We start from the raw sequence: 143,272 nt of genomic DNA, 5'->3' as shown, positions 1-143,272 counted from the left end.
AGGAAGAGGAGGAAGAGGACGGTGGAGGAAAGACACAGGGCTCCGAAGAGGAGGAAGGGAGGAAGATACGAGCAGCATGGGAGGAGGAGGAGGAGGAAGGGAGGAAGATAAGAGCAGCAGGGGCGGAGGAGGAGGAAGAAGAGGATGGAGGACAGATGAGGAAGAGGAGTTTATAGTTAAGGCGGGGAGAAAGAAAATTTTGATTTGTAGTAAAGAGAGAGTGACAGAAGAGAGATAGAGAGAGAGAGAGAGAGAGAGAGAGAGAGAGAGAGAGAGAGAGAGAGAGAGAGAGAGAGAGAGAGAGAGAGAGAGAGAGAGAGAGAGAAACAGAGATGGTGAGCAGGGAGGGGATGGGTGGATAAAGGACAGTTGAAAGACAACTTGATTAAACAAGATGATGAAGGAAGTGGAGGATGTGGAAGACATGAAAGAAGCCTAAAAAAAGAGAGGAAAAAGAATAACTGTCATTTGGTCTCGATACTCAGGGTGCATGTAAACGGGAGCTGAATGAAAGACAGAGATCACAGAGGAATAGTACGATGAACGGAGAGACAGACACTGTCAAGGCCGGGCAATAGAAATGGGTGAAAAAAGGGAGGGAGCATGAGGAGAAATAGGTAGAGAAAGAGAGCGAGAGAGAGCGAGAGCGAGAGAGAGCGAGAGCGAGAGAGAGAGAGAGAGCGAGAGCAAATCAGGTCTACATTTCTGTGTAACAGCAGTGCATGGTTTCCATAGCAACAATTGAAATATGCCCCCACACAACAACCTGACGGACATGGAAATACACACACCACACACACATACACAAGCACGCACACACAATGCATACACACACACACACACACACACACACACACACACACACACACACACACACACACACACACACACACACACACACACACACACACACACACCACACACACACACAACACACACACACACACACACACACACAAACACGATATAGACTGCGCATAACTGCTCCAATAATACACAATTTACCTTTATTTGAACATCGATTCACCGTTTCTGAACAGACCAAAATGAAACACTTGCTACATGAAAAAACTCTTCTCGTTGGCTTTAAATAGTGCACTTAGTTGTGCGCTCGGCAAACTGCACAGACTGTGTTTATAGAGAATATACCTTTTTGTCATATATCCGACATTAAAAATCAAACTCTGTAAAAACAAAACAAAATCAGGACAAAGAAAGTCTAATTTACGCAGCAATGCTTGATTAACAGACCTACATTAGCATAATATTGTTATTGTTACTGTGCATGCTGTGCAAACTAAACTTGACATCTTTATTTGCAATCAAATAACTTTCAATTAGTAACAGTTAAGGTCTAGGTTGTAGGTTTGGCAGATTTCAAACATTTGCAGACTTGTTCGAATTTGGTTTAACTCTGACTACACAACGATGCATAAGGATACATAAAGCCCATGGACCTATTAAAGAAAGGACAGCGGATAAAAAAATGGCGCCCATTCATTCCTATGAAAACTGCTCAATGGCTCAGGGCAACATCAAGGAGATTTGCTTCCGCATCATGGGAGCCAGCCATGCCCTAGTGCATGACTTGCCGGATGCAGAAATATTATCGTTTTGTAGCATCGTTAGCATTGTAGCATCATAAGCGAGAGGTCTGTCTGCACATCCCTCTGCGACTTTAAGTGATAAAAAGTCAACAAAGTGCCTAAAAACCATCAACGTCATTAATGTTAAGTAAAAGGAAAAGCCTCGAACACGAGTAGTTAACGGACGGCACTGAGCCCTCTCTGATGCCGGGCTGAAACAACACGTTCACTACGACTCCTTTCAGCTGCCCACCCCTCCTTCTCCTGCAAAATAATAATAAATAAAACGGCTAATAAAACGCTTGAGGGGGCGTTTTGGAAAGAGAAAACATACTCTTTATTAGTACATGGTATAAAGATAATTAAGAGCCTTTTATTGATATCCAGACATTTTTTGCGGAGACACATTCCTGTTCCCCACTTGTGGTGGAGTGAATGGAGATATCTACTTTTGGGCCCCTTGAATCGAGGGACCCGTCCACAGCCCGCTTAAACAGCTGCAATACCAGGCTTGGCCGCTGAGCACTGGTGGATTGCGGAAGCATGCACTGCTCCTGGGGGCTTGAAAAGCCTCCCAATCTACCTCAAATAGGTTTTGTGCCTTTCACCAAGTTACAAAAACTATTTATAATCTTCAATGAACTGTAGATGGGTAGCACATATCTAGAGCTATCATGTGCAAAGAGCTGGAATAGACAATGAGAGACAAACAAAAGTGCATGCGTCAACTATGAAGCTGTAAATGGAATCATTGAACCTGCAGGCTCCACTTCGCATTGATAGGGCAGTCGGAAGACAGAACCCATTCAGACTAGCTGTTTCCCTTGTTTCCATTTGCAGTGTACATTGTATGTTGTAATGGCACTTTTATGTATTATTTGGTTCTTCATTATGATCCCCCTGCAGCCATCGTATATTTTGAAGAGCATAAAGTGTAACGTACCGTTAATATACACAGCCCATGCTGACAAGCTGTTTTGGGGATTTGAGAATAAATACCCGTTCTACTTTGCTGTAGGCTAACGGCAATGCCAAAAAATACAGAAATCTAAACTTCGATTCGAGGTAATTCTACGTAAAATGGAAGCGGATAAGTCACATAATATACAAGGGATAAAGTTGAGGTGGTTATAGAAATGTCACATGTTTGACAGACAATGAGTACTCATGCAGTTTTGCCGTCTAATTCAAGGAATAGGTTAAGGCATTTGTTATATATTAACTTCACTCATAACCCTAATAATGATGTTGAAACCAGGAGCTGCAGTCAACATAGCTTTACTGTTGAACATACATGAAACATAAAACACTGCGCACACATAGCACCCAGGTAACACATACAACATAAAGTAGTGCCTTCATTATGTGGGTGTACCACATACATAACAGTATCACTGCTATTATATGTGCAGCAGGTTTGACCAATAGATTGATGATGATGTTTATTTATGCTGTATTGTTCTTACTCAACGTTAGTTAAGGCATTTATAAACGTTAACTAAAAGTCAACAAATGGTCTAATGATCATTGGTGTTATTGCTGGAGGCATTCACAACACACTGCATGTCTGCATCAAATCTTTCTACGACTGGTTTGGACCGTAACTACTTGCTTCGTCTTCCATTGACCCTTTGTGACGTCAACCCGTTCTCGCAAAGCTAGCTTTAACAAAAGCTCAACATTTTTGACATTGGTCTGCCTAACAATGTCAATATTTCACATAAAAACATAATTTAAAGCTTAACAAGTTCCAGTGGTTCTGGTTTGACTGCCGTTGAAATAGTTAAGCGATTGGAAGGCTAGCATATGAAGGCTATGGTTTGAGGCTAGGATCTTACTCCATGGCAGCCACCTGACAGCCTTGGGAAAGACACGGTTCCTGGGTTGCTTGGTGTGTGATCTGATGCTCTGATAGCGTGAGAGTTCGTTCTTTAGCTTGTTGGTTGCAGGTGAGAGAGAAGGTGAGAGCTGCTCAGCGTGCGGGATTCCATCAGGAGCAGACAGGATCGACCTTTCAGAATAAAAAAACATTCAGTCTTCCTTGAAGCTTAAAAAACTCTCAAAGCTCGCGTCCAGCACCTTTGCACTGAGATCTACCTGTTCACATGACAACAGAGAGCCTTTAGAGCCGAACAAATCGATGTTCTTCGCACGTGTTCTCGTGCTGCTGTGAGTTCACGGCTACGGCAGAGGTATCATCGTCATGGCAGTGATTACCAGCAAAAAAAAAAAGAACTGCTGCACATGATACACTCCCACACGTGCGCCTGCCTCCCGCAGGTGGCGATCCAGTCATGACCGGCACGCTCCCCATGCAGCGCGTCAATAGAGCTGCATGCAACTGCACGGCTCTCGCTGTGCCTCAAGAGCGCAACATTTGGATCGCTGTCGGTGAAGGTCAGCCCGTTTGGGTTAACACACTCAACACAATCATAGCGGCAGGAACCCCGGCCTGTTTGTTGGGGGGTTACTGGGTTCCAATAATAAACACACGCTCAATGTACAATCTCAAACCAAGACGGCATTCACAAACAGACAGAAAATGTTATTCTGTTGCTGTTTTGAACAAAGATTTGTCCATGACTTTCATTTGTTTCCTTGTTCAATATGCGTTGTGGCCGGTAAGCACAATGTGCCAAATAATGAACCCCTTGAGGACAGGCCTTCGTAAGAAGTGCTTAAATCCTTTTTTGTTAACAACTGCTCAAACGATTGTCTTTATTTGACAAATATTACTTAACTTAAACAAATGTAAGCCAATTAATTCATTATTCGAATAACTACTGAATGCACTATGTTGACGCAAGTAAGCGGCTTCACTCAGGTGTGACAATATTGTCAAGGCTGTGATTGCAACAATAGGAAAAAATGAACTGAAAAATAAATCACCAGAGACACATGGGTGCGCTGCAGCAAGCCAACTCATTCCTAGTAAAAACAGAGTGTCGCGATTATCAAATGCGCTCACTGCTGTGAATACCTGCCACTAAAAAGGTACAAAGGTACTGTTCTTTGTGAGAGAGGCTTTATTAAAAATATCACAGTATTTTCTGTGAAAAGTCAAATGCATGTTTTAATTCCAAAGGCGTTCTTCCCTGTCTGGCCGTGACTGTGTTCTATTTAAGCATACCTTTGCAAGACATACGCTGAACACATTTACTTGGACAACTATATCCTTTGTTCTGTCCCCTTCATGTGGAAGGTTTTGCCCCAATCGTTCTATGTCTGCCGTCATAATAACTCCTTCGTTGTTGGCATCACTGGGGAGATCCCACTCCCAGCGGTACTGCTGGGCACCATACTGGGCCGGGTCAGCCACAGAAAGGTAATTATTCAGTTCAATCCCACGACAACGAGGGCCGAGAGTGCCTCAGGGGAAACTATTTGTTTCAATGTGCTCGCATTCAATTAAAGATCTTCCCTGGAACAATTTGAAAACAAAAGATATGAAGCTAATGAGAGTAAAAGAGCTATTTGGCCTTTAAAAAGGTGTTCATCATGTGCAGTGATGAAGGTTAATTATTAGGTCTTATTTGTAAACATATTATGCTGATGTTATACAACCAAACACACGCACACACACACACACACGCGCACACACACGCACACACACACACACACAAGCTCACACGCGCACCCATACACAGGATCACACATAAACCACCACACGTATGCACACACACACACACACACACACACACACACACACACACACACACACACACACACACACACACACACACACACACACACACACACACATAAAACTACATGGCACAAATCACTCCCAGACACTTCTCCAGCCTCTTATGTTGCGCGGAAGAAATTACTGTGAAGGATCGCCGGTGTTTGACTGAACTCACCGTGCTTAAGAACCTACTCTTTTGCTAATTGCACTCAGAGTTCAACAGACAATGACAACTCTGCAGTGTGACACTCTCACGACGGAAGACCGCAGGTTCCCCTAATCAGGGACACACACACACACACACACACACACACACACACACACACACACACACACACACACACACACACACACACACACACACACACACACACACACACACACACACACACACCGGAATCAACAGAGTTGAGCACACAGGGCTAGGGGGAAGGATTCCTCCACCCTGCGGTCCCTGGGGTCTTCATTACCTCATTGGAGCCGTTTATTCCAGCATGTCGGAGGGTCACAACGCCTGCGCCTCACTTCATTTAGCAGCAAAGAGACGCGTCCCTCTCAGCATAAGCAGGCCCCCAAGGGCCCACCCCCTCTGGGCCCCGTCCCCCGACAAGCGGCCCCTGGACCTCCAGTGTATCAGGGCTAAACGACCCGCGCGTCTCACCGGGTCACAGTAACACGTGTCATGCGTAACAAGCCCCCACGCCCTCCTCGGTGGTGGGGGGGGGGGGGGGGGGGCCAAACCAGAGGCCTGGGCTGCCATGGTCTCCCACCCTGATCAATACACGGGATACAAAGACTAGAGAATAGCTTCAAGCACCAGTATCAGTCTGTGGGATTAGAGCACAAGAACCCTTGATGTAAAAAGTCCACATGGCAGAGAGACTCAGACCGATCTAGTGATGGACCACAGGTGGAGTGCAGGTTGGCCAGTGACGGTTATCCTACCTTCCTAGCGCAAACTAACTCACAGAGCCACCTCGGTGTCAGAGCACCGATCCACGGATGTGGACCTGCCACTGACGTACTGAAAGATTATTTTTCATTTGCTATTCTTGGAACATTTCTCAACCTGAAATAATGCCTCTCTTCAGTATTTCTACCTTTTCATCAAGCCTCTCAGATCACGAGTGGTGCTATTTAAATCAATGACCGACTCATTCGACGCACTGACAGCTCCAAAGTCCAAAGGCATGTCTCGGCTGACTCACAAACACAGTCACATTTACACACACACTCACACACTCAGGGCTCTTTGATTGAGCTGTGCGTATTCATTTCAATGAGAAAACACACCGGTCCCCATGGGGCAGTCATGTTTGTCTGTTACACACCCAGCGTGTGTGTTATACCCAAACAAGTGTGGTTTCGGAAGAGTTTGCGATGACAACCACTGAAACCCTGCATTGTGGGGTGTTTTCGTGCTTTGCAGCTCATTTCATGGGCGGAGGTGTTGCTTCTCATGACATGGCGGATGGACACGTGTCCTCTCTTCTTGATTGAGGGGGCACATGCGTGTTGTTACTGCCCATGCCCCGATTGATTTCAAGCAGTGCGTCAACATGGGAGGAAGGTTAAAGAAAGTGTCCTTTTGGAGCCATCTATCCGTGTGGTTGTCTGTCTGACCTTTCCAGAATCCTGTACTCCTGCTTAATAGCTATTTAATTAAAAGATAGTCCCCATTGGGGCCAGAGGAGGACAGATTTTACAATTGAAAGATCGTTCAAGTAAGGGAAAAAAAACGATTCATTCTATTTAAAAAAATAAAGTTTTGAAAGAAGTGCTTCCACCGCAATCCTGTACAGCAGAGCACACAGTCGACACTGACAGGCTCATGTTTGAAGAAAGGGTCCAAGTAGGATACAGCACGCATCAGATCCCGTATCTGGTTGAACCGAACAGGTGGGGGAGGGCCTCTAAATGATAAGCAGCATGCATTTCCTTCTCAGACTCAATCTACTACTATTCTGCTGCCTGCTTTTTTTCTTTTCACTCTCTTCATATCCTGCTGCGAACATGTTACCATCCATTTGGTATGTTTGTTTCTCCCTCTTTCTCTCGTTCTCTCTCTCGTTCTCTCTCTCTCTCGTTCTCTCCCTCGTTCTCTCTCTCTCTCTCGTTCTCTCTCTGCGACGCCATCTGTGACACACGCGATTCCTCCGTCTCCCGACGTTCTCTTCCCTCTCGTCTCTCCCTCTCGTCTCTCCCTCTCGTCTCTCCCTCTCGTCTCTCCCTCTCGTCTCTTCCCTCTCGTCTCCCCCTCTCGTCTCTCCCTCTCGTCTCTCCCTCTCGTCTCTCCCTCTCTCTCCCCCTCTCGTCTCTCCCTCTCGTCTCTCCCTCTCGTCTCCCCCTCTCGTCTCTCCCTCTCGTCTCTCCCTCTCGTCTCTTCCCTCTCGTCTCCCCCTCTCGTCTCTTCCCTCTCGTCTCCCCCTCTCGTCTCTTCCCTCTCGTCTCTCCCTCTCGTCTCTCCCTCTCGTCTCTCCCTCTCGTCTCTCCCTCTCGTCTCTCGTCTCTCCCTCTCGTCTCCCCCTCTCGTCTCTCCCTCTCGTCTCTCCCTCTCGTCTCTCCCTCTCCCTCACAGCCTCTCCTCCCTCACGAGGTCATGGAGTACTCCCCCGCAGCAGCCCTCTCATATCACACCCCCAATCACGCACCTACCGCCCACCATCTCACCCCACCGCCTCGTCTCTGTACCGCTACCAACCGCCCCCCCCCCCCCCCCCCCCAACGAAAAGACTCAACGTTTGAGCTTTTGAGATGACCTACAATGTCAAATAGTTTCTTAGGTACATTTTTGGTAGGGGCTGTTTTCACACGCATTTTTTGGTTCTATTTTTGGTTCTGCCACGTTTTCTCAATGTCACACAAGAGAAGCTATGGAAAAGGCAGCAGGAAGAGGAACTTGGAATTAACGTCTGTGGTAATGCAAGGCCGTGAGGACTCATGGTGTCGTTTCAGGCAACGGGTTCAGTTAACTCCTGATCAGCCGATGGGCAGGTTGTCTGTGTTTGCTCTGCACGGGTGGAGTTTCTCGATGCTGCTCACAGACTACGAGAGGAGAAGGGAGCATTTATCTCACCTCTCTCTCGCTCCCTCTCGTGTTCCCTGTGTCTCTCACTCCCTCCATTGCAGGGTGAACACCAGGCTACTGATCCCATATAAGGACTTTGTCAACATTTGGAAAGATGGTCAAATGACGGCCAGAACCATAAATTGGCTGCACCGCCTGTCTGTGGGGCCCAATGTCATCGCCTTGACAACCATCCCGAGGAGCCCTCGGGGGGACGGTACCACTCCGAACACAGCATGAAATCAAACCACGGGCCGTACCGCCAGTGTGCTCCCAGTGACGCCATCAGAACTGAGTCTGCCGTTCTCTCGTGGTCGTTTCTCTTGCTCTCTCGTTACAGATCTCCTATGGCCATTGAGGGAACAGCAACATGGATTGTATTTCTGTGACGATGCAGCATGAAATGGGTGAGGGTACCAGGTTTAAGTATGTTTTCCCTGTTGTCACGGGGTGAAGGGGGATGGCACCATTGACAGGCGATCAAAAAGAAATGTTTTTCTCTGGGTTTGGTCAACTCAACAAAATATCTATCAAAAAGGTAGTCATTTTTAGATTCGTTAATGCAGAAATGTTACACATGATACCTTTAAGTAGAATCCATAAGCCCAGAAGCATCAAAAAAGATCATAGCTTATTTAAAAAAACGTTTTTATTCTCCATTTTCCATTCTCCATTTTCCTTTCCAATGTCCCTGTTCCTGTAAAAATACAATTATTTTCCAACCCTTTCTCTATCCAACTCAGGGTTATCTGGCATCAACTGTCTATCTGCTGGCTGGCTGACCAACTGATTTACAGATTGGCTTTCTGGCAGAATGATTGACAGACTGGATAGCGGACATAACAGTCTGGCAGACTGGCTGGCTGACTAACTGACTTCAATGGCCTGAATTGAGTGGCTCTCTGACTGGGTGTCTGGTTGACAGGATGGCTGCCTGACTGGATGACTGACTGACTGACTGGCTGACTGACTAGTTGCTTACTGGCTGGCTGAGCGGATGGCTAGCTGACCAACTGGATGGCTGGCCTACCACCTGGTTGCCTGGATGGCTGACTGACTGGTCGGCTGAACGGATGGCCGACTGTCTGGCAGCTGACTGGATGACTGACTGGTTGGAAGCTGTCTGGATGGCTAAATGGCTGGCTGACTGCCTTGTTGACTGGCTGGCTGACTGACTGCCTGGATGCTGGTGAGAGGACAGGAATAATAACGTGGATCTTCCCCACTCTGTTGTCTGGGCTTGGGTTCCCCTTTGAAGCAGCACATCTCAGTCCTTGTGATGGGCTTATTGAAGCTCCTGCCTCCCTACGCCTTATCTCCACACTAGGGCCCCTTCTCAAGGCCCGACGAGACACAGCGTGCAAGAGGAAAGACGGATTTCTTTCTTGTGTTTTGCCCTGGTCTTGATATAAGGACACACACATTGAGGTGATGGTTTACTCTTTGTTATATGCTACATATGCTGCATGTTTTCCTTCTAGAATCAGCTTATAGGTATGATGTTTAGGTTGTGATAAACTTGGAATTATGGGAAATGGTGTTCATTAAAAACCAACAGCTTCCCACAACGTTTTTGTGCGAGATTCGTTCTAATCTTTGTTTTTTTTGTTTACAATTTAATAACTCAGCTCTTAATTTTGGGTCTATATTAAATATTTAGAAGTAATCATAGTGTAAACCATCATAATATTTCAAGAATAAATTCTGTAATAAGTATGATTCAAATAAGGAGGATTCTTCAGAAACATTGACTTAATTCTCCAGACAAACTGCATATTATGCAAACTACATGTGAAGGCCGATCCGCCATGACTCATTAGCTTCCTGACAGTACCATGTGAACACCACATGTGAACACCCAATGTGAACACCACATGTGAACACCACATGTATCACACTTTAGCCTCATTCGGCACGGTATGATTTCACACCGTTATTCACAAGACATTCTAGCTAACACAGCAGTAATCGTAACCTCTATGTTATCTTAGCTATACACATTTTCTCCATATAGATTTTTGGTCTGAGCCTCATTGATGTTATTCCCTGTCTTTGCTATTCAAAAAAAATGGTGAAGCTGAGAAAGTGGCTGGCTCATACTTAAGCCACACAGAAAGGGTCACATCACCTTTCACAAAACTTTTTAAAGTCCGACACAGATTTTTCTAAGCTGTTGACTTTTGGATGAAAGGGCAAAAATATTTGTGCTCATTTGCAGCTGTTTCAGTGCACTGAAATAAGATGTGTGTGTGTGTGTGTGTGTGTGTGTGTGTGTGTGTGTGTGTGTGTGTGTGTGTGTGTGCGTGCATGTCTGTGGGTGTACATGCGTGTGTGTGTGTGTGTGCACGCATTTGTGTGTGCAGGCATGCGTGTGTGTGCGCGCGCATGTGTGTGTGCAAGCATGCGTGTGTGAGTGAGTGGGTGCACGTGTGTCTCTTATAGGCCTGCACAGTACAGACAATGACTTAGGAGAGAGAATGGAGGAGGGGTCACCACAGAGCCAGACCTACCTTGTACATTGCCAGCCCAGATCTCCTCTCTGGGCTTCAGAGCTGGCATGATGGTGTTGCCTGGTGCTCAGATCCTCCTCTCATAGCCTCGGGTGGGAGGGGGGGTGGACAGGGGAAGCTGAAGAAGGGAGCGGCCCAGGAGAGGGGGGGGGGGGCACCTGGCGAGGTGAACAGTGTTATTGTGTGGCAGTCCAAGCCGGAACTCTGTGTGGATTTAGAGAAGTCGATGCAACGTCTTTCAGGGAAATCCCTTGCTTTTTCAATACAAGGAAATAACGCCCCAAATAAATATGTTGAGGCACTAAGCTATTACTCACTACCCAACTGGGCTTGAAGCATAGAATGACCTCCGTCCGTTAAAATTTTTTCAGGTATTAGTGTGTGAGGATTCACAAAAAAAAAGTGTGCGTTGAGAAGAAGATGAGAGACCGACAGAGGGACGTACTTTCAATCGTCTCTGTCTGTTGGTTTCATCCAAGCTTTGCGAACACTGTGTCTTGCAAAAAGGTGTGATAAACTGTTGCCTTGGAGATGTGTAGATGAGGGAGGATGAGCAGTGAGCCAATCCTCTGGGTTCTCTGCCACGCAACGCTCTGCTCTGCCTTCGGCTGTCTTAGCCGGTCATGGTAGGCTGTTTTGGCCGCCTGCTTCTGCTCCCTCCTCCTTTACAAGTCTGAGAAGGCAAGGAGGAAAGGGGGTAGGGTGGTTTGAGGGTTGAAAGACACATGCTGGGTACAGATGCCAACAGCTTCGAGATCAAAGCACAGCAAGTCAAACAAACTGTACTTCATCAACATGCAATGATTTTCATGTTCTCCATTTTGTTGTGGGGAGGTTGTACAGAATTATGACCATCATGCCTTTCTTATTCCATTTGCTCAGATCCATCGAGTTTCACCAAGATACCGCTCGCTCATCTCACCACTGTTACCATTAAAATAAATGAAGCATATAAAAAAATTACATAATATATACCATATTTTTTTCACTTTCTTATAACAAATGTACTTATTGTAATTTGCTTTGGATAAAAGCGTCTGCTAAATGCCATAAATGTAAATGTATATTTACACATTGTAATATCTCTTATCTAGGAGGACTGAGGACTAACTGGATACTGTATTCTCCATGTCATATCATATCCTTCTCCTCCTATCCATTTGAATGTACACTGTGGGTAAATAAGTCAAATGTGTTTTGCATAAATGTGGGCTTTTTGAGAAACATAATAGCAAACATGCCCTGTGTATCTGTATTTGTATTCATGTTGGAATGAGTGTGGACATTTTCCACGTTGAAATATAACCTCAATGTCTGGGAATTCTGAGATTACTGCCAGAAGATATCCATTTGTTATGTTTCAATAATAATATTTTATAGGCACCTTCACAGAGGATACTGAAAAAATTACCATCCTAATTTGATTAATTTCGTTTCTTATACTGGATTCAATAATTAATTCAATCATTTTTAATTATTTTCTGGATCGATGGTTTTATACTCTTCCCCATGGCAACATTAATTATGTTTCAAATAAAAGCTAATGGTAACAGCATTACATTTTAAGTGAGTCCAACAGGGCTTTAGGCTTTCCAAGAAATGTGTAGCACGTACAGTGTAACTGCTGAATTATATCACAACGCAGAACATCGCGGCTAACAGCGGCGTGTCACAGAGCCATGCTATTTAAGAGCGATGTGTTAGCCACAGTGTCTGTTCCTGTGCTGTGATTCAAGCCAACTAAGAGCCTGTTTCTAGGACCAAACACAGCATGGCAAGCTAGCCGTGTGAGTAATGCTATGAGTAAGCAACAGTGGCCAAATAATGAACCTCAAGCAGAACCACAGGAACCAGAGGCAGAGAATGGTAATGACCACATCTGCAGCCCTGTCTGGCTATACAGTCCCTGCACTTGTAATGCGTGTAAGCATACAGGCAACCAGGATTGAATGCAGCTATGAATATTTGTCTGAATTTACGTTTACATAAACTTTGTATTCAGTCCTATTTGAGTTTTTCTACACAAAACAACGAACATTATATATAACATTCCATTCGATTAAACTTTATTTAATTACACAGATTACCATGACAACAAAATGTTGTTTCGCATGTAACCAGATGGATGAAAATTGCATGCAAAGATAAAAATGCAGGTACTGACGTACAGTGTGCGGGAAATTAAATTGTGTGAATATATTATAAATACATCAAATATATATAAATATGAGGCGTGCCCTAAAGAAAGAAACAATAAGCTGAAGGGAGAGTAAGAAATGTTCCTTTGGACAAGCGCACAACTTCATGCAGAACACAACGCGCACAAACGACATGCTGCCGCTCAGATGCACCATGACAACCGACACATTGACACCTCAACGTGTGTACGTGCCCTCGCAACGTGGGCATAAGCTCACAAACACACACACACACACACGTCACACACACACACACACACACCATCGTTCTTTCTTCTCATGCATGTGCGGTCGGTGAACAGTCGGTGAAGGAGTGAGCGCGACAATGTTTCACTACTCACCTAAGACACTCTTTTCTTTAACACATAACTTAAAGGCTGTGGTCAAGGTGTTTACAGAGCGGCGGAGGTGGGGACACAAAAGCAAACACAGAGCCCCGGCAGCCCTCCGGTATGTTCCATCATCATGCCTCCTTCCCCCGTATCCGCACATGAGGTGCACATGAGGCCTTTGTATACGTCCACAGCTAACGTGTGGCTGTGGGGGTCGCTGGAACCTACACTATTGTGGGTACTTAGTCAGTCCTGAACACACAGTCTAGGTCGGATTGATGTCCATGGGTGGGTGGATGTTAACAATGGATAGGCGTTCTGTGAAGAACCACTGGCTGTATGGAGATGAGGCAGTGTTCTGTTTTAAACATCGCTACCAGGCTATGTTGGGCAGCATGTGATGGGGGAAAGATATAGAAGAGATGAGGAGGAGAGAGAGAGAGGGAGGGTGAAAGAAAGGAGGGAACAAGGGGGCTGAGGGGAAGTAGGGGGCTGATGAGCTTGGATGCTAATCTATTCTTATCTGCCTGTCAGTCTTTCTCCAACTACAACCTACACCCACACACAAACACACACACACACATTCACACACACACTCTCTGGGTTGTCAGGCCTCAAAGCCAGGGAGAAACATGAGAGTAGCCTGTTAATCCACCAGCCATTTCCAACGGCTCATCCTAGTCTGACAAAGAGAGAGAGAGAGGGGATGACTTTGAACACTAGGCGCAGGGGAGAGAGATGTTAGGATGGAAAATTGTCAATTCTGGATAATAAAAAAACTCAAAGAGACAAGTGGCTGGATGGAAGGATATGGAAAAACAATGGAAGACCGTTCAGTGGAGGATTTAAGTGATGGTACAAGGCGGCTTAGGGAACAGGTTGGAGTGTGGGCAGACGTCTTGGAGGTGGGAGGAGGGCCAAAAGTGTAGGTGCAGATGTATTTGTGGGTGAGAGAGGGAAAGAACGAGAATTAGAGTGCAAAGATAGAACGGGAGAGAGAAGGGAATTTTAGAGACCGGAGAGGGAAAGAAAATGGTTTATGAAGCAGACACATGATAGGACGTGCAAAACAAACAGAAAGATAAATGCATTAAAAGGTCATCATCGGTATGTTAGATCCTCATTAACTGAAGGCAAGAGACCAATTTAATTGAAATTGAATACCTCATTGATAAGAGGGTTATCAATTAAGATCAGGCTGCCAGAAAATGCTAAACATGATCGTTTTCTTATTTGATGTCAATGAATTCTTCGTGGAAATGAAGATACAAATAGGGCCGAATCCTAGCAAAGATTGTACAAAATAACAATCTACAAGCCGTCACTTGTAGAAGATGTAGAGGTGAGACCTTTGCTAAATGAACTCGCTGACCAATCGCCTTTCAGCCAGTTTAGTGTACGAGTGTATGTGTGTGTTGATGTGTGTTTTATGCATACGTAAAAGCACACACAAATACACACACAGACAGACAGATAGACGGACACTAAACAATAGTTAACCTACCTAGTGTAACATTAAAGGGTCCCACGATATTGTGATGCATTGGAGAGTGGGGAGAGTTTAGAAAGACCAAAAGGAAGGGGAAGAGGGGAAAAAGGTGTCTTTGATGAGTTTTTTGTTTTTGCTGTTTTCTTTGAAGAAGAATCAGTCCAAGTTGAGATCACGTCAGATTGAAGCTTGACTTGATAAGGAAGATGTGGAGAGGATAGATAGACAGATACATAGAAATGGCACCAAATGGAGACGGAGAGGAAAATAATATTCTAAGAAAATAAAAAACTCATTTTTTTCCCCTACTCATAAAAGTAGCGATAATTGTACACCAGGTAAATGGAGAAATAGATGAGGAGACAAATGATGGAGAGAGCAACTAGATGGCAAGATAGAGCGCCTCCCAGCACTGCAATGAGGAACAAGAAAAATATAAAACGAAAGAAAAAATGGAATACTCCAAAGGCTTCCGTCTTTGCTCTATCGAGAGGGCCAACAGGGTGGGAGGCTGACCGGTGACAACTCCCTCTTTCTTCTTCTTCTTCTTCTCCTCCCCAAGCCTCTCGGCAACAGTTCAGTTCTTCTCCGGCATCTTTTTGCTCCGCTCAGACGTCGCCGTGTGCACCCGTTTCCTTTCAGATTAGCGGTAAGCCTTCACCAGGGCAGCGGTGAGACGAGGCAGTGGGGCTGCATGGTGGACGCTGGAGAAAGACGCACACCTGCAGTCTGGGGTAGAGCGCACGGCACAAGTCACAACTACACTGCTCTCAACTCTCCTCCTCCTGCTCTTCAGAGATTGAGAGGGCAATGGGGGAGAGAGATATATGAGGAAAGAGAGAGAGAGAGAGAGAGAGAGAGAGAGAGAGAGAGAGAGAGAGAGAGAGAGAGAGAGAGAAGATATAAAAGCTGAAATAATTCTATGAGGAGCGCTGCTTCAACAATTGTCAAGAATCCTTTCTGTGTGAAATCTAATGGCGCCCTCTATTGGTGTTTCGACTGTTTAACCGGCATCTTTTGGATTTAGTTTTTCTCTCCATTTAACTTACCTAACCGCTAACTCGCACATGAACCCCGCTCTCTTTCTGAGAACGGGGCGACCCCCTTCTTTTGGTTTTTTGAGATTGGTTATACACCCACACCTCTCCAGAAGAGAAGGACAGACAACGAGGGTCATACACCCACAAAATATTGACATCCAATGTTATTGTATGCCCTGCATGTACTAGCTGTCCAGAGGGCCTGCAGCTCTCTCCCAAACATGAGTGGCCGTGGTGCACCCAGTACTTTCTTGCACCGCTGACAGGTACACCAACAGGACCAGCAGTTGGTGATGATCCCAGTCTCACTGGTGTCCTGAGGTGATGATAACCAGATGTGTTGCGAAAATCAGACTCCACCAGTCCGTCGCTCTGGCAGTGGAGGGGTGTCATCCTGTGTTTTCCACACACCCATTGACTGGCCCACTTCTGCAAACAGCTGCGCCTGTGATGGCCCGCCCTTGGTGGCTGTGTAGATGCTCAGGGGCTCTGAACAGACAACATTTAAAACACCAGCCTCTCTGCTGTGTTAACAGTGCTCTGGTAAGACACTGCATAGGCCAAAATAGTCGATGGCCGCAAGGATAAAGCGGCTTCCCTTGCCCATGGTGGGAAATGGACCAAGAATGTGCTGCAGAGGGGCAGATTTCAGTAATTTTCTTGCCACCCCATAACGACCTGCCCGGACTGCGTGTAGCAGCCTTTGGCACAAGTCCTTGGGCACCAGTACCTTCTTCACACCTCCTCCTTGGCCTGAAGCAAGCCAGGCCTGGTTACACTCCCCTGGCACACAGACCCGATACACCCCCTTGGCCTCCAAAAGTAGGTATCAGTCACGGAGGGGGCATGCACTGGTGTCATCTTGATGCCAACAAGATAGACCAGGCCTCTTAGGAGAGGACTGTTTGTTGGGAGAGGGCATTGATGTTCAGGCGCAGGCTTGCCCCCCGAATGGCTTAGCTTGGAGGACCTGGCAGTATCCTCCCCATCAGCTCTCAAGCGTGGAAGGGGCGTTGCAAAAGCTGAGGGCAAAATACAAAACTGCCAGAGTCCTTGGCCAATGGTTAAAGCCGTCTTGGGTCTGACTTCGTGTTCCACTTGCCAGTAGCCACTACGAAGGTCAGTGAAAAGAAATACTGTGACCATGTGATTCGGTCGAGGGCAACCTCAATGCAGGGGAAAGGGGAATAGTCCTTGGATTTTTGGAGCAGGTCTCTAACCAGTTGAGTCTGCTGAGATTCTAGCCCTTCACTGCTGATAAAGGTCCTGATGGCGGTGTTCTGGTGAGCGTGAGGTGTCTGTCGTTTTGAATAATGTCTTTTGCACTTTGGCGGCATCAAGTGGCCGTACATGTATTATTTAAGTATTTTCTGTTCCCTTGCTTATTATTGTGATGTTTGAATAAACTTGCCTGTTGCAATGTTGGTATCAGGGGTGGGTAGTAACGCGTTACAAGTAACGCAAATGAGTAAAAAAGTACTTTTTTCGGATAAAAAGTACTTTTCACGTTCCTTTTTTAAGTCTGTAATTTTACTCTTACTCGAGTAAATATTTGATTTAGAATTCCACTCTTTACTCAATTACATTTTCCATCGTGCCTTCATTAAAATGAGTATTTTGATAAACATATTATCTTCGTTGACTGTAATACAAGCGTACACGTTAGCGACGCCCCCTCCCTAGATTGCAATATTGTAGCGATTCCATTGCCGGGGAGACAGCTCACAATTACGTTGGGGCTGAGGACTCGAGCCAGACCATGCTATGCGTAGGCTGAATCGCAATTGCGTCAAAACAAATCTGTGTGGAAATTGCAATAAGTGAAAGATACAATTTCGCACGTTGAGCACACAGTGGTGTGACTCGTTTATTTAGTCAAAGAGAAAAGCCGGAAATCAAAACGCGCTGCAGGTAAACAAATCCCGCATGGGCTCTGACGTCATGAAACGCCGTAATCCTTAAAGGGACAGCGATCCCTGAACCACCAAAACAGTAAATGACATGCAGTAAACGACAACACAATTGAAAGAACAACACATAACAAAATACTGTAGGTGAATTATGTTACACTCACTACATCTGATTCATTACCACTCTCTTCATCCCACACCACAAACATGACATACAAAATGTCGTGGAACAGAAACAACTACCAGAGCTATTTATAATTAAGCAATAGATCACGACAGGCTGTGGTATGTGCTCATGAAACCACTGTTAAGGGGTATCCTATTCTCTCTCTCTCTCTCTCTCTCTCTCTCTCTCTCTCTCTCTCTCTCTCTCTCTCTCTCTCTCTCTCTCTCTCTCTCTCTCTCTCTCTCTCTCTCTCTCTCTCTCTCTCTCTCTCTCTCTCTCTCTCTCTCTCTCTCCCCCCCCAGCCAGGTTAGTGTTTAATTGGTAACTGTTCCTACAATGCTTTTGTCAAAGCTGAAGAAATGTTTGAGAGTGCATCTTTCTCACACATACACACGTTTGGTCTTTTTCACTGATCCAAGCACTGCAATACAAAAATGTAAAGTAACTTGTAATTTGAGTAACTTTAAAACAAAGTACTTTTTTACTCTTACTCAAGTAGGTTTTTACAATTGGAATATTTACTTTTACTCAAGTAAATTTGAAGGAAGTAATTGTACTTTTACTTGAGTATAGATTTTCAGTACTCTACCCACCTCTGGTTGGTATAATGTTTGTATAATTACTGTTATACAACTGTTACTGTTTCAATGTGACCCAGACCGTATTTCTCATTTAACAAACATGCGTAGCTTATAATGTGTTTCAGGGCAGAGCAATTATATTAAATGGCTTAAAACAAACCCATCTGTAAAGATCAGTGAATGCATAGCAATCAATGACCAGTGGTGTAGATGGTTTTCGCTCTGTGCAAGGTCATTAGCCCAAGTAAGTCCTACAAAAAAGGAACTACAGTAATAGCAGATGTTGAAGTTGTTAAATCGTTAACAAACAATTTGTATGGAACAATCGGTTAAGGTAAGTTAAGTGCTTGAGTCTCGACACTCGCGATTTTACCCGGGCTCCAGCGCAACTTTCCCTACCAGGTGCAGCCTCAGGTAGCCTAGGACCATTCATACAGGAGCAAGCAAGAACGTTACCTTTTTCTGTCCTTGGGAAACGAAAAGACGGACAATCCGTTTCCACTGTTAGAGCAGTTTATCATTGCACATTTACGATGCATTTATTTTCGAAAAATCTATCTTCAATTTCGAAAAATAGACAATGACAGATGAAATGATATTGAGCGGGACATTGACAGTATTATTTAAGGTGGTCATACCGTACCTACCTACCATGTATATAACACATTGAACATTGAACACAAGAAATGGAAGAAATTCCATTATGCCCATGTACTTTCACCATACATAACTATATAAAAAATAAAGGGCCTGCAGGAAAATATAAATACAGTACGCAAAAAAATAACTTCGACGGAATGTTTCTGATCGTACTTCAGCTTCAGATGCCGTCAAGAGGTAGCCTGGTTCTACCAGACTCTCGTACTTCACTTCATTTCATTTCATTTGTAAAGAGAGTCTGGACCTAATCAATTGACAAACGTTAACTCACTTGAAGGCGGGTGTCTGTTGAAGTTTAAAATGATTGGATCTGCCCAGTGCCACTCTGGATCTGCCATAACCAATCGCTAACGTTTGGTTGTGACGCATGTCATGCGCCGGGAATCACGCGCAGGTTGTACACAAACCAAACACCTTGCGCGTCTGCACGAAAATGTCCGTCAACGACAGCTGCAGGTTTTGTTCGTCGAATTTAATTTATCAGGGAAAAATTGCACATTGTAAATCAACTACCGACCTACAACAACAACTCAAACTGGCGTACGACTTTATCGTCATTGTTCTCAGACACGCCCTCTGTTCGCTGATTGGCGGCCGCTGTGGCGGCACCAGAAAACCAAATTACATACAGCAGGTCCAGACCTAGTACTGAAGGGAAATTCAAATTGAGCGGAAGTACTTAGGCGGGCGGAGCCAGGCTAGTCAAGAGGGGTCTCTGGTCGTAATCAGTCGCAAGTCCGTCCCTGACCAATCAGCATTCATTAGCAGAATGCTAACGTGAACGGCCCAAACTAAGAAATCGAAAGGACATAAGTAGGCTACTCATTCATTCGACTTTTGAACTATAATCTATATTGAACTTGCGGAATCGATATTTCAACGACAATGTTCGATATTTAAACGACAAGCAGGTGAAAGAGACATATTTAGCCGTCTAGCCCCATAGACTCCCATTCATTCTGGACTCGCCCGCGATCACAACAATACTTCGCCTGATGCGTACTTTGGCCGTTTCTCAATTCCCAGCACGTGTACTACAGACTCGATGACTTGCAAGTACGTACTTGGCAAGTCCGTACTTCAAGCAGACTTGCGAGCACGCGAGTACGTACCTGCGTGCTACCCACAATCCTCTGCGTTCACACGCTGCACGGGAAAAATGGCAGAGGGGAAGCAGTGCACGTTCAAATGTAAGTGAAGTTATATTGAAGTTTTCAGAAATATTTTGTGCCGTATTGTTTTTTATAGATTCATCATGTTAATGCAAATAATCAAGATTAAAGACCTGTGCCACTTTTTCAACTTAATGATACGTTGCTATGCATGGACGTAGCTGGTGTTAAACACCACCGTCACCAATGTCAATTTACTCGCTCACAAGATTACGTTATTTAGGTATACCTATTTATATTTGTGTTTAATCTTTTTTTTTGGATCAGCCCAGCAAACAGAGGGTTTTGTGGAATGTGCACCTTAGAGTGGCGCACAAACATTTGTTTACCGGTGGAAGGGATACTGCCACTATCCAATGTTGTAAAATAAATGCACCGCCGATCATTTGCAATGTTTGTAATGAACGTATATAATTGTATTTTACATGATATACTTGTGTTCAAAGCACTGGTAGATTGTAGGCATATATGAATGAATGAATTAGATCAGTTAAATAATATATCCAAATAAATACATGTTTATCATCTTTCTTTGTCTGTTTTCCCCTGCGTAATAGTAATCAACCGTACTGTAAATGTGATGCATGAATTAAGTTCTCATACAATTTCACTTAGTTTTATAAAAATGTAATGTATTTTCTTTTTAATAAATACGATTCGATCAACCGCAACAAAGCTTTTGTGACTTCCTCAAAGAGGCTCCATGCGAAGGAGACATGACCGCATTCATAACAGACAAAAGTGAAATAAATATCGATCAGCTTGATTGCTGCCATGTTTTATTCATAACATAGGCGCACATGTGTTTACAAGCGGAAACGCAGTATTAAAAAGCGGAAGCGGAAGGAAGCGCTTCCACACTAGCAAGTCGTTCTAAAGTCTGAACGTTACAAACGCAAGCACTCGAGCTAGCACTCTAGTCTCATCTCCATAGGACCTGACTAGCAAGGACGCTTCCTAGCAAGGCTGCAGCCTTCACATTGGGAAACAGCCGATATCACACGAGGAGGGCTGCTGCTTTTGCACCGAATATCAGCACGACTGATTCGGTTTTGGATACGAGACCGCAGTTCCAGTCTTGCGGATATTCCGTATAACCGCATGACTTTCACAGTTCTGACGCACAATGTATTAATGAACAGTAATAATAAGCAACTATCAGCATTCATGGAATTTCTCTTGTCCAATCTTGTTCGGGCCTATCTGTTGTATAATGTTGTAAAATTGTGCAGCATCAACAACAATGAAGTCATCCTTGTAAATCAGAATGGCCAAACGCCAGACAGACTAATACCGAGCGTAGGGTAAGACATTGTTTTTTCAAACCATATTAATGTAACTTTAAATTGTAATTGGTTTGCAAGTTTAGTAGGCTACTTCTTAAAGTGAGCAATGCATTTGTTTTATAAACGCATGTGCATAAATGTTTATTTTCCCTACATGACATGCGTTTTAAACGTTTCACATGTCAGCCATTACTATTTCAGAAGCATGAATAAATGCTCTTCCGATAAAACGTAAAATTTGCCACTTAAAGAAACAAGGGCAGCCCCTTCACATCACTTTTCCACTTCTTTATAGGATAACATGTGTCCCGATTGACTTGTTTTGGTTAAAACAATTATACAGCCTGCCAATCCGGTAACCTCTATTTACAACTAAAGCTAAATGGATTGTATTTATATATAGGACCACTCAACACCTTTTTACAAATCGAGCCTCACATTCACAGACCTGTCAGAATTTACACAACAGCGGAACGTAATATCAACTGCTATCTCAGGAGTTAGGATTCGGTTTCGAGCCAGGGAAACCCGTCAGAGCCTTGGCTAGGTGCGGAGTATTGGACCAGCCTTAATTCCTTCACCCTCTACTTCCTTAGCTACTGCTTGACAGTGCCTCAGTGTTTCCCATACATAGACCATTGTGTGGCGCGGCGCCACAGAATCAACATCGAGCGCCACGAATTGATTCTGTCTTTTTTTTTTTTTTTTTAATTTATTATATATATATATATATTTTTTTTTTAATAACGCGATTTGGAAATCTAAAAATCGTTCCGTCCATTCATCTCTGCATAGCACTCGTTCCCCCTGTCATTCACACACACACACACACACACACACACACACACACACACACGGAGCGACGATGCTAACACATGAACCCACCGATGTCACCCGTCGCTTAGCAACCGGACACGCTGGGGTTGTTAAGTTACCGGACTACTGAAACTACTACGGAGTGATAATAACAAAGACGTGAATCAGGCAATAAATCCAATTTCCTTGACAGCGGTAAGGTTCGGTGTGCATTAAAGTACAGACGGAGTGGACCAATAGAGTGGCGAAGTCACGCCCCTTCCGGTAGGGCTCATGGGACCTATGAGATCGAAAGATATGAATGGGTGTCAATGGAGAGAAAATAATTATTTTCTGGTCCCGGTCTTTATATGCCCTGGATTACACATGTTTGTGGATTTAAAGGATAATTTTTCATGCAAAGAGTTCGACCGTTTATTGTGCAATTGTTCAGATAAAGGCTGTAGAGAAAACACAACGAGAAAGACTACACGGCTCGTATGTGACGTCACGCTCCCTGCGACTGGCGTGGAGAAGACCGACAATCTTCCCATCGGCATAACTGAAACTCTGCACGTGCCCCGATTTATAATGGTTTTCACCTCTTTCGATGCTTTTATCCTCCCCTTGGAAAAAGCGGTGAAGTGGGGCAGAGAGATCGCCATCTCTGTGCCGAGTTCCAAGGGCGGGTGTGGTGACGTATATCATATGCGTCGAGAGCAGCGAAGAGCTGTAGTTCACAAAGCGGCCTCACATAAAACCTAAAATTATCAAACTTCTTCACGAACATTTTTAGTTTTCTTTGCATGAAAAATTATCATTTAAATCCACAAACAACATGTGTAATCCAGGGCATATAAAGACTGGGACCAGAAAATAATTATTTTCTCTCCATTGACACCCATTCATATTTTTCGATCTCATAGGTCCCATGAGCCCTACCGGAAGGGGCGTGACTTCGCCACTCTATTGCGAACTACTGCAGCTGCTCCAAGTTAAACCCCAAACTAATCGGAATAAGTATTTATAGCGGACTACACCACCTATTCTATTCCGCATAGAATTCTATTCCGAACCGATTGAGGCGTGTATATATATAATACTTTTCTATTCCGATTGAGCTGTTCTTCCACATCTATGCAAATCAGATGTGTCCGCATGTAAACGCGGAGTTACATGCACACTCACTGACGGCCGCGTCGCCGTGTTGCAGACGTCAGTGAGTGCGCCGCCGACCCGCCGCCACCCCCCCGCACCACACATTGGTCCTTGGTCTGTGGGAAACACTGGTGCCTTTGTAAGTTTAGACAAACTTCAGCCCACATTTACTAATATAATTACAGAAGAAAAAAAGACAAGTCACCTGTAAAAAAAAGGGTAATGCTTTTGTCAAATTAGATTGTAATTAAGCATAAAGAAAATCACTCTTTATAAAAAAACATTTATTGTGTTTGTCAAAGTCTGGTTGCCAGACAAAACATAAAAAACATACAATCATTCAGATTCTGCAAATTCTAACATTGATTGTTCTGTCGTCTACTGTCCAGAACAGGAACATAACATGAGTCAGCAGAACAGATGTCAACATCATAAATATCTGATTCAGTAGGGTCTAAACAATCTCATTATGTACAACTGCCTATACTGGCAATAAACAACGTATCCACTGGGCAGCAAACTAACCATAGCCGCCAGAATCACTTGCAGATACCAAAAATGGTAAACACCTTTGCATTTTGGTAATAGGAAGGTAAAATGTTCTTAACACCATCGATGCAGTGAAAGGAGTCACCATGACTTATCACTCACCAAAACACTTCTATCCATGATAGCTTCTAAGCTCAACTGGTGTTGGAATGGATGACATTGGTACACTGGGGCTCACAGAAGGAGCCAAAGCGGCCATAGATGTCTTTGGCTCGCACAGCAAAGTGGTAGGTGGAGCCAGACTGGAACTGGGTGAGTGTGCAGGCCATGGGCAGTGGGAGGGCCTTCACCTCCCCAATCCTCTTCCAATGCTGCTGGGCAGAACTGTTGGAGTTGGCGTTGTCCTGGTGGAAGGCGAACAGGTGGTAGCTGTCGACGGCAGCACAGGAGCGGTCAGTTTCTGCCACGCACCAGGACAGCACGATGCCGGTCGGGCTGGGCACTAGCTTGAGCTGGGGCTGCTGCGGGGGAGAGGTCTGGATGGCCTCTATGGGAAGACGTCCCACGGGCTGCTGGGCCATGGGGAGGGGAGGTAGCACAGTGGGTGGGGGCCGGCTTGTAGGTGTGGTTGCAGGGCGATCCTGAGAGTGCAAAAATTATAGATGATTATTTTCGCCTCAAGAGTTTAATTCTATACTATATTAAAAAATTGTAAGGAGTTATTTTTTTTTACTATTTATGAGATGACGATTTTTTAAATCATAGATTGGAATAGTCCAATAATGCTAAATGGGAGCTTTCTTTGGCTGTGTCCGCTAAACAGGTTGTAAAACAATAAGTTGGGGCACCTTCGAGCACGTGTCGAATAATGCCAACAAAAAGTTGAGTTTGAAAACCATGTAAAATGCAGTTCAAATATCTTACCACTGGAGGGTGATGGACTGTCACTTGAGGACTATTTGCACCGATCAGATGGATTTGTGGCGATGACCTTGATGCAGGATCTAGGCAGATATGACATCAATTAATCCACTGATTTCAAGACCCCAAAATAGTCTGGCTATGAGATGCTCTCCTTATGTAACCAATAGCTTTAAAATTATACACATTAGTAGTTTGAAGGACTGGGAATATTATTTTTCCTAAGCTCAGCCTCTTTCAATGTTTCACTCCGCTCTTTCGACAGACATACAACCAACCCACCCAAGAATAACACATTTCTTTGCACATGCTAGTGAACACTCAGAGATGGTGGGAGAAGTCTTACTGTTAGGGATGGTGATCACAGGACGTGTGGTAACAGGCGAGGGCGGGACTGTGGCCTTCTTAACTCCCGTCACTTATCACAAACAAAAGACAGAATGAAGTCCACCATTTTCTAATGATACGAAACGAAATGGAATCCAAAAGCGTTCTCAGGGTTACCTTGCACATCGTCATCGTCCTCAGTAAGGTCTATGACCGAACCTTTAGGTCTTGGTGTGGACAATGCTACCTTGGTTGGAGTGCCACTTGGAGTTTGATTGTCTGAAAATGGGAAAGCGCCAATTACAACAAAAGAAAAAGCATGCCTCCAACAGGTCACCTCTATGGTATAATTAATTACAATGTTTGGCACTCTGCCCTTGCCATGTTCACTTTGGCCTATTCTGGGTTTCTTTATTCTAAGTCTATCAACAGACTCGCAAGACCAATTCCATTGGCTTTGATATGTAGCATCAACTACGCCCCACCTGTCTTGGAGGTCAAAGATGTCCCCTGTGGAGGTCCCGGGGCCGTGGAGCCAGTTGCGGCCGGTCCGGAGGTGGCAAGGCTCAAGGTGGATGTAACTGCTCCAGCCACAGACATCAGCTGTGCTGGGGCTCTGGCTGTGGTTATCGACACCCCGGCGTTTGGAGAGCCAATGCCCCCGGCTCCGCCCTGGTAGACGGCCCGTGCCAGGGAGATCTGTGCTGGGGACATCTGACCTGTACTGTTCTGCAGGGCTGTCATGACGGTGGCGGTGGCTGGCTTCAGTATGAACGTGGTGGTGGGGGTGGTGGTCTTTGCCTTGTTGAGGGAAGAGCCGGCGGAGAAGGACGACACCAACGGAAGCTGGATAAGCAGCTGCTGCCCCTGGCCCACCATGCCACTCCCGGAGGTGGCCTTGACCAGGAGGGTTCCTGTGGGGCTTTGAGTGGTGATACTTCCCGAGGTAAGGGAGGAGAGGGTGTTGGCGCTGGAGGTGATCAGCTGGAGGATCGGGGTGTGGGCAGAGACCACTGAGGTGGCGGGGACGAGTGCTTGGGTCGTCAGAGAATGGGCAGGAGTAGCTGGAAAGATACGAAAAAAATATATAGCAATCAACTCGGATCAATCGCAAATATATTTAGAAGAGGCTGGCGACACGTGTGGCTTTCTGGATACGATTTCCAAATAAAAATATATTTAAATTAGCACACAATTCTTTGCCTTCAGAAAGGGAATGTTCAGCCTAGACCTTTTTAGAAGTTGACGGACTACATATAATGCAGAGGACATTATCCTAATAACTAATCAAAATACAGGTTAAAATGTTGACGGGAAAAGTTTAGCAATTTGGCATTTTTTAGACCAAGTCACAGGAAACCAGTGTAACCCTTATTTGGCTCAGATGACTTGACAGGGGTTTGATGGCTACAGCTGCCAGTAAAAGTGTAAAACTTTTGTGGCCAAAAGCAATTTGCCTTGCTTGGTTTGCTGAATTGAAAACTAAACGGAAATGATGTATTTAAGATGGTGACCCGGTAGTGGTGAACAGAAGTCTTACACCAGAATATTTTGTTTGTTGCATTTTCTTTATTAAAATGTCTCTTTATGATTGTATCAACATCTTTACAGATGGTTCATGATCCTTATACAATACAATGCAATATTCTTGCCAATACAGGAGAACTGCATAATACCAGTATTACATGTTTGATAAATCAACACATCCATCCAATAATGAAAATGTGCATTTTCATTATAGGTCAAACCACATACTATTGTGGCATGTGTGTTAAATGTTTTTCCATAAAACAATAGACATCACATTATGAATACTGCTTCTCAGTTGGTAAGTGTGTTTGTGGTTGGTGATTGGTGAATGATCTGCATCATACATTTTGAAAGGTTCCTCATCTTTGACCCAACATGCATCCAAGTTCTCAATGTCTTTATGCCAGTGTAGGTTTGTGATAAGATTATTGGAAGATCTACAATATACCCAGGCTCACGTTCATAGTTCTTGACATTGTCATACAATCCATGTCTGCAGTGCAGCCCCATTACCCTTATGCAAGGTCCAATAGGACCAATTTTTTTTTCATATTTTCTCTTTGATCAGTCCTTGAGTCAATTGGCTGAATATCAACCACAATTTTGGCAGTAGCCCCGGGGTAACAAAATGATTTGCAATGAGTTGTCGTTCATATTTGTTTGGCTGTTGACATTATGGTCATCGGACCGGTGTGGCCTTAAATCTGGTGCAATTCATAAAATGGATGGCCTTTTTGGTGATAGTGTTCACATGCGAAACATGCAATTTCTTCACGTTCTTCAATGTAAAAGGAATTTAGTTCCTCAATGGAATCTGGAAAGAAAATAAAAATACTAATCTTGAAAATAGTCCCAGAAGTTGTCCAGCGGTCGTATTGTTCTACACAAAAGTCTCGTCGAAGGTTGGTCTCACCCAGAAGACCGAGGCCCTTCAACAGACCTTCACTGCTAGACTTGCACAATGCCAAGACATGAATTACTGGGAGAGACTCAAAAGCCTGAAACTCATGTCACTCCAAAGGCGAAGGGAGCGCTATGTCATCATGACTATGTGGAAGATTCTCAACGGACACCATCCTAACAACATTGGGATCGAGTTTCAAAGCTCTAAAACGCAACGGGATCACCGCAAAGCTCCCAAAACTCTCGAAGTCGGGCAAGGCGAAACACCAGACGATGTACGATACATCTTTCGCAGTACTCGGGCCCAAGCTGTGGAACCTCATCCAAGCCAATGTATCCTCTGTGAAGGACCTTGAAGTCTTCAAAATCGAGCTCAATAAGGACTTCCTCTCCAAAATGCCTGACAAGCCACCTGTCAAGGGCTACTCTTGCAAGAACAACAACTCTCTCCTGGAATGGTGCTCTAGTGGAGCACTGCTGAGTGGTCGGATATGCTGATGGCTCTGTTAAAGACAAAATCCTAAAAAAAAAAGAAGAAAGAAAAAAAAAGAAAAGAAAAGACCCAATTCCCTTAAAGAAAAGTAAGAAGATTTGAATATCGAAATCAAGATTTTAATTTGAGGACATATCCCACTTGCTCTGTAAAAAAAAATACAAGAGAGACATGGTTTGTTTCCTGCTGAAAATAAAGTTAGCTATGCGTTATAAAACGGGAATTTAATAAAGTTAGCTATGCGTTATAAAACGGGAATTTAATCTTCTTACATTTATTTACCTATATAGAATTCCACGTAAAACATTTAATTAAGACAAGCACAGTAAATGCATTTAGTGAAACATAATTTTTCAAAACGTTGTGAGGGATAGACATTATATCATGGTTATACAAGTATTCATTTGTATTTTTCCATAAATGTCTTTGCCAGTCTACTCATTACAAATTACATATTTTTAAGTGTTTTTCGATTTAAACAAGTCCAACAAGCTTTCAGTTTACCAATGAATAAAATGCAAAATTGGTACTCTCAATACCAATTATTTATGTTCAGGGCCCAGATTGTTTGTATAAATGACCACAATGGGAATGAGTGGTAGCCAATAGGTCCATTAGAAAACAATTCAAAATTGGTGTTTCATATAAAATAGATAATTTATTATTGAATTGTGTTAAAATTACGTACCTGACAGTGCTAGGGGAAGATTCCAAAAAAGAATCTTGCTGAATATTTCGAATTTGACTTGTTCGCTAAACTACCTCGAAAGGATGTTGCTGACATGATAGGGCTGTGTCAAAACATCAAAAAAGATCAAGGCTAGAACTCTAATGTAGCCTTCCTATATATACAATTATGAATTTAATCCCTGTGCTGCATGCGTTTTACATAGCTTGTTATTATGGGTCATGCCATTATAAGCGGAAAGAGTTGTTCTTGCATATTCTGATTGGCCGAACATCTCGCTCACTTTTATCAGAACACTTTGCTGAATGCCTATCAAGTCCTAGCCCCAGCCTCACAACTTACCTTGCCGCACATTACCCATCAAATCAACGAGATTCAAAGCATCAAAACCTTGCCCAACCATAATTTAAAAAAAAAGTGGAAAAACAGACGATTCGAGCAAGAAATTGTTCCAAGTAACACACACAAACATAAACACACACTTAGCCATGCATCTGAATGAAACGACAATGAACCCCATAGAATAATGACTTGCTTGTCTTACCTCAGAGACACATTAGTGTCATTTCATCAGTGCTCTTTTCTGATACTTTCCCAATGATTTATTCACGGCCTCGGTGGTGGTAAAAAAATGTATGGGGACAATATCTATTTCATGGTGGTGGGAGCGGGCAAAGTAACCTACAACATTTAATATGTTTGGGCAAGTTCAGTGAATATTTCAGTATTCTTTGCCCAGTTAAATTCAGAGGGCCCCAGAATAATATTTTTTAAGAAGCCCTATTTAAGTTTTGTTTGATTAGAGCAGTGGTTCTCAACCTTTTTATGAGCAAACGCCCCCCTTACCTTACCCTGATCCCCTGGCGCTCCCCCCAATAAAAATAAATAAATAAACTAACAACCCCACTCACACTCATGTTATATTGGTTAAAGGTGTCATTGCATCGTTATTCATTGATTTTGCGGTGGTCACTAATAGCAATGAATGCCCTCTGAATTGGTTTTGGTGAAGAAAATATAAATAAATATTCATGAATATTCATGACATGCAAATACAAATACATTTTGTATTTGAAATGCAAGTCTTTTCGTGGAGACTACGCTCAGAGCAGTTGGAACCTAACAACAGCAAGAGGAAGGAGGAAAACGGGCTGAAACAAAATTAGTTGTTTTTCTTTTGCTATCCCCCATGTTTGATTGTGTTGCGTTGGTTATTGAACCCACGAACTTGGGTTATGTTTATCAGCGTTACTATAGAGATCATGACGATAGCTGATGTAACGGGAGTCCGGGCGTGTGCAGCACCGAACCGCGCTGTATGACAACTGTTACACTGCGCATAGACAGTAAAAAAGTAGGAGACGGTAGAGGGGTTAGAAACCGATAAATGAAAATAGGCTATTTATTTCAGGTAGCCTATTTTTTCACCAAAAAAAATGAAAACCATGAAAGTTTAAAATCTCGTTCCCAGCGCCCTCCTAGGTTGTGCGGACGCCCTCCAGGGGGCCGGTACCGCCCCCGTTGAGAAACCATGGATTATAGCCTTGAAGCTATTATTCCCCCATGTTTACTGTCTACTAGAACCGCAGTTCTTTTGAATTTATAAACTCTGACCACCTCACTATGGAAGAGGCAGGGATGTGGGCTGGTCGATAATGTGGCCAAGACACTTTAATTACTTTTACCTAACAAATCTTTTTATGTTATTATTGGGGCCTGCCAGTCCAGCCGAAAATCGGACCGCACCTCTGGCATTTGCCAAGTCTGTCGCTGCCTAGAGAGTGGTTCACTTTACATACTATTGGTACCATTCTCTGTTCTAAAGTTTAGAAATTCTCAAGACAACTTCTAGAGAATTAGGTCTGGACATTGTTCGAAGTTTCCCTTGCACCCATTCGGCACACAAACGGGAGAATTTTTGTAGCTGTAGCAATAGAAATAGTAATAGTAATAATAATAATAATAATAATAATAATAAAGAGCATAGTAAACAAATACCACCGCCACAGGTCAACCGATGGGAGGAAATCCATGGCAAAACCGTGGAATACGTTGCGAAGGCTCCGGCCTTTCCATAGTCGCTCCTGGGGCTCGGCCCTACTGGGCATGCAGTTTGTTGTGCTGAACTACTTTACAAATTTTTCTTTAGATCAGTGAATGCTTTATTAGAAATCTGGTTGAAATATTGTTATAGAGTTTGCCAATATCATCCAAGTCTTTGGTCAATTTGCTTTTAAAGCTCTTCCACAAGGAAATACTGGAAACTGATCAATGGCATATTACAGTCTATGCTACTCACCAGTAGTAGTAGTAGGAGCGGAAGCAGGGCCTGCCATCGTCTGCTTTATCTCCATGGACGTCCGGACTAGCCTGTTTGAACAGATGGCTCACACTTAGTCATTTACACAGCAGAAGGCTCCTCCCAAGCATGGATATAAAGATATTAGATGTGTTAGATGTGTCCACTCTCAACACATTACATTTCCGTCCTTTGCCATCTTTGGTGAACACTTGGGTGTGTATCCATTAAATAGGCATAGTTCTGTCAAGTACATTGCAATGTGCAACGGCTGCATTTGGTTTGACAAAAAACGAAATAATGATCACAAATCAGTTTAGTTTACAGAGCAACTTTTAAGTAAGCTTTATTTCCATAAAAGAACATCGGAGAGGCCCAAGGTGCATAATAAAAATAAAGACAACTAATTTTAATGTTTTTACAACATTACAACTGGTCAAATACAGCTTAGCCCTTCTTAAAACAAAAATGGTCAAGAGGTCATGTCAGGGTACTCTCAGTATATTTTGAAGGGATCTTTTCTTCAGAGGTCTGAAAAAACTCTGGTCTCCTCTCTACTCTCAGTAATTCATTAATGGAATCTCGAATCTCTCTCCAGTGGTCACACGTCAACTCTTTAAAGCGTTTCTCTATGTAAGTCCTCAACGTCTTCCTCAAGTTCCTGGGCAGTGCGTCCTTGCCCAATACGCCAATATAGTTGACTTTTAACACCCAGTCACAGTATGTTTCATAGTGGACCAAGTTCCGGAAAATATAGGAGGCATAGCGGTCGGCCCGAGGGGTTGGCCAGCTTCCTCTGCAAAGTTTGAAGACCCATTTCTCGCATTGAGAGCTGATTGGTCGAAGTTTGACATCCGCTCTGCAATCCCCCTCGCTGAAATTTGACAAGCGGTCGGCCAGCCCAGTGTTCTGTGGACCAATGTCTCCTCCTCCGCCATATCCCTCCTTCTTCTCCTGCGTCTTTGACTTCTGCTTCAGCATCAACACTTTTTGCCCCTGCATCATGGTGGCTTTCTTCTCCTGCATCTTCATCGCCTTCTTTTCCCGCATCCTCATCATCAATTTCTTCTTCTTCATCTTGAGTGTCAGTGTGGAAGTCTTGCCACCAGAAGGCGCTAGTCCCTCTCTGGGGGTCCTGGGCTGGGACTCCTCTGAGTGCCGACGGAGCAGGCTGTTGGGGAGGAGAGGTGCAGTTTTTACTACACTCTGCATTGCCTGAGGTAGTGCTCTCAGGCTTCAAATTGTAGAACGTCACAAGACCCTGGACCCACACCCACTCAGGGGTAACAAATGCAGATGGCAAAAAAAAAAAAAAAGAGACCGAAGAGTGTGTGTCAATTTCAAATTTTTGGTGACGTAAATATTGGGACGGAAAAAGGAGGTAGATCCTCAAAGGGTAAACGCAACGTGAAATCTTGTACTCCAAAAGTATGGTTTTGGGAGATGGAAGGTTTGCAGTCTTTATTCTGTTTCCATTAGATTTCAGTTTTCCAGTCACAAGGGATTACAGATAGTAATCCATGACAATGTTAAATATATGCAGTGGCAATGTCTCCGGGTGTAATACGGGCTTCAGGCCGGTATTGTCACGTTCATACAAAAGCCCATTGGCAAGATGTATACAAAATACCAACACATGAAACAGCACATCATATTTTGCATGGAATATACTTAGCATGATCAATTATCAAAAAGTTATCATGTGGACATCTTTTTATTATTAATTTATGTCCGAGATCTAAACTATATATCTTAGCTATGTTTTGGTCGCCAGTGACACAAAGACCTTTGGTTAAAACTGCAAGGAAGCTGCATGACATAGGACTCACCGTGGGATTGAAGGAGAACCCGACGGTCCCGGAGCCCTGGCAACAGCAGCAGCGGTTTGGACTGCCATAGCAGCGGCAGCGGTTGCACTGGTAGCGGCAGTTGCCGTGGCGGCAGCAGTTGCCGCAGCAATAACCTGCAGAGCCCAGTAGTTCATAGTGAGAACACAGGACTGGAAAGAAACTACTTTTGTGTGAAAGACCATGATTATAACTTGCCTCCTGTTTTCTTTTGTTCTCCAAGGCCTGGTTTGCCTCGCCAAACTTCTTAGTGAGCCGGGATATCTTTGCCTGAAGCGAAAAGAATAGAGATGCTCATGATTTAATTTTTCTTCTATAAACGCATTTTATTTATTTCAGCTTTAATGTCGAATTGATTAATCAAGCAACAATCCACTTACTTGAAGTGTGTTTAGTGTTGATTGGTGTTTGGTGGCAGAGTCGATCTTCAGTACTCTCTCCTTCAGTTCTTGTAAGTTCTGGTCAAAAACTGTTTGCTGCAAGACTCGCAACCGATCCTCGACCAACTGCTGCACCACCTAGCAAACAAAAGGGGATCGTTAACAACAAATCCTATTCCTCATTTTGCACGCATCTTGCAATAAAGAGACAACTGGACAGCCATAGTTGGCCACACAAACCTTTTCAAGTTTAAGGCGACTGCCAGCTTTTGCAGTAATCTTGAGCTCCAGTTGAGCTTCTAGTTCCACTCCGTCGATCTTGGGCCGTTTCCCATCCCGCTCAACCTTCTCTTTCTCCTCGCCCTCGGACAACACTCGCTTCAGACCTACGGTGTTGCTCTTTTCCTGCACGTCTATGAGAACAAAGTAACCGCCACAATTTTTTTTTTTATAATACGTTCAATCAATCAAAGAAAAAAAACAACTGCACATGCTATGTAGCATACACGTATGCAGTACACTTATTTATTATGATAGTTTCAGATAATTTATTGTCATACATTTATAAGATCAATACCTCAATACCATTGATAAAACAACCAGCTATTTGACCCATCCTAATCCCCTTACCTGTGTATACCAGAGGGGTGAAGGAGGGACGAAACGACTTTGGGGTCTTTACAGCAGCATCCTTCTTTTCCTTCTTTGCGTCAACCTTCACAAAGTCAACCTCCATCTTCTCTGCCTTTGTAGCCCCCTTCTTACCATCCTCTTTAACATCCTTAATGACCTCGTCTTTGGCGTCCTTCTGTTTACTTTTTCCCGGCACCTTCTTCTCCTCTTTTGGTTCCAGAACTTTGATTTCGTGCTGCTTCATCAGAGTCGTGGAGGTGGATGGAGATGGAGAGGGTTTTGGTGAAGAGGGTTTGTCTGTTTTCGTTTTTGCTGTTGAGTTTTTCGCTATCGTAGTGTCACCAACCACTTCCATGTCCTGTGTGATGCCCGACTCTGAACGGCCGTCTTTCTCCACTTTTTTGATGGGGGGAGGGGTGGGAGGCGAAGAATTCGACACTGAATTTTTACCCGACTCTTTCGAAGAGTCTGTGGCTGGTGGCTCTGCTGTAGCTTTTTCATCCTGAAGTAGAGAACGCAAAGTTAACCAAGAAACTAAAAGCTAACATTACAAGAAAAAGAAATAGAACCAAATTAACCACGTTACTCAAATAAGGGTCTTTGGTTACATTCAGAGTTTAAGTGGCAATCTCAAAGACTTTCATCCATCACTGAATACAATGGGGATTTAGCTTTCACTGATGAAAGCCCTCGAGTTTGCCAGTACCACGAATGTTACGAACTGGGCGTTTGTTGCGACACATGTTTGTATCTCCCGGAAAATGTACCACATTCCACCAAAGGTCTCGCTAAAAGGATCAAAATGAAAATCCCTGAATCTGCAACTTTAGATAAATAGATTACCTTTTTGTTTTCAGTGATGGTATCCATTTTGGCGGCCTTGGCGTCATTGCCAGCCTTGGGCTGCGTTGGAGCCGCCGCCGAGCTGCCATTGGATGGAGAGCCTTCCATGACCCCGTCAGCGCTCTTGCCGAGGTCAAAGTTCAGAGAACGGAATGGGGACGTGGGGAAAGTGGTAGCCTCACAAATAGGAGGGGAGGGGGACAAGTTGAGGGACAGCGAAGGTGTGGGCGAGCCGCAGGACCCTGGTGAGGTTGGCGACATAGCCTGGGAGTCGGATGTGTCGTGGCGTTCCTTATCCAGCGCTTTATGCCCGTCCTCCTTGTGCCTTCCATTCTGCATAGGAGGCGGAGAGGGATTAGACAGGGTGGCCCCGCTCGACAACAAGGTGCTGTGAAGTGTCTCAAGTTGTTGGCGATCACTGATCTTCATGGTTTTCCTGGCACGGAAAATTTTCTTCTTCTCCTCTGCAACAGCGACTTCCATTTTTACCTGAAAAGTAACAAGAAATAGGTTTTTAGTTTTAGTGACTTTAAAAATGTTCAACCAAATGATTACATTATGCCTTAATCCAAGTCTAAAATGGAGGTTCCCAAGCACTGCTTCGGAAGAAACACTGGAGGTCACTGTAGTGTTCTATCACTGTTGTGTGCTAGAAGGAGCTCGGTTTCTGTGGTTTAAATAATTAAATATTCTCCAATTACAAATATCTTCACTGCCAGTCTTTCCTGACTTCCAAAATATCTCTCTCTCTCTCTCTCTCTCTCTCTCTCTCTCTCTCTCTCTCTCTCTCTCTCTCTCTCTCTCTCTCTCTCTCTCTCTCTCTCTCTCTCTCTCTCTCTCTCTCTCTCTCTCTCTCTCTCTCTCTCTCTCTCTCTCTCTCTCTCTCTCTCTCTCTCTCTCTCTCTCTCTCTCTCTCTCTCTCTCTCTCTCTCTCTCTCTCTCTCTCTCTCTCTCTCTCTCTCTCTCTCTCTCTCTCTCTCTCTCTCTCTCTCTCTCTCTCTCTCTCTCTCTCTCAAAAGGACAGCGGATTAAAAAAATGCCACCCAAATCATTCCTATGAAAACTGCTCAATGGCTCAGGGCAACATCAAGGAGAGATTTGCTTCCGTATCATGGGAGCCAGCCATGCCCTGGTGCATGACATGCCGGATGAAGAAATCACAATATTCTTGTTGTGTCGCATTAAAAAAATAAACAAAGTGCCTAAAAACCATCAACATCATTAATGTCAAGTAAAAGCAAAAGCCTCGAACACGAGTAGTTAACGGACGGCACTGAGCCCTCTCTGATGCCGGGCCGAAACAACACGTTCACTACGACTCCTTTCAGCTGCCCACCCCTCCTTCTCCTGCAAAATAATAAATAAAATAAAACGGCTAATAAAACGCTTGAGGGGGCGTTTTGGAAAGAGAAAACTTATTCTTTATTAGTACATGGTATAAAGATAGTTATGAGCCTTTGATTTTTTTGCAGTGACCCATTCATGATCCCCACTTGTATTGGAGTGAACGCAGATATCTACTTCTGGGCCCCTTGAATCGAGGGACCCGACCACAGCCCGCTTAAACAGCTGCATAACCAGGCTTGGCCGCTGAGCACTGGTGGATTGCGGAAGTATGCAGTGGGGGCTTGATTTGACCCCACATAAAAACAGAACTATCTATTTTTGTAGAATTAAAATTGCATGTATTAAGGTTATCAATTATGGTCAAACAAATAAATTCCTGGCTTTATATACTAGCTGTAGTTGTGATATTACATTTGCTACATTCATTAAGGTTAATAAAATAAGCGTTACTGGAGCTGCAATAACACAGAACCACCACAAAACCTTGTTACAGCACGGGTCGGTTCAGCAGAAATAGCACATTTGTCAATAGTCTATCCTAATATAGTTTGTATAGACTAGAGCTTAAGCAGCATTGTGCTTTACAATAACGATAAATCACAACTAAAGAAAGACAGTCATTAATGTTAGGCCGTGTGTTCTACGCTTTATGAAAAGCTTAACCTAAAAAGCGCCTCATACTCATTTTCCTTATCAGAGCAAAATATCCTAATGAACGTGACGTGACATGTTCCAAAAACGGATGGGGCTTATTTCCTAGCATGCCGTGTCAACACTGCAGCATTAATGCGCACAATTCAAAATGCAGTCACCCCACCTTCCCCACCATTCCTATTCAGTAACCGTGCCGGAAAATCATTGCAGGAAGCTAAAATGGCTTCTCTATGCCATGCACAGCCAGCCTCAGCTCGCCTGATTTCCCCCGGGGACGTACGCGCCGCGGAATGTCTGCGGACTCTGCCCTGCGGCAATTTCCACCGGGCACGTAACGACAGCGTAGCGCTTTCTTGCGACCAAGCCGTATTCACGTGAGATCACGAGATCACGCGATAATCCTAAACCTAATGTACTCTCCTTCCACTCCCAAAACGACTGCAATTAAATGCCAGGCTTTGTCCTTTCTGACATTGTCCGGACATTGGATGATTTATTTAATAAGTTATTTTATGTTGCTCCACTTCGACAATCAGCCTCTCGTCGTCCACGTTGCCGACCCTCTAAGACCCTTTGATTGATTGACTGCTGATCTGGTGTCACCGGTCATGACGTAATGTTGATGTGAAGTTGTGATAGGCTACATGAGCTGAGAATTGCGTTTCATTTGGAAAATTGACTGGATGCTCTATGGCTTTTACTTTTTCCCTTCCTGTCCGGCTCAATCCGCTCTGTTGAAATTGACGCGGTTCAGCAACGGCTCGCGTCAAAAATAGAAGTGCTACGTAATGATAGCGCTGCGGCGCGGCGTGCCGCCCCTGGGACACTGCTGAGACGTTCCGCAGCGCGCCCGGTGGAAATGGTTTCATTGATTAGAGTGACAGCGATCAGCAGCGGTGACCGCGGCACAGCCGTTCCGCAGCGCTTACGGCCCAAGCTAGCACAAACTGACCTCTTTCAGGCCCCGTCCACCCGGACCCGAAACGTAGTTCCCCGTGGTTCAAAAATACAAAAAAAAATAAATAAATCAACGCAACTCTGACGTCCCCCAGCAGGTGGGGGGCAATGACTTAATCGTTTGCGTTTCAAGCGTCCACCCGAATCCTGACGCCACACGAAACCGCATAGGTCGGGATATATTTGAAACCACCCTGGGACATGGCATTAAACTAAATATGTAACCATAAACTAGACCAACAAAATTAATCTTAATACTGATAATAGTATGAATAAGGTTTTACTGCCAAACACCTCATACCATCACCAACAGCAGAATAATTCAGTTTGCTCAGTCTTACAAGATGCAAAGAAAAGGGAAAACCTTTTTCAACAAGCATAAAATGCCTAAACAATATTTATTTAAATGTTACTCTGACATTAAGATGAAAAGCCTCCGGATAGTCACCATTTTTATTTGTCAGAACAGACAGCAGATACACAAAATGGCCACCAGTGTTACCAGCTCTAGCTATAGCAATGTGCCACACAATGGCAATTATTTTCGAAAGCAACATAATTTAAATAATTGATTGATTTAGTTTCACTTGTGACCTGCTAATCTAAATTGATTAATTAGAATAACTGGAATATATCTTTATCTAGGCTTTACGCTGCAATCCAACACAGCATAGCCAATCATCTCCTGAAAAGTGGTGATTCAGGCCTTCACCATCTACATATTTTCAAATTCTGTTGGTAATAGCAGTTGAAATAGGAACCAGACTTGAGTACATTCTGTGGCATTTCCCTTACAGGTCCCTCAATCAAAAGTCCTCCATCTTAGTCAGCTAAAATATTTTCTCAATTTGTACATTAGACATTAGCTTGCTTTCAAAACACGAAAGTTATTTCAAACCATACAATACCAAAGCATTGTTTTTTTGTAATTCAATCTGTACAATTCCAAAAACAAAAGTTTAGTTTGGCCAGTGATTCATTGAGTCAGAGTGAAAATACGCACTGCTGGGGTGCGAGGAAGAAAGGCAAAAAGTGGGCGGGGCTGGGCAAAGATTGTGACGTCTCACTTTTTGCTGATCTTCAATAAATACATTATTATTAACTTTGAAACCAGGTGACAAGTTTGATAGATGCAGATTGATAATGCATTTTTTCATCAATCATACCTTTAAATATATTAACTTTCTAAAAGGAAATGCAATCAAGGTCAAACAAAGAAAATGCCAACTGTTACCACAGCTGATGAGTCTTAGCGGTGCACATTGTTCCGTCAATTCAACCTAGCTAGCAGTTAAAACGAATGCACACCCGAACATAATACTCCTCCACAGAGCAGCTCCCTTCCCCCACTCTAGAACAACATCTGCTGCAGTCACACATGGGCCAAACCATTCAACCAGAGGGGAATTTTTTTTGGTTGAACAAAAACACATGATTCTTAAGAATATTCAATTATAGATAATTTATTAGGGTGTGGAAAAACGATATTATCTAAATGATAGCAAAATACTAGGCTGTGTGTGAAATTCAAGTGGGTTTCTTCTGGTGTTTGAGGGAGCCAGAGGCCAGCTACACAAAGGGAGAAAACCAGGAGGAGCCAAACTAAGACTTTACCAAGTAAATGTAATCTTTTTTATTTCCCATGCAAGCATATTTTTTTGACATGACACAAACATGGCGCACCAAATATCTGCAGATTCACAATCCATACAAGTTTATTGACAACCAACTCTGACTAGCTAGCAGTGCACTGCAGTGTCCCTCCGAGCCACCCATCCCCCCCTCTGAATACTATTCATATGCTATGGCACGCCTAACCTCTTATGGCTATGGTCATCTGCTGATTAAGTGTGATCCGACACATGTGTCCTACATACAAAACAATAACTAGTAGCAGAGCACATGGTTTCCTCAACTCAACCTAGCTAGCAGTTCAAACAAGAGTACACCCTGCTATCCTACTCCACCACAGAGCAGCTCCCATCCCCCACTCTGGAAAAACCTCATCCGCAGTCACACGCGGACTAAACCATTCAATCAGACGGGGATTCTATATTATTTGTTTATCAAACACACTAAAGGGTCTTACTAACACACAATAGATATTGTCAGGGTTTTAGAAAAAAAAAACATTTTTCAAAATGCTAGCTAAAACTAGGCACTGTGTGAGGGAGCACTAGGCCAGCAACACAAAGGCAAAAAAACAAGGAGGAGCCAAACTAAGACTATTTCTTACAACGCAAGAATAACTGTTGATAGAGGACACAAACATGGTACACTGAATAATTGCATGCATTCATTCATCACTATGAGTTACCTGCAACCAACAAAGACTAGATAGCAGCACACTGGAGAAGTGCACTGCACAGTCTGGCAGGGACACCCATCCCCCTCTATAGCACAGTCATTGCCACGTGACGGAAAGCTACAGCAAAGCATGGACTAAACCATTATGGCCAAGGTCAAAGGATCCAAGTACTGGAGCAACATTTTGACGAAATATCGAGTGTAGGACTTCCAGCATATCTTATTAGCACGAGAAAAAAAAGAAAAAAAGTTTGTTTTCTACGATTTTCCAGGACAACAAGTGGAATCAACTCCCTTTCTAAAGTGTGCTATACATTTGTAAAAAAAAAAAAAAAAAAACATTCATAATTTTTTGGTTATTTAGTTTACAAGACAATATTGCATGTTAACCCTAAAGCTTACCCCACACAATCTTTTTAATAAATACCAAATTATCGTTAGCTTGTAGTCACTTGCATAAGTGGCGGAAACTGCTGCCTACTTTTGCTCTTTTGACAAGAAAGTTCATCCAAATATAGAAAACCTGTCAAAAAAAGGATCAAAAGAAGGGATATCCATGTCAAAATGCATAGAAACTAAGAAAAATTGGTTATGTCGTTCAATTCAAGTTTTCTAAAAACCATAACTTGTAGATTTCTTTGAGTTATACAACACTTGCTCTTGATTGGTGGGGGTAAACACATGTTTTGGCATACAGAACCTCATATTGGCTGTGGCGAGGGTTACCCGATCACCTGCTGATTAAGATTTGATAAGACAAACCTGTCCTTCATGAATACAATAAATAGTCGCAGAGCTATTAAAGCAATATTACACCAGGGGGAGTGCTGTTATACTGAATGTCAGCACCGCTGTGATTCGGTCGTAGGTATGAGGCCGTAGAAAAGCACAAGAGTTCTACAAGTGTCATGTATTAGTTAAAAATAAGTGACAGTTTGTGATGCGTTTATTTAATCATTTATTAGGCTCAGTCCACAAAAGTAGTTCCCCCAAATGAATAAGGATTGGCCTGTATTCATGCGACAAACATTTTTCCTTCCACATTTTGTTTGTCTATTCTTCACGTCACCCCAGGCCAGCTACTTTATATCATATACATATATCCGTACATTTCCATTTATTGTGTAGCCAGTGAAATAAATCTGACAACAATGACTTTGGTGGCACGTGTGATTCTGATGAGCTAACAGCTTACAATCAATGTAATTAACAGTTCTTGAGACCCCTGTAAAGCGGAGTGATACATGCATAGACAAAAGTCCCGGTGCGGTTATACTATTAATCAGCAGGAATGCCACATGTCCAAAAAAATGTACTTGTTTGGAACCAGTTTGGTCATATGAGACTTAACGGTGCACATTGTTTCCTGAACTCCACCTAGCAGTCCAAATGAGTGCACCAACTGACACCCTGCTCTTCCACAGTGCAGCTCCCCTCCCCCACTCTGGAACAACCTCTGCCGCAGTCACACTTGGAGTAAACCATTCAAGCAAAGGGGGTGTTTTTTTTAAAGATAGCAAAAACACTTAAGATTCGCACAAACACATTGTGATCAGGGTGTGGAAGGACTCGTTTTTCTAAAAAATATTAAAGTGTTCCGTATTTTTTGCTCTTTCAGGGAGCATGAGGCCAGCACAACTAAGGGAGAAAAACGAGGAGGTGCCAAACTCATACTATTACAAGTTTACTAAATTAATAATCTTCCATTGTTACGATGCAAGAAGAATACTGTATATTGGTGAAATAAACATGGTACAAAGAATAACCGCACATTCACTACAAGTTGTTAACAACCAACACAGACTAGCTAGCAGCACACTGGAGAAGAGCACTGCACAGTCTGGCCCTTAGCAACACCCATCCCCCTCTCTAGCAGTGGCATTGCCACGTGATGGAAAGTTACAGCAAAGCATGGACTAAACCATTATGGCAAAGGTCAGGGAACCATTATGGCAAAGGATTCATTACTCAAATACTTTATTATTCCGCATCATTATTACTAAATATTTAGAGTATGACTCTGGGGTTTCAGGCATATCTGTCCCATAATCACTAGAGCAAAAAAGCAGCACAAGAACAGTGTGTTTTCTTTGATTTTATAGGGAAAACAGGTGAATCAATTAGGCTTGCCTTTAGCGTGCTCAACATTTGCACAAATAACATTACCATATGTTTAGTCCGCTGGATAAAATGGCATGGTAACCCGAAGAGCATATTTGTTTAATAAAAAATGAAATATTGCTAACTAGTAGTAACTACTGCATCTGTGGCTGTCTCTGGCGTCACTTTTAGTATTTTGATGAATTTTTTCATCCATATATTTAGACTTAAGAATTGCAACCCTTGAAAGGGTCAACATAAGGGATCTCCTCGGCCACAAGCGTGCGTATTGCACAGCTAGTGAAATAAGAGTCTTGTTACAGTCGCTTTTGAGACATGCGTTATTCCGATAAGTAAGCAGCTCAGAGCCGTTAACGTAATCAACGGTCATTAAAAACAACTTTAAAGAAGAATGATACATGTATTGTAAAAAGTCCCAGTGCTGTTATACTTCCTATCATTACTTATGGATTGCCTTTTCTCCAATCTAATGACTTGTTCGGATAGAGCTGTTGTATAATGAGTCTTAAAAGGTGAACCTTGTTCAGTCACCTCAACCTAGCTAGCAGTCCAAACGACTGCACACCCTGCAATCCTACTCCTCCAGAGCAGCTCCCCTCCCCCACTCTGGAACAACCTCTGCCGCAGACACACATGGACTAAACCATTCAACAAGAGGGGGTTGTTTTTGAGTTAAGCAATAAAACACAAGATTCATACAAAGACATGAAATGTAAATCATCACAAGTGTGGAAAAACATTATTTTCTCAATGATAGCCAACATTAGAAAGTATTAGACAATGTATGAAATCAAAGTGTCGTTTCTTTTGCAGATTCAGCTGGCATGAGCCCAGCTACACAAAGGGAGAAAACAAGGAGGAGCCAAACTTGGAATATACCAAGTGACTATACCAACTCTTCCATTCTTACAATTCAAGAATAATCGTTTGCTGGTGATATAAACATGGTACACTGATTAATTGCAATTACAATACCACTACGAGTTGTTTAAAACCAACACAGACTAGCTAGCAGCACACTGGAGAAGTGCAGTGCACAGTCTGGCTCTCAGAACACCCATCCCCCTCTAGCAGCTTCATTGTCACGTGATGGAAAGTTAGCATAAAGCATGGACTAAACCATTTTGGCAGAGGTCGAAGGATAAATTACACAAAATACTTATCAACATTTTTATGAATTGGTGAGGGTAAGACTCTGGGGTTTTAAGCATATCTCTGTCCCGTTATCAAAACTAGAGCAAATATAAGGACAAGAGTGCTTTGCTATTAATAAATGGGCCAAAAGCAATTATGCTTTCCAATAGTGTACCCACCTGTACATGTGCAAAGACAACACCATTACTATTTTTTTATTGAGTCGGCTTGACAAAAAAGCACGGTAACCATAAGAGCTTATTCCACAATAGCTTATAATAAATAACACATTTCCGCTTACTATTAGTAACTACTGCACCTGTGGCTGTCTGATGCCCACTTTTTCCCACATTTATTTTTTGCCAAATGTTGACTTTAGAATTACAACTTCCCCCTTAAAAAAGGGTCCAAATATGGGATATCCATGGCCACAAGCATGCATATTGTGCAGCCAGTGAAATAAGAGTGTTAACAGTCACTTTAGTGGCACGTGTGTTGTCGATGAGCTAACAGCTTGCAATCGTCAATGTAATTTAGTCCTTAAAAACACCTCTAAAGCGGATTGATACATGTATAGTTAAAGTCCCAATACTGGTATACTCTTAATCAACAACCATGTAATGCCACATGTCCAATAAATTGACTTGGTCTGAACCAGCGTAGTAGTGTAATGGGTCTGAACAGTACACATCGTTTCCTCAACTCATTCTAGCTAGCAGTCCAAACGAGACACCACCCTGCTATCCTACTCCTCCGCAGAGCAGCTCCCCTCCCCCACCCTGGAACAACCTTTGCCGCAGTCACACATGGACTAAACCATTAAACCAGAGGGGGACCTTTTTGAGTTGAGCAATAACAGACAAGATTCATAAAAATACATAAAATGTTAATGATCAAGGGTGTGGAAAAACTAGTTTTTCTATATGATAGCAAATATCGTGTAATGACTGAAATGTAAGTGTTTCTTTTGCACATTCAGGGAGAAAGAGGCCAGCCACACAAACAGAGAACAAGAAAAACTAGGAGGAGCCAACTTGGACTATACCAAGTGTATTCTTCTATTTTTACAATAAAAAAAGAAAATAATTTACTGTAGATATAAACATGGTACACCGAAAAACTGCAAACTCAATATCACTACAAATAGTTAATAACCAAACCAGACTAGCTAGCAGCAGACTGGAGAAGTGCAGTGCGCAGTCTGACTCACAGCAACACCCATCCCCCTCTCTAGCGGCATTGCCACGTGACGGAAAGTTACAGAAAGCATGGATTAAACCATTATGGCAAAGGTCGAAGGATCATTACATAAAATACTTATCAACATTTTTAAGAATTGGTGAGGGTAAGACTCTGGGGTTTTAAGCTTATCTATGTCTCCTTATTAACACAACAGCAAAATATCAGCAAAATCATAGGCCAATTTGTTGGCCTATGATTTAATAGGCCAACAAATTTAAGCAATTATGCTTTCCAATAGCGTAGTATACATTTGCACAGACACCGCGTCTGCCATCGTTTTTATTGATTCGTCCTGTGAGAAAAGCAGAGTAACCATAAGAGCTTAATCCACTATATTTTTAATAAATGTCAAATTTCTGCTAACTAGTAATAAGTTATGCATCTGTAGCCGTCTGTGGGGTCCATATATCGATTTTTTAATCTAAATGTTTGAAATTACAACTTCTCCTTAAAAAGTGGCCAAATATGAGAGACATGGCCAGAAACATACATATTTTGCAGCCAGTGAAATTAAAGTCTGTTGACAGTCACTTTTGGTTTCTGACAAATGTACTTATCGTAAGTCGCTTTGGTTAAAGCGTCTGCTAAATTCGTAAATGTAGATGTTATGTGTGATTCCGATGAGCGAACTGCTTACGATCGTCAATGTAATTATGGTTCTTAGAAACACCTGTAAAGCGGAGTGATACATGTATAGTTTAATGTCCCACTGCTGTTATACTCTTAATGAACAATCATGGTATGCAAAATGTCCAATAAATCGACTTGGTCTGAACCAGTGGTCGTGTAATTGGTCTGAATGGTACACATATTTTCCTCAACTCAACCTAGCTAGCAGTCCAAACTAGAGAACACGACACCCTGACACCCTGCTCTTCCAGAGTGCAGCTTCCCTCCCCCACTCTGGAACAACCTATGATGCAGTCAGACTTGGACTTAAACCATCCAACCAGAGGGAGATGTTCTGAAGTTTAGCAAAAACACTAAAGATATATACAAACACAATCAATGTTAACGATCAGGATGTGAAAAAACTTGTTTTTCATAAAGATAGCAAAGTAGGAGCTGTGTGAAATTCAAGTTATTTTGTTGGTTGAGGGAGCACGAGGCCAGGAACACAATGGGAGAAAAAAAAAAGAGCCATACTTGGACTATACCAAGTTTACAAAATTTAAATTTCTGTTGTTACTATGCAGGAAGAATAATATATTAATGACATAAACATGGCACACCGAAAAACTGCATATTCACTACATGTTAGCAACCAACACAGACTAGCTAGCATCACACTGGAGAAGAGCACTGCACAGTCTGTCCCTTAGCAACACCCATCCCCCTCTCTAGCGCAGTCATTGCCACGTGATGGAAAGTTACAGCCAGGCACGGACTAAACCATTACGACAAATATCAAGGGATCCATTACGCAAAACACTTAAAGCAACATTTCGGCTCACGGTTATTTTGCTTATCTCTGTCCCATTATTAACACTAGTGCAAAAATAGCAGCACAAGGAAGGTTTGTTTCATTCATCACTGAATGGGCCAACAAGCGGAATCAACTTCGTGTTCTTATAGTGTACTTTACGATTGCACAATATGACAATTTTTTTTTATTTAGTTTTGCCTAACCCTAAACTGCATTCAAATTCCTACAGCTTATTCACAAACTTTAACTGTGTGTCTCCGGTGCCCAATTTTTGTCTTCTGCACCGATGTAAATACCCTAACCCTTTATTCCATGTTTATCCAAATAATTATACTTCCAATGACACCAGAACTGCCCCTTCAATAAGTCCACAGGGGGGTTCTCCATGTCCACATGCATACATATTGAATGGATGTTAAGATCACAGGAATATTTGAATAGACTGATGGCATTTGTGTTGTGGGTTTTCAATTAATAAACATCTTTCCATCAGAATTTTTTTTAGTCCAGGAAGGAAGGACACAGAATTCCAAACATATTCTACGCCTGACTGTGTAAGGAATCCTTTTCTTTGGACAACACAAAGTTTACATCTTCGTAATGAACAGGAGGTTCAACCTTCAGCTTTGGGGTGTTTTCTGTCTGTAGTTATGGAAAGCAGTTGCCAAAACTTGAATGGTAGAATAGAATTGAACCTTGTTTGTTCCAGAAAATTCTGCTGATTAAATAACCCTAAACCTTTCTGCAAACCATACTAGGGGCGTGTCACTTCAATTAACATTTTGCTTCAATTACTTAACGTTTCAGAACCGTTCACAATTGATAAGTAAGAGAAGTTCATCTGTCAATTACCTCAGGTATCAGAAATGGTCAAATGGTTAAGTAAGAGAGAAAAGTTCACCTTTCGAAGCAGCCTTTAAGAGTTTGAGGGGTGGTTGGCAGGCCTAAAAGAACTGCTAATTACGGCAGCACATGGCTAAATAACACTGATTTAAAGAGGCGGGACTAAATACAAGCTGTACCATTGCACTTTTTCAGAGGGACGTATTGTTAATGAATACTTTAAGGATTAAACACTAAAGACCAATACATTTACGCAACATTTAAAACGCCTCAATGAACACAACTTAACAAATTAAGTAACATTGCATGTACAAAGTAATCTGCCCATTGGGAAGCTAGCTGGCAGTCCAAACTAGCGCACACCCCGTAGAGCAGCTCCCATCCCCCACTCTGGAACCACTGCTGTTCTCACACATGGACTAAACCATTAAACCAGAGGGGGATCTTTTTGAGTTGAGCAATAACAGACAAGATTCATAAAAATACATAAAATGTTAATGATCAAGGGTGTGGAAAAACTAGTTTTTCTAAATGATAGCAAATATCGTGTAATGACTATGAAATGTAAGTGTTTCTTTTGCACATTCAGGGAGAAAGAGGCCAGCTACACAAACAGAACAAGGAAAACTAGGAGGAGCCAACTTGGACTATACCAAGTGTATTCTTCTATTTTTACAATAAAAAAATAAAATAATTTACTATAGATATAAACATGGTACACCGAAAAACTGCAAACTCAATATCACTACAAATAGTTAATAACCAAACCAGACTAGCTAGCAGCAGACTGGAGAAGTGCAGTGCGCAGTCTGACTCACAGCAACACCCATCCCCCTCTCTAGCGGCATTGCCACGTGACGGAAAGTTACAGAAAGCATGGATTAAACCATTATGGCAAAGGTCGAAGGATCATTACATAAAATACGTTATCAACATTTTTAAGAATTGGTGAGGGTAAGACTCTGGGGTTTTAAGCTTATCTATGTCTCCTTATTAACACAACAGTAAAATATCAGCAAAATCATAGGCCAATTTGTTGGCCTATGATTTAATAGGCCAACAAATTTAAGCAATTATGCTTTCCAATAGCGTAGTATACATTTGCACAGACACCGAGTCTGCCATCGATTTTATTGATTCGTCCTGAGAGAAAAGCAGAGTAACCATAAGAGCTTAATCCACTATATTTTTAATAAATGTCAAATTTCTGCTAACTAGTAATAAGTTATGCATCTGTAGCCGTCTGTGGGGTCCATATATCGATTTTTTTAATCTAAATGTTTGAAATTACAACTTCTTATAAAGTGGCCAAATATGAGAGACATGGCCAGAAACACATTTTGCAGCCAGTGAAATGAAATTCTGTTGACAGTCACTTTTGGTTTCTGACAAATGTACTTATCGTAAGTCGCTTTGGTTAAAGCGTCTGCTAAATTCCCTAAATGTAGATGTTATGTGTGATTCCGATGAGCGAACTGCTTACGATCGTCAATGTAATTATGGTTCTAAAGGTACGGCCACACCAACCGCGTTACTCGCGTTGGGGCATCGAAAATCTGCATTTTTGCATAGGGAACCATTGGTTTAGGCGCGTAGACGCGTTACACGCGTTGAAGCGTCGCGTTAGGGGCGATATGGTACGGCCATATGGTACGGCCACACCAACCGCATTACTCTCGTTGGATAACGCGAGTAACGAAACTAACCCGACGCTTGATCATTGTGTGTCACAAAAATGGTTCAACGCGCCCAACGCGCCTGTGGCTGCGCTAGAGTCCGAGGTAGGAAACCCAAACGCCGCCGTGTTTGGGTGCATGATAGAGTTTAGATCGGGTTAGATTAAATAATCTCGGATATAAATAACGATAATCGGGTTAAATAACTTCACATGGTGTGTCTGGTGTGTTTCCAGCATTCGTAGTGTTGATCAGCAGAGAAATAGTCCGCCAAGACGTTGAGGTTGCTTAGCAACCAGAGACTGTCCATGCAAGTGAACGGAGCGTTCACTCTTCGTCATAACTATCAAACCAAACATCCTTCACATTCACCGACCGAACATTATGAAAGTAAAATGCACATTTCTCGCTAAAAATGTTTCTATAAACGCATTTAATGGCGTAACTATGTTACTATTTCCACCCAGATTAAAGAAAGATGTCGACCGTATGCTTCTGTGCAAGCGTCACTACTCTCTGCCAGTGACGTCGGGTCAAGCTCCACGCTGATTGGCTATCGCGGCTAAGCGTCACGCGATGGAGCGTTGAAAGTTAAATTTTTTGAACACCGGGCGTTGGTGCGTTACTGCGTTTAGATGCGTAATTACGTGCGTCTGCAGCGTCTAACGCCCCTAACACAACGCTTCAACGCGTGTATCGCGTCTACGCGCCTAGACCAATGGTTCCCTATGCAAAAATGCCGATTTGACGCCCCTATCGCGAGGAACGTGGTTGGTGTGGCCGTACCTTTAGACGCGGCAGTTGCACGTAATTACGCACGTAAACGCAGTAACGTGCCCAACGCACCAACGCCCGGAGTTCAAAAAAATTAAACTTTCAACGCTCCAACGCGTGACGCTTTAGCCGCGATAGCCAATCAGCGTGGAGCTTGACCCGACGTCACTGGCAGAGAGTAGTGACGCTTGCACAGAAGCATACGGCCGACATCTTTCTTGATTCTGGGTGGAAATCGTAACATAGTTACGCCATTAAATGCGTTTATGGAAACATTTTTAGCGAGAAATGTGCATTTTACTTTCATAATGTTCGCTCGGTGAATGTGAAGGATGTTTGGTTTGATAGTTATGACGAAGAGGGAACGCTCCGTTCACTTGCATGGACATGGACTCATCTAGCTGCGTTGGCGCGTTGGAAGCGTTGAACCACCACACACTGATCAAGCGTCAGGTTAGGTGCGTTACTCGCATTATCCAACGCGAGTAAAGCGGTTGGTGTGGCCGTACCTTTAGAAACACCTGTAAAGCGGAGTGATACATGTATAGTTTAATGTCCCACTGCTGTTATACTCTTAATGAACAATCATGGAATGCAAATTGTCCAATAAATCGACTTGGTCTGAACCAGTGGTCGTGTAATTGGTCTGAATGGTACACATATTTTCCTCAACTCAACCTAGCTAGCAGTCCAAACTAGAGAACACAACACCCTGACACCCTGCTCTTCCAGAGTGCAGCTCCCCTCCCCCACTCTGGTTATTTTGTTGGTTGAGGGAGCACGAGGCCAGGAACACAATGGGAGAAAAAAAAAAGAGCCATACTTGGACTATACCAAGTTTACTAAATTGAAATTTCTGTTGTTACTATGCAGGAAGAATAATATATTAATGACATAAACATGGCACACCGAAAAACTGCATATTCACTACATGTTAACAACCAACACAGACTAGCTAGCATCACACTGGAGAAGAGCACTGCACAGTCTGTCCCTTAGCAACACCCATCCCCCTCTCTAACGCAGTCATTGCCACATGATGGAAAGTTACAGCCAGGCACGGACTAAACCATTACGACAAATATCAAGGGATCCATTACGCAAAACACTTAAAGCAACATTTCGGCTCACGGTTATTTTGCTTATCTCTGTCCCATTATTAACACTAGTGCAAAAATAGAAGCAAAAGGAAGGTTTGTTTCATTCATCACTGAATGGGCCAACAAGCGGAATCAACTTCGTGTTCTTATAGTGTGCTTTACGATTGCACAATATGACAATTTTTTTTAATTTAGTTTTGCCTAACCCTAAACTGCATTCAAATTCCTACAGCTTATTCACAAACTTTAACTGTGTGTCTCCGGTGCCCAATTTTTGTCTTCTGCACCGATGTAAATACCCTAACCCTTTATTCCATGTTTATCCAAATAAAGACTTAATTATACTTCCAATGACACCAGAACTGCCCCTTCAATAAGCCCACAGGCGGGTTCTCCATGTCCACATGCATACATATTGAATGGATGTTAAGATCACAGGAATATTTGAATAGACTGATGGCATTTGTGCTGTGGGTTTTCAATCAATAAACATCTTTCCATCTGAATTTTTTTTTAGTCCAGGAAGGAAGGACACAGAATTCCAAACATATTCTACGCCTGACTGTGTAAGGAATCCTTTTCTTTGGACAACACAAAGTTTACATCTTCGTAATGAACAGGAGGTTCAACCTTCAGCTTTGGGGTGTTTTCTGTCTGTAGTTATGGAAAGCAGTTGCCAAAACTTGAATGGTAGAATAGAATTGAACCTTGTTTGTTCCAGAAAGTTCTGCTGATTAAATAACCCTAAACCTTTCTGCAAACCATACTAGGGGCGTGTCACTTCAATTAACATTTTGCTTCAATTACTTAACGTTTCAGAACCGTTCACAATTGATAAGTAAGAGAAGTTCATCTGTCAATTACCTCAGGTATCAGAAATGGTCAAATGGTTAATTAAGAGAGAAAAGTTCACCTTTCGAAGCAGCCTTTAAGAGTTTGAGGGGTGGTTGGCAGGCCTAAAAGAACTGCTTATTACGGCAGCACATGGCTAAATAACACTGATTTAAAGAGGCAGGACTAAATACAAGCTGTACCATTGCACTTTTTCAGAGGGACGTATTGTTAATGAATACTTTAAGGATTAAACACTAAAGACCAATACATTTACGCAACATTTAAAACGCCTCAATGAACACAACTTAACCAATTCAGTAACATTGCATGTACAAAGTAATCTGCCCATTGGGAAGCTAGCTGGCAGTCCAAACTAGCGCACACCCCGTAGAGCAGCTCCCATCCCCCACTCTGGAACAACCACTGCTGTTCTCACACATGGACTAAACCATTTCACCAGGGGGGGCATCTGATTTACAATGGTAAAATAGTTTGATGGCAATGAATAGATCTGATCTCAAGAAATCGGAAAATATATCTTGAGTACGGTAGGGATGGGAACAATGACTATGAAATGACTCACTAGAAGGATCCAATTCTTTGGCACTTTCAGGGAGGCCATGGAAGGAATAAAGGGAGGAGCTTAAAATTGACTATACCATCAACGACGTTGTTGAACAACTAAATAAACCAAGAATAGATCTCCAAAGTCATAAATAATAACACTAATAAGTAACAGATATATACAAGCTTGTTTAAAATCCTGCGACTTTTTTTTAGGCAATTCGAAGGTTAGACTAGCACAGGGTAGTGTAGCAACACCCATCCCCCTCTCTAGCACCAGCTCAAGCCCATTGAGGAATGTAAGTGCACAGGGTGGACTGAACCATTATAATGGGGGCGGGGGGCTCCAACACTCCCAACTTTATATTGTGCACGGCCACTAGTAGTTACAAGAAGAGTGTACACATAATTATTACTTGTTCAGGTTTCTCCAAGTAAGCACTTAAGGTAATTTAAGTCCGGTATGCTTATTAACTGGTAAAACACATAAATATATAAAGGCTTTATAAATGTTGTTCATATAGCCTGATTTGACATTGGGTTACTGTCCCCAAATGATGTTGAGAAGTTGTGTGCTAATTGCCTTAGAATGACAACTTCACGGTTGAACAATATACACGAGTTAGGGGAGAGGAGTAGAGTGAAGCAAAATCAACTGGAGAGTAATGGCCAAATGGTGAGTTTAAGTTTTTTAGGCAAAACAATTATCAGAGTACTACTTTAGCTTGGCATCAGCAGTAGATTTACAGCCAACCTATCATCTTGGAAGTTTTTAATAAGCACCTATCAAAGTCTGGACCTATCTTCTCCTCATCAAGTAAATGGCCTTGCACTGTAATATCTTCCTTCAAGCTTCTACCCATGAAGTGTCAGTTTGACATTTTGGGGATTTGCTGAAGATAATGCTGATATGACAGCCTAGCAACCACTGATATTGGAGATTGGAAGCAACCTACAACCACAACCTCCAACATCTTCTAGATAGCAAATCAGATAATTTAACCGTCAAGCCATACAACGGTTTGAACTAAACTAGGTCCAATTCAAAACAGAAATACTAAACATGTTGTCAAACTGCAATTTTAAGACCTGGTTTGGAGCATTTGCAAAGAGGGTAGCAAAATGTCTCAAGCAAGCAAGCACATGGTGGGTGAAGAAAATGAAAGAAATATGGAGGAAGAGGTGAATTCTAGTTTATAAATTTAACTTGCCGAACGTAGCCTTCATGCGAACCAATTGGAATTACTACGTTATTGATAGTGATCATAAGAATCATCCAGAAAATAAGCAAAAAAATATATCATAAAAGTTTAACATTGTGGCACCAGCAATCAGCCGCTTGCTAGCAAAATGCAGTTTGTCAAAGAAGCAGCTATCAAATAAGCAGCTAACAAACAAGCAGCTAACAAACAAGCAGCTAGCAAACAAGCAGCTAACAAACAAGCAGCTAACAAACAAGCAGCTAACAAACAAGCAGCTAACAAACAGAGCTAACAAAGAGGCAGCTAGCAAACAAGCAGCTGACAAAGAAGCAGCTAGCAAACACGGAACTAACAAAGAAGCAGCTAACAAAGAAGCATCTAGCAGAACATAAACTGGGCCCGAGCACACACGCACACTAAAAAGAAGGGTAGTCTACAGTAGAGTTCCCTTCCCCCAGTCTAAAATAAGCTGCTAAGAATACAGAAGGAGTAAAGCATTATGCAAGAGGTGGTCCTATTACATAATACAGAAAGACAATTTCATGTGCAACATAATTGCACAAGGGTTTTCTAAATCATCAATTAGCCTTCTAACACGTTTAACAAAACAATGTACCATTAGAACACCGGATTGATGGTTGCTCAAAGTGTTCCTCTGTATACATATAGATATTCCATAACAAATCAGCAGTTTGCAGCTAGAATACCATATAATGTACCACATTAACCATGTCTAGACTGTATTTCTGATTAATTGAAGGCTATCCCTATTTACCATCAAAAATAAGACATTTGTAAGTGACACCAAAATCTTGAACAGTAGTGTGAATCAAGCCAATCTCGTTCATCTTTGACTCTCAGTCTATGCCGAAACACGAAATGGCCACCCATGTTGCTGAAGGCATCGTACTCAACATGGATCACAGTCAAATAAAATTGTATACTTTATCATTTGATTCGGTCGCACTATGAATGGTAGTCGACAATGTGTCGAACAATTGTGTACTTTTCCATTTCAAGGAGTATAGTTGCTCAGCCCTGAATATGAAACGAAATCTCTGAGTATGTGGTTTCTCTGCAAGAGGCAGTGAAGTGGTTACATCTGGCATTTGCTGCAGAGAGCTGTTCCAAATCCCCAAGCTAAATGCCAATATCTGAACTAGGATATGCATGAAATGACATGCATATTTTCAATCGTCCATTAGAAACGAAAACATCTTGTAAGAATGACAGAGCACCCCAGAGAAAACTGAGCCTGCGCCACACCGTTTGAACTTGTATGGCTAGCGGCACTCAATGCAAAGTCACCCCATCCACATGTTAGTTACTGTCTGCAAAGTAACGTTACTACCAATCCTGCTACTTTACCGCCACATTGTTAAAATCGGTTATGCATAAGTACTATTTGTAGATCTTGGATTCTTGTTTATACTTCACAAATGGGTCCTTTTTTACATTGCATTAAATGCCCCTATGCAACCTACTGCGAGTACTGGCATCAAGACATAAAGCAAATTTACATTCATTTGCTTTGTACGTTTCGGTTATGAAGATTTATTATAAATAATTATTTATATTCATAAACATTCATGATCATGAATGCTTAATCCCATTTCTCGTGCGTCAGCGCCAACAGGTCTGTTTATTTAAATCATTACCAGCTTCTATTTAATAAGTTGATATTAAAACGATTGTACAGATACTTTACACAAGTGGGCTTTGACGTATTATAATAAGGTAAAATTAGTATAACTTAAATTAAATGCATTGTTATTAATGACAAAATCCCCCAAAGGCAATGTATGCAGATAATAAGAATAATGACTCAAGATTACTATTGAGCGGAAGTGGTGCGCAAGATTTCCTCTGGTTTTGATACGCTAACCAGCGCTGAATAGAGAGAACACAGAAAGGGAGGGAGGGAGGGGGAAGCCAGAAGCTTCCATCTGAGGCAGGCACGTGGTTGTACATTTCTTTAGGCATGCGCAGCTCAGGGGTATCGTCATATTAGCATGTACTCTTCCTACTAAATAACCACTGTAGATGTATATAAAAAGGGTTATTTCACATAACCTGGGTACCCTACATTGGAGGAGTTATAAATATCATGCTATAAATGTAAGAAAGGCAATGGAAGCTAAAAGTCTGCAAACATTCAAAATAAAGATGACTTTTTCTTTACACACTGGATTGAGAAAGAAATCCAGCTTGATGTCCACACAAGCTCATCTAGCTAGCAGCACAGCAAGTTTTGCAGTCCACAGACTGACAGCGAGTGCACAAATACCCTTCCCCCACTCATCCACATACCCATCCCCCACTCAGTCACGTGGTCCCTAGAGTTTAACAGCAGAGAACGGACTGTACCATTTTAGCAGGGGGGTGCTTCCTTTAAGCAGCCATTGAGCCGAACGGGCAAAAGAGAAATCCGTTGTTACTCTCCTTTGCTGTGCCCTTGCTGAAGCGAAAACCCCAGCTAGAGGAAAACCATAAGGGATATCAGCTCTGACATGTTCCACCTGATTCATTAAATACTATTTGTATATTATTGTGAATCACAATCATGGCATTTTCACTATCAAGTACAGGATAACATTGTTCACTTCCTTTAAAACTGAAATAAATATGCAGGTTACAGGATTTATTTCTTATTCCTGTAAAAATCCACTGAGCTAGCTTCGATATGTTGCCCATCCCCCCCTTCTAGATGGATTTTTTTGTGTGCATGCTGAACTCAAAATGGCCACCACTGTAACTAGGCGCAGCTCCATGTGACACTAAGAGAATGTCTTTCCACAAAACACAAGGGGGTTCAACTGTGCCTCCTTAGCTCCATGGCTATCAACATCAACCTTTACATTATGTAACCTAAAAAAGCAGGGTATGTTCCTTTGACCCATTGCCCTGCTCAGCAACTGATTCCGTCTCATTCAGTTGCATCTGTGGAGTAGTTCCGTGCAATTCAATGTCGTCCATTATTGAATTATTAAATGACAAACGTATCCCATCTATGTTATGCGTTTCTCCAATATGAAATGTACAGTCTGCCAGACTAAGATGAGCATGTGATGGATGAAGGATTGTGTGAACGGTTGCATTGATGCTACAAAATACAACCACCCCAAAAGCAGAGAATCTGCTAGAAGCAGGCGCAGGACCAATGGCCTGTATAGTAGTAATTTAATCTTAATTAACGACATGTAGGATCGAGTTTAGATTTATTTGCACAATGTAATTGCAATGTTATGCCACAATATGAGGAGGACACGTGTTGTGACTTGAAAGATCAAGGTTTTTTTCTGCCTTAATTTTGGCGTAACATCCACCCAACATCATGCTTCATTATTCAGAACCTTTTATAAATGGTTCATCTTGGTTTAAGGGTTTTTAGGGAGTTTGGGGAAGGCGTACTGAAAAAGTTTGGGTATGCTACTGCTAAAGCAGTCATTATGGCTTCTGTACTGACATTACCATATTGAATAGCATCGCAACTTACATAGGCCCTAAGTTTTTCTCAGATCCTTCATGCCCTGGCTTTGAGTGCAATGTTGCAACATGAAATGTGAAAAAAAGAAGTTTCCATTGGAAAGAAGGTAAAAAGTTAGACCATCCATGTTTTTTTGAAAAAGCGTTAATGTTGCAGATGACAATTCCTCCACCACACGTTTAAGACGCATTACTCTACATCTGGCCTTGATGGTTTCCTTTAAACTCATTCAACAGATTAAATAAGAGATTTTCGGTCTTAAAATGTGATATTAGGCGACCAGGTGTTACTGTGATTAGCCATTACAAGCCGTTTGAAATTCTGCCTCTTCTTGCGTTTTAGTGACGTCACAAGTCGGAATGTTCACCTAAGGAAAAGGCAGATTATTAATGGCTAACCACACTCAAACATGGTTGAATAATATCACTCCTTTAACCAGGTATTTTGTAACGTTGTGTATTACTAGAAGTGAGGCTTTCAAGGCATGACTTAATATATCAAAGGGATTTTCAAAGGCACTGGTTTAATCTGGTTCCAGCTGGCTTTTGCAGGTCTACAGCAGTTGTTTAGAATGAAGAATATGCTCTTATTGGCCTACTGGAGCACTATGCATGTGAATAATTTCTACATTTTGATTCATAGGGGATGTTTCAAATTTAGGGGCCCTGCAGTTAGCCCAAATTAAGCATACATTATATGCTTACTTTATGCGTACATAAGGTAAGCATATAATGGGCAGATGAAAATTAACTCAGAAACTTATGATGAGTGGGTGGAACCAGGTTGCAGCAGAAAAGTATTGTTTGGCTTCCATTTGAGTCAAGACGGGGCTTGAGTCCTTATCAAGGAGGACTGACAGAACACAATAGTGTGAGCCTTGTTACACTGTAGCATGCCAGAAATCCTTAGATATTGACTTTACTTTTACCCAAATTGTATTAATGAACAGGAAATGCAGCTGCAATGGGGTAGACATTAAGCCACACCCATATCCTAGATCTACTTCCTCAATTGAAAACTACTGCAGGACTGTACCATGTATGTTCAAGTACTAAAGTAAGTCCAACTTTAAGTTTGTGAAACTTATTGACATCAGTTTTCTAACCTTACATGTACAACAGACTATGGGGATCTAAATGTTGGTTGGAATTTGAATGAAATGCCGCATCCCAAAAAAAGCAACCCCCCAAAAATGTGTTTTACGCCTCAATTTGCAATAATTTATGTAATAATCCCTGCAGTGCTGCACTCAGCCTTTACCAGTGTTGGCATGTGTGGGTGTTACTGCATGTACAAATGGTGTGCAACTTGTTTGCCTAAGTTTGATTTAATACAACACATGTTCGGCTTGCTAGATAATAGCCAATGTATTCTGAAAACGAAGTGTATTGTTTCTAAAACTCCATCAACAACACACTTGACAACTCGTTTATTACATATATTAAAACGAAAATATTGTATGCTAGTTGCTAACTGACAATTACGCTGCACGCAAAATTAGCTTTCTTTTTGCGAATACTGCTTCTAATCCTTACCTGCAGGGGTCACTGTAGTCCTAAAACCAGGATAAAGCTCACGATTTCAAGCTCAGGACATCTAAGAGCGGATTTATACTGCTATTCATTTATTTAACATTTGCAAAACGGTGTCTTTTTGCTGAAGATAACGGGCGAAGCTAGAAAGTGTCTCTATAACATGAACTATATAGAGTACTTACCGATTCTTAGTTACTCGGCCACGTTCCCGCGAATTCTACCCAAGCATTTACTGATATCCGCCGCTTCCCGCTGGTGCGCTCCCAGGTCCGTCACAACGACAGTTCCACGGGCAAATGACTAGATGCAGAGCTCATGTACCGCAGGTATACTTCAGCGCTCCCCGGCCAGACTAGCAGAGCTACCAAAACAAAAAGCGTTTCAGCGTGCTTTCAAGACTGCCTCTACCACTCTCGGTCTGCCACATTTATAGACTCCTCCTCTTTAGTGGGGGAGGGGGAAGGAAGAGTCTGCATAGAGCTCCCAAGTGGAAGGAGTCAGCTGCAACACTGCAACCGTTTCGCGGTAGTCTACGTGAGACGCCAAGCAGTCCCGGGGTTGAAATTTATATTCCTATTAGTCTACACGAGTTATCAAACGGACCCGATGTTGAAATTGTTTGATAAGGGTAAGTATTGTCAATAAGGGGACGCGATTTCTCTATTTACAAGGACGAAATTGACACAGGTGACAAGCTAGACCAGGAGTTGACCATTTGCCCGTAACGTGTGAAACACTAACAACGACGGTGAAGCAACGTCGGATCAGCAAGAAGCAGAAGAGAGGTTTCATTCTATGAGAGGGGGATTTTTATCTCATTGTTAAAGCGAAGCGGACTGTGGGGGAAGGGTCCGGTGGGAGGAGCCTAGCTAAGAATAGTCGGGACCATTGTTGTGAAACTCATGAAAAAACGACAGTTTATGTCTCTATAATACAAAACAAACATTAAATCACACAACCTTTTATTCACTCCTGACACATAATGTATTTCATAAACATTCCCAAAACCACAGGGTTCTTTGCTTTGGTTAAATTATATAATTAAATAAAAGCAACAGTACAAGTACTCAAAATTTCCTTCATAAAAATAAAAATCTTCTGCTTTTATAGCATTACATTGCATCGATATTACCACAAACACAAAATACATTTAGAGTATTGTGATAAAAGGTCAGCCATTTTGTGTTCAACCATGTGCACTGGGGATATGTAGGTTCAGTTGTGGCCAGCAGGGGGAACTTAATATTTAAAGGTCCCATGGCATGAGAATCTCACTTTATTCAATTTATGAGGTTTTCTTACATAAATATGAATTCCCCTAGCCTGCCTATGGTCCCCCAGTGGCTAAAACTTGCTTTCGGTGTAAAACGAGCACTAGGTGTTCTGCTCGCATTTGACAAAACGGAGGCTCAAGCGATGATTTTGAATGTGGTCCCTTAAGTCGTCATATGGGTTCTAAGCTCCTCCCCGTTCTCTGCCTTGCCCGCCCAGAGAATTTTGCCTGCCAATGAAACACGACCGTGCGAGCGCCACGTGTGTGTGTGTGTTATTACACACACTGTAACGCAAGTGTTTGCTGTTGGTGTTGTGGCGCATAACGGCCCGATTCCACCGGACGCGTTATGGCCGCGTTACGGCTGCAGCACGGCTGGGCCGCGGTAACCGCAGCAGATAGCTTCCACTCTAATCAATGAGACCATTTCCACCGGGCGTGCTGCGGAACGTCTCATCAGCGTCCCAGGAGCAGGCTCGCCGCGCCGCACCACTATCATTCCGTAGCACTTCTATTTTTCAGCAACGCAAACCGTTGCTGAACCGCGTCAATTTCAACAGAGCAGATCGAGCCGGGCAGGAAGTGAAAAAGTAAAAGTCATAGAGCATCCGGTCAATTTTCTAAATAAAACACAATACTCAGCTCATGTAGCCTATCACAACTTCACATCAACATTGTTACGTCATGACCGGTGGCACCAGGTCAGCAGTCAATCAATCAAAGGGTCTCAGAGGGTCGGCAACATGGACGACGAGAGACTCATTGTCGAAGTTCAGCAACATGCAAAGCGGCAAACTTGTCGCTTTTCGGCGACAATCGCCGTTTTCTTGGTCAATTTGGTCATTCACGTGATTCGTGTAGAACTGGAGAGTTTTCTTTTGGGGGGGGGGGGGGGGGTCCAGAATTGCGAAAAATTCTTATAATTGACATTTCTCTGGGCCAATCGGAATCTCAGCACTTGCTTCAGAATCTTTCTTATAATTGACATTTCTCTGGGACAATCGGAATCTTGAAGCACACAACGCCAACTGAGCTCGCTATTGGATGAGACGGTCGCCTGGCTACCGCGCATTCGGCTAAACAACGCAAGAGAGCTTGCAAAACACTCGTCCAGGGGCCTGTACTACGAAGCTCGATTAGAGGGTTAGCGAGGTATGTTGAGCTGAAAGCCTGGGTTAGCTGTACCACGAAAGTCTTTAAGCGTCGCTGTATCACCATGGGGACTTATGCTCGCAACCAAACCTGGTCGGGAGCAGCTTTTCAGCTTAGTCTAGCCGGAGATCGGCTACTTAAATCGGCGTGCGCATTTTCCTAGCCCCTCCTCCGACAATGGCGTCACCATTTTTGGGTGTTCCCGTGGACGGTGGACCACGGCGCACTTATCGTACAGGCGTCTCTCCGGAGACAGGGTTTTTCGGGACAGAACCGATCCCTCGGCATTGTCTGACGATATTCTTTATGAGAGATACAGATTCTCATCAGAGGGTATTCGTTATTTGATCGTCCTTGTAGGACCATATGTAGGCAATGCTACACAAAGAAGCCGTGCACTTACTGTTGCGCAGTGTGTCTGTGTTTCAAGTTCGAAGGTGGCCCCGCACGTTCAACGTACATTAACCTATAGTGAAGTGCCGTGTTGTCCATTATCCCTTACATAGCCGCTATGTAGGCCTAGGCATTTTTTATTCTACAAATTCATATTATAGCTGTGAGAATTTTTAAAAAGAAATCACCTCCATAGTCGCCCTGGAGTCACAGGGCGATAGTCTCCTGCAAGAATCAGGGAAACCTAGACATTCTTTGCAAAAATTAAACATTTAGAAGAATACGGGATACTTTGCTTTGATAGTTATATACCTCTGATTGGAGATTGATTGTCGGCGGCTCCTCCGAAATAATGTTACCTTCAACTAACAATGACACAATTATTTTACCCTCAATCATTTCACAGTTGATTAGCAAGACAATTATTTATGTCCTTTGCCAATACATGAATACTCATTACAAACGCCTTGGATGTCGAGGCAGTGGGGTCAGAGGACATCCCCCCTTCCACCATCATCGGCCGACCTTCGATATTGCCGAGAGCCAGCTCCTCCGAAGTGGTGAAGGGCGGTGGAGCGGTATTAATTTGGGTTTTCTTTTTATTTGCTACAGGTAATCAACATGAGATTAAAGGTTGGAGCCTAGGCCATTGCAAATCATAGGCTAGATTCACCTGAAATTATTCAAATGGATGCTTACAACTTACCACATTGAATAATATTTTTATATATATTTTTGACTTGGCCCCATGTTCGTAGGAGCGTGCTGGCACCACATATGGGGGTAAAACGCATGATAATACATGATCTTTTTTAGACAATATGCAGACTCATTTCACTTACGAAATAACACGGTCAGCTATTTTTTGGCAGCACGCCACCCTGGCCATATTATGGGCACCCGTGTTCCCCTTGGCTGTGATTTGAACTTTGAATTCCTCGTAGGAGTTCATAATAATTCACTGCTCGCCTTGGGTGAAATACACCGCTCTCGCTCGATTCCTTTTCTGTAAGGGTGAGTCAAATGACGCGATAAACGCCCCTTTTATGTGAACGTGCATTGAACCTAAAGCGGAAAACCTGGTTCAACTAATTTAATCTAAAGTGAGCGTCGTGGTACCATTTAACTCTGATTGCGAGTTGCGGCTCTGTCGAGCCAGGCTTTCCCAAAAAAGCCTGGGTATGTTCAGCGAGGTTCGTGGTATACCCCCCAGGCTAAGAGACAAAAAATAATAATTGTGACAGTTGTAAATAAAATATTTTTTATAAGCCTCAAGGATGTTTTGACATTGATTTTTGATAAAGTATGCTGAGTTTTGTTAAGTCACGCTCAGACTAGTGTCATTTGCAAATTACAATCAAGAAAAATTCCCCCGTGACACTGTCACCTTTTTTCCTCTGAGGAGTTTGCAGGTCTGAACATGGAGTCATTTATGTTCCAAGTCATCCTTTTTATAAGGACAATGGCCGGAAGGACAAAGCGTGGCATTTAATTGCAGTAGTCTTGGGAGTGGAAGGTGAGTACATTAGGTTTAGGATTATCGCGTGATCTTGTGATCTCGCGTGAATACGGCTGGCTCGCAAGGCAGCGCTGCCCTGCCGTAACGCGCGCGGTGGAAATGCACACAGGGAAGAAGTCCCAGCCATTCCGCGGCCCAGCCGTTCCGTGGCCGTAACGCGTGGGTTCTTTGACGTCTCTTGTATTTCCACAACAAGACTGTAGTTGGGGTTATCTCAGCCATGGTTGAGAAGGAATTTGGGGAAAGGAACTTTGGCTTTTACTCCCTGAAGTACATGAACTGCAACAGGCTGCTGGTTGCTGCGTGGCACCACCGCCGCGAAGCACCACCACCCGGCATCGGGCAGCCGGCAGCAGGCAGCGAGCGGTTCAGTCTACTTCAGCCTCGACAGCGAGGCCCCGGCGAGAGACCACCAAGGTCAACAATCACGGGCAACATCCCTTTCTCCTCCACGTCGTGGTTCAGTCTACTTCAGATTGATGCGGACGTGGAAGAACCAGAGACGTTGGAAAACCCGACGCGGTCGTTTGAGATTCATAACATCGTCTGGTGGCTCACACAGCTTTTGGCCATGATAATATTATATGATATAGATCAGAGTTTCCGTTGTCCGGTAATTATCCGGTCATTGACCGGAAAAAAATTTGGAGGACCGAAAATTCTAAATGTCTCCGGTCAGAATGACCAATGGAAATAGTTCTCTGCACAATTTGATTTGTGTTTAAATATGCTACAGTGGTCATTTGTCCAATTAATGTTAAACAATGACGGTTTTGATTGGCCCGACCCGGCCCGCCGATATTTCCCACCAATATCCTTGAGCCGGGCCGGCCCGGGCCTTTTATCAAGCGTTTGTGTTGTTGTTTTTTTATCATTGCTTTATTGGCCTAATCTGAGGAGAAATCTATGCCATGAACAGAAATATTATAGGCTTTATTACACGGGTCTTCTCAATGCCGTGGAACACTCCGTTCAATTGCATGGGTAGTAGTCCGGTAACTTGGCAACCCCAGCGTCTTCGGTTGCTAAGCGACGTCAACGTGTTTGGCAGACTATTTCACTGCTGGTGAAAGCTCCGGCGGGGGGAGCTTGGCGGCAGTCTGGCAGCTCAGCTTTGGGAGTACAATCCCTTTCTCCTCCATATCGCAGTTCAATATGGACTTCAGAGAGTCAAGGCCAAAGTCCCTTTCCCCGAATTCTTCTCAACCATGGCTGAGATAACCCCCACTACGAGTCTTTACTTGTTGTGGAAGTACCAGAGACGTCGGACGCAGCCTTTATAATTCATAATACCATCCGAGGTGCACATAGCTTTTGGCCGTGATATTAGATATGATATTAAATAAATACATATATTTTATATTATATTTTATTATATAGATATAAAGCTCAAGGAGTCTGCAAACGGCGACGATCACCTCTTCTCCATGCTGTGGTTCACTCTGACAGCTCATTGGTCAATGGGCAGCAGCTCATTTGCATTAAATCTACAGACACCGGAAACAGCACATTCTGAAGGGACTGAAACAGCGGGAAATATCAATAGGTGAGATTTTTTTTCCTAAAAGCTATTTCCAGCAAACAGCTTCAAACTAATGTTTTCTGGAACTCATATACTATGTTTACTTGTTGGGAAAACACCATAATATGTCTCCTTTAAAGGTCCCATGGCATGCTACTTTATGGATGCTTTAATATAGTATAGTAGGCCCCAAACACAGTATTTGAAGACGTTCCCGAATTCAGCCATGTTGTGGAATTACAGCCACTACGAGCCAGTCGCACATTGAGCTTTCCCCAAATGCGCCATTTCGGTGTCTGTAGCTTTAATGCAAATGAGGAGGAGAGAGGCGGGTCAAGGAGGAGGAAGGGGGTGTGGCCCTGAGCAGCTTGCAGCCACGGTACCATGCGCTCTGTTTACAGTGGATGTATCGCAATGGTGAGGCGCACACAGCCTTAAGCCGTGTTCTGTAAATATTCTAGAACACATGGGAGTCCTGGAGCTCTATATTTAAATGATATTGTAGCGGTATCGTAATTCACTGTGTATGTTGTATGGTGCGTGCCCCCTTTAAGGGAAAGGGGCGTGGGACCCACCTGGGTGTTACGACGCATGTCTTAAGGAACGCACCTCTGGCTGTGCAGGTGCTGTGTTTTGGGAAATAAATCCTTCTCGGGTTTTTCACCGGCAATCAAGTCTCCGTCTCCATTTCATTGCGATCTCCTACATTGGTGACCCTGACAGTTTCCGGACGTTTTACCGGATTACTGTTCTATGCGCTGTAAGAGCGAGGATGCGCAGATCGGAGATTGGGCTATGGAGTTGGATTCGGCGGAAGGTTCCGTGGCTGCTGCTCCGGTGATGGCAGTCTCCCTGAAGCTGGTTCGCGCAAGCGGAGGCGCAGTTCGCGCTGAAGGGGATTACTGCGGATGAAACCAAGTTTTATTATGTAGTCTCCGCGCTTGGTGGCTCGACGGCGGCCAGAGCGATGTATATTCTCGAGGACCCCCCGGCCCGTGGGAAGTATACATTGCTAAAGGAGTTCCTGATGGAGACGTTCTGTTTGTCGGAGGCTGAACGGGGCGAGCAGCTTCTGGCATTCAATGGCCTCGGGGACTCCAAACCATCGGAGCTCATGGATCACATGCTCAATCTCCTGGGGAGTAATAGGCCTTGTTTTTTGTTTCAGGCTTTATTCATGCAGCAGCTGCCAGTGCGTGTCAGGGCAGCTCTAGCCAACAGCGACACCACAGACTTTCGGGCTCTAGCTAGGGAGGCGGATCGTTTTTTCGCCGCCGGGCGCGAGCGCTGCACGGCCGTATTGGCTCACACCACTGGCGACCTGGAGATGACGGACACCATCGCTGTGGCCGCGGCGACACGACGACAGCCACAGCAGTCTGCAGGCCTGTGCTATTTCCACGCCCTGTAGGTGCCGCCCCCGTGCAGTTTCGTGGCATCGGGAAATGCACGGGCCGGCACTCGCTAGCTGCCGTGTGTGTCGGCCGTTCTGGGGGTCTGTTGTTCATCACGGACACAGGCTCTGGGCGACGGTTCGTGTGTGACACGGGGGCCCAGGGGAGCGTTCTGCCCGCGTCGCGCATTGACAGAATAGGGGGTGGCCACGCCCTGGAGGCCGCCAACGGCAGCCCCATCCGCACCTTTGGAACTAGGACTGTGTCTTCATGTTTCGGGGGTCAGCGTTTCGGCTGGGATTTTGTCACCGCGGAGGTGTCCACACCCCTCCTCGGCGCCGATTTCCCTTGCGCCAATGGCCTTTTGGTGGATGTGATGAACCGGCGCTTGATAAGCGCTGATACTTTTAGCTCCCTGGCATGTGAGCTCAGTGGCTCGGGCACGACGAAGCTGTCGGGCGCACTCTCACCCTCCGATGTGTTTTCCCCCCTCCTCGCGGAATTCCCGGAGCTTACGGAGCCCACGTTCTCAGCTGCCGCCACCAAGCACGGAGTGGAACATCACATCGCGACCACTGGCCCGCCGGTCTACGCCAGGGCCCGGCGCCTCGACTCTGCTAAGCTCGCCGTTGCTAGGTCTGAGTTTGACACCCTGGAGCGTCTTGGAATTGTCCGGCGATCGGACAGCCCCTGGGCTTCCCCGCTCCACATCGTCTCGAAGCCTGGCGGTGGGTGGCGTCCATGTGGGGATTACCGCCGGCTCAATGACATTACGGTGCCCGACCGCTATCCGATTCCCCACATCCAGGACTTTTCTGCCCGCCTGGCCGGGGCGGTAGTGTTCTCCAAGGTGGACCTCGTTCGGGGCTATCACCAGGTGCCCGTCCAGCCGCAGGACGTCCCGAAGACGGCGGTGATCACTCCGTTTGGACTATTTGAGTTTTTACGGATGCCGTTCGGCCTGAAGAACGCAGCCCAGGCCTTTCAGCGCCTGATGGACACCGTGCTGCGGGACCTGCCATTCCTGTTCGTTTACCTGGATGACATTCTGATCGCCAGCGCCTCCACGGCCGAGCACATGAAGCATCTGCGAACACTCTTCGAGCGGCTCAGCCAGCATGGCCTGATTGTCAATCCAGCCAAGTGCCAATTCGGCCGGATCGCCATTGACTTCCTGGGCCACCGCATCACCAAGGAGGGAGCTGTTCCCCTGCCCTCGAAGGTGGCTGCAGTGGCGGACTTCCAGCGCCCTCTTACAGTTCGAGCCCTGCAGGAGTTTTTGGGGATGGTGAACTTTTATCACCGTTTTGTTCCCCGTGCGGCCCGGCTCATGCGGCCCCTGTATGAGGCACTCAAGGGTAAGACCACGAAGCATATTATTGACTGGACCGCTGAGAGAGAGGCGGCCTTTGGGGACACTAAACGGGCATTGGCCGAGGCGACTATGCTGGCGCATCCTTTGCCTGCGGCGCTGATTGCCCTGACCACCGTCTGGCAGCCGCTGGCATTCTTCAGCCGGCAGCTCCGCCCCTGCGAACGGAAATATAGCACCTTCGATCGAGAGCTCCTCGGCCTTTACCTCGCCATTAGGCATTTCCGTTTCCTGTTGGAGGCTCGGCCATTCTCCGTTTTCGTGGACCACAAGCCATTGACGTTCGCGATGGCGAAGGTTTCGGAGCCGTGTCTGCCCATCAGCAGGCCCCCCTTCTGATGTCTCCTCTGGCAGGGGACCTCAGTTCACTTCCGAGCTGTGGAATGCGGTCGCCGGGGGCCATCGAACAACCGCTTATCACCCACAGGCTAATGGGTTGTGTGAACGGTTTCATCGCTCCTTGAAAGCTGCACTCCGGGCCAGCCTTACGGATGACGGTTGGGTCGATAGGCTCCCCTGGGTCATGTTGGGCCTCCGGACTGCCCCTAAGGAGGACCTGCGGGCTTCGTCGGCCGAGCTGGTTTACGGGCAGCCACTACGGGTTCCTGGGGATTTCATCCCCACCACCACAGCTCCCTGGTCGGCGGCCCAGGAGCGGACCTCGCTCCAGGACAGGGTCCGGGGTTTCACGCCGGTGCCCACCTCGCAGCACGGCCTCCCGAAGGCTTGTGTGCCACCCAGCCTGCGGACGGCGGGGTATGTGTTCATTCGCCATGATGCCCATCTGGGCCCTTTCCGTCCTCCCTACGACGGTCCGTTTCGCGTCCTGGAGGCCGGTGACAAGGCCTTCTTGGTAGACATTGGGGGCAGGCCTGACTACATTTCGGTCGATCGCCTCAAGCCGGCCCACCTGGATCTGGACCAGCCCGTGGGGTTGGCTCTGCCCCCGCGGCGGGGTCGTCCTCCGGTTTCCAAGCCACACCGCCTCATGACTCCTGCGCTGCCTGCTGTGGCCCCCTCGGCCCCCGCACCGGTTCCGCTGAGTCGTTTCGGGCGGGTGCTCAGGGCTCCTTCCCGTTGGCCTTGACTGTTCGGGAGTGTGAATTCTGGGGGGGCGTCTGTAGCGGTATCGTAATTCACTGTGTATGTTGTATGTTGCGTGCCCCCTTTAAGGGAAAGGGGCGTGGGACCCACCTGGGTGTTACGACGCATGTCTTAAGGAACGCACCTCTGGCTGTGCGGGTGCTGTGTTTTGGGAAATAAATCCTTCTCGGGTTTTTCACCGGCAATCAAGTCTCCGTCTCCATTTCATTGCGATCTCCTACAATATCATATTATAGATAGATATCTTTATCACTGTTTCCGCTAGAAAAAATTGGTGCCGGTCTTTTTTTTTTGGACTTCTTTCGATATTTGGCAGCTGTGAAGCGTGCCGCTGCTGACTTAAAGTAAAATGTATCGAGAGTGTCTCTGCTGCTTGCGAAGCGCATAAGCCTCATGACTCGTCCTTCCCCAAGGCGGCTTCGCTGAGCAGTCTTTATTAGAGCTTATATCGGGCCCAGAAAATCAAGCCAGCACCGGCCCAAGCCCAGCCTGGCCCGACACATTAACTGTAATTATGAGCCCGAACCCGATTTCAACCCAACATTTTCTTTGATACATGTGTAACTTTGTCCACATTTGTTACTTAGGCCTACTCTGCTAAATATATATGTAAGGAATAATGTATAGAACGCCGGTCATTATCGGGAAAATAAGCCCCAACAGGGCGAACAGGACCCCGACGCGCAGCAGAGGTGTCTTGCTTCGCCCTTAAGGGGCTTATTTCCGATAATGACTGGCGACGTTCTATACATTATCCCGCTTATTACACGGCTACTTGCCAAAACGAAAAAAATAACTTCACATGGTGTGTCTTTTACAATTTATTCGTTGCCAGCATTCGTAGTGTTGATCAGCAGTGAAATAGTCCGCCAAACACATTGACGTTGCTTAGCAACCGAAGACGCTGGGGTTGCGAAGTTACCGGACTACTACCGATGCAAGTGAACGGAGTGTTCCACGGCATTGAGAAGACCCGTGTAATAAAGCCTATAATATTTCTAATTCATGGCATAGATTTATCCTCAGATTAGGCCAATAAAGCAATGATAAAAAAAAAAAAAACACAAGCTCGATCAAAGGCCCGGCCCGGCCTGGCTCAAGGATAGTGGTGGGAAATATCGGCGGGTCGGTCAACCCTCATTGTTTAACATGAATTGGCTAAACAAATGACCACTGTAGCATATTTAAACACAATTCAAATTGTGCAGAGAATTATTTCCATTGGTCATTCTGACCGGAGACATTTAGAATTTTCGGTCTTCCTAATTTTTTTCCAGTCAATGACCGGTAATTATCAGGCAAACGCAAACTCTGGTATGTTCAAATCTGCACACACACAGGCACACACACACTGTGTAGTATACAAATATTGAGATATATTTTGCACTAACAAATCAAGTTCAGACACACTTCGGTTTTCCTAAACCAGAACTTGGGTAATCATTTTTTAATGACAATCATCATAATAAAATAAACATGATCATTGGTTGCCATGACATGGTTTATCTCAATCTTCCAATACAAAACAGTAAAAAGAAAGAATGAGTTTTCAGTATATGGAAATAACAAGCCTCCCTCTGCCAGCTTGTAATTGATATGCAAGCTAAGACATGGGCTTCGTCCGCAACCATTACTATACAATACTATAAACCAGCTTTCATAAAAAAAACGTTATAAAAAGCTTATAGGACTATGTGCAAATGTCTTCCAATATCAACCTTTCCTTGTTTGTTCGCAGTATCATTCAAATATTTTTGAGAAAAAAACTAATTAATAGACAGTGACAAAAGCAAACTGAGATGTGCTACTCTTGCTGCACTAGCAAGACGTTGATGATTTGGGGGAAAGGATGATGATGCTAGGCCTTTGCAGTTTTATTTACTATATATATATATATAGTATATATATATATATATATATATCATATATATATATATATATATATATATATATAGTATATACATATATATATATATATATATATATATATATATATATATATATATATATATATATATATATATAGTATATACATATATATATATATCGTGTATATATATAGTGTATATATATAATTTTGTTTCACAAACATTAAACAATTACAGGGTGTGATTGCATTGTCACATAGCTTTTAGTCACATCTCATTACATGATGCCATGTTGTCTTTATTTACAGTGCAGGGTTGTGTCCAGGGGTGGCACGGTTAACCCTTAAACTATGATTGACTATCTGCCCAGGCAGAGGTGGGACCAAGTTTGACAAGGACTTAAGCTGTAGGATCCTTGGTTTATATATGCACACGGGCGGAAAAACCATGAGAGCAGAAAATTAGATAGTTTCACACCTTAGATAAAAAGTCCTAGGAATTCCGGTTTTAATCGTTACGATCTTCCCCTGACAACCGGAAACCGGTTGCGGTCACGCCAGGGACCATGGATGCCATGGATCACTGCACATTCGTTTTAGTATCTGCAAGCTACTGCATACATATAGTACTAGTAATTCCGTTGTGGAGAGGAGAGGTAAGTCAGTGTAACTTAGCCTAGTTAAGCCCAACACTGTAGATAGGTCAAACATTGGATATAAGCTGTTGGCCTGCAAGTTTCTTACTGTGTCAAGAGTGTTTTGCATCCCACATTTGGCTGTGAATGTTATCATCCATGCTTTAGGGAACGCTTTGAACGTCTAGCTGAATCTGCTCAATGTGCCACAGTTTTGGGCAGCACTGATGCTGTAATAAGAATTAATTAAAAATCGAATTGTTTTATTCTGTACCGATGCAAGCAGTGGCTGATCCCCAGTGTCAGTTTCTGAATTTATTTGTTGGCTACCAAGGCTCCATGATTCCAGAATTATTCCAAATGGTGGACATCCCTCTATGGCACGGTCAATCACACTCAACACCTTACAGGGAGCCAGTGAGGAGTACAGTTGCAGCAAGGTTCCACATGCACCAGCCAAAGGCCTGTTCTATGACCGAAATGGCATTTGACATTATGAAGACCAAGAGGCAATCTATATTTTCAAGGCTCTGGAAGTGCACCCTGTTTCTGCAGTGAAGGTCATGGCTGGTTGTGCCATTTCGCACAATTTCTGCCTCAGATGGAGCACACTTGGGCCATTCAAATAAGCACAGGGGTGTGATTATACTTACACATAACTCTCAGGTGAATACATTTTGCAACATCGTCCACGTGTGGCACCACATCAACAAGCGGTGCACCACATCATCACATCGAAATATGTGCCTTAATAGCGTAATGCATATACATAAAATTCCCAATATATGGAGGATTATGTATAATATATACCATACATATAGCGTGTAATTAGTGATCATGGACACAGCCAAGGTCACCAAATATATAAGGTAAGCTGGGTTTTTCAAGGAAAATGTATCAACGAGTCAAGTATTAAACTTGTTTTTTTTGTTTTTTTTTGACAAGGAGGAGAGAAAAATTTAGAAACTCGAACCCAAAAAAAAACCCTCCCTCTCAAATGGACAGTACCCTGCACATGTTGCTGCGTGGCACCCATCACCAATCCATAACACTTAATTTGGCTTTTGACAGCTTACATCAGCATCAGGTTGCTGATGTAAGCAGTAGACAACGTTATAATTTGCCAGATCGATCAAAGTCCTACAGTTGGTTTGCATACAATCAAACGGTGTAAGCTTGTACATCTTAACATAGCGGTAAAACTGGAAACGACCCCACCCTCAGGCCAGATAGATACCCCAAACCATTCAGGGATGACATGTCCTGATTGGTCAGAAGTAAGTCAGGAGCGGTCTTAAATCTAAATTTAAATTCATACAGAGGCAAGCAGTTACCTCAAAGCAGATATTCTTAGTGCTTTTGTAGTACTAAAAAAATCCCAAATAATAATATCTCTTAGATCTAACTACAGGACCTTTACAGGAATACAGGACCAACTAAACATGATTTTGTTGTTTGTTTCACAAGCAGTCTATTAGGGATATGTTGGATATACAAGTATACAAGAGTTAAGTTCATGATAGAAGACGATAAAGAAAAGTCCTAGCCCCGAAGGCAGACCTTGGGATGGTGGTCATTGTTGCTCACCTGTTGGAGTAGTGGATAGTCCATGTATCCATAACCATCAAGAGGCTTTGATAGTTTGATTGAACCTTTTGACTGGCAGACCAGTAGGGCTCTAACGATACACCAACTCACGATTCGGTTTATATCACTATTTTTTACCCACGGTTCAATACATCCCACGATTTTTTAAAAACAATTTATTTAAACAACACTTATATAACAATTCACTTAATGTAACATTTAATAGCAAACAATTTGCAACGCTGTGATGTGAACAGATTTGAACAGAAAGAATAATATTAAAGCATAGCAAAATTAATAGCAGAATTACTTTACTATAACAAAATAATTCTGTTGAGAAATAAATGGAATTTAACTCCATTGAGGAAAGGATTAAATTGTAATAGTTTGGTAGCACTAACCAGCGTTTTCCAGACATTTTGATGATATGCCGGTCAAATATCCTATTATCGCTTCTTATTAGGCCATGTAACTTAATAATGACATAATCAGGCCGTACAGAATGCAACATGTTTAATAGCCTTACTTTCAAATAGATGGGACGCTGGATTCGCAATAACGAGGCATAGTGTTACGAGTAGCGTATGTGTGTGCACGAGAATGGCAGTGTGTGTCTCTGAGTCATGTCAGGGAGTGAGTGGACGAGCTAGGAGAGCGAGTGTGTCAGTCTAGTGAAGAAACGAATGAGTCAGGTTGTTAGTGCGAATAAAGTACCCAGCCTGTCAAGAATCAGTGTCCGCTTCCTTCCGACCTATAAGCAGACTAGGGCTGGGATAAACGATTATTTTTCAAACGGTTAATCTAGCGATTATTTTTTCGATGCATCGATTCATCTAACGATTAATTTTTTCAGTTCGATTCGATTTCGATTCAATTTGATTATCGATTATCTCCCCATTAATTGACTAATAGCAATTTATGCATGTTGATTTACATATCTGAATGAAAAAAACATGAATTTCTTAACATTGCATTTGCAATGCATGTTTATTGCCTTAAAATTCCATAATAAAAGTGCAAAGGAATGCATTCTTAGAAGGTAGCATTCAATAAAACCTTGAAGCCTTGAAAACACAAAGGCCTTCCGTCCTTCCTGAACCAACAGAATTGAACATTTATGAAAACACAGGCCTAGCTTACTGGAAAAAAAAGTGCATATTTTAATTCCTTATTCAAATAAAAATAACAAAGTATAGAATTTTTCAAAATTCGAAAATACAATTCTAGTAAGAGTGTACAAGAGCAAAATAATGCATTCTGATGTCTAGCATTCAATATAAAAATAAAAAGGTCAACCGGGCGGCCACCCTTTCTCAGAGCTATTGAAAGAATACAGTAACTTTTGTAAACTTGGGGGCTTTAAGCTAATATAAAAAAATTGCTTATTTTTTTTAATCCCTACATGGTTTAGGCCCAAAATATTTAACTGATATGCTTCCACTACATCAGCCTTCTAGACCACTAAGATCCTCTGAGACCAATCTGTGAATTATCCCCAGAGTAAACACAAAACATGGGAAAGCAGGATTTAGTTACTATGCAACAAATAGCTGGAATAAACTCCCAGAGGATTTAAGACTTGCCCCAACTCTGAGCACCTTTAGAACAAGACTGATGACTTTTATGTTTGCTATAGCTTTCTGCTAAATCTTAAATACATAGCACTTTCTAAAAAGCTTTTTTAACTTTGCCTTTATTTTCTATTTTAATACTAAAATGCCTTTTTAACTTTCTATTTTACCCATTTCTTTGCATATGTTTTCTTTTACTTATCTATTATTTTATTGTATGACAATGTTTATATGTGAAGCACATTGAGTCTGCCTTGTGTATGAAAAGTGCTAGATAAATAAAGTTGCCTTGCCTTGCCTTTTCCAACAAAAAATAAATAAAAAATATTCAGAATTCAACATTTATGTTTTTTATGAACTTATAAACATAGGCCTAGCTTACTGAAAAAAAGCATCTTCATTCATGCAAATAACGTGTGTGTGTGTGTGTGTGTGTGTGTGTGTGTGTGTGTGTGTGTGTCATTCAAGACAAAATACAGTCTTATATTGGAGTGGAGGAATGTAAGCATTTCCACATGCTCAGGAGTCAGGCTTGCCCTTTTTTTTTTTTAGAAACAATGATCTCAGCAACTGAGAAAAGCCTGCCAGCAGGGCGGGGAACCTTATGGCATTATCCTTCCACCATGTAAGGGGGTTATCATCCCTTGGGATTCTTCGTCTTCCCCCTCAGAATCTGAGCCCAACAAAGCGTCCAACAAAGAGCAGGACCTCTTCTTTGGTGGGGAGCTTGCTGAGGCTTCCTCCCTCACAGCTGCTGTCACACTAAATTTGTACCGGCTGCCAAATTTGTACCGGGCGCGTCATCAAAACGTAATCCATTCCAAACCTGCCCGGCAACAGATGATCGCGTCGTCCGTTGCCTGGCAACGGATGATCGCGTCGAATGACGTGAAAGGTTCACGAACATTCGCGAACCTTCTATCTAGCGATCAGTTATCTGTATTCTCCCATAAAGACTCGATCACTGATAAGTATGAACAGGATTTATTTAAATAACGACATGGGAATATTTTGCATGGTAAATCTTTGGCATGAGCCCCGTCACTGATCCAGGGTGACGTGCGGACTCGGCGTATCCTGCCAGGATTAGCAGGGGCGGAGCCTTCCCCTGGACAAGTAGACTGAGGCCGACCTGGTGGTGGTGGGGTGGATGGAGGTGCGTCAAACGAAGACCTGAGCAGCAAAGGCATATGTTAGACTACTCTTTATAGAGCAGGTGTAGGCAGGTGATTGGTAGCTGGTGATTGGTGATTGGCGGCCAGCCGCGCGTGATTTGAGTCCTCCTGGTAGAACTACAAGCAAGCTTAACATTTCTCCCATAAAGACTCGATCACTGATAAGTATGAACAGGATTTATTTAAATAACGACATGGGAATATTTTGCATGGTAAATCTTTGGCATGAGCCCCGTCACTGATCCAGGGTGACGTGCGGACTCGGCGTATCCTGCCAGGACTAGCAGGGGCGGAGCCTTCCCCAAAAGAGAGGACGTAGGCCTACGCCGGAAATAGGTGATAACTCGGCATGTCCTGCCGGGACTGGCAGGGGCGGAGCCGACCCCATAAATAGAATAGCGAAAAGGGGGTAATGAGACCATACATACCTGCGTAGAAGAAGTGGACAAGGATCTATACTGCTTCTGGAAGATAAAAGGCATACCCAATATACGACATATTAAGAGTCAATCATACATACCGTAAAACGATAAGCTTAAAACCGTCAGCGAGATCGATGAATCACGTAAAAGCAGTCGACATGAAATACCTCAACGAGATCAATTAAAATTTAGAGCACTCTGCAGCTGTTACGCAGCGAGCCACGAGTGCTTTCGTGCCGTACCAACTGCCGTGGTCGATTCACTCTCCGGGGTCGCTGCGTGACCTGAGTGCTTTCGCGTTGAACCACCGACGTGGTCAACGAAATCACGAGTGCCCTTGATGTGCCACCGACGTGGTCACGCACTCACCGGTGTTGCTGCAGCAAATATTGTGTACTTCCGTGTTGAACACCGACGTGTTCAATGAACTCCGAGTGCCCTGCACTTGAGTGTTTGATATTATGCCACCGACGTGGTAATTAAATTTGCATGTGCCCGAGTTGTGCCCACCGACGTGGTCAACGCACTACCAGGGTTGCTGCAGCGAACGTGGAGTTCTGTGTTGTACCGCACCGACGTGCGCAACGAACTCACGAGTGCTTGAGTTGTTCCCACCGACGTGGGCAACGCACTCACCGGGGTTGCTGCAACGAACTAGAGTTCTGAGTTGTACCGCACCGACGTGCGCAACGAACTCACGAGTGCTTGAGTTGTTCCCACCGACGTGAGCAACGCACTCACCGGGGTTACTGCAGTCAAACCATGAGTATTAGATAACGTGCCACCGACGTGGTCATACTCACGAGTGCCCGAGTTGTTACCACCGACGTGGTCAACGCACTCACCGGGGTTGCCGCTGCAACCTTGAGTTTTATTTTCCTATGTACGCCACTGACGTGACAGCGAACTCAAGAGTGTTTTCTAGATGATCCACCGACGTGGTCACACTCGCCGGGGTTGCTGCAGGTTAACCTGAGTTATGAAACCGAATTTTGCTTTATGAATTTAGTACCTGATAACCACCACCGCCGGTAGTTGCAAATAGTGTTGCTTTTGGCAATGAAAATTATGACTAAGTCGTCATCAACAAACCTTTATCGCGTGAGAAAAACGAGACTGGACGCAACGTGGATGCTGGGCATGTGACAATAGCAGTGATTAAATGCATAGTACAATATAGTTGGCGAATAAACCAAGACTAAAAAGTGTTTTACGAAAATAAGACTGCTAAAATGTCTCTTCATTTTCGTTGACCTAAACTAGGCAATAAAGACTTATAACGTTATTTTGTTCGACTGGAACTTCAACTGTTCCAGACATAACATCAATTTTCAACCATTTACCTTATTTAACAAAACTACGCACTTGTAACTTCGATAATATCTAAATGGAATTACGATAACACTGGAAAGAGTATGAATGTAACTAAAACTAAAAAAAAATAAAATGACAGCTTGACACAAGACTAGACCTACACTAGAAAGGAAACAGGCCACCAAAAACAGCTATGGTTGCAAACGTGTAAAACCTGTCTTAACCGACGTTAGAGAGCATCGTGTGCGCTTGAAGAAAGAACCTTGAATTCGACCGGATGTAGGACGTCGAGTTCTGTGTTGTACCGCACAGACGTGTGCAACAAACTCACGACTAGTGCCTGAGTTGTGCCCCAGTTGTGCGTTGACGTGGTCAACGCACTCACCGGGGTTACTGCAGTCAACCATGAGTAATAGATAACGTGCCGCCGACGTGGTCATAGTCACGAGTGCCCGAGTTGTTACCGCTGCGCTTTGGTCAACGCACTCACCGGGGTCGCCGCAGCGAACCTTGAGTTTTATTTTTTCCATGATATGCCACCAACGTGACACTAAACTCAGAGTGTTTTCTAGATGATCCACCGACGTGGTCGAACTTGCCGGGGTTGCTGCAGGTTAACCTTGAGTTATATAGCCGAATTTTGCTTTATGAGTTTAGTACCTGATAACCACCACCACCAGTAGTTGCAAATAGTGTTGCTTTTGACACCGAAAATTATGACTAAATGTCGTCATCGACAAACCTTTATCGCGTGAGGAAAACAATGCTGGTCATGTGACAATAACTATAATTAAATGCGTAGTGCGATGTTGTTGGCGAATACAAACGAGACTGAAAGTGTTTTACAAAATAAGACTGCTAAAATGTCTTCATTTCCGTTGACCTAAACTAGGCGATAAACTGTAATAACGTTTTGTCCAAACGGAACTTCAACTGTTTAAGACATAACAACATCAATTTTCGACCGTTTACCTTATTTAACAAATCTACGCACTTGTATCTTTGATAATACCTAAACGGAATTTCAATATGTTGCATATTCTTGAAGAAAGTTGTCCAATCCCGGGATGCTTTTAACTGACTTCATTTATTATAAAGTCGGCATGTTTCGGTATGGTAACTGAAGCTTAACGGAGGGAATTGTATCTAACGCGTGTGAGAGGAAAATACCGTGATCTACTTCGAGCCCCCGGGCTTGGGCCCGGGGTGGCTCTCTGCCGTCTACCTATTGATCTCTGGCCTCTCGAGTTCGAAACCACCCGCTAGAGAGGACGTCAAGTGGGCGTGGCCTAGTGGGCGTGGCCGGGGTGACGTAAAGGCTTCGGCTCCTTCTGTGGTGGAGCCGCCTTCAATAAGGTCTTGCTCCCCTTGTGGCTATGTGAGGGAAATGCAGCTCCTTAAAATACTTATCACATATCACTAGAAAGAGTATGAACGTGTCTAAACTAATAAAAACAAAAGTGACACCTTGACACAAAGACTAAAACTAGAATGGAAACAGGCCGCCAAAAACAGCTGTAGTAGCAAACGTGATAAACCTGCCTTAACCGACGTTAGCGCGTGTGCGCTTGAAGGAAGAACCATGAATTCGACCGGATGTAGGATTCGTAAGCTGTGGAAGACCGCCTTCCCAGCCGTTTGATAGACGCGACCGGCAACCCTTGTTCAGCGGCTGTGGTTGCCGCTCCAATCCGGAAGGAGTGGCCAATGTAGGGGGGAGATGGTGGGCCGCACCCTTCTACCACCGTCGCGAGATTGACTCTGAACCACCCTTTAGTCATTGGCAGGCCGCAAATAAACAGGTGATTCGGGGACGTGCGTTGCCGAAGCTTGAGATAAAGGAACATGGAAGCGTAAGGACAGAGAGTTGTTGATTCTTGAAATGATAATAGTAACAGCTGCTCCTAGGCTATCGCTTTTAGATGAAAAAATGCCTTGCAGAGAAGGTGACATCAGCGAAAGTCAGGCCCCGTGTAGGGGAAAAAGTCTGAGTAGGAGACGTGTACGCATAAACCCAACGCATAAACCCAAGAACGCATGAACCCGTAGAACGCATGACCCGTAGAACACATGAAGCCGTAGAACACATGAACCCGTAGAACGCTGTGAGAAACACTGACTCGAGTAATATGTTAAAATAAGGATGAAAACTCCCAGAGAGAGCACACTAATCTATTAAAAATATCGAGTGAGTTGGAGTGGCCAACACACATAAATAATTGTAATACACCAAAATTGTTAACTGACATACATGGCTAAACAAGCAAATGAAAAATGAAATACCCCGTGTAGGGGAAACGTCTGAGTAGGAGACGTGGACGCATGAACGCATGAACCCGAGAACGCATGAACCCGTAGAACTGTGAGAAAACACCGTCTCGAGTAATATGTTAAAATAAGGATGAAATCTCCCAGCTCTGAGAGAGTACACTAATCTTTTTGAAATATCGAGCGAGTTGGAGTGGCCTACACGCGTAAATAATTGTAATAGGCCTACACCAACATTATTAACCGTCATACGTAGCTAAACGAGCAAATGAAAAATTAAATACCAACGCGACTGAAGCTATTAACAATAAGACTATAAATAATCATATAAAATGATACCATAATGTACCTGTTCTTTGTCTTTGGATCTTTTGAATAAATTGAACGATATGTGAATCGCATTGCGAGCAGAGGAACGTGAGAGTTAGTGAGCAGCAGCTGAACCAATCTAAAAGGCCCTTCGTCAATAAAAACCTTTTAGTAATAATCAGTTACCACAGTGCCTAAAACCCATCAACTTCATTCATGTTAAAGTGAAGGGAAAAACCTCAGACACAAGGAGTTAACCAAACAGTGCACGGTATAAAGATAATTATGAACCTTTGATTGCGAACGTAGAGTTCTGCGTTGTACCACACCGACGTGTGCAACGAACTCAACGAATTCAACCGGATGTAAAATCCGTATGCTGTGGAAGAAGACCACCTTCCCAGCCGTTTTGACGCTGCTTTGTTATCGCAAAACATGGTTATACGTTAACGCCGCCATGCTTTGCCCCACAGAACGCTAGCTGCTGCGATAGGGTAAAGCTCGAACAGCGCAGACGACTCTGACCCGAGGGCGAACATACCAGCTTCGACTGGCCATCCCGCAGCAAACCATTGCCCTTGGAAGAAACCCCCTAACCCAACCGAGGGAGCCGCATCCTGAAGCTGGACTGGTAGAGCTGTGAGAGAAAATACGCTGCGGGGGCTAACGCGGGGACTGCAGTAGCCATGGTAGCAGGGCACGTGCAAGGTGCGTAGCCTGTGAAGGCGGAGGAAGCCGAGCCTGATGGTTGCTGGAAGTAGAAAGGCGCCGTGGCGACCGACGACAGCGGGTTGGGGGCCTGGACCCGTCCGGGAGTTCCGCATGGCGTTTCGACGGCGTCCATCCTGGCGCCAATGCTTTGCACCAACTCGGCGAGGGTTTGTAGAACCGGGCGGATGTCCGTGTTGGGAACTTGTTGGTGGTGTTGTTGAGGATACCGGGGACCGAAAAGAACGGCTTTCTGCGCTCGCTTGCCGGGACCAGAAGTAGTAGGCCGACCAGCACGAATCCGAAGTTATGACCTCTTGGTGTGTATTAACCGACGTAGCAACTAAGCGACGAGATATGCGAGATAATCAGAAGCACAGTAAAGCAGCAGCATGCGTCAAACGAAGACCTGAGCAGCAAAGGCATATGTTAGACTACTCTTTATAGAGCAGGTGTAGGCAGGTGATTGGTAGCTGGTGATTGGTGATTGGCGGCCAGCCGCGCGTGATTTGAGTCCTCCTGGTAGAACTACCAGCAAGCTTAACATTTGTGCTATTTCGTCCTTGACCTGCTTTAAACACTCAGTTTACTTGCTAAATTTGATTAAACAATGAAATACAATACAAATATAAAGTAAAAAAAAGTGTTATCTAGCGATCCGTTTTCTGTACTATGTTATTTCGTCTTTGGCAACATGAAAACCTGCCCGGCAACGGACGACGCTATCATCTGTTGCAGGCAGGTTTGGAATGGATTACGTATGGATGACGCGCCCGGTACAAATTTTGTGTGACACTGCCTGTAACAATTTCTGCTTCCTTCTGATATCAAGAGCAACAGTCTGTATTTGCACTTACAGTTTGAGTGCATCATCTGCTGGAAGGAACTTCAATTTCGGGGATCAAGTGCAGCAGCAATGAGAGACACATTTTTCCCACCCTCTTTAAATACAAACACCTGCCACCTTGACAATATCCCCTCTTCTGCTTTGGTCTGGAAAAAGGTCATGGCAGCAGAATCAAATGATTTTTTTCGGGTGGATTTCAGGAGACCCTTCAGCAGGGGGGGGTGGGACAGAGGCTGTGACATAAGATTGACCACTAAGGAACACCGTGGCTTGCTCATAGGGCTTGAGCACATCTTCCAGTTCTTCCAGAAGAGTCCATTGATCGTTTTTCAGATCAAGATAGTGCTTTCCGCGCTGTGTGATTTCTGGATCTGATAGCGTCGCAACCACTGGCCATCGCTGCTCTAAAACACGTTCAATCATGTAGTATGAACTGTTCCAACGAACTGCTACATCCTGTATCAGTTTTTGTTTAAGCTTCAGCTTAGTGGTAGCTGGCCCACTTTTCTTTATGTGTTTTACAAGGCACTGTGTAGCTGAGAGTGCCTTGTCAATCTCAGGGTTCTTCATTGCATTGTTGACTACCAGTTGAAGTGTATGCCCAGCGCACCGATGGGATTCCACCTCAAATCTCTCTTCCAAGATTCTGAGAACTGCCACAATGTTACTTGCATTGTCATGGACAATTTTTCTGCCAAATTCTCCAGCCATTAGGCAATGTTTTCTGCTGTGTGGCGTTCTTCAACTGGCAGTGTTATCAAATTGAAGGAGACAAGCTCCCAATTGTCATCAATGAAATGACAAGTTACCCCTAAGTAGGCTTCTGTCACCGGACTGGTCCAGGCATCAGTGCTAAGGGAGATTTTGGATGTGGCCATTTTAAGTTTGTTTTTAAGTTTCATACTTATTCTCGATCAGAGTAGTGAAATGGCGCCTAGAAGGCAGAGTGTAACCTGCTTCAAAGGTGGTCAGCATTTCTTTAAATCCCTCGCCCTCAACCACAGAAATCGGCCTCATGTCTTAACAAATCATTGATAAGACGCTCTCAGTAAGTATGGCAGCCTCCTGGGGGGTGCAGGTGGTTGTATTTTTCTTGCGAAAGTAATTTTCCACACTATTCTTCTTATCCCTGAAAACATAAATTACACACACACATTAAAATAAATATAATAAACCAACAACAAAGAAACACAATATACGATTGTTCTATGTATCCACCTCAGCAGAGGCTATGCCCTATGATTAATATCAAGAAGTAGGCTAATCAAATCCTATTTTTGTAACATAAACGTCACTTGCGTCATGGCATGACAGTGAACAGTTACTATTACGGGCGCCAATATTTCGTTTAAAACCGGAATAGCACTAGTCCTGGCATCTAACTGTGCTCACTGACATGCCATGACTTGCTTAAGCGTTGTAATTTCACACGTTGAATACACGACTATATTACATGTAGTAATTAATTACACACAGTGGCGGCTGGTGGTGATTTTGGGTGGGTGGGCTAACGAATGCATTACATTTATCAATACTTCACAGGGCTCCAGACGCCATGAGGTCACCTTTATATCTCTTTTCATAACTTTCATATAATAATGTGAGTGATTTTTAATCAAGAATAAGGTGTAGAGAAAGGCATGTCTTTATTTGAAGCACAATTATAAATAAAAATAAGGTGTTTAAAGTGCTTCACTGAGCTGAAATTGAACATTTCGAACTAAACCATTAAGCAAAATAAAACTTTTTGTGCTTAAAGTATTACACAATTAAAATGTTGACCGGTCTCCCTTTGGGCAAAATGCGGCTGTAGACGATCACACACTCTTTGGTAGAGACGTCTGTGTCGCCGTCAATCATGAAGGACATGCAGGCCTATGTGGCGTTTCCGATGTCCGCAACTGTCTTTTGCCTTAAGGTGTCGCCTATTACTGCAATGAATTGTGCACATGCCATCTCATTGCTATACGTCGGGTTGACGTTTAATCCATTCTTCTTCATGAGAATAATTTCGGATTTAAATTTGGTGCAACTCCTCTTTGGCAATGTTGTATGCAACATTAATGTAGCAGTTAATTAGTTAACACTTGCCACTGAGAACAAAGGGAGCTATGAAGCCGAGAGGGTCGTAAAGAGATGCAACAATTGACAAAATACTACGGCGGGTTAGTGGCTGGTCCTTTGTGACCACGTTGAAGCCGAAGGTGTCATTCTCAATTGACCACTGGATGCCAAGTACATGTCCATCTGGTGTCATGTCAGGTTTAAGGTTGAGAGGACCAGTGGTTGTTGCCCTTTCTGAAGGGTCTATACATGAGAGCACGTCACTTGAGTTGAACTTTTGGGCCTCTTCAACTGATGAAACACTGGTCAAACCATCATCCACATAGAAGTTCTTTTCTATAAAGGCTGATGCTTCAGGGTAATCAACTTTGTGTTGCTGTGCCAGATACTTAAGGGGCGAAGTTTGCGCATCCTGGGGAGGAGCCAGCGCCAAAGAGGTGGACTGCCATCCTATACTCTTTGGGTTCCCTATCCAACTGACCACCCTCCCACCATAGGAACCTTAAGTAGTTGCGGAATTCAGGTGAGACAGAGAATTGATGGAACATCTTTTGAATGTCACAGGTCACGGCCACTGCTTCCTTTCTTAAACGACAGAGTACTCCCACCAAGGAGTTGGTTAAATCAGGACCTGTCAGTAGAGTGTCGTCAAGGGAGATGCCACGGAACTTAGCTGAACAGTCAAAAACAACTCTGAGTCTGTCTGGCTTTCTAGGGTGGTACACCCCATGGTGCGGGATGCACCATAAGATATCTCCCTCAGAAGCTACAGGGGCTGGTTCAGCGTCACCTTTGCTGATGGTTTCTTCCATAAAGGCTTTGTAGTGATCAAAGCACTGCGTGTGGGTCTTTAACTTCTCCTCGAGGTCTGTTGTTATTTGGTAGCGCAGGGGGATGGTTGTCTTTGAGAGGATGGGTCATCTCATAGTGTCCATCGTCTCTTTGCCTTATTGCGCCACAAAGGAGTCGTACAAAGCGAACATCATCTTGAGACACAAACCTGTCCTCATAGCTCCTTTCACTGACATCTGACTCCAAGGCCTTGAGCACATCGGCGACTGGTGGCATTGGCATTTCTTTAACTGCAACTCTGTGCACAAAGCGTTGGCCGTCTCGTCTGTCGAGGTGTGGGTTGGCTGACCCTATGATGCTCCAGCCGAGGGCGGTTCTTTGGGCAAAGGGTTCAGTTTCGGTACCTGTAATGACCTCTGAAGGAGCTAGTGCAGATGGGCAGTCGTAGCCGATTAATAGTCCCACTTCACAGTGTTGCAGTGGCTGTAGCTTGTTTGCTAGGCGTTTGAGGTGAGGCCACTGAAGTGCTGTTTCCCTTGTAGGGATGTGAGATTTATCGACTGGGATGAAATCCCGAGTGTAGGCTTGCTTTAGCTGCACATAGGTCTCGGAGTTAAATTCACGAACACGTAAGCCGCATGTAGCCTAACTTGCTATAACTGTGTCCACAGATGTCATCGTACTGAGCTTGAGTTGGATCGGTTGAGTGCTCATGTTAAGTTCAGACACTAGATCTTCTAAGATAAAAGTCGTGTCACTTTGTGTGTCGAGAAGCGCATACGTTAGGATTTCCTTTTGGGGGTCTGTTGCAGCGGACACAAGGACAGGGACAATGCTAGATGTGGCGGAACTATACCTTGTCAGTGCATGTGCCATAACCTTACGAACTTCCTTGGTTGCGCCATCTCCTGAGGCTGCTAAGCTGCTCCTTGAGTTTCCTACAGGCACTTGGTCTCTTTCTATGTGTACACAGGTTGGATGACGTCGGCTACATATGTTACATGTGTGACGTCCTTTGCAGTCTTTACTTACGTGACCTTTCCTTAGGCATCCAAAACAAAGACGATTTTCCTGAATGAAAGCCTTCTTTTCATCAGCAGTTCTTGCTGCAAAGGTTGGGCACTTAACAATACCATGACTTTCATCTTCACAGACTGAACAAGGTGGCCTTGGATGTGAGGCTGAGGTTTCTGGTGGGCCAGAGATGAAGGACTTTGTTTGAGCTTGTGTGTTTAGGGCTTTTGCTCTCTTGGGAAATCTCTCGTCTTCAAATTTGTTGTTCATCAGGAAGGGGGAGGCAATGGGGTTGCAAGCTATTCTGGCTTCCTTCTGCATGAACTCTGTGAAACGAGCAAAGGTTGGATACTCTTGAGATTTGTCTAACTCGTTCACTACAATGCGACTCCATCTATGTGCCATGGACTCAGGCAGCTTTTTGAGGAGCTTATGATTTTCTTCACAATCGTTGAGGGTGGCTAAGCCTTTAACGTGGGGAGTGGCTTCGGCGCAACTTTGCAGAAAATTTGCAGCTACCTTTGGCCATTTTGTGAGTTTGTCCCTAAAAGCCCTTTGGATGATGAATGGATTTCCGTATCTGTCCTGTAGCACGTTCCAAATGCCCTTATATGCGTCTTCAGTGTTTCGGTAGAAGAATCCTTCAACTGCTCTGCGTGCCTCCCCTGCAAGATAACTCTTTAGGTATAGCATTTCTTCACACACAGGGAGGGGCTTCTGGCCGATAAGTGCCATAAAGGATGTCTTCCAATCCAAGTACTCTAAAGGGTCACCGGTAAACGTGGAGGGTTCTGGTACAGGCAGACGATTAAGAATAAGTGAGCTTGCAAGCGCTTGGGTTAGACTCACCTCCTCTTGATTTCTCAACATCTCAGGGGATCTTTGCTGAGATTGAAATGGCAGGGCTCTTGGATTTAGTGGAGTTTGAAGATCAGTATTTAGGTAGTCGGGCAGTATTATGTTGTCGACCTCTTGATTGCAACTTTCAACATTATCAAAGGCATTGTATGCTTTGACTCGTGCTGCTGCTACCTTTACTTCCTTTGACGCTTGTAGCCGTTGTAGCTTTGTTTTCTCCTCCTCTAGTCTTAATTTAACTTCTGCCTCTTTAAGCTTCCATTCACTCTCCAGCTTAATGAGTTTTGTTTGTTGTTCATGTATTTCTTCCATTGCATTGGCCTGTTCTAGCTTAGCTGCAAGATCTGCTTCTGCGTCTGCACGTTTACTAGAAGACCTGGAGGTGGCTTTTGAGTTTGAGCTTTCTGAGGGGGATGAAATTACTGTTTCTGTTTTTCCAAAGACAGACTCATACTCATTCTTATTTAGCGTCATCCTCACTCTTTCCTTTTCCTTACTTTCATTAAATGTCTCATCTATGATCTCTGGACGTTTGTTTATGAGCTCAAACATTTCGTCTGTTAGAGTGCCACATGCATCCATTCTTTGAACAATAACTGGGGTAGTAGTATGGTTGCAGCGAATTGGCTCATAATGTTGTTGCACTATGGCGTGTTTAGCTTTAATGTCTCTTTCGATTGTATCAAGTTCTTCAGGTGAGCAGAGAGCCTTTAATTTTACTCTTGTTTCTCTGGCTAACTGCTTCCACGAGTCATAGGCTTTGTTGAATGCCTTTTCGTTTTTCTTTGCTTCCTGTTCTTGCATCACTAGGCCCTTTTCTGTTAAACTTCGTTCTCGTGAGCTGGACCTCCCCTGATGGTCTTCCGGGGGGCAGTCTGGTTCTTCAGCAGGTGTTAACATTTTGATGGTCTGATATATTAGTTTGCTCCTTGAAGTGTTTTAATGTCTGGACTTAAATTTGGATGAGTGGTGGCTTTAACTTTACGCAAGTACTACTAAATAACACTCAAACTTAGACATTTACACCTTATGAACACCTCAAGATTAGCAAAACAATATGCACAAGAAGGGCAAAATGTTATGGACGAAAATACTACTGGTACTTCACAATCAGACCTTTAAAATAATGAGCTTCAACAGTTAGGGTTTCATGAGATAACAATTATTTCGGACTTGATCATGGACATTAAAGCCATCAAATTAACAACATTCAAACCACGCATTTAACCTTTACAATGAACTTGCTTGTTTAACCGTTCTTAAACTCTTAGGTTGCCAGAGTGTGTTTTTAAGTTCTCTTACCACATCACCTTTGATTATGTGTACAGTATCTCTTGATGCAGCTGAGGCGCCTGTGGGAATGTGTGCAGGACATCGGGCGATGTCTTATTTACAGTATTGAAGATGCCCGCACATCGAAGTTGGACGTCCAGATGCAGCGTTGAGGGTCCGTGGAAGAGGATTCGTCGTGGTCGAGTTTCACTGTAGCAGCCCTTGACATCGAGATAACCGGAGAGTCTCTGACGGGTGCAACCTTTTATTGTAGAATTCTTTTGTTGAAATAGCACCGTGAAACTAGAAAAAGTAACACAAAATGGTTGCACTTTTACACAAATATATTAACATCAGTGCAGTACAATTTCCTTGTTCACAAATAAAAGAATGACAGAAAACAAATTTCAGCACAACAAAGAAAACTTAAACGTTTGCATTATTTGCCTCACTTACATAAAGACACCAAAATTAAACATAATCACACTAAAGGCATACAATAAACCAACATACCTCGCTCCGCTTGCCAAGGGTGCAAGACGAGGGTAAATTGAGAGGGAAAAGTTGCATTCACCGGACATTCATGGGTCACCCGTTAGCTTGCTTCATACACTATTTACGGACATAAAACGGCATAGAAATGCGACCGGTGTAAGACACATGAACTATAAAACTTACACACAGAATGTTTCAATATGAACCCAACATTTATGTAACCAAAGTACAGGCTTTAAGACATATTAAACTTACGTTTTCGACGCAACTACGTGCGAAACACGCATCGCCATGAATTAGACTTGCCAACCGTCCCGTAAAAAACGGAATCGTCCCTTATTTGGAAACTAAAAGACGTGTTCCGTAATGAACTGATACGGGACGCACTTTGTCCCATATTTCGGGTCGTGGAAGAATGAGAGCGATTCTTCTCTTCCGTCACTCACTGTGGTGTGGCTATATTGCAGGACAATTCGATCAGGAATGACAGAAACTGGATCTCTCTTTAGTTTTCGTTTATTCTCTCTTTACATCATGACACTGGGTCGCATATCATGAACAATCAACAATCAAACAATTTACAAGGTCCCTATATAACCTTACCCCCCGCTAATCAATTAATTCACGATTGTCTGTGTGTGACATGACGTCACCACTAAGGTGCGCTTGTTTTTAGCACATTTAAAGCTGCAACAGGCTAGACTTGTCAACCGTCCCGTAAAAAAACGGAATCGGCTGTCATGAGTACCGACCAATGGCAGCAGATTTGTGTGGTTGCTAGGACACATTCTTCAGAGTGATTGGCTCTGCTGCTGCCTGAAGCGGCCTCGCCCGGCTTCAGGTAAAAAGTGTACTAAGAACACCAACAAGAATGGCTTCCCACGCCAAAACGATAAAAGGAAAAAGAAAAGCAAAATACCGAAAAGAGTGGGAAAGGGACTTTAAATGGATAGAATTATAGTATTCGAGAAGATGAGTTCAAGGCGAACTGTACAGTATGCAAACGTCAATTTTTGGTCAGCCACGGTGGTCTGACAGACGTAAAACAACATGCTTCCGGTGAGGCACACAAGAAGAACGAGACCCAGAGGAGAAGTCAGGGAGCTCTGACACAGTTCCTTGTACGACAAGCAACTCCGGAGGCTAACATGGTATTTGTGTTGTCAATTCATGCTGCTAAATGTTCAATATAATTAAGTATCAACACTGTGCTATTTTCTTTTTTAATAAGACCAACTGTATCATATTGTGTAATGCAAGTAGATATCATATAATTCATAATATAAAAAAATATTGCATACTGTCTGTTTACAACTTTTACACACCTCAAACAGCTCATGCATGTATAACAGTGGTTCTCAACCACTTTGACACGCTGTGAAAATCAACCCCATCACGGGGTAGCTTGTCACAGTGCATGGTTGTCTCTATAGTTAATCTATAACCAACCCCTCAGCAGGAAATGTGTTAAAAAAAACGTTTGTAACTTTCTTGTTTTTTAAGCTAGAGAGTAGTGACAAAAAATAAGTTTTAAATAGACTATAAATACAATCTCTAATATCCAAGGCCATTTATATTAGTTTTAAACCATTTAATATAAACCATGATTAACTTACCATGTGTCAACCAACCCCCAAAAAAGTAACTTAACGGGCCCTATCTTGCATCCGGCGCAAGTGACTTAGTCACTGGCGCATGTGTCGTTGCTAGTTTACAACTGGCGCAGAGCGTTCTTTTCCCACCACCGCCACTCGCCGGTAAATTAGGGATTGATCATGCGCCCCAAGGGGCGGTTCGGCGGAAGGAGGAGGCGTGTTCTGGCGCAAACGGTATTTTGCCGTTTCTGAATACCATTGCGCTACTGACCAGGAAATACCTGGTTTAAAGTCAGTGGCGCGTTGTTCAGATGCTATTTTAAGGGCGCATGCATACATGCGCATGCGATGCATACGGATTGCTTGTGCACCTCGCGCATACACTTTGCTTCTCCCATCTACCTAGCCGCACATTCTTGGTAAATTATTTGGGAAAGAACAGCTGATGCAGCGGTAATAAGTTGTACTTTTAAATCAATGCATCTGCAAACACCGTACAGCAAACACATATTTTCTTGACAGAGACATCGTGTAGGCCTACATGCCCATAACTTTTAGGATTGATGAGTATTTGATCGTGAAAAACATTGTTTTACCGCGAGTGAGTGTGTGCTCTGTTTAAACACACACAAACTAAACACGTAACGCATAATACAATCAATGGCAATGTCTATTACCGCGGGGACACATGCATATTAGGATAGCATACAATACTGATAAGAAACAATGTTTATAATGTATTGCGTATATCATTAAATAGAACCACAGTTACCGCATATCATATGTTATATCATACACGTTTTCTTTGCCGAAACTTATTTGAGGACTCTGAAATTTCTGAAGTTGTGGAAGAAAACCCCTTATTCCATGTGTGAATTAGGCCATATTATTTGGCAATAAACTGAGCCATTTGCAGTTTGAAATTCATGTGCATCTGTCTCATCGGAGACTGCAGACGCGCTGTCAAAATATAAATTTGTCCGATTCAAATGCGCTCATGGCTCTTAAAGGGGATGGGAGCTGGCACTCTCATTGGTTTGTTGGACGTTATGCCCAAACCACACCTACGGGTAACTAGGCTGCTTCAGACCAACCCTTTTGACACTTGCGCCGCGACGCAAGTGTCATTTATCCGCCTGTAAAATAGCGATAGTGCCGTAGAACCGCCCACAAAGCTACTTGCGCTTTGCGCTTCCCACTTGCGTTTCAGACCGTTAAAATAGGGCCCAACGTGTGACAACCAACCCCCAAAAAGTGACCTATACCTAGAATGTAGCATACTTTTGCTGGCTACATAGGTGTTGTCATGGCTTTGGAGGCACAGCAAGTATTTTTTTGACAGTTTGTGATATTTCTTTTGCATTAAGTGCTAGTTTCCATTTCATTTTTTTGTTCCAATTTGTGATATTTTATGCACTGTTTTTGTTTACAGTTAATTTAAGTGCTTACAGATTGTGCTAAATTTTGCACTAGGTGTTTTTATACTTTTGTTAGGCCTAAGAGGCCAAATGTTTGCACTACTACTGTTACATTAAGAAACACAATACTACTGTACCATTAACCCATTCAGGCCTGAGAACGGATTCGACAGCTAAAGCACTAAAATAAGGGTTACAAAAATGCGTTCCAGTCCTTAAAGAGTTAAGAAAATGTTATTTTGCACAAAATAAATTCTTCAATGTTAAACTGTTACTTGTGTAGTCTGTATATACTGCAAATACAAAACTGAAATTAAGGTATGTGTCTTGATTACATGCTTATTATAGATGCGGTTGAAGAATATTCTTTTTTTTTCTTTTTTACTTGTGACTTGTGATGGTATGAATTATTAAATGGATAGGACTTGCTACAGTAAGTCTAGCAAAGTAGTAACACAGTGGTAGTAGGTACCACTCCTATTTTAACTTTGACGCGACATTCAATGTACTTTTTTTGAAAAAGGGTCCTATGTTCCTAGGACCCGGGGAACATAGACACGCTCCCAGCCTTTGGGCTAAACTAATTTAGCCCAAATGGGAAGCATATGAAGGGGGCGTTTCAGGGCACCTTTCAATCAAACTTCAATGGAAGCTTACGCTACTGCGCTTGGGCTAAATGAAATGAGCCCAAATGGGGGCGTGTCACGACACCTGTCAATCACAATAAAATGGCCGCTTACGCTACTGTGCTTGGGCTGAATGACTTTAGCCCAAATGGGAAGCATATGAAGGGGGCGTGTCACGATACCTGTCAATCAAAATTGAATGGAAGCTTACGCTACTCCGCTTGGGCTGAATACATTTAGCCCATTCACCGGAAAAAAACGAAGATATGTCATATATCCTGGGTTTTTCTGTCACTTTTTGGTGCTGTTGCTGCTTTCGGTTCTACCAAAATTTAAAACAATATGTCCTAAGGTTTTTAATAATATTTTTTTTACTGTAAAAGGTAGGGAGGGCTTAGCCCTGTTAGCCCATTTATACCAGCCGTCCCTGATTACACAGAAAACATACACTGTAGCCTAATACTTTAGGTGTCAACAATGTATTATAGTATACTTCAACATCGAGTGCAAAGTAGGGAGTTGAAAGAAACCTTACGGTGCTCGGTCATCTGCAGCTGCTCCCGGGTGGCACCTCTTCAGGTGCTGGTGCATTACCGTGGTGCTAGAATGGAAAGCCATCTCCAGTTTGCAAAGCCGGCATATCACCGAATCGTTTCCTTTTAAATGAAAAAATTATAACGCTCCGCCGCCGCCATCTTTGTTTTGGGTTTCTCGAATCGACGCGCATTTTTCGCGTCAATGTAATTTCTGCGTCAATCGATTACGTTGACGCGTCGTCCCGAACCTAAAGCAGACCAACTGCCGGTCAAAGCACACAAAACACTAGAGGCAGGGATTACACTGGCTATTTTGGGGCGCTTGGCCCACTCTGGATAAATGTAGTTCAGATCGCATATGAGGACATCGCAGGCTGTGGAGAAATGCAATGCTCCATAGCCATGGACGCTGAAACCCTGCCACAAACAGTGTTGCCACAGTTACCTTTAAATAGTAATCCGATTACTGATTACTAGTTACTCCTTAAAATAGTAACTTAGTTACTTTACTGATTACTTGATATACTGGCCCCCCCCCCAACTAACGCCAACTTTGAATGCGTAGACAACGGGGCGATCACCGGACGCATCTCCACGTGCATGACGTAAACAGCACGTTCTAGCGCTCGAGCTGCTCGGACCTCCCCGTGGGTTTAGTTCTCTGGCGATAACGTAGAGTCTCCCACACGCTCTCTCTGCTGCCGTCGCTCCAGCGCAACACACACACACACACACCGACACACGCACGCAGCACCGCGCGACTAATTCTGCCGCTCATAACAGCTGGTTGCACGGACTCTGGAGACTCAAGGTAGACACTCGCCTCTGATAGATTGAAGTCTTTGGAGACGTACGCTTCACACACACTCTCACACAAACAGGCAGACTGACAGACAGACACACACACACCACTCCATCGCTCTCAACGCCAATCGGTGATCCGCTAAAAAATAGTAACGCACAGTGACTTTGATGAGTAACTTTAATCTGTTTACTGGTTTGGAAATAGTAACGCATTAGATTACTCGTTACTGAAAAAAGTGGTCCGAGACCAGCGCATTACTTAGTAACGCGTTACTGGCATCACTGGCCACAAACAGCTCATATTATGTGGCTGGATCTGGACTGGAAGGATAATGGGAGTTAGAAAGGGCGTGTCGCGCTTTTGCCTTCTCACACAGCGACACAGGTTTGTGGCTCTAAGTGTCGCGATTTCAGTTTCGATATGCATATTGTTACAGCCCTTACAGACCAGTGTGGTGGAGAAAGGGGACTGGGGGATGCTCCAACTGGGTAAAAGCAAACTGGGGTTGAACAAGGTCTCTTGATAGGAGAATACCCAACTCTGAACCCTTTTACAGATAATTGAGGTGTGTTTCCTAACCCAGTATACATGTGCTTCGTCTATTTGAAACGTAGGACTGGGTTTCCCAAGAGATTATGTGGATGGTACTGCAGGAGCATCTGTCTCGCGTTGCTGGTATGAAATGCTTGCCCTGGTTGCAGCTTTCACTTCACAGCAGCAGGAGTTGGTTGGGCTTGTGTGCCGAGACAGTTTGTACACAACCCAAACCCTGTCTGGCCTCATGTGGTATGAGACTGCAACCCATTACCTGGAAGGCAATAGGATAGGGGAGAGGACTAACAAACCAACTCCAAAACTCCAGAAACCAGAAATGGTGGAAGGTGGGGCTTGGGGCTAGCATCCCCAACTCGCAAAATCCTACATGCTACGGAAAACGTAGATGAAAACTAAAAAATCCCAAAGTCTTGGAAAGGAAGACTCTTCAACGTCCCAAGCTAAAGAAAAAATGACGACGCACATGAATAACCGCAAGGAGACAGTGCGTCCGAAGCTTCTTCTGACCCCTAGACGACCCACCACCATAGCAACATGGAACGTGAGGACCATCTATGCAGGAGGAAAGACAGCAGTGATAGTGGAGGAGATGAGGAGGTACAATCTCTCTCTCCTTGTTCTGGTTGAAACCAGATGGCTTCAGACAGGGCAGGTCAAGCTGGCGAGCGGAGAGTCCATAATGTACTTCGGGCACCCAGATGACTCTGCACCACATACAGAGGGAGTAGCATTCATGCTTTTCAAAGAAGCACAGAGGGCCCTTATCAGCTGGGAACCCATCAACTCAAGGATCATCACAGCCAGATTCCATACTACACACAAGAAAAAAAAACTCCAGGTAGCACAATGCTACGCCCCCACCAACGACGCAGCCGATGAAACCTAGGATCACTTTTACAACCGACTATCCCACATACTTCAGGCCAAGAAAGAAAAGGACATAATAATCCTGATGGGAGACATGAATGCCAAGATAGGAGGAAACAACAATCGCTACGAACTGGTAATGGAAAGACATGGATTAGGATCCATCAACGAAAATGGAGAAAGATTTGCAAGCAGCTTGTGCAGACAACAACTTGGTCATCGGTGGGTCCATTTTCCAACACAAGGACATCCATAAAGCAACTTGGGTTTCTGCTGACCATACCACCAAAAATTTGATTGACCACATCTGCATTAGCCAAAGGTTTAGGCATTCATTGCTGGAGGTCAGAGTTAGCAGGGGAGCTGATGCTGGATCTGACCATCACCTGGTTACAGCAAGGATTCAGCTGAAACTGAAATGCATGAAACCCAGACAAGGAAGTGTCAAATTCAATGTACAGCAATTTCAGGATATAGGCACATCGGAACTCTACCAAGTCACATTACACAACCAGTTCCAAGCACTACAATTACTACAACACCAGGAAGCAGAAACCCCAAGATCACTGGAGGATACGTGGAAAGGTCTGAAAAGCATTTGGAAAGAGACATGCGAAGAAGTGGTAGGGAGAAGGAAAACAAACATCAAACCCTGGCTATCCACCGAAACTATCATGAAAGTGAGCGAGAGAAGGGGGAAGAAAGAGGTACTAAACAGAAGTAAAACCAGAGCAACAAAGGCAACAGTGCAGAAGGAATATCAAGCAGCAAACAAAGATGTGAAAAAAATTGTCAGAAGAGACAAAAAAAAGTACATTGAGGATCTAGCACAACAGGCAGAGGAAGCAGCAGGAAATAAGAACCTCAAGGAACTCTACCTTACAACAAAAAAGCTCACAGGCAAGTTACAACAAACTCAAGTACTCAAGTACACTCACAGGGAACCCTCCTCACAACCAAGGAAGACCAACTAAAGAGGTGGACGGATCACTTTAGAGTACTGCTTAACAGACCCCCCTCTCAAATAACAGCAGAGATCCCACCAGCCGCAAACCTGTTGAAGATAAACTGCAAACCCCCCCACCAAGACTGAAATAAAGAAGGCCATCAAGGCCCTGAGAGGAGGCAAGGCAGAGGGGCCGGATGAGATACCGGCCAAAGCCCTCAAAGCAGACATCGAAACCTCCACCAACATGCTTCATCATCTCATGCTAATCATCTGGGAGGAAGGAAATGTCCCGCCAGATTGGAGAGATGGCAACATTATAAAGATTCCCAAGAAGGGGAGGGTAACAACTACAGAGGAATAATGCTGCTTTCAACACCAGGGAAGGTGCTTAACCGCATTATACTCGAGAGACTCCAGAAGGCGGTGGATGAGAAACTGAGGGAAAACCAGGCCGGCTTCTGGAACAGTAGGTCCTGTGGAGACCAAATATCCACCCTCAGGATTATCATCGAACAATCCATCGAATGGAACTCTCCTGTCTTGGTAAATTTCATAGACTTTGAAAAGGCTTTTGACAATGTGGATCGGGAGATGCTGTGGATATTAATGGGGCACTATGGCATCCCACCAAAGTTCATCAGCATCATCAAGAACACTTACCGTGGGATGCAATGTCAAGTTCTCCATGGAGGATGCGTATCACTGGCATTTGAGGTCCTGACTGGGGTGTGGCAGGGCTGCTTGCTTTCACCCTTCCTCTTCCTCCTCTGCATAGACTGGACTATGAAACAGGTAGCCAACAACAGCCAAACCGGCATACAGTGGAGCCTGACCGAACAGCTAGAGGATCTGGATTTTGCTGATGATTTGGCACTGCTTGCACACACCCACTAACAGATGCAGGTCAAATCACACAAACTAGAGATAACTGCTGCTCCGCTCGGGTTCAAAATCAACTCATCAAAAACCAAAGTAAAAATCAACAACAAGAACAACACACCAATAACCATGGATCAAAACCAGCAAGAGGATGTAACCAGTTTCACATACCTTGGGAGTGTAATTAATATAGAAGGAGGATCGGATGAGGATGCCAGAGCCAGAATTGGGAAAGCAAGGACAACAATTAACATCTTAAATAAAATCTGGAAAACATATCACTCAAGACCAAACTAAAAATCTTCAACTCAAATGTCAAATCCACTCTATTTTACGGATCCGAAACCTGGAAGAAAACCACCAACATACTCAACAAACTACAGACATTCAGCAACCGCTGTTTACGACGCCTCCTGGGAATCTAGTAGCCCAACACCATCTCAAATGCCGACCTGTAGGAACTCACCGAACAAGAACCAATAGAGGCCCAAATCAGGAGGAGAAAATGGAAATGGATAGGCCACACACTAAGAAGAAAAAACCAATCAATTACAAAGCAGGACCTAACATGGAACCCACAAGGCAAGAGAAAGAAGGGAAGACCTAGGGCCACCTGGAGAAGAACCACAGAGCAGGAGATGAAGACGAAAGGGCTGACATGGCAACAACTGGATTGGAAGGCACAAGACAGAAGAGGAGGGAGGGGTTTCATCGATGGCCTATGTTCCCTAGGGAACTTAAAGGCCTAACTAACTAACTGCAGGAGCACGCATGCTCTCTAGCCTCTGAGCAATCTGTTCCCAACACACCTGGTGCAAGTGGCACCATATAGGCTTAAGCTTTCCTCTCACTATGATCTGGCACAAATCTGGGCCGTTTCTATAGCAACAATACTGCTACCCAATGGCGAGTCTCATCAATAGAGTGTTTGTGTGTGCTTGCACATAGAGGTCTGTGTGATGTGCCTGGGCAGTAGTACTGTGGTGTGATGCTTGAAGCTAGTGCATACTTCATGCTCGTGCTTGCTATTCTCTGCTTTCAGCTATTGCCGCCAGCTTGCCCTCTTTGCAGGGGTTGGAAATAGGAGCCGAGTGCATTAGACTCCCGCATTCCCTCCCCATGGCCACACGTGGGACTTGATACCTTGCGGGTGCAGGCTAAACTGTAGGGGCTCCTGGAGCCCCTACAGAGAAGGCATGAAGGCCCATCATGTGTGGATATGCCCTGCGTCACTCAACCACTGTCCAAGCTATGGGCAAATAGCGAAAGCAGATCAGGCCAAGCCTTGGATGCCAAAGCATCTAGGAGAAGGTCACTCTGAACAAAAACCACAGGTGCTGCCCACGCCTGGCTCCATACTGGATGATGCCGGAAGGTAGTCAAGTAAAGGGCAGATAAAGGATTATGCCCCTAAATGGCCAGAGCAAGGCTGCGAGGAGTTGTGCCCCACAGCTCTTATATTATGCACATTGTAAAGTTGAAGTATGGTGGTATGGCGGTCAAATCCTCACAAATCCGTAGTCCTCAGAAATCCCACGGCAGATGCCGGAGCTGGTCTCCCCCATTCGGGGCAGCATGACAACGGGTACCAAAACCTGGAATAGGGGGTTCAGTCTGACCAAGGCGCACCATCTAATGTAATCATGCGTTGATGGTAAACACCATAGTGAGAGAGGAAGCAAGGCTTGCAGAGCTAGGACACTTAGGAAAGGGGAGTATAGATCTTGGGAGTCCAGGAGCACAGAGTGTATTGCAGAGTGGGAAGTCACAAATTCATCACCTCTGCAGCAAGGTTGGTCTTAAGCTAAATGCCAAGAAAACCAAGGTAATCACAACCCAAACATCTGCCCGCACCATCCACCTCTAATGACAGCAGGAGGCATTGCTCTGAAAGAAGTCAATGACTTCAAGTACATGGGCTAATGGGTTAACTCATCACAGCAAGACCTTAAAGGGAGGAAGGCGCTCCCCGGAAACATCAAGCTTCTAAACTTCTGGAGCTAAGACCGTGGGGTCTGTTATCTTGTATGGCTGTGAAACCTGGACCCTGAAGCCTACCTTACAGAAGTCTCTGGATGGTGGCTACACCAGACTTCTTTGTGCCGTACTTAACATCGACCAGAACGAGGTTGATGATGCCGTTCCGGCCACAAACGTCCAGCCATTGTGTCTCCTGGAAGTAGCTCTCCTTGATCGTATAGACCCACGTTAGTGTGTCATCAACACACCTGGTCTTGTTTTTGATGTCCGCGACCAGCTCGCCATAATGTTGTGAGTAACTGCCCCACGACGCCATGTACCCTTCTGGTGCCGAAAGGTAGCGGTAGCGCCCTCATGGGGTGATGAAGGTCGTCTTGTGTCATCCTCATGCAGTGGGACGCTGTGGTAGCCGTTCCAGGCGTCGAACACAGTCTTGCGTTACCCAATGGGCACCTGTCTCGGCTGGTGGAACAGGGATTGCGTGTGGTGGGTCTCATGGAACGCATTGTTGTCCAGGGCCTGGAAGTCGACGGTGCGCCGTGGCTTGCCATTCTTCTTTGCGCAGATCCCCATGTGGTGACACCACATCACCGGCGTGCCAATGGGTACCTTCTCCAGCACGCCAAGACAACCTTCGGGCGTCATTTCTGTGCCAGCAAACCTGACGACTGCGGCCCTGATAATCCGTATTCCCTCATCGTTTGCAGCCCTCATGGTCATGGATACGGGAATAAGGTGCTCTGTACTCAGGCCCATCTGTTGGGCGACCCTGACGCCGGTCAGGCAGCTCTGGCACCCTATGTCAGCCATGGTAGGCAGGGTCACAGCGCGGTAGCGTTTCCGAAGGTCAAGGCCTAGTGCTTTGTAATCATCACGTTCGATGGTAAGGGTTAGGCAGATGTACAGCTGTGGGTTGGACGGACACCTCGTCCACTTGTCACACATGTCGTCGTACAGGGGGTTAGCGAGGGGAAGCGTGTGTAACTTGTCGCTCGCGCTGGTTATGGTGAGCTTGCACAGCTCGACGAAGACGGCCATCTGCTATTCGTTGCACACCCCGTCTGTCTCCTTGGGTGGGGGACTAGGCCCCGTCCGTCTCCTCGGGTGGGGGACTAGGCAACCAGCCACCCAGGAAGGCCTTGTTGAGGTGATTCTGACGGCCGCAATTTTTGTTGTAGCCTGCCTCGCCGCAGTAGATGCATGTCCCCTCAGGCTTTGTTCTTGGTTTCTCTGGCCTGGCACCTCCTCTGGTGCGGACGTCCTGCTATCCCCGTCGATATGAGCTACTGATTGCGTCCGTGCTCTGAGGGTCAAGCAGGCGCGATGCTGAGCGCTTTCCAGACTCCTTGGCCTCAATATACTCTATCGTGTCCTTCAATGGCATATCCTGATCGAGCTGTATTTCTTGCTCCGCTATGCCGCGGGCGATCACGCCGCGCAGTATTTCCTCCTTGAGGTCATTGACTTGGTGCCACCCCACCTTAGTGCATGCCAACCAGGCGTGAAGCGAGCGTGAAACGATCGGATGGGCTCCTCATGCTCCTCATAAATAGGGCTACCCGAGCTACCATGGTGTTCTCCGCATGGACGGCGAGTGCTCTCATGGCGGCGAGGACATCTTTTTCATCATTGTCCACTAAGCTCCTGCCCGCTGCGCGGGTGAGGTATTTTCTCAGATCCTCCTCGCAGCACTCTAGCAGTTGTGTAACAACGTCGGACCCAATGAATTTAGTGCCCCTCTTATACTCACCCCAGCGGGTTAGGAAGTATGACCAGGTCTTGGCCGTCCCGGCCAATGCTATGGAGGGGCTTGAGTTTCTCACTTGAGCATTTGCGCGCCCTCCCCTGGGGGCTGCAGCTTGTGTGGTGCCGTGTATGTTCAGCATGACCACCCCCACTGCTGCCTCTGCATGCGTGGCTCCATAGTTACAATCCTCAATAGAGCAATGCACACTCATCCTTGGTATCACCGTCCTTTATTTTATTTTATTTGTTTTTGATGACACGCTCGTATAATCAGGTTCCCGGGCAATGTTACTCGTCAATATACTCATGGTCGATTCACGTATTTATCTGTGTTACTTTTTGACGCTGGCGACCTCTGCTTGGCTTCATCCAGGTGTTTGATTATAGATAAGAAAAAACATTCCATTTGTTCACTTACTTTAATGAATGATAGCAGTGAAATGACAATAATCAAACATGTCATGAGCGGCAGAAAGTGCCGGTATGTTTATATTGAAACAGAGTTATCCACTTCCTGTTTCGCTACGTGTAACAGCATAAAAGGACCGTAGTGCAATATTACCTAGATCCAAGATTAGGTTCAGCTTGATTCATCATTTGTTCCTACTGATTCAGCTAACAATCTTGTGGCTGATTGACTTATGATCACCAAATTGGTGATGATTGTATATGCCTCCTGATCCTGTAGATCCAAAATCCGAAAGATCTAATTATTCCTGACCAAACACTCGGGCCAGCATTTGTCAGCAGCTATGGTCATTTCACTGCTGGACTTTCCTCCATGGGCTGGGCTACCAGTCTCAGCTGCTAAACTGGATTCAGAATATTGTTGCGTGCATGTGGTTCAACCAACGTAAGTGAGCAATCAACCCCACCCTCCACCACTGCCTGTAGCTGACTGCATTGAGGCTAGTCTCGGCTGCTACACCAACCCAGATCACATCGAACACCAGCCATGTCCTTGTTTTTAGGATTGCTAAGGCTATGCTACTTTACGGACCAGGTTGCACAGCATTTTTTTGTAGCTACTCCAATTTGGCTTGCATGCGTTAGAAACGTCTGCTAAATAACTAATTGTAACATGTATGTTAACTCATTTTTTTTACCCTGTGTTTCGTCTCCAGCTGTTTGTGATTTTCAGGTCTAGATAATAAGGGGTAGTCTTGGAGAGTTTCCCTTGTATAGTCCCTTCTAAAGGCTTGTAACACTTTTTGGTGTTGATCATATGTAAATGCTTGGGAAGTGTCCTTGAATTGTTGTTATGGTAATGTTTGGGGAGTTGTGGGACAAAAGAAATATGGAAATATTTAAAAAATACAAATACTTATTTCAAATACTTATATGCAAAGACAGAGAAAGGCAAACCGACATACTCACACAAAGACTCTAATGAATGGTAAAATCTTTTCAGAGACCTTCAATGTGCCTTGAATGTGTAGAGAATTTTCAGTCCTAGCCATGATGATACTCGATGTACAAACTGATCAACTGCAGAAAAGTAAAAGTTCATATATAAACTTTAATACAGGCTTGAGGCCCACAAGGCAAACATAACATTTCATACAACAATAAATTAAATATAAAAAAAAGTTATTTAGTTATTCCACGAAACAATGTTATTCAATGTCTTACAAAATGAATTGACAATCACAATAAATAAATTATTTTCTTTCCTCCATAATGTCATGTCATGTGTATAAGGCAGACTACATTTGTCTCTAAAGATAATGAAGTATGCTTCCTATAAACCTAGGGACAGTCTAATTATCGATCCAGGAATAAGATAGGAAAGCCCTGTAATGAGTTACCCAGGTAACTGTTGCAGTCTAGTAAGATCAGATGTACGAGTTTTACATAAAATCAGAGCAACAGGTATAAGTAGAATAGAGCAGAACACGAAAGGGTGTTGAAACTAGTTCAAAAACTTCTCCTGCTCTGCTTCCTCCCCCTACGTTTCTCCGCCATTAACGAGTGTTGCATTTCATGCACCTGAGATCAAGAGGTAAGATTTATTCCTCAAACAACTCAGGGGAGAGATGCCCTGTTTTCTCACTATTACTAAAATAATAGTGGAATGCACCCAAAACAACTGTAAAATCCGAATAACAGATTTTTAGTTTTCTACCCTGCTGCAATCTCAGGTCCTTATATGTTTACAAAAACAAAGTAACAGCAACACCAAGAGCTGTGGAGCATGACGGCCATGTCCGAAAAGGTTAAAATTCCTGGACACACATCTTTTTCTTTCTAAGTTTGACAAAAAGGGGAACAGTTATCCTTGATGTGGTATCCCCATGGTGCAAGCAGTATCCCAGCTTGTTCAGCCAGTGAGGTTGGCTCATAGTATTAGCTTATAAGCCCATTCATTTTTTTCAACAGGGATCTTAGCTGGCCCAGGAAAGCACCACATCCAACTGGTCCCACTGCATGTTCCACTTGTGCCAGCCCCATGCAAGTCAAGTCAAGTTCATTTTTGCGTCTCCCATGGAAGAAATTTGGTTTAGAAACAGGGTACTGCTGCCTAGACAAACATGGAACATACAGAGACAACAAGTCATAAAGAAAGTATAACATCCAACATAGAAAGAAATAACTGGGAACCTGATAGGGACCAGAGTGCAAGATGATCAGAGCTGTGCAATTTGCCCTACCTACTCAAAAGTCAAAAGTACAGCGCTAGTAGACATTAAAATGCAGTTCACAATAAAGTGCTGGTGTATATTAAAGTGCTAGTACATATTAAAAAGTGCTGGTACAAATTAAGTCAAAAGTACAGTTCAAGTACACATTTAAAGTGCAGTGCACAATAAAATGCTGGTGCATATCAAAGTGCTTGTACGTACATATAAAAAAGTGCTGGAACAGATTAAACTGCTGGTACATATTACAGTGCTGGTGCTTATCAAAGTGCTACATAGCACATTAAGGAGCTGATCGACTGTATACAATACACAAAACCTCCCTACATTTGCTCATTAATGAGCTTGACTGACAATGGGACAAAGGAATTTTTGAACCGGTTGTGTTTACAACCGGTTCGGTTGTGTTTACAACCGGTGTGTTTACATGATTTACATTTCCCATGTAAATCACTCTGTACCTTCTCCCTGAGGGCATTAGTGAGTAGTTGTTGTTGAGAACATAGCAACTGTCGTTTAGAATGTTTTTTGCCTGAGTGATGACAGCCCGGTCCACTAGCTGCAATGGGAGGTTCGCCACACCTTGCACCCTTCCAAGACTTGCCATGCTTAGGCATTTGAGATGTGTATATACAAGGTCATGTCTTAATATTGGTCAGCCATCTTGGATGATCACCTCTTATTTTCCCATGTAAATCAAATTGTAGTGTAGTCATAAAACATTCATTCATGAAAGATGACATCTCTCTCGTTTTCAATGTCCAATGATAAAGGAAAGCTGTAATTCTGGTTAAAGGTGCTACACTTTCATCCAAAATTGGGATTTAGAGTGTGGGATGCATCCAGAAATGCATGCAGAGGCTGTGGTCTCCCCTATGGGAGCACAGGGAGACATTGGTACAATATATTTAGCGTGCACCGTCTACACCCCATCTCGCCATTTGGATTCACCAATTGCAACCATCCCAGACTGTGTACAATTCAGGGTGTCTGTAATATTGTGTGCCGCCTTACCATGCATTCACACCGAATGCGAATTTGTCGCCTGAGTTTGCTCGCGTGAGTAGTCGAACTTTACTCGCGGGAGTGATTTGCGCAAGTTTGCGAATTTACTCGCACAAGTGGAGGAGGAGGGGCTTCCTCTTGTGAATGCCAAAGCTTCTTTTCCCAAATTCCTTCTAAACCATGACCAAGAAAACCACCACTGCAAGTCTTTTTTTTAGTGGAAGTACCAGAGACGTCGGAGCACCCGACACAGTCGTTTAGGATTCATAATGTCATACGGAGGCGAACACAGCTTTTGGCCGTGTTCGATAAGATATTCTAGAACACTCCGGGTGTCCGGGAGCTCCAGTGGGAGATCTGGTGGGAGCTCTGGCAGGAGCTCTGGAGTCCGCAAACGGGCACTATCCATTTCTACTCCATGTTGCGGTTCAAACCGGACATCAGGGATTCAAAGCCAAAGTTTCCTTCCGCCAATTCTTTCTCAACCATGGTCGCGATAACCATCGCTACAAGACTTTACTTATTGTGGAAGGACAAGAAACGTTGGAGAACCCAACGCTTGTTTAGGATTCCTAATATCATCCGGAGGCGCACACAGCTTTTGGCGTGATATTTTATATTATAATATATAGATGTCTATATATTATAGATATAGCGCCGCTCCGGGAGTCCGCAAACGGCAACAGTAATTTTCTCCTCCATGTCGGGTTCCCTCTGGACTTCAGGGAGTGAACGCTGACTGGCTGTCACGACCAAGCCTCAAGCGAAATTCGCGGAAAAGTCCAAATATTTAATCTTGTGCAAAGTGTTTGCACAAGTAGAATCACGCGAAATCCGTGCAAGTATAATTTGCGCGTACCAGGGCGTTCATGCCACGCCATTCATCGATTCGCGCCGCAAGTTTTTCTCGCAAAAGATTAGCCTCTAAACGTGTCTTTGCATTGACTTTGTATGGATTCGCGTTGCCCCTTCTTTTACCGTGTGAACGCAGAGATAGATAGATAGATAGATAGATAGATAGATAGATAGATAGATAGATAGATAGATAGATAGATAGATAGATAGATAGATAGATAGATAGACACTTTATTGATCCCTTGGGAATGCTCCTTCAGGGAAATTCAAAATTCCAGCAGCGGTAGTACAGGCAAGACACAAAAACAAGCAAGAAAAACTAAAGCTAAAATGCATCAAGACATGGTATAAATAAATACATTTTAAAAAGAAGCAGCAGCAGCAGATGTTAGCAGCAATTATTATATCTTATTTGTGTTCTTGTTTAATAAATGGAGTGTGTAGCAATAAATAAATAAATAAATAGATTATGCAAGCTCGATCAGTCTATCCTATTTCTATTTCTCTTTATCCACTGTACTCCTCCTGCTGCCCCCCCTCCTCCCTCCAAGTGCGGAGTTCTGGAGTGTGATGGCACGATGGACGAAGGAGTTTTTTAGTCTGTTGGTGCGGCATCTGGGGACGAGCATCCTGTCGCTGAAGGAGCTTCTTTGGTTGCTGATGACAGTGGGCAGAGGGTGGCTGGTGTCATCCAGGATGGCCAGAAGCTTCTTTGTGGTTCTCTTTCTCTGCCACTGTCACCAGACAATCCAGCTTGAAGCCGACCACAGAGCCGGCCCGCCTGATGAGCTTGTCAAGCCTGGAGGAGTCCCTCTTGGTTGTGCTGCCTCCCCAACACACCAGTTTAAAAAAGGATGCTGGCGACCACCGACTAATAGAACATTGACAGAAGTTTACTGCAGATATTAAAAGATCGCAGCCTCCTTAAAAAATACAGTCTGCTTTTGCCTTTCTTGTAGAAGTGGTCGGTATTGATTGCCCAGCTCAGTTTTTTGTCAAGCCACACTCCAAGGTAATTGTAGTTGCCCACGGTTTCCACCTCTACCCCATCGATGTCCACTGCTTGGGGGTGTGGCCTTGACTTCCCAAAGTCTATCACCAGCTCTTTGGTTTTTGATGTGTTGAGCTGCAGGCTGTTTGCATGGCTCCAGGTGGCAAAGTCTCTCACTAGAGTCCGGTACTCCTCCTCTTGGTCCCCCCTTACACACCCCATAATGGCTGTGTCGTCAGCAAACTTCTGAATGTGGCACGATTCAGAGTTATGGCTGAAGTCTGAGGTGTATAAGGTGAAGAGGGGCCAGCACCCTCCCCTGAGGCGCCCCAGTGCTGCTGATTAAGATGTCCGATGTGGTGTCCTTTAATCGAACAAACTGTGGTCTGTCTGTGAGGTAGTTGGTGATCCAAGTTATCAGGTGGGGGTCCACTTGCATAGCTTACAGTTTGTTTTGTAGTATGAGGGGCTGGATTGTGTTGAAGGCACTAGAGAAGTCCAGGAAAACACCCCGACTGTGCCCGCCCCCTTGTCCAGATGTGAGTGGGCCCGGTGTAGGAGATACAGGATGGCATCCTCCACACCAACCCCTGTCCGGTAGGCAATCTGTAGTGGGTCCTGAGCGTGCTGCACCTTAGGCCTGAGGTGTCTGAGAAGGAGCCGCTCCAGGGTCTTCATCAGATGTGATGTGACCGGTCGGAAGTCATTCAGCTCGCTAGGTCGGGTTTTCTTTGGAACCGGAACTATGCAAGATGTCTTCCAGAGGGTGGGCACACTACCTAGTTGTAGGCTGAAGTTGAAGACATGCTGAAGCGGCTCCCCAAGTTCAGCAGCGCAGGTCTTCAATAGGCGTGGGCACCCGTTATCTGGGCCCGCTGCTTTCTTTGGGCGAAGTTTCCTCAGTTCTCCTCTGACCTGGTCAGCAGTAATAATGCAGGGAGGAGGGTCCACTGGGGTGTTTGAGGAGAGATTGGTAAGAGGGGGGTGGAGAGCGGTGTCCAGTGGTGAGGGGAAGGGGGATCACATGACGGTGGTGAAAGTGAGGGTGCCATTATGTTGGTGCCTTGGCTGGGTGGGAGGGGGGGTGGTTGGTCTAACCTGTTGAAAAAGATGCTAAGCTGATTTGCCCTCTCCACAGTCCCCCCCTCTGTACTGTTTTTAGCTTTGTGGCCTGTGATGATTTTCCCACCATCCCAGACCTCCCTCATATTGTTCTCCATCGGTTTGTGCTCCACCTTTCTCCTGTAGCTCTCCTTCGCCTCCTTCAAGCACTGTTTCAGCTCACGCTGTGCTGTCTTAATCGCCTCCTTGTCCCTGCTCCTGAAGACTGCCTTCTTCATATTAAGGACAGTTTTGACGTCACCCAAGGCTTGTTGTTCGGAGGGGCGACTACATCTGTGCAGAAGTTTAGATAGTCTGTCAGGCAGCGTGTCAGCCCCTCTATGTCCTCACCGTGCGGGCTCTGTAGTACACTCCAGTCTGTGGTTTGGAAGCAGTCTCTGAGGGCATCCTCCGCTTCAGGAGACCATCTCCTAAAGGAGCGTGTTGTGACTGCCTCTGCACTAGGGGGGTGTATTGTGGCTGCAGGTAAACCAGGTTGTGGTCCGACTTCCCAAGTGGGGGGAAGGGGGTGACCCTGTATGCATCCCTGACATTTGCATTCAGGAGGTCAATTGTCCTGTTGTTTCTAGTGGGGCAGTCCACAAACTGGTAAAAAGCAGTAGTAGTAGAGTAGAATCCAGGGTGGCATGGTTAAAATCACCGGAAATTAAGACGAAAGCCTCTGGGTGTAGAGTCTGAAGCCTTGCTGTGACAGTGTGACTCTTGTCACAGGCAGTGGCTGCATCGGCTCTCGGAGGAATGTAAACACACACCGCGATCACGTGACTGAACTCCCTCGGTACATAGTAGGGCGGGAGGCTGACAGCTAGTAGCTCTAGGTCCCGGCAGCTTGAAGCCTTCTTCACAGAGATATGTCCTGGGTTACACCAGCGAACGTTGACACATATGATGAGCCCCCCACCTTTGCTCTTACCACAGGCTTTTGTGTCTCTATCGGCTCTCACCGCGCTGAAACCCGGCAGGTCCACGTTAGTATCTGGGATGAGGGGGGTAAGCCACGTCTCTGTGAATATTAGCAGGCTGCTCTCCCGGTAGATCCGCTGGTTAGTTAAGGCCGTTAGCACGTCAATCTTATTTGGCAAGGCTTTCACGTTCCCCATGGTGATGGAGGGGATTGATGGCTTAAAACGCCTCAGATTGTCCGCTAGCCTAGCTTTTAGCTTAGCGCCAGCCTTACAGCCCCGGTATGCCCCCCTCAGCGCTGCCGTACGCCGGCTTGTATGCTTGTTTTCAGAGCCAACAACTCTTCTCTCGAATAAACAAGAGAACTGGTGTGTGACTTCAAGGTTGCAGGAGTAGCAAACATTAAGGAAAGAAAGTTAAAAACAACACAGTACTACGGAGCAACTGGACAGGCTGCCGTCACGCACAGCGCCCGAGTGATCCTGTAGCATGCAAGGAGCCAGACATGGTCCCCTCAATCCCATCTTTTCATTCATCGGCCTCTACTTATCTTATAGCCATTCATACATGGATGCAAAGAACCCTATAGATAAGAGAAGGTTCAGTAATCCGTCTTCATGAGTGAGTGGCAGTGAGATAGTCAATGGCCCAGGAGGTAGAGCGAGTTGTCTGGCAACCAGAAGGTAGCTGGTTCAAACCCTGGCATCTTCTAGCTAAGGGCCGAGGTGTCCCTGTACAAGACACTTAGGCCCAATCCCATTTCTACCCCTTACCCCTCCCCCTTGTTTTGAAGGGGGGAGGGGAAGGGGGAAGGGGTAGAAATGGGATTGGATCTTAACCTTAACTGCTTCCGTTGAGCTTGCAGTTGCCATGCATGATTGTGAGGCAGAAATTGTAAGCCCTTTGTGCGGCCACTGTTCTTAAAAGTCCATTTACCATTTGTGGGAGACTCTTTGCATGAGACCAGTCTTTTCCCTGTAAATCAAATGAATGCAAAGCACCTTCCTGTTCTTCTCCGTCTGCAGATTTCCATCCAAAGTGTGTCTTTCAACGCAGGTTACATTGTCTAAAATCAAAGCATTCAAAGCTAGCATTTGAAACGCTTGTTGCAGTGCTACAAAATCTACAGCCTTTATATGGATCAGAGTTTCAGAACATTAAGATTGTACTTCCCCATCAGGGTTAATATTTAGCATGCTAACAAGACGGTGCTCACAAAACAAAATGGAAGCAATAGAATACAATGAGATACATACACACGTACAATATATATATATACTATCAGGTGTTGCTTTGAGTTTGCTTTGCCAACAAATCGGCAGTCATGCATCAAATACCGGCCCGAGAGCAATGATGCTATCTGGGTCGGTAACATGATTGCCATCTGCTATTGCGCTGTGTCCTCTAGCAAGGTGCCTCATTGATAGTGCAGCCTCTGTTTTCTGCTATGACAAAAGCTCATGTTTGAGATCTTTAACCAAACTAGCTTAACAAGCGCGTCTACATTTATTATACACGTTCAAGTCTAAAATAAGGTGGATTCAGAAACGTTTTATTTATTTTTTACAGATTCCATAGATCCAAGAGAAAAATGTGAATGTGCCTTTATTAAATGAAAAATAACTTAAATGAAATAATAAATAATGCATGAAAGTTTAAATAATTATAACACTGAAAAATGTATTTGTGGATCTCACAATTGTATGGATATTAAAGGGACACATTATGAAGAACAGCTAGAAAATCTACGTGTGAGAATCGACTACAGCGCTGCTGCGCGGTAGTTCGGACATTTAATGTGCACATATATCACATATATGGAAAGCGTTGATATGTTGGTCACGTCGGCTGGCTGTTGACCCAGACCAAATGGAGTACCCGGCTACACCACCACAAGCATGCACACTGAGAAACGGTAGCGAGAAGGAGTGATTTTGTTTTTGGTCATACATTTTGTAATATTTTCTAAATATGGGATTTGAAAGCCAATGACCACACTCAAAGCACAGAGCAAACTCATTTTGTCTATATATACGCAAAACTAGTCAAAGCCACACCCACATATTATAGTAAAAAATATTCTGCGGGTTCACTATCCCTTACATTTCAAAAGATAAATAAACCTTGAACTGCCCTTAGAATAGATATGCATGTTAGTTAATCTATTTGTTCTTTTACGAAATAAGTGCATCACAAAACATTATTGATTTTTTTCTAAAGCAAATGATAAAGCCATGAAAACAATTAATATAATGGTTCGTTTGAAATGATGACATTAAGCAGGGCACGCAAATCGGATATTTGCTCTTTATACTAAATATGGACCTTCCTGGAAATACATATCTCCCTGCAGGCCTAATGTGGTAGCCCGCAGAGATATAAAAACAATGATATTTTTTCAGGATCCAAGGAGTTATTGTAAACCATAAACACCCAGAATGATCCATAAGCAAAAGAGCAAAAGAGGAGATAAATAAGAAGAAAAGCAGAAAGTGACTCCAATTCGGGTTGTCACAGACGTTTTTACAGAATACTGCCATCTGGTGGCCAACATAATGAAGTGGAAATAGCATTGGCACAAACTATTGGACCATATATCTGGTTCAGAGGGGCAAACCTGAATATTTCTGGAGATGTAGATGATCATTGGATTTGATGTAAGAAAAAATCCATTGAAAAATGGCTAGGGTAATGAATACAGATGAATATAAGGCCTGCATTACAGTAAAATTCATGATTCATTCAGGAATTCATACCTCATCATATTGACTTCTACTACTGATCTACTTTTTCGATTTTCAATGCGTGCAAATAAACCAAAATATTGTCATATTATCAACGTTGTGATCTAAGGACAGAAATATATTATTTTTTTTAAGACGTCATTATGTCCATATAACCCACTTTAAAAAATGTACCTGAAAATGTACAGAAAAATATTGTTTTTTACCACTGCCTTTCAGTTTTGCGGGGGTTAAATGCACCACCAGTCAGTAGGTGAGTAACTGAGAAAGACACACTTGTGAACACTCACAAGTGCGCTGAGTATCTTATTAGTAACCAGAACAAACGATCACAATAGCCTGAATTCAGACACATGTCTGCCCGACAACACTAAAGCAGACTTAATGGCACATGTACGCATTCACCGAATATGAATAATAATGGCAATTGTACTACACTCTAAACATAGACTGCCTTGGCAGTGAATGGAGGAAGAGGACATGGCACAGGTAACGGATGGCGGTGTTGACTATAAAGGGTTCTGGGAGGGCGTGCGCTCTCATCCAAACCCGCTGCGAATGGCTTCTGCCGAGCCCTGGGGCAAGGGGATCACGTAGAACGAGGGGGGGGGGGGGGGGGGGGGGGACCAGACATGAAATAAATGGGCATTACCACACGTAATGCCCCACACTCATCATGATTGCGGAGGAGGCGGGGCTGACGTCATGTCACGATGTATACCGTGCATCTACATCTCCCACTGATAGATACATCTATACAGCGTTGTCTACGTGGACATATCTATACATAGGAAGCCGTCGTCGCACTGCTCTCCTCCCGATCCCCTCCGTCTCCCCGCCCTCTCGTCCCTGATTGGCTGAGCCACCGATCACAGGTTGCTCTCCTGGGTGTCGTTGGCGGCGACGGGGTGCAGCCCCCCGTTGCCGTGGAGCCTCTTGGCGCGGTAGGCCTCGTAGTGGATGTTGTGTGTGACCTCCTTCAGGTCCTGGAGGTGAGACCTGAGGGCGAGCGAGCACAGGAGACACGGTCAGCGAGGCACAACGGGGCGTGTGTTGTTTCTCTACCGGTGTTGAGCGTTGAAGGGGACATGTTATACCACCAGGTGTGTGTGTGTGATTAGCCGTTACAAGCCGTTTGGAAAATCGGCCTCTTCTGACATCACAAGTGGGCGTGTCCACTGAGATGTGTGCTGGACAGACCAGGTAGACGACCAGGCTACCCAGTGGACTGTATCAAGCGTTGCTCCCCTCTCCGTCATACATCTAGGTGGACACGCCCACTTGTGATGTCAGGAGAGGCCGATTTTCAAAACGGCTTGTAATGGCTAATCACACTCACACCTGGTGGTATAATATGTCACCTTTAAGGATAGCTGGAAATCTATCATCATCCTCATCATCGTCAGGATCATCACCATCATGTTAATAACAATACCTGATCAGGAAATCTCTCAGCTGGGCGAACTCACAGTGGTTGGGGTTTTCCACTGAAAACGAGAGGAAGCAGAGCTTAGCGACACTTGACTCCATGAGTGTGCGCAGACGTTGAAGTCGGGAGCATGAGAGCGATTCGTGTGGTGAAGAGTTCCACCCACCTTCCACCACCCCCCAAGCGGTCTTCCGTCCCAGAACCCGCTTCCCGTTGACCTGGTACTCCTTATCGCTGCCCACGACCGCTAAGGGAATCGCCTCCTGCGGGGGAGACGAGATACAACAAGGCCTTCGTCAGACAGGATGGCATCAGACTTTGTAGGTTTTTAAGGACATTATACATCGATTTCACTATTGACATTAAAGATGCCGTACCATGCTTTTTCACAGTTAATAATTGCATTAGGGGGTACTACGCTGTACTAGAACAGGGTCAGATGCCTGGATGTTAGAAAGAAAATGTCCCGAGTGGCCCAGTCTGTTGCGCTTTGCGCGTGCGTCGGCAAATTCACACCCCGAAAAGTTGTAACCATTGAGGTCAGCCGGGAGGCGTGACTTCTGCCCTCCAGCACCTCCCACTGCACAGCCTGGTGTCACGCTATCACCGTGTGAGTAAAGCTTTATCGCAAACATGTGTTTCACACACTTATTGAGGGGCGTTCTCGGTGGCCACCAATACTTCCCTGATGGCTAATCCCACTCACACCTGGGGTATGATAGGTCCCCTTTTAACACGTATACATGCATCATATAATACTCTAAAGCAAAGGGAGAAGTCGCAAAAGCATGATCACCCTTTTAAAACTTTTATAACCAAGCGGCCATACTCCAAGGTCAGCTGTTTGCAAATGAGCCAGCAGAGGGAGACCACGAGCAAGTAAGGCTAATGAGCTAAACAAGAAAAGGAAGGCAATCAGAAATAGCCTCTTAAAAGTCTCACCCGTATCTTGTCGTTGTCACTCTTGTCTTCCATGTCCTCGTCAAATTCCTTCTGGGGATAGTACTCCACGCCCCCCATCTCCAGCTCCTTCCTCACCTAGAGGACGCAACACGCCACGCGAGTCACAAGGCTCTTTAATGGACAACTTACGATAATCAAACCATCTAACGCTCACACTTTCACTATTAACAAGAGAATAGCTAGCGTTAATCGCGACTGAAAGTAAGAGTTGAATGAGGTGTCTCCTGAGTTATATTACATGGCATGTACACATTGCGTTCATGTCTGCATCTAGATTGTTTTGGTTTGAGTTTGGTTGAACTCAATAACATGGGTGGGACGACTCTAAACAAGGGAAGGGGCTTCCTCACCCTCTGCTTGAAGTCCAGCCTCTCCTCAACGGTCATGGTGTCAGCCTTGGCGATGATGGGGATGATGTTCACCGAGTGGCTCAGGTGCTTCATGAACTCAAGGTCCAGCTGCCGCAGGCTACAGCCAGGGCGAGGGAGGGAGAGGGAAGGAGTGAGTGAGTGAGGGAGTGAGTGAGTGAGTGAGTGAGTGAGTGAGTGAGTGAGTGAGTGAGAGAGTGAGAGAGAGAGTGAGAGTGAGAGTGTGAGTGTGAGTGTGAGTGTGAGTGTGAGTGTGAGTGTGAGTGTGAGAGAGAGAGAGAGAGAGAGAGAGAGAGAGGAACGAAACAAGGCACAAATAAAGGAAAGCTATTCCTGGTTCGAGCTGTGAAATTGCACCCAGGGAGGTAGTGGAGGATTTCTACTGAGCTCCCCTTCACTAATTACGATTTCCCAGGGAGCCACTAACGGTGTAATCTTTTTGAATGTCAACAGTATTCGCCAAACTATCTCTGATGTTAAAGATGTTAATATAACAAAAATTACGACAAAAATAAACTCCCACACTCCAATTTTGCCTGTGAAGCATGGCATTTTGGTTCCCAACGCTGGAAGGATTGAAAAGGCAATGGTAGAAAATACTAGGGCTTTTTGCTTTGTTCTAGATAAAGGGATGTTGTAATATCTCTTTGTGGATTGTCATTTGGTTTTCTCTCCACATTCAATGTACGGCACTCCCTCTGGAGCAGACGTAGTTGTGAGCTGTGAGGTATTTTTAGTTTTCACAGGTGCCAGGATGTTGAGAGCCGACCTTAACTTAGAGTTGAAGTGTTTACTTTTTGCCTGACATTTGAAGGATGAAAAGAAAGAAAGAAGCTTCCATTCCCTTTCCTCTCTCCCCCTCACATATCGAGATGGAAAAGCTTTCATTTGGAGGAAGGAATTGAGCTAAGAGAGCGGCTCCATCTGAACCAAACCATTTTCTCAGTCAAAGAAATTTCGTTCACTGATAAGATCATTCACAACAAAATTCCTATCAGCAATCGCCCGGATGTTTTTTTAAACTATGATCACGCACGTCCGTAAACACAACATAGACCTTATAAAGATTAAATGATCCTTTCCAATATACAACGCACCCGTCCCATCATGTATACACTATGTTCACGCAGCTGTCTGGGCTGGTTCATGTTGATGTGAGTGTGTGTGTGTGTGTGTGTGTGTCTGTATGCGATGCCGCTTGGGCCCTGAACCACAGCGAGGAAGCATGATGACGGGGCGGTCCACTCACGAGTGCCCCGTGGGGGAGATGAAGTAGAGGCAGCAATGGACCCGGGTGTCTGGGATCCGCTTCTTCCTGGTGATGTTCACCTCCTCCTTCAGGAACTTCTCGTACTGCTCGTTAATGTACTTTCCTATTGGCTCCCAGCTGGCGGGCAGGGGGGGGGGGGGGGGGGTTAACACACAGCTACCACACTCAGTGGAGTTTGAATGTGGAGGTAGGGAGAATCAATTAGATGTTTAGAGCAACCCACCAGTTGTCGTTGTTGATCTGATCCCCGAAGCCAGGGGTGTCCACAACGGTCAGCTTCATCTTGACCCCGCCCTCTTCGATGACTGCAGAAAATCAAATCAGATTTTTTAACATTGTTTATTTATTCATCACTGAATTTCTGCTTTAAAATGCATGCTACGCGCAAGGAGATATGTTCACGATGTGACTACACCCTCTCCACAAACAAACAATCAAACCTGAGTCTGCAATGATTAAACACCATAAAATAGCTCAGACTCGCCCGTCGATATCAGCAAGAACATAGTGACTGAAGAAGTAGAACGTCTATAATGAGGTTTTTGATCCATGGTGATATTCATTAATTGGCTATTTCGGTGAATCGTGTCTTAGAAAAATTCCTACTTGTCTTCTCTCACTTTTATGGGGGTCAATCACTCTTGTTAACCTCGATAAATGACTATAAAATATGAAACGTAATCTGTCTGTAGGCTCCAGTTCAGTCCAATAGCAGCCTTTACAGGGGCCTTGGTATCCTGCTCACAGGCGTTCTCCGCACGGGGATTTACATCTCAGATGTTATCTCCAGGTAAGAGGGGCGGGAGCAGAGGAACCAGAGATGCTGACAACCGTTGTCAAAACCACCTGTGGATGTGGTGTTCACTACGATAATCGAGCTCCACACGAGCTGGGGCTAGGATGTGGTCTAGATTCAGTCTCTAGAGGAAATCAAGTCACACGCTCAGCTTATACGTCACCAGTCACCCACAAACATTAAGCAAGTCACATGCAAACGATCTCTCTCGATCAAGTGGAGGACCTTTACCAAACATTATTACACACATCATTATAACGTGACATGCTGCAACATCCAAAGCAATGCAAGCCGTGGTCGCCTCGTCTCCGCCTATTCCCAGAGACTGTAAAGATGGATTGGTCTAAATCTGAAGCGTCCGCTGAGCGACCCCTACGTGTGACCCGGCAGAGTTTTATTCATCATTTTAATCTCGATACAATCTAGATTCTAGATACTTCCTTCCTTGAGTGCAAGGGGCCGCAGAGGGCCGTCTGCGCGGGCCCGGGACGGTTTGGGGGTCGGGTTGTGGGGAGGGGTCGGGGACAGGTCTACTCACAGTGGGACACGGCCTTGATCTCCACGGTCTTGGGGATCTTCTCGTCGCGGGCCCAGCCGGCGCTGCGCCTGCTCACCTGGGACTTGAAGAGCGTGTTCAGCAGGGTGGACTTCCCCAGCCCGCTGTGACCTGGGGGCACACGCACCGACGGGTGGGTGCTAAGACTTCCACAAAGGTTGCATTCTTCTGATTCATTCGAAGCGTATAGGGTCCTCCTTTAGCATGACTACGACTGTATCTGAATCGATTTGTAGCGAGTGATACGATAAAACACGGCCTTTGAATTCTAGATGTACATGACTCTACATAATTAATAAATGCATAATTATTGGGTGAACGATTTTGAGGTATCATTGGTAGAAAGTATCTACCATAACTCTCATCACACGTTTTAAATCACACATGTGCTCTTGCAGATGAAGGATCACAAGAAAAAGGGAAAAAGATCCCTCTGTCAGATGTCCACTGAAGTCCTGCTGAAGTATTTGAATCACGTGTCGGCGTGACGTTTTCTCGGATTGGGGGATGACTCGCTCCTTTACGGAGGCTTTGAGGCTAGCCTCTGAGACTGGGCCAGGTCCTGCCTCGGCCACTCACCTACGACCATGATGTTGAAGTCAAAGCCCGTCTTCATCGTCTTCTTCCTCATCTGCTCGATGATGGTGTCGATGCCGATGTAGCCCAGCAGGGTCCCGCCGCCGGCGGACCCCTGGGGGCCGGCGCCCTGGGGCAGAGCCCCAACACCACCGTGACCACTGACGCTGTTCCCCACCCCATGGTTGGCCCCCACGTGGCTGTGGGTGTGGCTGGGCGCGTGGCTGACCCCGTGGCTGCCGATCATGACCGGGATGGCGCTGGGGGGCGGGGGGCCGGAGCCGCCGGTCCCCGCGCCCAGGCCCTGGGGGGGGAAGGGGTTGGAGGGAGACGGCGCCCCCACGTGGGGGGGCTTGGCCGGTACGACCGGCTTTGGCCGTACCTCAGGGGGGACGATGTCGGACATGTCTGCGGAGAGGAGGGGGACAGGAGAGAATGATATATGAAAGGACGAATCCATGAAACATGTTTGGACACTTTAGCCCAGCAGGCAGAGAAACACATTCTATGACCAGTGTTAAGCAACGACAGAATGGTGTTGTAACGTCTGCAGTGGGTGGGATTAGCCTAGGTAACAACAACCCATAGTTCAATAACAAAATACTATAATTATACTAACTATAATTATAATTTTTTTCATTACTGCATGGCACATTTTAGAACTTGTTGTATCCCCCTTGGAACTGAGCTTCCTTTATCTTAATGAGACCAGAATTACATTAAAAGGTCGAAACGCTATTCTTGGATGGTTAAACGTGCCAACATTATATCACTGGGTCCCTGTCAAACGGTTTTTGGAAAAAGTAAAAAGACTTTCTCAAAAAGAAAGTGTCTATAGAGAATAGACTACTAATCATTTAATGCCTGGCATGCACTCACACATTCACACAGGGATGGCACAATTGTGGGTGGGTAATGTGTGAGAAGGCAGATGGTTATAACATGAGGGATGTGGAGCCATAATGTGATCAACCTTAATTCCCTAGGGTGCATTTACAGAGCATCACATAGTTCAATGAACCAGACTGGATCATTAAGGTGCTCCCTCGATGTGTATTTTGACTCAGAGCAGTGGCACACTCAAACATATCGGCGACATAGTAACGTTTGTAGAAATACTATATCAAATGTTTCACTCAAAAAATCGCGATTTTCTATTTCCGATCTCAGTAACTCGTTCTCCTCTGTTGAACGCTCGCGGTCCGCTGGCGACACGATGATGCCCTGCTTTTCTGTCAACCCCCCCAATGGACGGTCGCCAGAGCAGCTATCGTCACTAAATATAGTAGCCTCCATTGAAGAGCAAGGTGGCTATGTATCAGGAGAACACAACTTTCTCTTCGTTCTTCAGTTCCACCTGGGACATCCATCGCAACATTGATCCCATTGTCCATCTCCATCCATGCATGCCTGGTGGCGACATTTAGCTGGTAGCAGCGGCTCCAAGCTAGCCTATATTAGCCCGCTAGCGAGTTGCGCATCCTCATCGGCTCACGCCAGTCGCAGATAACGAAGAGCAAAAGGACTTACCAATGATCTATGGCGAAAAACGCGGCGCAACACTGATAGACAGGGATGCAGGAGGAACGACGACTGACGCCCAACACAGAGATACACAATAATAATCGAGACAATGGTCATGTGATAGGTACGGGCACCTCTCCCCTTCTCCCTTCTGGCAGAGACCCCCCTTTATTCGTTACCAAGGCAACAAGAGGAGAGGGAGTCAAAGATGCAGCGCGCATGCCCAGATTAGTGCCCAGTGTAAAGGCGTTTCATTCTACACATTCGCGCTCGTCTACTTTTGGGAACAGTTTGTTTCCGGCGTTATGACCAACACTCACTTTAATTGAGAACCGTGGCTAATAAAAACGTATTTCTAATTAATTATATTTACGTTGCATTTTTCAAGACATCAAAAGTGCTTAAACTAGTCAGTATGTTTATTTGTGTGTGTGATGGATATTACTTATTTTCTACTTCCAGTGGATGAAATAAAAACAAATAAACACCACAATTCGTTTCTGTCAATAAAAATGACAAAAAATTACCAATTTTTTATTTTATTTTATCTCTACTCACATGCTATGGCACTGTTGTTGCTCTACTACACATCTGTAGGTACATTTTCGGCCTGACCTCTGTGTTTTTGTGCATGTGACGCACAGCTTTCGCTGGATTAGTCTCTACCACAGTGTACCACTAAGAGTTCACCTGCCTCTGGTCTGTGTGCTGCTGATAAGGTTTCCCCTCCCCGCTCGGCCACCACACTCATCTGTTTACCTTCCTGTATTTCCTGTATGTATCGCTCTCTTGCAGAACCTTTGGGGGAAATACATTGAATGGACCACTAGAAAAGGGAATGTCTGCTGCTGGACTACCAGAGCAACTGGCCGGCATTCTGTGTACTCACCCATTGACACATAGACTGTACCCGGGCTATACATGGTGACGTAATACGGCTCCTCTGGCTCCTCTGTGATAGGTGCTCTGCTCGGCCGGGCGGCGGCGGCCTGTGTGTGTGCCACGGGGCCCTCCGCTGCCGTGTGTGTGCCGGGCCCCTGGGGTTGTGATGGCATTCTGCAGAGCTCGTTTGAGCCGGTGCCAGCTCTGGTTCTATTGAAGGGGTCACCCTCTGTGGACGATAGCCAGCTTGCAACGCACTTTTCGGAGGAATACGCTGGAAGCTGTGTGGGTGCTCCGTGATCATGTGGTCTTACACGTTTGACTTGATGGGGTTCCAGGTAACTAGGGGTTGTTCTTTGGTTGTTTGCACACTGCGCCAGGGACTTTGTGAGATCCAACTTATTGAATTGATATAGTAGCTGTGGGTCGATAGGGTGTGTTGAGTTGTATTGAGGAGCCACAGGTCTTGATCTTGTTAAAGGCCGACTTTGGGACTCCTCTTGGGTTTGGTTTAGCACCAGGTACGGTTGTTCCTTCGATCCACTTAATTCACTTTGTTTAGAGTCCCATCCTCGAGGGTCCTGTTCCAGGGAACTTTCCCCTCGCTTTGTAATCCGTGCATCTGTTGGTTCATTTTGTATAACAGACCAAAGCCCATGTCTCCTTAAGGCTGACAAATCTCCAGACATGCTTCCAGTGAATTCAGTGAATTCAGATTTGGAAGCCATACATTTGACAGGACATTCTTCCACCTGTGACTTCTTACTTTTAGAGTCGGTTGTGAAATTATTCCACGTTTCAGGAACACTTTTGGTCAATGTACACGTTGTGTTCTCTAGATAGTTTTCATACTTCTTTTTGAGTCTGAGGTTTGATGAACTGTGGGGTCCAATATTCAGTGGATCACATTCTTTCCCAACATCGTCTTCAGAGTCTGATTGAGTGTATTTCCTTTCTCCCGTTTGAAGGTCTGTTTTATCAACATTTTCCTTCGTAATTTCTGGTTTCTCAAGAAAAAATAATCCATTATCCTTTTCTTTGGTGAAACCTATTTTGCATTGCAATGGCCAAAAGTTATTTGGTGTCATATCACAGACAGTGTGATGACCAGACTCCTTGTTGAAGGCCTTCCTGGATGCTCCCCTACCACCTTCCAATCGAGTAAAGTTCACCAGCGTGTCTTGGTCCAGAACGCCTTGTGTTGTTCCCACTGGGGACCATCGTTTGGTAGGCACTGGCAGGTCTCTGGTGTTAGAGTTCACAATGGATTGAACTCTCCTTTTCTCTGCTACAACCGGGGTCGTCTTGCGTTTTGCTCCATAGCTCCCCGGCAGCATCATTTTACACAGCAGGGTTGGAGAGAGATTAGGTCGGATTATAGGGACGGACAGAGTTGGAGATTTGCTTGGTTTTGGTCCGGTCACAGTGGGTGAAGGAGAAGAATGGCTCTGTGGGTCTGGGGCGGTAAGCCAGCTGTTTGGCTTCGGCCTCACGGCGGGGGCAGTAGAAGGAGGATTAGGTTTCGAGGCAGGAGAAAGAACACAGATGCCGGGCTTTTGAGAAACTGCTGGAGAGGTGTGTGATTTGGACCTTGTCCTGGGAAGAGTCGAAGCTCTATTCTCAATGTTCTTACGTTCGTCCAAATATGTCTTCTGAGAATTCTTTATTGAAACAGAGATGGATTCTTTTGTGGAACGGATCAGCTCAAAACATCTGGAACTTTTTGAGGGAAAAGAGAAAAAAACGAGTTTGGTTTTGTTCATCAATACGTGAAAAATACGTTACGTTTAAAATGTGGCTGAAAATGGAGAGAGCAGAGTATACCTGTCATGAGTTGAAGAAAACGGTCTTAGATTGTGTCTTTCTGACACAAGTCCAGCATCCTGAAAAGAGGGGAGTTGGATGGCTTGCTTTTTGATGAGCGGAGAGGAGAGAGGAAAGGGAAGGGGTGAGTGTTTCTTAGGGGGTTCAGTGGCTGAAGGCGTTAGGGAGGGCTGCGGCGTGAGATGGTTAACGTCACTCATGTTGATTTTTTATGTAGCGAGGAGAGGGGGAGGACCTTTCAATTTAGTAATCTGTTTATTGATTTAAGAAAAAAAAAAAGAAAGAGATTAAAAGCAAGAAACTCAGCAAACGCTGTGCACAATCATCATTCAAGCCACATTTCAACATGTTAATACACGTAATAGATCACACCAAAAACAGAATAGGGCTTAGATAACTTTTTTTAAACAATTTAGGTTTGAGGTAATAAAAAAAAGAATCAATGTAACTAAATGTCATTGATAAAATAGTTGGGGGAGAACTCTGACCTGGGATGTTGTGTTGCAGCTGTCTCGCTCTACGTTGGACTGGCAGGGCCTGTCAGGAAGACAAGGAGACCACCACAAGCAGTGGGAGTTCCTGGCCATGGAGCGGCATTCCTCCCATTCCTCCTGCTCTGAAGCTGCTCTGTCAGACTCACCCATCCCACCTCGTCCATCGTGTCTCTCCACCACCCCCTTCAATCAGTTGTCCCTGTCCATCTTGTTAGTGTGCTGTTGTTGTTGTTTTCTTCTTCTCAGATAAAGTGTTTCATTCAGACGTGGAAAGAAAAGCAGCAGACGAATAAGCAGAACTGAGAGCAAGATGGTTGTGTTTGCACTTTATTTTCAAATGAACATGGGAAACGTCTGGGTGTAGTGGGCTGCAGGAGGGAATTGTAACATGTGTTTTTGTCTGAAATTGTATTGCTCCAGGTTTGAAAATACTTTTACATTCTTTTTTATTTTAATTTTGGCACTCTTATCACACTATTATTGATCATTTATGTTTGGTATTAAAACACTATTATTGATAAATGATCATGTTTTGTATTGAACCACTATTGTTGATAAACAATCTTATGTATTGAATCTCTATTATTGATAAACAAGGTTTTGCATTGAAATAATATTGTTGATAAACAATGATGTTTTGTATTGAACCCTATTATAGATAAATTAAACTCTTATTGCAACAGTAACAATACAACCTGAGGCTTCCTCTTATCATTGTCCACAAAGTCCTTTCCCTGTCTCATCGCCAGCATGAGATGGTTTTATTAAGGGATTGTCAAGTTACAAAATGAATGCAAAATTTGGCACAAATATAACAATTTACATAATGTATATTTGTATCACAAATCCTCCTCCCTTGGCCGTTGGTTAATTTGCCTTTCCTTAAAGGCCATTGGCCCCTTTTTCATTATCTCAACGATCAAAGGTCTATAAACTCGAGGTGAAAGAAAGGGTGTAATTTGGCGTGATACGTTTCGTGTACACAGTCTTTGATTCTGTCCCTCTCGTTAAAGTGCTGGCTCGCACTCTGCAAGTGTCCTTGCAGCACTTCTGTAGTACAGATGGCTTTCCTCCACGCCTCCTCCTCTCCCCGGTCATATCAGGGCATTCGTGTCCTCGTCTGTGCAGTTCACGCTGGCCACCAGTGGATGGTGCCGGACCTTCTTGTTGCTCCACTTGTGGGCATCTTGCAGTCCAGGCTCTAGGCAGTAGAGGCAGGCGCCAAAGCCTGCCAGCACCAGCACCGACACCAGCAGGTAGACGGGGACAAACCAGTCCAAGAACAACCAAGACATACTGGCTGTGAAGGAGAACGGTGAACGAGGGCAGATGAAAGGACATGATGGAGCAGACAAAGCAGGTGGTCAGTCAATGCTACGTCAAGTCGACCTTTATGCTACATTGCATCCATCATGGTTATGGAATTAAACATTGGACTTACATTAGAATACCCACATTAGCTGCCTAATGAATATGGACGGGTTAATGTGCATTCAGAGTATCCTTCATTAGGTGGACTGTTGTTGTCGTGTGTACATTCGGTTAGTTGTGCTAATAATAGCCCATCAGCACAGCACAACATCATTGCCTGTAGCCTGCAAATCTGTCTCTAAAGCTGCCAAGTGAGCACAGCTGCATACCTGTAGGTGCAGCCAGATGAGTCGTGCGGCGATGAAAATTGGGGTCGTTTGATTGTTTTAAAAAAACGATGAATGGACGGTTTAGGGGTTCAATCAAGGGGATCCTGCGACGGGCTCTGCGGGAACAGGATCACAGGTGAATCGTGGGGCTCCGGGAGGCGAGAGGAGCAGCAGCTGCATGCAGGATTCTCGTCCCCGCTCTTGGCAATGACGTTAGAAGGAGGGGTTGGAGTTGCTATGACAACGGTCCTGCTGTTACAGGAGAGGACTGGGCAGTGGGAGGGGAACTTATGTAACTATGAAATATGATTTTTTTTTTTAAGGAGGAGAACGAGGAGGAGATGGTGAGTGCGGGGAGTCGGCGGCGCGGAAAGCAGACCCCCCGTTGGATTCAAGGCCGTCTTGACACTCCATTTAACACCAAGGCCATCACACAGTTTATGTGACACGGGTTTATGCACAGGGAGCAGCAAGTTCCCCCATATCAGATCATCTCACTGCTACTTCAGCAGCGTTTTAAGGAGTCCAGTTTTGATTATTTCACAGCTTCTAGGACCATGGCTGAATAGGCTGTCACCGTTTTTTTGACACGTGCCCCAAGAATCGTGTAAGGTCAACACACTAACAGCGAATTCGAAGTAGGAGAAAGTAACGTTTTATTTGAAACAATGCTCGAACAGCCCTTGACTTGGATCAGCAAGACAAACCAAGGGTTCCAGATTGATGTCACAGGTTCAATTTCACATCATTTTGTCAAACATCACAGGCACGTTAACCTCAGGCCTAAAATTATATTATAGCAGGACCTCTAGGGGGAGAGTGCACAATGCCCCAAGTGTCGTGCGTCCCCTCGTGATTCTCCGTGAAGGGATAGGAAGACTCAATGGAACAGTGTGTAAATAAAGGGTGTTCTTCTCAACACGCAATCCTTAAAACACGTAAATCTTAATGGAGCTTGTTATTTATTAAATGAAGATTTTACGCTCATAATATCGACCTTAAACCTCAAAAATGTCCATTCACCCAATAATTTCAATTAAGTTGTGTGCTCTGTTCTTATTTTAATTGCATCCGCCCTTCTGACTTTAGGGACAGGTTCACTTGAATATTTTAGGAATTTCTAAGCCTTCTTTGTCTTCCTATCATAAAAAGGGACATTATTGACTGATTAACCATATTAATTTATCTTGGCCAAACGTTCAATATTTTGCGAAGGGACGCATTTCAAGACAGGGGGTCATACCACCAGAGCCAGTCTAAAGGCCTGATTCCACCGGACGCGTTACGGCAGCGTTACGGCTGCGGCACATCTTGGCCGCAGTCACCGCAGCAGATAGGTTCCACTCTAATCAATGAGACCATTTCCATCGGGCGCGACTGCGGAACGTCTCAACAGCGTCCTGGGAGCGGCTCGCCGTGCCGCAGCGCTATCATTCTGTAGCACTTCTATTTTTGCCGCAAGCCGTTGCTGAACCGCGTCAATTTCAACAGAGCAGATCGAGCAGGGCAGGAAGTGAAAAAAGTAAAAGCCACAGAGCATCCGGGCAATTTTCAAAATAAAACACAATACTCAGCTCATGTAGCCACACATCAACATTATTATGTCATGACCGGTGGCACCAGGTCAGCAGTCAATCAATCAAAGGGTCTCAGAGGGTCGGCAACATGGACGACGAGAGACACATTGTCGAAGTTCCGCAACATGAAGTCATTTATGTATAAGGACATGACAGAAAGGACAAAGCCTGGCATTTAATTGCAGTAGTTTTGGGAGTGGAAAGTGAGTAGTATTAGTTTTAGGATTATCGCGTGATCTCGTGATCTCGCGTGAATACGGCTGGCTCGCAAGGCAGCGCTGCGCTGCCGTAACGCACCCGGTGGAAATGCAAGCAGGGCAGAGTCGCAGCCGTTCCGTGCCGCAGCCGTAACGCTGCCGTAACGCGTCCGGCGGAATCCCCGCATTAGGATACAAATTTGACATTCTCTGATACCATGGTGTTAGTAACCCTTGTTTCTGTTTTGTTATGGAGTGTTACGTTCTTCGAAGAAAGTAGTCCAATCCGGATCACTTTTAACTCACTTTATTTGTCAAAGTATTTCGGTATGGTAACTACGAAGCAAAAGGAGGGCAATTGTATTGAACACGTGCGAGCGAAAATCAGCTGGCCAATACCTCTAACCTGCAAGTCTGGACTACCGGATGTTTCTGCCCTTGTTTGCTTCCGGACCTGGTTAAATACCTAGTAGGCGTGGCCTATGTGACGTATTAGCTTCGGCTTCCTCACCTGTCTAAAGGTGCTGCTTTCTGTGGATGGAGTAGCTAGCAAAACTTTAGGATTCGCAAACAAAGCTTTTTGATCCGCAAACAAAACTTTTGGATTCTCAAACAAAACTTTTGGATTTGCAAACAAAACTTTTCGGTTTGCAAACAAAACTTTTGGATTCCCATTAATATTTTTTTTATCACATTAATTTATCTTGCAATAAAACATTTTTTGATTGCAGTGTCGATAGTTTTGCTCTCAAATCTATTTTTTGATTGCAGTGTGGAAAGTTTTGCTTTCAAACATATTTTTTGATTGCAGTGTGGAAAGTTTTGCTCTCAAACCTATTATTTTTGATTGCATAATAAAGACACAAATCTACCTCCATAGAATTGTCCCCCGATGCTCAGTCCAGCCCTGAGCTATATAGAGCAGGGGAACACAGAACCCCGGGAATATAGGACCCTGGGAACATAGGACCCTGGGAACATAGGACCCTGGGAACATAGGACCCTGGGAACATAGGAACCCCAGAGAGAAAATATGAAGAACGACATAGGACCCTGCGTAGGACCCTTGTCTTGTTCCTATGATGGGTCCTTTAAATCTGAGGAACGTTGGACCTTGTGCCCAATGGACCCTTTGTCTTGCTGACACTATGCACCCAAGAAGTCAGGGGAACATAAGGAGCCATGTTTTGATGGTCTGGCTGCACTGCCCATCACCCGCTCCTTTTTTTTCTACGTGTGAATCTGTTAATACAATGACAATGCAATAAGACATGCATCAATTAGTATCTGGAGGATGTTGCCCACGGCTATTGTTTTGGAAGCTTTATGTACCTAATGCCGATGATCTACACTTTATACAGATTTAAATGCTCAGAGCCAGCTATGAGGTCACGAGGTCCAGCCTTACATTACCCCTGACACACGTGTTGTGGGAGAAAGAAGGAAAATAATGACTAACTATGTTCATCCCACAACTGAAAAATGCTAGCATGGTTAAGTATAAATGTGCTGAATGCTTGTCATTGTTGGTCTTGATCCATCCTGTAGTTGATTTGTGCACTGGGTTAAGCTCTACTTTTGAGATAACATTATAACATTATTGTAATGTAACACTCAACATGAATAAATTAATTTTGTCTTGGGTTTTGATTTTCCATGTCAATCTTTAAGTTAAATATTTTCTCTGCCATTTTACTTTCTTCACTTTCAAAGCTGTGTTATTTAAGAGCAATCGTTTCAGTCATCGAGTCATTTGCCATTTGATAGAAATGCCACAGCTATTATTAGCGTTATTACTGAGTGAAATGCTCATTTTTATATGTGCCTGCCGCTGCATGAGAGAATATATTTCAGACTGCTCCTGAGTCATTTCTCTGTGTCCTTGTCCTTTGTTCGTTCTAGCCAGTATAGCTTGTCTAAATGTTGTGTAACATGTATGGGACATGTTCATGCTGTAAACAGAGGCTGTTTGTTCATAGCAACACAACAGCCTACTTTGCTAGTTCCTGCCCGCTGCCGCTGCCACGGCAGCGGGCAGCGCTTAGGCACCACCGCCTCCTGCAGCGGGCAGCAATCCCTTTCTCCTCCATGTCTTGGTTCATGAGTCTCGTTGTGGAAATACCAGAGACGAGAGTCCGACTTGTTATGCGCCACAACACCAACAGCAGAACGGTTATCCAAATAACAAAGAAGTGTACAACACTTGTGTTACAGTCCTGGAGCTCTATATGTAAATAATATCATATAATACATGTCATATAATACATACTATCGCGGCCAAAAGCTGTGTGTGCCTCCAGACGATAATATGAATCACAAACGACTGCATTGGGTTCTCCGACGACTCTGGTTCTTCCACTTCCACATCAATCTGAAGTAGCCTGAACAGCGCGCTGCCCGCTGCCTGCTGCCCGCTGCTGACTGCCCGCTGCCAGGCGGTGGTGCTTTGCGGCGGTGGTGCCTCGTGGCAGTGGGCGGCAGGCAGCGGGGCTCAACGATGGCTGAGACAACCCCAACTACAGTGTCGTTGTGGAAAAACCAGAGATTTCAAAGAACCGATGTGTTATGCGCCATAACACCAACAGCAGAACGGTTTTTCAAATAACAAAGAAGTGTAAAACACTTGCGTTACAGTCCTGGAGCTCTATGTCTAAATAATATCATATAATACATATCATCATGGCCAAAAGCTATATTATGAATCACAAACGACTGTGTCGGCTTCTCCGACGTCTCTGGTTCTGCCACTTCCACATCAATCTGAAGTAGACTGAACTGCGAGCTGCCCGCTGCCTGCTTCTGGCTGCCGGCTGCCGACTGCCCGCTGCCGGGTGGTGGTGCCTCGCGGCAGCGGGCAGCAGGGCTCAACGATGGCTGAGATAACGCCAACTACAGTCTCGTTGTGGAAATACCAGAGATGTCAAAGGAACGACGTGTTATGCGCCATAACACCAACAGCAGAACGGTTATCCAAATAACAAAGAAGGGTTCAATACTTGCGTTACAGCAGGGATGCCAGGGTGAAATTGGTGAGGGGGCCAGATTTTTTTCAAGTGAGACCTCAGGGGGCCGGATTACACTTTCGGACTGAAAAGGCCTGAAAAGGCCAAACACTGACTCAACACATGGATAGGTAGGCTATTTTAAATTATGCTTGGGGGCCTAGGCATCAAAAATAAATTGCATTGGTGCCAAAATAGCCTCACAATGAGGCCTACAATTACATAGCCTAAAGCAGGAGACTGCTCCCCTCTAAAAACATTAACATTTTCCTATCCATTCAAGTAGCCTACATTTATAAATGAGAAATGCAACAAAATAGACTAGGTGCCAACAAAACACATTTCCTATAAATAACACAAGTGTAAACTGTTAATTACTTTTATTTTATTAATTGAAGGCTTGCATAGGTGAACTAGGCGATCGCCTAGGGCGGCAAATGCGTTGGGGGCGGCAAAAGTGTTGGGGGCGCCCCCTGGTGGCGGCCTTAATTAATGAATTAATTTTGGTGAAACAAGTGTGTTTTCTAAACACGTTTCGAAATGGAATGGAGAATGGGAGATGAACAGTTATTGAATCGTAACAGACCAGCAGCAGTAACAGACCGACTGACGGATTCCAAAAAAATTAAATAATAATAATAGTATAAAATAAATAAATACATATATTCTCCCCTTATCACCCGCGGGCCGGATGTGACATGCACACATATGTGACATACAGTGTGTGTAATCACACACACACACACACACACACACACACACACACACACACACACACACACACACACACACACACACACACGTTGCACTAGGGTCGTAGCTCATCGGCGGGCCAAAGGGGAGGTGGCATCTCCCCTTATGACGACATACGGGGAAAATTCCAAAATGGCACGTCTCTTCGTTTTTTCAAAGGCGGAGCAGAATGCCTAGTGCTCGTTTTACAACCAACTAAATTTCTAGCTACTGGGGGAGAATAGGTAGGCTAGGGGAACTCATATTAATGTTAGAAAACCTCAGAAAGTGACATTTTCATGCCATTGGATCTTTAACGCAACTGTGAACTGTTGCTGTAGTAGCTGCAGTTTTCCTTTGTCAATCTGTTACCGATTTCTGTTCTGAGGCGACCATTGAAAATGAGACCTTTGTCTCAATTGGTTCCCAATGAATGGCTCCTGGTGATGTTCACTTACAGTGAACACTTGGGTCCATGGCTGGAGGTCCCTCATCCAGACCCAAAGGGATCCAACCATTTCGAAAGAGGACTCATGATCAATAGTACCATTGGAAGTTCGAAAGTCCCAGACCACCATCAGGCTCGGGTCTCTGGAGGGTTTAAAGATTAAGTCTGTTTATTTTTCCTCCAAATAAAATTTGAGATTGCAAACATGCCAGTTGCCAGCTATAAGGTCACAGCCTCTGTCATTTTACAAAATCAGAGTACAAAAATCCAAAATCAGCAGTTGGCTACAGCCCTGAGGACAGGCTTAAATTCCTTCAAACACCTTTGGGTAGTGCCAGAGGGAGAGCTGTAAACGTTGATTTGTGGGAGAACATTCATTTTAAAAGCTTAAATACGAGAATGGAAACCTATGGGAGAGGGGATACACCTTAGTTCATCAGATTTTACCCTTGCAAGCACTCTCTAGTAATTCATTGACACAGTGCTTGTAACTAAGGGATTGATAGACCCACAAATAAGGTTCTTTAAAGAGGATAGCCCAAAGTCTGGTGGGGTTATTCAAGAGCAATAGGGCAGATGTTCCCCAGTTAATTCCGTATTCAGAGATCCGGCAGGAGTGGTTAAAAGATATGCAGGATGTGGGGAAGAGACTGAGGCACACACTGAATAAAGAGCAGATTGTCATCCGCATAGATATGTGATGTCTTGTGAACAATAATAGGGTCATGATTAGTTAATTGCCTGACAGCCAGGGCCGCAGGTTCAAGGGATAAAGCAAACAAAGAGCTAGACGAGGGCAGCCTTGGCAAGAGCTGTGTGAGGCAGGAAATAGTTTGTGGCAACCCTGAACAAGGCAATGAACATTGACTGATGCAAGATGATGCTGGACGGTCCTCATGTGCCAAAGTGTTTCCAGCAGCATGCTGTAGCTAAGTGTCAAGTGACGAGGTACCTTGATATATTTATAAATTGTATTGTTATTTAGTGTGTAAAACAATAGGTCATAGCCTACATGTAAGATAGCGATCTCGAGATAAGATCGTGTCCTCTCAAGAAATATTTGTCGGTTCTGGGCTGCTGTAGAAACATGTCGGACCAACAAGGTATGGAAAGAAAGAGAGGGGTACAGGTTAGCCATAACTTTTTATTTTTATAATACATGTTATAAGATGTTTTATTGATAACATTATTTAAATAATTATTGATTAGCATTGACTCCAGAAATGTCCAGGTCATTTTAAGCTACCAACTAGTGGAAATCTTCCGTATTGCAACTGTAAATAAATGCAGAATTTCTGATGAAAAGATGTAGTCTAATTTGTTGAATATTTTAATAAAAGATAATGTTAATAGTTTTAAACGTTTGGCCAGACATATTTTTTCACTTTTTACGTTAAACATATTTATCCGAGACACAGCAGGAACAGAATCACAATATTATTTATTATAGGATTTTTTAAAATAAATAAATGAATGTGCCTTCTGTTGATGATTCACTTGATGATTAAACTTGATGATTAAAAAAATTTCCCCCTGCACAAGCAATTAAAATAATGACCTGTGGAATGTAAACTCATATCATTAACCTTATATCTTTGATTAAATATATTAATATGAATTTATCCGTCACACCCAAAAGCATGGAAAATACTAAATGTTTAAATTTGTTCAAGGAAATTAAATCAAGCAACGTGCCAGAGAGGGTTGATAAGTTGACATTAATCAATACAATTACATCATTGTCAGTATGGCTTTTAGTCACAGTGTAAAGATATGTGCTGGATGGTTACTATGGCAACAAGTCGTGTAACGCACACAGCCACCTGGCAACGGCCACACTACTTCCAAAGCATCTGCCCAAACGGGCACCGCTGGTCACTGGCCGCTCCAACGCTCTTCCAAAATGTCACCGCACATGATCATCCTTCTCTTTTGCAGTTCTAAAATGTAATAACTATAGCACGACAGGCGTGTCCTATGGGCTTTGGGTGGCTAGGCCACAGCAGTTCCAGACTAGCCAAACTGGAAAAAGTGTGCGGATGGGAAAATGTTTGGGAAGATGTGAATGTGGCAGGCCGGTGGGTACATCTGGCACTAGGCATGAACGGTGAAGTGGTGAATGGCGTTAGTGTTAGCTGGTTTGTGTGTGGATGCGTGTCTTTATAGCTTGGCTGGTTCAGGGTCTTCTGCAGAGCTTGTTAAGTTGGAGGGGCCGTTGCTCTGCAGGAAGTCAGTAATGAAAGGAGCGACGCTCTCTGGGTGATTCAGGTGGACGTGATGATCCCCTGGTAGAGTCACCACAACTCCCTGAGAGAGAGACAGTTATATACATGATATTAGTGGATCACATGTGCATCCTCAGTGCATCCTGAGTCCGGGATTAGTCTAGAAGACTAGAATAGATCCTCCCTCTCCTAGATGACGTTCCTGCTATGTGAAAGTTGATGGTTCTGGATGCTGGGTATGCTACCAGCTTAAACCCAAAGTTCCTGATTCCTTCAGCAAGGCGACTAACCCCAAGGTCTCCTTGATGAGCTCTTTCTGCATCTCAATATGCTTTATGCAAATAAAAATGATCAAAAGGGCTAGTGTTTAGGATCTGTTAAGGGCCATCTATTGACATTCATGATAAAATGTGTGGAAAATTAAGAAATTACTAGACTGAAATAGTGGATATCCAGAGAATAATAAATCCACTGTTTCACAAATATTCTACTGTCTGTAGTTTATTGTCTTATTTTTAGAATTGGTGATGTCTTAGGGTTACAATAAATGCGTTTCTCTTTTGTAGGAATATTTCACGTTTGTCCCTATTCATTTGTTATTAATTAACAAAAAAAGAAAACATAACATAAACCTTTTCTAACATATATATCAAAAGGGGCTGTCACTGAGCGGTTAAAAAACGTTACCGCTTCCCGTCTACCTATTCACCTGTGGCTCCTTCCCTAAATACACACAGGTGCCCATCATTGACTCAAATACGGCATTCCCAGCATGTCAAATGCAAAATATGTTCTTACTAAATGAAAACAGACAAAACAAACAATTAACTCAAATAACCAAGCCAAAACCATCTTGCATATTAGTAAATAAATCAAACATTATGTCAAACCAAAAGATGGCTCTAACATCATGACTTATAACACCACCTACACCATCCTAATTTATCACAACATGCACCCATCAAAACACACTCACATTGGGCTCCCTGTAACCCTGGAGAATAGTGGAAATTAACTTGGTTTGGATTGATTCAGCAAACCTCTTCTCAAAGCCCTCCTCAGCCCTGTGAAGGTATAAAAACACTCTGTAACAAAGCAAGACATCAGGATACTATATTAGCACGCCATAATTTAACACAATTGATCTATCAAACGTCTTACAGAAGCACTAAGACCCGGGTCGTTATCCTGGACTGTAGCTCCAGACATTGCTCCGTGCTAAAACGCATTATGTTCTTCTGAAAACATAAGGAACCAAATATAGAAAGCCCAAGTTCATCATCATGGTTACATGCAGACTACTCTATTTGAATTTGGAAATTACTGAAATTGGCAAGGTCCCTGATCTGCACATACCAGATTAATCCGGAAGTCACGAGAGAACACAAGCCCTGTACAAGAAAAAGAAAAGGATGAAATGATTGATGAGAAAGAGCATAAAGGACAACATAATAAGTATCAAGGTTTACCTCCTTCTACTTGTCTGGTGCCTCGTTCTAAAAGGATGCTGGCTGACTGTTCGGAGAGAGTGGGGTTTCCAGCTTGTAACCTGGATGGAAGACATTGAGAACAGCTTTCACCCTATCCTGTTGTGCTGCTGTACCTTCAAGAAAAATGTCTATGATGGAAATTATTGCTTCCCAAATACGATACATTTACAGGTGAAATCATAAGGGATATTAGGGTGAGACTAAACACAGGTGGAATGTGCATAAGTCCGATGCATTAAAATGATTGGTGGTTGGAATGAAATGCTATTGCTCTCATACTCTCGGGAATACAATCTGTGATCATGGTCATTTCAATGACAAGGAATTTAAAAAAAAGGTTTGACAGAATCAACCGTTGATAATGGTGCTCCATACCTCTGAAATGCCTGGTCTTTTGTGTATACTCTCTCCTCTCTGTTTTCATACTTCAGCAGCTCTTCCATTCCCTGCCTCATCACTTCGGGCATCTCTTTCTAAAAGTAAAAGGTAACACGTCGCCTTACAAGCTTCAATTCAACAAGTGCTGTATTATGTCACGACGAAGGCAACTCAAGGAAATAAATGTATGTATTATTTATAAAGAAGTTTGAAGAAGCGTTTGATTACCACATCTGTAGATAAGAATCCGTATGAATCTAGCAGAACTAATGCATCTACCATTTCAGGATACAGTGCACTGAACTGTTGATAACACAATGAGAGAAGACAAAACATTAATCAATCATTGAAACCAAACAAAACTTTTCTATGTTGTGTAATATAGCTTTTATTTTTGTCATTGAAAGGGTGATGAAATAATTGAATACCCAAGAAGTTCCTTACCATTCCACCTATGTTGCCCCCTGTCAAAAGATCAATAACACATAATAAACATATTATAAAGGATCAATCTATGTGGATGATGAGTGAATAAGTTATTACATTAAATACATATTTCTATAACACCATAGGCTGTCACTCACCCATACTGTGGCCAATAATGGAGAATTTCTCCCACTGCAGAGCTGTAAAAAGGTTTAACAAATCATCCACCAGGAATATTATAGCTGGTTATTGTTTCTTGCCACACATACTGTGGTTAATTGAATAAAAGGGTCAGATTACCACAACCCAATAGAGCTCAATAACATTGTAGTGTAGTGCAGTTCAGCAGTGGACATAAGCAATTCTCAACAAATCCCATAGAAGCCATCTGGATTGATAGATTACATAAGTGCTCCTTTGGAATTCTATATGGATACATCAAACAGATTTTAATTAAATATTGGGACGTCTCGAGTTTACTTCACACACCTTTAACAAGTCGATAGAGATCAGCCACATATGATTGAAAATAGTACGGGACTCCAGGAGGGCGATGGGATGACTGACCATGACCGGGCAAGTCAAACGCCACATATTTATAATCTGTGGAATCAAAGAAAGATATACAATTCATTGAACTCAATTTGGCTGATTGTTGACCAGTTTCCCTTCACTAAAAGCACCTGCATGTAAAGCATTACCTTGAGGTAGTAGGGGGATGAGTGTGTCGAAAGTCCCACAGTTGTCAGCCCAGCCGTGCAGACAGACCACAGGACGGCCGTGGTCTGGACCCCAGACCTTGCCTCTGATCTGGCCCCATGGGACTGGCACTGTGAGCTCTGAAACTACACGACGACATGCGTTTCATACTCGAACTGCTGGAAACACATCCAGCTCCAACTCTGGAGGGATGGAATCAGAGACTACTTCCCAATCACAACAACCACTCACTCTCACACAGATGCAATCAACAGACAGACAGACAGACAGACAGACAGACAGACAGACAGACAGAGACAGACAGACAGACAGACAGACGCATTTAGGTACCGGCGTGTTTAGTTGATGTCACCAAGTGTCGGACGTTTTTTACAGTTTGCATCATTCTCGAAGATCGCTGTAAAGTTATTAAAATGGCAAGAAACAGCCCGCAACAACAATCAAAAACACGTAGAATGCAACAAATCCTTATTACAGTCAGAACAAACGAAAGTGTCAGGAGACTAGTCTGTGTAAAGGTTAGAAGAACCGACTAACTTGATTTCAATTTCCTCTGTAGGTAAACCCCGTGACTTAGCCTCGGTACTTCATTGGCTGGCTCGATGTGTGGCGTTAGAATGCTGCCCAATCATTCCACCCTAACCAGGAAGAGGAGGGCCTAAACTCTAACCCAGATGGGTATTATTATTATAACGTATGTTTTGTCGTATTTTTGTTTCGATTTCATTTTAATAATACCAAACAAAGATGGTTTATAATATAAAATTGATCAAAGTTTGCCAACTCTGAATTTAGAATGGATGTGATTTCTATGTAATAATGATGTAAATAGAAGGTGTATTTTCAGAACCATTAGGCTTGCAGTTACCTTTGCGAGAAACTTTTAATATAATACACAACTTTAATATACAAAATAAAATCTTGGACTCTGATTCAAATCCAGTTGGCGTTGCCCACTACAACCGGTTTTCCCCCATCAAGACAGCAACCATATATAGCCTATATAGATAGATAGATGGATGGATGGATGGATGGATGGATGGATGGATGGATGGATGGATGGATGGATGGATGGATGGATGGATGGATGGATGGATGGATGGATGGATGGATGGATGGATGGATGGATGGATAGATGGATGGATGGATGGATGGATGGATAGATAGATATCAAAGGCAGGAGTATGTTGAGCTCTATAAAGAATGTACAGTATTTAGAATTCAATACCGACAGCTCTATATAAACCTAGAGTTTGTTGCCTGGAATGCAAATAAACATCTCTTTCTGATAGTAGGCTAACTCAGTTTGCATAGCGCCTTTGAGAAAAGAAGAAAACAAACTTTATAATTTAAAGTTAGAGGCTTTGTTTTAAACTGATTTCTCAAAAAAATTAACAACATCCAGATAGGTGAAATACTGTGGCACGAACAGCAGAGTAAACATTTCCAAATTTCCTTGAAATGAAAATAGCTATAAAATTAATTAATTATTTGAAAATGAAGTGAGGCCTAAGAGTCATACAAGTCTAAGAATAAAGCATAAAGGTAAGCCTAAACAAAGATTGATTAAATTCCATTAAAGTGTTGCACTCAAACGTCAGGACAGGACAATGTTGTAGAATGGGATAACCTAAAATTAGCTGTGTACGAATCAACTGATCTGATGAGGGCTGAGGGCACTTGATTGTGTGGGTGTGTGTGTGTGTTTGTGTGTACGTGTATGTGTCCCCGTCATAGACAGGTATAAATATCAGTTCACAGTGAGGGAGTTGATAATTGATTTCGGAGTTCTGCAAAGTCACACAAGAAGCTGTTTGTTGGTATGTATTCAATTTATTTTCGTTTTATTTTTATTTTTTATCTAGGACAAGCCTATGTTACAGTGGGGTGATAAAAAAATCCTCTATCAAATCTGATAGGCTCAAAGAGTTGATAGAAATGCAAGCATATGCACAATATAAAGTAACATATACATGCATTCATGCTTTTACATCAAATGGCTGTATAGGTCATGGCTGACTATGACTTGGTTCTGAGATGCTGGGGTCCAGTGGAAGCCGACTACAACACACACGGCGGGCTGGTTTTGACCCGGTAAGCATGTGTACCAATATGGTAATAATCAGGTAATAAAGACAAAGGGACTAGAAAAACAAATGAAGACAACTGCCTTTAGTACTGTGCTCTCTTGTTTCTCTGTGTTCTCCAGAAGGTCACCCCATTAATCTCCGTCACTCAAAGGCCTGTTCCTGTTCCCGCTCTTCCCAGTTTATTCACAGAGCACCCGGACACCCAGAAGCTGTTCCCCAAGCTCGCTGGCGTAGGGGAGCTGGCAGCCAGCGTGGCGGTCGCATCCCATGGGGCGACGGTCCTGAAGAAGCTGGGGGAGCTGCTGAAGACCAGGGGCGACCACGCGGCTCTGCTCAAACCCCTGGCCACCAGCCACGCCAACGTCCACAAGATCCCCATCAACAACTTCAAGGTGCTTGCGTTGTGTTCATACATGTGTTTTGTAGTGTGTACTGGTTACCCATTGGAGTGACTTTGTGATAAATGTTGAACTAATTAGTATGTAATTTACAATATATAATTTAGTCAATTGAGACTACAACTTCTAAATCTTGAGAGAGAATTGTGAGAGAATTGGGCCTGTTTCTTGTTGCCATGTGTCTTTCACATTTGAGTATACTCAAATCCTCTCATTTGAGCATGAAAGGTCTTATTTCTTTCCCGTTTACGATAATGACAATGAAAGGATGTTTATGCCGTGTTTCTGGTTGCAGTTGATCACAGAGGTCATTGCAAAGCATATGGCGGAGAAGGCGGGGCTTGATGCTGCCGGGCAGGAAGCTCTGAGGAAAGTGATGTCTGCGGTCATTGCCGACATTGATGCCACCTACAAAGAGCTGGGATTCTCCGGGTAATCACTTCACCAGTGATCCACCCTGGTCCTGCTTCGGTGGCCCAATTTTAAATAAAAGTATGCTAATTAAACACTGTTTATCGTAGTTTTCCTTCACAGGCAACACAATTCTAGTAATAAAAAGATTCAGTTTACTGTGATTTGTGTGGTTTTACTAAATATTTTAGCATCTTCCTCTTAAACGGAAATGTAAATGGTCCAATCAAACAATAATCAGTCAAGCATGTACATATTTGTATACTGGCTTATTTTGTATAAGTATTTGATTTGAAATTCAAAACTAGCCATAGTTGGCTACTAAAAGTTTGATAGTTTCCAGTTTCATTTACGCTTGATTCGGTTGCTTAATATCCCAGGCCACGTTGAGCCTTGGCTAGGGGTAATAGTGTTCCCCCTATTATATTTTTTTAATACATATCAGTTTCATTTTCTACCTTATCATATCACGATTGGGCTTGACTGTTTAAGCATACTGACATTCTCCCATTCCAAACGTATTGATTCATTAGTCACCTCACACCATCCATAACCTTTTAGCATTGCCACTGCTACTGCCTCAACAACTGGCAGAGTATCAAAACTGATTCACATTCAAAAGAATTATGAAGGTCATTGCTGTAGCTCCAAACAGTCTACTACGTACTTCATCTCACACCAGATGATACATACGTGACCCTCTGCAGCATCTCACCATCAAGAAAAAGTTGGACTAATTAAAATACTGTAGTACCATAATACATAAGAATTACAAACACCTGCTACTCTTCAATATTATCACCATAAGATTATCTCCTGCATGACAAGGTGACCTTTGAGCTAGGAGTTCAGTGGATTAACAAGTCACGGTGCTTTTATTTTGTGAAAAAACAAACCCTGTAATGTCAATCTCATGTTCAATAAGACGACTTTTAATGTCTAAATTTTGAGGTGTAATTGTGTATTGTTGACCCGACACACACACACACACACACACACACACACACACACACACACACACACACACACACACACACACACACACACACACACACACACACACACACACACACACACACACACACACACACACAGAGTATGTTGGAAGGAGACCTATGGAGCCGTCCTGAATCCCAATGAGAAGTGGTGCTCGGAACTCCTCAGCAGCCTTGAGTGGAGGCCTGATGCTGAAGAGACAACGATAGCACACCTATTATTAGGTCACTCTGGTCGTGTCTGCATGCAGACGTGACTGCACACACGGAGCAACAGCGGCATTGGGCGCCAGCATATTTAGCCTTGATTGCTCTCGCCCTCTTCCTCTCTTCGGTGCCCTAACCCTATACATTGGTTTTATATTTGGAGCAGTTTTTGTATTTGAAATAATTGATTTTCATTGTTGACCCACCTCAACAGGTTCAGTGAGTTCACAGAAGGAAAATACATGGGAATCATGAGAATACAAACCTGTTTTTAAATTACATTTAGCCTTTCTACCTTAGAGCCCTCTTCTTTTTGTCCTGTGAAGATGAAGCGACCAGTAACTCTTCACCCTCCCAGTCAGTTGTGTGTTAAAGCAAGCAGTATTTGAGTCAAACACTATTAATCAAATTTAGCAAACGACAAAACCAAGAAGATTCCAAACCTAATTGTATTAACTTGAAACATTGTCAGCCACAACTTTAAAATCTAAATGTATATAAAGCAAAGCTAAACCTGAAGATGGAGGGTGGGTTCAGGCGTCGAAATCCAAGTTCTGCTGCTCCTCCTCCTCCGTGGGGACGATGCAGCTGGTCAGATTGGACAGGAACAGCGCTGTTGTCATGGGAACGCACCCTGCCGCCACCCTGAGGATCACCAGCAGCCTCTCTGCCGCGTTGGTGACGCCATCTGGTGTCTGGGGTGAGGTTAAAAGAGTTCACTGTCCGAACATCACACAGTGGTGTCTTTCCTGTTTTCAACATCCTCGAACAAAAGAGTCAAGCATTAGTAGTGCTCTCTTGTCTAGTTGACCTACCTCAGCTAAAGAAAGATACTTAAAAGACGAGCAATCTTTATTTAATGCGACTTAAATCATCCCCTTGAACTTCTCAATTGAGACCAATCGCTCCAGTTTTGGTCCTGAAGTCTATTCAATCGGGCAGGAGCATAAAAGTTAAAAGCAATCTTTCCTGAGTTGCTATTATTGTGTGGAATGACGTGACTGAAAGTGAGTTTGATATGATTTATTGGTGAAATTTAGCAGTGAAGATAGGAACATAGGGAGCTTTCCATACAAGGCCTTTTTAAATAATAAAAGACAGTGTTTCTCTCCTTCGGATTGGGAGAGAGGGGCAGATTGAGGGCCAGCCCACAATGGCCAACCAGCCATGGTAGTGCCAAAGGAAAAGCAAATGATCTGGTTCACTAGGCCAGTCCGCTCACCTGATCTTCTGCATACAGAAGAGGACAGCGGAGACCCGACGCCAGCTTCCTGACGGCCAGCATACGCTCTGCCGGTAAGGCTGCGTGACGCGCTGCACCAAATGGGCCATGACACCCAGAACCGGAAAAAACAGAACAAGAAACGAGTTAGCCTTGACAAAGACAGGTCTGTGTGCATCTTTAAACATTCTCAGGATCCGGATTCATGACAAAATCTAGCGGAAATCTAATGGTGATATAATTTTTTTTTTATTTCTATAAATGTAGATTTGTGCTGATAAGCTGTTGGAAAAATGCATACATTGAGAGCAACCTAGATAAAACTGTATTTTGTGAAAGCTTAATTGCTCATATAACAGAACACTGAATAACAATTGAGCAGTAGATAAGGGATTAGGTTGTTTGAGGTTTGGGGTTCAACCTATTTTCATACCGTTCGTGACCATGAAGCAAACCTTCCCCAGAAAATAGCCTTGGCCCAAGTGCTTCAGAGAGGCTTCAGCCGACTGCAAACTAAGAACAGAACAGATATGTAAAGAATGAGAGCAAAAGCTTAATTATAGCCTTAAAAATAACATCTTCAACACATAAATGTACAGTAGCTAACTGTTAAATCCATGCAGCCAAATAGGTTTATTTAAACTGCACTTTGAGGTGTGCAGTTGTCAATCAATACGTAATGTAGGCTAAACCTAAACACGGAATATGTACATCGTTATTTTAATACATAATATAAGGGTCAGACAGACAAACCCTAATCATTGAAGATGATCCCAGAGGTCTCGCACTGACCTGAGCGCTGACATGAGGTTGATGAGGAAGACGACCAGGTCTATCCTCGGACGGTTTTGCTCGTTTTTGGCGGGCAGTGGCAGGCTCTTAGCCAGCCTCCTGATGGAGACATCAAAAACAAAGACAGCAGGCCGAGATCATCCTTCGCGCCGAACGTAAACGGATTTAGACAGAAATGTCATACTTTTCTTTGTGAGCCGTCCGTGTATGTTATTTGTAAAGTCAAGTTAACTTGTTACATGCCGAGTGTAAACATGATACAATGAGCCTCAACTTTTACTTACACTTTGACCATAACGGATTTTTCCTTCACCATTACGCCTGCCAATTTCTGCTGGAAGTCCTCTTCATTCTCCACCAGCTATAAAAAACACAAACATCAACAAAACTCCTCCAGTATTGCCTCTTCCCCTCTCCACTGGCTTAAGGTAAGCTGTGTTAAACTTACCAGGACACTCGCTGCATTTATGTCGGGTAATTTACTTAGTGGCCTCAGTACCGACATGATATTTAACCGCTGAAACGCTAGGTTATAAGCTTTAACAATAAAATCAGCTTCAGAGTTCACATTCCCTGTGCCCGCTTATTTTGCAAACGTGCGTCTGACGTCACACATTTACGTTTCTTTACGTACGTCTACTTTTCATTGAAAAGTTGTATCATGCCCCCTATAGTTCATTAGTGGTCCAGCATGTGCTGTAACGCGACCTCCTTGTAAGTGAATCATTTGGAAAAATGACCCTTTGACAAAGACGTTTCAGTGTATGGAGAAAGTTTATTGACTTTATAGTAGATGGCACAGCAAAGTACAAATCCCCCATACAGCCAAATTTTTCACAGATTACAAATGGCATCTGTTCACAGGGCCTGAAATCACATTGCAATACCTTAAATGCATGTACCACGCCAAACTATATAAATGTACATGTCCCCCTACCAACCGGAAAGACATTTAGGATACCTTGGATATGAAAAGCTTGTTTATTGTCAAAATATAAACTTTTCACTGCAGTTTGAATTAAGGATGGTCTCATGTATGTCTTGCAGTTTGCTTGTATGCATGGCCGACTCGGTTTAAAATGAGTAATTGTTTTAAGGCAAATGACAGAAAACGACCACATCCGGTACCTTTGGTCATTTCCAAATCGAATCAGTTCAGGATGGGCTTGAAGGTTCAAGGAAATGCATAACATCAATGAGTCTACCTATAATTTCTGCAAATAAATCGATAGCTACATAAAACATCAATTTTACAGGAAGGAAAAACAGTATTGACAACATAGACAAGATACAAAAAAACTAGTTGCTAACGTAAAATAAAAAGACTACAGATGAATTTCTCCGTTCTCACACAGGCATGATCAAGGCCCCCCCCCCCCCCCCCTCTTTCAAAAAAATCGTAAAACAAATTAAATGGTAGTTTTCTTTTTCAGCAGTTGTCTTGCCATTTTGGTATCCTCCCGCTGGCCCCAATTCAATAGTAAAGGTTTAACATACAAGGTCCCCGCATATGACCTCAAATGGACTAGCTGTTCTTTCATTACCATGAAACGACCCCCGCCTGACCCTGATCAATTCATTTCCATGTCCCTTTGTTTGTTTTTTTTAATTTTATTTATTTTAAACAGACACCAAGCGCTGACAGGCACACATGCATCTCAAACCCACCCAACCAAACCCCCCCCCACACACACACACACACACTCAATCAACCACTCACTCACTCACTAACCGACATAGCCCCAAAGATTACCTGCTGCATTTAACTAAATAATACATCCAAACAACTTCCAAGGTTTTCCTGCCGCTCATATTTCTCCGGACTCCCTCTCCTCGGAGCTGGAGCGGTGGTCCCTCTCGTAGGACAGCGATCGCTCCCGCTCCTTCTCCTTCTCTCTGACCATGTCCGGGGAGTACGACCTCTCCTCTCCCTTCTCCTCCCACTCCCCGTACTCCGGCCGCTGCTCCTGCTTCACGCTGGCTCCCCCTCCCTCCGTCCAGCGCTGCTCCTGGGACAGGGAGCGCTCCGCCTCGGGCAGGGGCGCTGCGTCCACTGAGGACCTGGGGGGGGGGGTGGGGCACGCCATCAGTTCACTGAAGACATGCACCGTCGCACTAAGATCTCCCATGAGGGAACCATGTCCCCAGCACATCTACAATGCTCTACGCCTTCAGAGCCCTGTGTCCACCATCCATGCATGCTTGATGTTCCCCATATGAATCTTACCATGGCACCCCTTGAGTCGTAGCCTCATGAATACAAGCCCTGCCCTGGACCACGGGGGGAAATGGGTTATCGTGAAGACACACGAGTCATGGCTGGGCGCTCTCACCTCTTCCTCTTGCTCCTGTGGGAGTGCGAGCGAGAGCGGTGCCTCTCCTTGTGTCGGTGTTTCCTCTCCCGCTCACTGCCGCCGCCACCGCCGCCCCGCTCACTGCCGCCGCCACCGCCGCCCCGCTCACTGCCGCCGCCCCGCTCGCCGCCGCCTCCTCCTCCTCCTCCTCCTCCTCCCCTCTCGGCTCCCCCCCTCTCACCACCCTCCTCTCTGGAGCGGGAGGAGCGGTGGCGCCGGGAGCGGTGTGAGGACGACCCGCCTCCGTCCCTGAGGCAGAGAACGGCGTCAGAACCAAATGATAGAACGGACCTGGGGAAAAAGCTAAAAGACCAGTGATGTGCTCCAATATCCATACTTATTAGCCTTAGCTTGAGAACGTAGGGCGTTCCAATTCGGATTGGGCGAAAATAAGTGTACTGAAAGGACCCGGATGGTGCACTCAAAACGGTCAAACAGCAAAGTGTTGATCGACACTTTTCGTACTCAACGGCAGCCATCTTAGCTACGTAGCGGAAAAGGCCGGAGCCAGGCTGAGCCAAAGTTGGTGCATTTTCCACATAACCTGCATTAATAGACTCATTTTGTAGTTTTTATAGCTTTTGTAGCTTTTTGCAGGCGTAAAGAGTTCAACGTTCAAAGTGGGGTGTTTTTTGCGGGGGAGGAGCCGCAGCGGCAGTTGCGATCGTAATTTCCGGTTAGTGCTCCACGGAGTATTCGATTTGGAACAACACTGACAACTGAAAATTAGCACACTTAGTGAGTGCGGATAGTGTACTACGTTTAAGTGTACTCATGGATGTATGGATATTGGAACACAGCACAAGGCCTTATTGTGACGGATGGGGATGACAGCTGCAGTCTTGTGTTAAAATGGGAAGTACCTGTATCGCTCTCCACTCCGAGACCTTGACCTAAGGGAAAAGAACATGCCGGGATTATTAAAGTCGCATGGAGGGAAGTGGAAGTGGAAGTGTTTGTCAACAGAGAACCGCCACGTGGCCCTCACCTCCTTCGGCCCTGCTCCCATTCTCGCTCTCTCTCGCGCTGGTGTTCCCTCTCGCGTTCCCGCTCGCTCTCTCGCTCTCGTTCCCGCTCCAGCTCGCCCTCTCGCTCCTTCTCCTCCTCGCGGTCTCGCTCCTCCCGCCGTCTCATCCTCATCCTCTCCTGTTTCTCGACCACCGCTTTCTGAAACCCACAAAATATTGTATTATTTTCTGGGACATTAGCTGCAGAACAGCAAGTACAACCTGAATAAACATTGTAAACAAATGACAACATTAAGTACTTTATCTGGTCTTACATTGAGCCTGCATCACTTTGCACTGCAAGTCAGTATTAAATGGTTCTTACCCTCAGCCTGTCAAGCTTTTCGCGAATCTCAATGAAACCCAGGTGAAGTTTGCCCCCAAAATGGTCGGCCAAGCGGCGATCGTTGTCATGGAGACCCAAGTAGGCAGAGCACACCTCGCACACCCTCAACTTCTGCTGCTGGAAGCTGGAGGCCGGCATGGAGTTTCTGTATACATCCTGCAAGACAACATCCCACTGTTAACCAGGGCACAGCAAGCATGGAGTGCATCTGAAACAGACTAATGCATGAATACGTTTCCAGAACAAATGTTCCGGATCATGCTATAGCAGTTAACGATTTTCTGCCAGCCTTTTAGCAACCCCCTCCACGCTCAAGGGGTACGTGCATTTACAAATGTTGCACTGACCTCAGCCTCTTTCTTCAGGGCGCGGGTCTTCTCCACCTTCTCCAGGACCTGCTGGGCCTCGTCCACATTGCCCTCCCCACCCAGCTGCTCCGCCCGGGCCAGCAGCTTCCCGATCTCCTCGTTCAGCTCGTGGACGCGCTCCGCCTGAAGCCCCAGAGACGGGAACCACCCGTTAAAACACAGTTCTGATGTGCAAAGAATATAGACCGAGGACTGGACCCAGCCCGGACACACAGGCGAAGTTCATTAC

At 44.2% G+C, this 143,272-nt stretch overlaps 8 protein-coding genes and 1 long non-coding RNA gene across 13 annotated transcripts in view; 1 reads left to right on the top strand and 8 right to left on the bottom strand.

Moving 5' to 3' along the window:
- Positions 1–23,907: 23,907 nt before the first annotated feature.
- On the bottom strand, positions 23,908–58,977 carry atf7ip (activating transcription factor 7 interacting protein). Its single transcript, XM_060047327.1, has 13 exons — positions 58,377–58,977; positions 34,992–35,480; positions 34,146–34,650; positions 33,756–33,928; positions 33,516–33,653; positions 33,334–33,405; positions 33,118–33,251; positions 31,289–31,359; positions 25,861–26,439; positions 25,553–25,654; positions 25,395–25,466; positions 25,052–25,131; positions 23,908–24,768 (listed from the first exon to the last, which is right to left on the bottom strand). The coding sequence occupies exons 2-13, from the start codon at positions 35,472–35,474 to the stop codon at positions 24,322–24,324; spliced, it is 2,856 nt and encodes a 951-aa protein (XP_059903310.1). The 5' UTR covers positions 35,475–35,480; positions 58,377–58,977; the 3' UTR covers positions 23,908–24,321.
- A 12,045-nt stretch (positions 58,978–71,022) lies between these two features.
- LOC132453732 (uncharacterized) lies at positions 71,023–87,509 on the bottom strand. Its single transcript, XM_060046677.1, has 3 exons — positions 87,140–87,509; positions 84,943–86,929; positions 71,023–71,036 (listed from the first exon to the last, which is right to left on the bottom strand). Exons 2-3 carry the CDS (start codon positions 86,252–86,254, stop codon positions 71,023–71,025), a joined length of 1,326 nt encoding a protein of 441 aa, XP_059902660.1. The 5' UTR covers positions 86,255–86,929; positions 87,140–87,509.
- A 21,585-nt stretch (positions 87,510–109,094) lies between these two features.
- septin3 (septin 3) lies at positions 109,095–117,041 on the bottom strand. Its single transcript, XM_060047325.1, has 10 exons — positions 116,825–117,041; positions 115,298–115,702; positions 114,701–114,829; positions 113,590–113,671; positions 113,346–113,483; positions 112,079–112,196; positions 111,708–111,803; positions 110,932–111,028; positions 110,772–110,823; positions 109,095–110,335 (listed from the first exon to the last, which is right to left on the bottom strand). The coding sequence occupies exons 2-10, from the start codon at positions 115,698–115,700 to the stop codon at positions 110,206–110,208; spliced, it is 1,245 nt and encodes a 414-aa protein (XP_059903308.1). The 5' UTR covers positions 115,701–115,702; positions 116,825–117,041; the 3' UTR covers positions 109,095–110,205.
- Positions 116,821–119,395, bottom strand: LOC132453731 (uncharacterized). The gene is made up of 2 exons (XM_060046676.1): positions 117,729–119,395; positions 116,821–116,831 (listed from the first exon to the last, which is right to left on the bottom strand). The coding sequence occupies exons 1-2, from the start codon at positions 119,038–119,040 to the stop codon at positions 116,821–116,823; spliced, it is 1,323 nt and encodes a 440-aa protein (XP_059902659.1). The 5' UTR covers positions 119,041–119,395.
- Positions 119,396–120,331: 936 nt separating this feature from the next.
- Positions 120,332–121,987, bottom strand: LOC132454130 (uncharacterized). Its single transcript, XR_009524879.1, has 2 exons — positions 121,659–121,987; positions 120,332–121,318 (listed from the first exon to the last, which is right to left on the bottom strand). It is a non-coding gene; the product is annotated as an uncharacterized LOC132454130 (long non-coding RNA).
- Positions 121,988–128,738: 6,751 nt separating this feature from the next.
- serhl (serine hydrolase like) lies at positions 128,739–133,409 on the bottom strand. Its single transcript, XM_060046232.1, has 12 exons — positions 133,184–133,409; positions 132,835–132,978; positions 132,623–132,736; positions 132,292–132,333; positions 132,152–132,171; positions 131,936–132,010; positions 131,705–131,802; positions 131,309–131,388; positions 131,196–131,230; positions 131,001–131,077; positions 130,816–130,903; positions 128,739–129,921 (listed from the first exon to the last, which is right to left on the bottom strand). The coding sequence occupies exons 1-12, from the start codon at positions 133,236–133,238 to the stop codon at positions 129,775–129,777; spliced, it is 975 nt and encodes a 324-aa protein (XP_059902215.1). The 5' UTR covers positions 133,239–133,409; the 3' UTR covers positions 128,739–129,774.
- A 1,151-nt stretch (positions 133,410–134,560) lies between these two features.
- On the top strand, positions 134,561–135,847 carry mb (myoglobin). Of its 3 annotated transcripts, none has more exons than XM_060046261.1 (4): positions 134,561–134,673; positions 134,862–134,947; positions 135,063–135,335; positions 135,637–135,847. In XM_060046261.1, exons 2-4 carry the CDS (start codon positions 134,891–134,893, stop codon positions 135,775–135,777), a joined length of 471 nt encoding a protein of 156 aa, XP_059902244.1. In that variant the 5' UTR covers positions 134,561–134,673; positions 134,862–134,890; the 3' UTR covers positions 135,778–135,847. The 3 variants fall into 3 exon arrangements, with proteins under 3 accessions (XP_059902244.1, XP_059902246.1, XP_059902245.1); XM_060046263.1 differs by having other exon boundaries at positions 134,562–134,673; positions 135,122–135,335; XM_060046262.1 differs by lacking the exon at positions 134,561–134,673 and having other exon boundaries at positions 134,843–134,947; positions 135,122–135,335.
- pane1 (proliferation associated nuclear element) lies at positions 135,118–139,570 on the bottom strand. 2 transcript variants are annotated; one of them, XM_060046256.1, is made up of 7 exons: positions 139,417–139,570; positions 139,253–139,329; positions 138,969–139,067; positions 138,610–138,689; positions 138,177–138,268; positions 137,469–137,649; positions 135,118–136,962 (listed from the first exon to the last, which is right to left on the bottom strand). In XM_060046256.1, the coding sequence occupies exons 1-6, from the start codon at positions 139,471–139,473 to the stop codon at positions 137,488–137,490; spliced, it is 567 nt and encodes a 188-aa protein (XP_059902239.1). In that variant the 5' UTR covers positions 139,474–139,570; the 3' UTR covers positions 135,118–136,962; positions 137,469–137,487. The 2 variants fall into 2 exon arrangements, with proteins under 2 accessions (XP_059902239.1, XP_059902237.1); XM_060046254.1 differs by having other exon boundaries at positions 135,118–136,939.
- Positions 139,571–139,723: 153 nt separating this feature from the next.
- The window catches only part of zgc:158803 (LUC7 domain-containing protein), a 7,128-nt gene continuing 3,579 nt past the window's right edge, over positions 139,724–143,272 (bottom strand). The window contains exons 5-11 of one of the 2 annotated variants that reach the window (XM_060046227.1): positions 143,023–143,166; positions 142,655–142,831; positions 142,311–142,489; positions 142,186–142,215; positions 141,424–141,571; positions 141,302–141,387; positions 139,724–141,029 (exon numbers count right to left, since the gene is read on the bottom strand). In XM_060046227.1, the coding sequence (XP_059902210.1) occupies positions 140,777–141,029; positions 141,302–141,387; positions 141,424–141,571; positions 142,186–142,215; positions 142,311–142,489; positions 142,655–142,831; positions 143,023–143,166 (1,017 nt within the window). In that variant the 3' untranslated portion in view covers positions 139,724–140,776. Of the gene's footprint in view, positions 141,030–141,301; positions 141,572–142,185; positions 142,216–142,310; positions 142,490–142,654; positions 142,832–143,022; positions 143,167–143,272 lie in introns of both variants that reach the window. The other variant, XM_060046226.1, reaches the window with a different exon arrangement.

The sequence above is a fragment of the Gadus macrocephalus genome, chromosome 3 (genome assembly GCF_031168955.1).
Source record: "Gadus macrocephalus chromosome 3, ASM3116895v1".
NCBI classification, from domain to species: domain Eukaryota; kingdom Metazoa; phylum Chordata; class Actinopteri; order Gadiformes; family Gadidae; genus Gadus; species Gadus macrocephalus.
Note: the sequence above shows the minus strand (reverse complement) of the source record. Positions and strands in the feature narration are given on the sequence as shown.

Excerpts from the sequence above, each read along its gene's own strand:
- atf7ip (XM_060047327.1), bottom strand. The coding sequence starts at position 35,474 with ATGGAAGTCGCTGTTGCAGAGGAGAAGAAGAAAATTTTCCGTGCCAGG. Across the intron at positions 33,929-34,145 it reads CACCCCTCTGGTATACACAG|ACGTGCAGGAAAAGAGCAAC; the intron begins GTAAGGGGATTA and ends TTGTTCTCATAG. Across the intron at positions 33,654-33,755 it reads GTCGCCTTAAACTTGAAAAG|GTGGTGCAGCAGTTGGTCGA; the intron begins GTTTGTGTGGCC and ends TTTGTTTGCTAG.
- LOC132453732 (XM_060046677.1), bottom strand. The coding sequence starts at position 86,254 with ATGTTAACACCTGCTGAAGAACCAGACTGCCCCCCGGAAGACCATCAG.
- septin3 (XM_060047325.1), bottom strand. The coding sequence starts at position 115,700 with ATGTCCGACATCGTCCCCCCTGAGGTACGGCCAAAGCCGGTCGTACCG. Across the intron at positions 111,804-112,078 it reads GGCTGGACTTCAAGCAGAGG|GTGAGGAAGGAGCTGGAGAT; the intron begins GTGAGGAAGCCC and ends TGCGTCCTCTAG. Across the intron at positions 110,336-110,771 it reads CTGAGAGATTTCCTGATCAG|GTCTCACCTCCAGGACCTGA; the intron begins GTATTGTTATTA and ends GCTCGCCCTCAG.
- LOC132453731 (XM_060046676.1), bottom strand. The coding sequence starts at position 119,040 with ATGATGCTGCCGGGGAGCTATGGAGCAAAACGCAAGACGACCCCGGTT.
- serhl (XM_060046232.1), bottom strand. The coding sequence starts at position 133,238 with ATGATGCAAACTGTAAAAAACGTCCGACACTTGGTGACATCAACTAAA. Across the intron at positions 132,011-132,151 it reads GGGGCAACATAGGTGGAATG|TTCAGTGCACTGTATCCTGA; the intron begins GTAAGGAACTTC and ends TGTTATCAACAG. Across the intron at positions 131,231-131,308 it reads CACCAGACAAGTAGAAGGAG|GGCTTGTGTTCTCTCGTGAC; the intron begins GTAAACCTTGAT and ends TTTCTTGTACAG.
- mb (XM_060046261.1), top strand. The coding sequence starts at position 134,891 with ATGCTGGGGTCCAGTGGAAGCCGACTACAACACACACGGCGGGCTGGT. Across the intron at positions 134,948-135,062 it reads GGCGGGCTGGTTTTGACCCG|AAGGTCACCCCATTAATCTC; the intron begins GTAAGCATGTGT and ends TGTGTTCTCCAG. Across the intron at positions 135,336-135,636 it reads TCCCCATCAACAACTTCAAG|TTGATCACAGAGGTCATTGC; the intron begins GTGCTTGCGTTG and ends TTCTGGTTGCAG.
- pane1 (XM_060046256.1), bottom strand. The coding sequence starts at position 139,473 with ATGTCGGTACTGAGGCCACTAAGTAAATTACCCGACATAAATGCAGCG. Across the intron at positions 139,068-139,252 it reads AAATCCGTTATGGTCAAAGT|GAGGCTGGCTAAGAGCCTGC; the intron begins GTAAGTAAAAGT and ends TGTCTCCATCAG. Across the intron at positions 137,650-138,176 it reads TTCTGTATGCAGAAGATCAG|ACACCAGATGGCGTCACCAA; the intron begins GTGAGCGGACTG and ends ACCTCACCCCAG.